Here is a 144,179-nt window from a genome sequence, read left to right as displayed (position 1 = left end):
CCCCATGACCAATGGAGATAGACAGCTAGGGAGGCAGTTCCAGCACTGACCCCCTCAGTACAGGAGAACCTGTTACCTATCAGGTACCATGCCAATGACTGGTTGTTGTTTCTCCTTGTAGTTCCTCATGAACTTCTACCGTAGTGATCTTACACATACCACATACTGTGGTTAAGGCACCCCTTTCATGCACCCCTTGAATAACTTCAGACCAGGTTCTGAGCAGTTGAATTAACATTTACTGTAACTTGGCAAACATGTATAACGTGCAATAACATTCCATTCCTAACTGAACCTAACTGTGGCTGCCCCAGGTTACTTCAGGTGAAGTCTCTAAGAGAAAAATTCAAGCTTGGCAGTGTTCTAACAGCGAAGTTCATGTTCCAGGGTTCTTCCGGTGAATTGGCGTTTTAACTTGGACTATAAGTCCCAGCACGTCTTTAGTGTAGGTTCCCCATGCATTTCCCAAAGTGTTACCCGGAGCCTCCTTAGTATCCCGACCTCTTCCCTTTTATAGAACATGGGAGGGAAGCTGGACCCCAGCAAAAGCCCGCCCACACACTGGGGAAAGGTGGCAAAAACATTAACCCCTTCCCCCTGACCTGGGCAGCCGGGTGCTAACTACACACACACACAGTAAGCTACCTGCCTAGACATGTTCTAGGAGCTGCTGATATGAAGGATACCGGTATATAGTACAGGTACATCCACTTGCATTGGCAAAGCTCTGTTAATGTAAATGGTCCAGGTGGGAGCTGGTTAAAGGCCAACTCCAGCTAAAAAATGTTTTAGGTGTCGGATAGAGTTACTACTTATGTGTATTATTTAATGCTCTCGGTGACCCTACTGAGAAGTTTGCAGCTCACTTCTTGTTCTTGTCCCTGTTAAAACAGGACAAACAATGAGAGGAACAGTAATTACTGGGACAGAAAGGCACAAACTTTAATATTAACCTGACAGAGGTTCTAACCCAGGGGTCAGCAATCGGTAGATCTCAGTCTGGGCTTGCTGACCCGCCATCCCAGAGCATTAAACAGAGTGCAAAGCACTTGTTTTATTGGGGGAAACAACTTGGATAGGGTATAGGGTATATGGGATGCCCAACCTGACTTGAGGAACAATAGATAAGGACAAACTTCCGTCTCTATATACACAGAAAATTAAGATCCTGAACTGTACTCCCTCCGGAATAAACGCAGGATCAGTAGCAAAGTTCTTTATGCACCAGGAGCTCTCAGTCCCCTTTAGTGAATAGCACAAAGTTCCAAACTGTATGCAGGAGTATAGTGTCTCCTCAGTAGAACCTCACACATTTCTGACACTTGTAGATACTACCAGCCCACCTGGCTGCTTAACTAACAGCCCAGCTTCTCCGAAAAATGCTGCAAGACAAGGGATTGGGACTTAGCTTTACGTTGTCCCTGGAAAGTATGCTGCGTTTGGCAGTCTCTTCCCTTGTATGCCCCTGGGTGTGCTGAGGTACTCACACTGTCCTTTGCTCCCCGCTGCACTGGGCAAGACTTCTGTTCAGGCCTCCTGCTTTTCAGATCTTTCCCATGCCAGACCAAATGTTTTCTGCACAAGACCCAAGGGTAATGGAGATTCCTTTCTCAGGCTTCCTCTCCTTCCTTTCCTCAGCTCCCAGGCTGAAGGCAGAGCCCCCCAGCCCCAGGGTCCCCTCGCAGGCCACACAATAGCAACCTCAGCACTCCATCTTCCAGCCGACTCCCCTGATGCTCAGGCTCTACCATATTTAAGGGCTGACCCAGCCACCCTGCCAGTGGCCAGATTCCCTCAAGTATGCAAATCAGGACCCCCTGGCCTCCACCCACTAACTTCTAGAAGCTTATCCAAGCTTCTAGAACCAGATACCAGACATCTGCCCTGTAGAGCCACCCAACCTGACCTAATTACAAACTCACACAACTACCATGAGTCAACCAAATAAATGTACCTACACTTGTTGCACACTAGAGGGTGCTATACATATGTTACTGGAAAAAAACAGTTTTGCTGCATGTCTCTTCTGCAATAAACAGCCTGCCTGTTTGCAAATTTTACCTATTTAAGTCTCTAATTTATAAATGTTTTATATATGTAGTGCTACCCCCAAAGGGACTGCTGTAGTATTGCAGTCTCTTTCCCAAAAACAGTGCAGAGGCAACCAGGTACACAGCGACAGTCCCCTCACTCGGGCTCTTTGGACAGTCTAGGGGATTGTATTTTAAAGTTTTTTTGCTTGTAAAAAGTTGTAACAGAAGGGAATTTGGGGTGATGTGAGATACTCCAAAACATTTAAGTACTATTAGCAGAGGACACTTCTCTCTCAATACCAGTAGCAAAAGTACAGGTAGACTGGAGCAAGCTATGGGTTCATGGCTGAGGACCATGAAGTAGGTTTGAGAATAGGAAAAAGCAGACTGGAACAATCCACAGGTTCATGGCTATGGACTATGAAATAGGTTTGAGAACAGGTAAAGTCAGACATGAACAGTCCACTAGTTCACTGCTGGGGACCATGTATTAAGTTTGAGAACATGTTAAGGCATACTGGAACAGACCACTGGTTCATGGTTGGGCACTTTGAAGTAGGTTTGAGAACAGGTAAAGTGGGCTCTATTTACAGAATAAAACAACAGGATCAGTCCATAGGTGCAGCCTCTTGTAAAGTAGTACAGCATACAGTCCAAAGGGCTCCAGCGGTAAGTAGCCTCCCCAGGAAAAAAGACAATTTCCTCAGGGCACCAGGCTATTTGACAGCATCCCAACTACCATCTAGGCACACCTCTCCAGGGATTGGCTAGGCCCTGCTCAATATTCAAGCTCCTCATTTGAATTTCCCCTCTTTAAGCACTCGAAACTTCTGCTAGAGGCAGGGGGAAGTAATCAAACTCCCAGACTGTGGAACCCTGAACAGACCAGGCCAAACAAATACTGCTCCCCTAGTTACAAAACAAACCAAAAACTAAATTTACCTAGCAGCCTAACTATGAGGGTGATATATATATATATATATATATATATATATATATATATATATATATATTATCCATTTATATGTATCATCTATTTAAAATCATAAGCAAATAGATAAAATAGACTTAATGCCTAGACCTAAAGCGTTTCTTGAGTCACACCTATATTAGTCACTGGTAAAGCTGGATCAATGCAGGTAATGATTAATAAATACTGTAACACAAAGAACAAGTCATAAGGCCGGCATTGATCAGGCACCCTTACTCATAGCCCTTGCCTTTTTTTACTGGCATGCCGTAAGACAATTATCTGATTGCCATTACACAGAAACATTTAATGATACAAAATAAATATTTATTGCTTTACTCCTAGAACAGGTAAAAACATGCTTAAGTATGTCAAAAGAGGAACTACAGATGTAGCAGCCTGATGTTTAGGCATGGTTGGTATTTAATAAAATTGCCAAGTGATAGTTGCCTTGGCCAATTGTTAGGAGGTCAATTGATTTCACCCTAATTCTGGAATTGCCGCACTTCTCTCTTGTGTCGCTAGAAGGCCAGGTATCTGGTGACATTAGATAAGACAAGGGCATTGCAAGGACAGATTAGAAATGAATGGGGTGTCTCAGCCAATGGGCAGGAATTTTCTTTAGTCCCTTGGCCTGCTGGGAGAACCTGTTTATTTGGGTGGAGTCAGGTGAGCGAGGTTCTGTGCCACCCGGAATGGCTGAGTGGACGTGAGTCGTATTGCCCCGGGCTGCTAGGCCAGAAACCAAAGGCCTATCCCGGGGACATCTGGTTGCTAGGCTATCTGAGAGCCTATCCTGAAGTAGTGCAGGTTTGGGACTGCGGCTTGTAGTCCAACCAGAAGTAACAGTTCCGCAGGCCGGGGAACCAGTCGTGGTCGGAGGTAGAGGGGAAGCTGTCACCACAAAGGGACCATCCACCTTGCTACCGGAGGCCATTGTGAGTAAGCTGAGGCCAGTACCAGAGCAGACTTCTCTGCCAACCGGGACGGTGAAGAAGTGGGAAAGCTTCAGCAAGTGCCAAGTCAGGGACCCAGCGGGACAGCAGAAGTGATGCTTGTGGAGTGCCAGGCCAGGGACCTACTGTGTCAGCAGGGGTGAAGCTTGAAGAGTATCTGTGAGTGCCAAGGCAGGGACCCAGCAGAGAATCTGTGGTGATGCTTGAGGAAGATACTAAGTGCTACAGTGAAAGAGCTCAGGGGATCCAGTGGCTAGTGGATCTGAAGTCTAGTGAGAGAAACTGGGAGCTCGTTGAGTGACGACCCACAGTGAGTAAGTGTGGGGTAAAGAGAACTGTTTGTGTTGCAGATAGTTGAATACCTTCATCGTTAGTAACAGCTACAAGATTGTTGCCATAGGAGACAGTATCTCCTACAGTTCTGTTTGTGAGACAATAAATCTCTTTGCATCCAAAAAGTTTCTGGCGCCCACCTGTTCATCTTGCATTACACCCACCATGCCTTGTAACCCACTCTACACTGAAGGATGTCGGCTGTGCCTAACTCTGGAGGTAACCATTGAGCCAAAAGAGGCTCGGGACTTTGCTTCACAAGCAAGATGCAAAATTCCTTAATACAGTAAATACAGTGTGTAAACTAATGAAGCGTAATGAACCATCGTTATCTTTGTGTTTTGGATGCAATAACTGAAAAAAATATATTGTGTTGCCTACAACATGAGGCAATTCTTGTGTATTTACAGCCCCATCTAGCCAATAGACCAAGGGTCTTCAAACTTTTGTGGTCTAAAAACAGATTTATAAATGAATGAATACATTTTCCTTGAATCTTCTTCGAAATCAGCATGATATGATTCAGATTCAGAACAGTTAAAGAACTTTAATAAAACATCAGGGCCCCCAATCAAACTTCCCTGTTACATCCGAGTCCCTATCAGACTTCCCACTTACATCAAGAAGGCCCACATCAGACTCCCACCTTACATCAAGGCCCGCATCAGACTCCCCCTTTACATAAAGGCCCCCATCAGACTCCCCCTTACATCAAGGCCCCCGTCATACCCTCCCCTTACATCAGGGCCAAAATCAGATTCCCCCATTACATCAGTGTCTCCATCAGAGTACCCTTATATCAGGGTCCCCATCAGAGTCCCCTCTTACATTAATGCCCCCATTAGACTTGCACTGTAAATCTCTGTGGTAGTGAACCAACTGACCAGAATCCTCAGTCTGTACACATGATCTGCCACTGACCCTAGCTGTGGACCAGATGTGGCCCAAGGGTCTAATTTTGAAGACTTTCTTCACTAGACAATGTGTTTTATTTCAATTAACTCCTCATCTATCCTCCCATTCATTGACTCTTTTGTTGTCTAAGCCATTTTTATTTTTATTTTTTTGCACACATGTTCTTCCCTTATGCCTGAATGCAGTTTTGCAACTTTGACATGTGTTAGTAAAACTGTACATATCATTGCAACTACTAAGCTTATCCAGGTGAATTATACCTTGTTTTTGTCATGATAAATTGGGCCAGAACATCCAGCATCAATTCTAATTCACAGGGCTAGGTTTGTTTGCTTTCTTTTTGTTTCAAAGAAGATCCTTCCTCCTCATCTGCTGTGCCAAATGACTGTCACCCCTCAGCACCTGGCACTCTTACTCCTCCTGATTGTTGGACTGCTTTCGTAATTCAACAGAAAAATTACTTTGGGACTGTCTTGGTGCCACTTTCAAATAGCAATACTGAATACCATTTTTTTGGCAAGTTTATTATACAAAGGGGGTTATTTACGAAAGACAAATCCACTTTGCACTGAAAGTGCACTTGGAAGTGCAGTCACTCTAAATCTAAAGGGTAGATCTGAAATGAGTGGAAGCTCTGCTGATTTTATCATCCAATCATGTGCAAGCTAAAATGCTGTTTTTTTTTTTCTTTGCATGTCCCCTCGGATCTACAGCGACTTTACTTCCAAGTGCACTTGCAGTGCAAAGTGGATTTTCCTTCAGTAAATAACTCCCAAAGTGTAATTAAAAACGCATAAAAGATGTTACATAATACCATGTCCATCCACATGTATAAAAAAATATGTCTTAAGAGAACCTCTGATAAGCCAAACCCGCCCAGCTTAGGACTTATCCACATTAAACTATTGCCTATAAATCCACAATTCTACCCATAAATACAGATTATTCATCACATACAGTATGTAGTTAGGCTGCTAGGCACATTTGGTTTTTGGCTCCTGCTGTAGCCAGAGGCGCAATGATTGTTTTGGTCTGTTTGGGGCAGCACTGGCTGGGAGTTTGATTGCTTTCCCATGCAAAGAAGAAGTTTTTTAGGCATTTAGGGAAGGAACGCTTAAATGACCAGCCTGAATATTGAGCAGGGCACAGCCAAACCCTGGTGAGGTATGCTCAGATGGTGGCTGGGAGAGCTGATAAATAATTTGGAGCCCTCAGAAGTTTTCCTCTTCTCCCCCTGTTTGGATGGATCAATGAGTAAAGGAGGACAGGGGCTGCCTACCACCGGAGCCCCAGGACTGGATGCTGAGCTACTTACAAGAGGCTGCATCCATGGACTGATCCTGTTCCAGAGTTTCGTAAGTAGAGCCGCCTATCTGTTGTACAAGCTGCTTCATGGTTTCCAGCCATGAACCCATGGCCTGTTCCAGTCTAGCCTATCTGTTCTACAAGCTGCTTCATAGTTCTGATTCTTACTGCATTGGTTTCCCAAATATCTCACAGTCCTCAGCTGCGAGTGAAAAGAAACTGTGCTGCTGTTGTTTAAAGAACTGTCCTCTGACACTTTTGACCCAGCATTTTCGAGTATCACACACCATCCTTGATCCCCTCCCCAGTTCCTTTAAGCAATAAAATGCAGGGAAAAAAATCCTAGACCAGTGATTCTCAACCCCAGCAATGGCATCCCTAGGGGGGGCAGAGGGCCCTGACCCCCCCAACATTATGCTGTGCCCCACCATGTGCCCCCCCCCCCCCCCCCAATAAAAATAAAAAATAATTTTTTTTTTTATTTTTATTTTTTTACAAAAAATCAATGTCTAAGAGGGAGAGAGTCCCCAGTCAGCTTCTGCGGGTGATTCCTCCCCCCTTCCTCTGCTCGCTGACACTGCATAATGCGAGCGCTCACACAACCACAGCCGCCCGATCTGCTCCTTCCCCTGCATCCTCATTGGCAGGGAGAAGAGCGAGTTGCAGGAAGTACTCCACCAGGACTCTCAGTTACTGAACAAACAGACTGATTTCTCCCATCCTTAGGACAGGAGAACCAGCCTGTAAATTCCAAGAGATGCCAGACCAGCGCTGTCAATAGCAGGGGCAGGACAGCAAGAGGAGGCTGGGGAACCCCACAGTGGCAGAACACCAGGGCCCAGTGGCAAGACAACCTTTGCAACCCTGATAGTTCTCCCACTGCTTTGGATCCTTATATTTTCTTGGTATGCTGGTGACATATATCTCTTATTTTCTGCCACCCTGGGGGGGCCCAATACAGTAGGAAGGGAGCTCACTGCAAAACATGTGAAAGGGCCGTTGTGGGGTCATAGTAAAGGGCCCCAGGATATATATGTATATATATATATATATATATATATATATATATATATATATATATATATATATTGCATTTTATAGTTGCCCCCCTACTTTTGTCCCTGTCCCCCCATGTGCCCCCCCTAAATATGAAAGCTGGAGACGCCACTGAACCTCAGTCCTCAAGACCCCCAACAGGCCATGTTTTCAGGTTTTCCTTTATCTTGCAAAGGTGCTTTAAATTAGAGTCAATGGTTTGGTATTTTGAACAGCTATTTTATCTAAGAGAAATTCTCAAAACATGGCCTGTTGGGGGTACTTGAGGACCGAGGTTAAGAACCATTGCCATAGACTAATCAATGAGCCGGAGTATATGGATTGTCTCTGTGTGCCCGGCTGCCTCTGCACTATAGAGGTACAGAACCTGGTAACCTCTGTGGCCCTTTCGGGGGCCCACTACACTTATGGATGTTTTTTTATTCCATTACAGAGTTAGGCTGGGTTCACACTATTGCATCCAATTCGCCATAGCAGGAGATTGTGACCGGCTCTTTATGGAGCCGATTCACATATCTCTGATGCAGCTCCGGCGTGAATTTGCACAGGAGCCCTGTGCATCTTTTGGTCCATTTCAGGTCTGAATTCAGCCCAAAGTTCGGGCTGAAATCGGACCTTGAAATGGTGACCCAGGATGCTTAGGACCCCGGCTGTGACCCGCATCAGAATGCAGTGTGAACCGAGCCTAAAGTGGCTTTGACCAACACATTTCTTGGAAGGTTTCATCAGAACTCAGAGGTGTGGAATACAAATTCTCATGCATATGTTGTGAAATCAAGCTAAAAGATCTCCCCAGCATGGGGCTAATGTTAGTGATGTGCTCTGTTTGTGACCACATGCAGATGGAAAGGTTTGAACTGCTCCACTGATATATTGAGGAGACAGCGATCAGGGACATAAGTGATCTATTTAGTGATCACATTGGGACCCCTGGCCTTGCAAAGGCACAAATCAGTGACCTGCACTTGAATAGACTGGATGATATGATAGTGATCCTCTTCCTCTCGGGTTCATAGAGTGAGTACCTACAAATGCTACACGGGCAATATCCCTGGCAGAAGTCAATCTCCTATGCAACCTCTACAACTGTAAATTATTTCAGTGAAGATTGTAGTCTTTTCGTACGTTTCCCCTGCTATCCCATCTTTTAGCTTGATGTGATAATCTGTATTTATGGGAAGAATAATGGATTTATAGGCAATAGATATGTGTGGATAAGTCCTAAGTGGAAGAGGGTCGCATACGTCGTATATTGTTATACATCATGTGACATTGTTTATGGCTTTTAATGACAGGTTGTGTATACTTGTTAAACTGTTTTTATCAAAATATGGGTGTTCAGTGTTGCCAGTTGAAAATGTCCAAAAGTCATTTTTCTGTTGATTTTTAAAGGTATTTGTGGGGACATGGTGTTGTCGACAGATCATCAATATAATTGCATACACTATATTACCAAAAGTATTGGGACGTCTGCCTTTACACGCACATGAACTTTAACTTCACGGTTCACCCCAGTTTTGGTCCGTAGGGTTCATTATTGAGTTGGCCCACCCTTTGCAGCTATAACAGCTTCAACTCTTCTTGGAAGCCTGTCCACAAAGTTTAGGAGTGTGTCTATGGGAATGTTTGACCATTCTTTTAGAAACGCATTTGTGAGGTCAGGCACTGATGTGGATGAGAAGGCCTGGCTCACAGTCCACTCTAATTCATCCCAAAGGTGTTCTTTTGGGTTGTTGGCCAGGACTCTGTGCAGACCAGTCAAGTTCCTCCACCCCAAACTCGCTCATCCATGTCTTTGTGGACCTTGCTTTGTGCACTGGTCCAAATCATTTGGTGGAGGGGGGACTATGCTGTGGGGTTGTTTTACAGGGGTTGGACTTGGCCCCTTAGTTCCAGTGAAGTGAACTCTTAAGGCGTCAGCATACTAAGACATTTTGGACAATTTCATGCTCCCAACTTTGTGGGAACAGTTTGGGGATGGCCCCTTCCTGTTCCAACATGACTGCGCACCAGTGCACAAAGAAAGGTCCATAAAGACATGGATGAGTGAGTTTGGGGTAGAGGAACTTGACTGGCCTGCACAGTCCTGACCTCAACCTGATAGAACACCTTTGGGATGAAATAGAGCGGAGACTGCGAGCCAGGTCTTCTCGTCCACATCAGTGACTGACCTCACTAATGCGCTTCTGGAAGAATAATCAAACATTCCCATAGACACACTCCTAAACCTTGTGGACAGCCAGTTATAGCAGTTATAGCTGTTATAGCTGCAAAGGATTTGCCAATTCAATATTGAGCCCTACAGACTAAGACTGGAATGCCATTAAAGTTCATGTGCATGTGAAGGCAGATGTGCCAATACTTTTGGTAATATTGGGGGTTATTTACGAAAGGCAAATCCACTTTGAGCTACAAGTGCAAACTACAAGTGCAAAGTGCACTTGAAATTGCACTGAAAGTGCACTTGGAAGTACAGTTGCTGTAAATCTGAGGGGTAGATCTGAAATGAGGGAAAACTCTGCTGATTTTATTATCCAATCATGTGCAAGCTAAAATGCTGTTTTTTATTTTCCTTGCATGTCCCCCTCGGATCTACAGCGACTGCAGTTCCAAGTGCACTTTGCACTTGTAGTTTACACTTGTAGTGCAAAGTGTATTTGCCTTTCGTAAATAACCCCATAGTGTATATGCTTACTGTTGGACTGCTTTCACTAATAAAAAAAAAGAACCCCTGTTGCCATACAATGGTGGCAAAGTAGGTGGAGTAGCAAGCAGAGAGAGCACGCACTTAAAGTTTTCCAAAATCGATGGAAAAAGCTGTTTCTGCAGCTGTAGTACAAACAATTGAGTACTGTCTGTGATAATTTTTTTATTTGCACTAACATCCAAATTGTGGTACTGCTTGGGCTTGAAGAAGCAGGTACACCCCGAAAATATATTTAATTGGAATCCCGCGCTTAGGTGTGTGTTGAGCTGCTGCCTCCCCAAAGAAAACTCCACAAATGAAGTGATTAAGTTGAATAAAAAGAGGAAAATGGCGCTGCCTTCCAGCTAACATAAAATGCCCCTGTCAAACTATCAGTATAGTGACAAGTAGGGATGAGCTTCATGTTCGAGTCGAACCCATGTTCGACTCGAACATCGTCTGTTCGCCCGTTCGCCGAATTGCGAACGATATGGGCCAAGGAGGCTTTGGCCAATTATGGCTCAGGGGATTTAGTACACGCCCCTGCAAGGCGGCCCTGTGTAGTGTGTGTTCCGGCGTTGAGAGAGATAGAGAGAGAGATAGACAGAGAGACAGTGTCATTTGATTTAAGTTAGATAGATTAGGCAGGACAGTCAGTGAGTTAGCTGCACTTACAGTGTATTGTGTATATATATGCATCCCAGGTGTTGTGTATATATATATATATATATATATATATATATATACACTGTATTCAGTTTAGCTAGATCTGTTCCTGTTATCTTCCTACTGACAGGCAGGCTTGTGTTGTTACAATATTTACAGCTACCTGAAGAAAATTGCTGGTGTTCTTTTGATCCTATTAGTACCACAGTCAGGCAGCTAGACTATTTACAGTTAGTGTAGTGCGTCCTCCGCACAGTGTTCAGTTGAAGCTACAAGTTAGTTTAGTGAGACCTCTGCACAGTGTTCAGCTAAAGCTACAAGTTAGTGTAGTGCGTCCTCTGAACAGTGTTCAGCTAAAGCTACAAGTTAGTGTAGTGCACAGTGTTCAGCTAAAGCTACAAGTTAGGGTAGTGCATCCTCCTCACAGTGTTCAGCTAAAGCTACAAGTTAGTGTAGTGCGTCCTCCTCACAGTGTTCAGCTAAAACTACAAGTTAATGTAGTGCGACCTCTGCACAGTGTTCAGCTAAAGCTACCTGTAGAAGGTTGGTGGTGTTCTCATACTACAGGCAGGCAGTTGATTTTGCTAGCTGCAATACCTATATATATATATATATATCCCAGCTTAGTGCAGCTACAGGCCATTAGTATGTCTGGAAGGCCAACAAGGAGAAACAGACAGTCACAAGCCAATAAATGAGGGCAAGCAGGCTCTGTGTCTATAGGCAACAGTGCTGGTCGTAGAGACGGTGCATCCTCATCAGCACGTGGCCGTGGGACACGCTTGGCCTTTTTTTTCGGCAGCTGGCCGTGTTGAGCCGCAACATGTGGAAGACTTGGTTGAGTGGATGACCAAGCCGTCCTCATCCTCCTCATCCTCTCTCGCTAATGCTCAGGGTACTTTGTCTGGCAAAGCAGCTGCCAACGCGGCATCTTCCCTCGACTCAATGGCATCAGTGACTCCTTCCCTAGCCCCAACATGTCCTACTGAGGAGTCCCTCGAACTGTTTGACCACAGTGTTGGGTACATGCTCCAGGAGGATGCCCAGCATTTAGAAGGCTCTGATGATGATACTGAGCTAGATGAAGGCAGTAGCCTGAGCACACAGAGGGGGTGCCCAAGAAGGACAGCAATCTGGCAGTCATGCTCCCCCTGCTGCAGCATACTGCCAGGTTTGCTCCAGTGATGAGGAGGGAGGGGATGATGAGGTCACTAACTCAATGTGGGTGCCTGATAGGAGAGAGGAGGAGGAGGAGGAGGCACATCACCAACGAGGCAGGATGCCCTCCAGGGGCCAGCCTAAGGGCAGCACACTGACTGCATCACACTGCAAAGCTCTGCATGTGCAGGGTGCTGCTGTCTCTGCGCGTTATTCTAAAAGTTCTTTGGTGTGGGCCTTTTTTGAGACGAGTGCATCAGATCGCACCGCTGCTATTTGCAACATATGTCTCAAGCGTATCTCGCGTGGCCAAAACATCTCCCGCTTGGGCACCACATGCTTGACCAGACATATGTTGACCTGCCATGCAGTTCGTTGACAAGCGTATCTAAAAGACCCACACCAAAGAACAAAGAGGACCTCTCCTTGCTCCTCATCAGATGAGATCTCCAACCCCACTATACCTTCAGTCCTCTCTGAGACCTGCACTGAGAGGAATGAAGGTGTAGAATTAGGTGTGTCACAGCCAAGTACTTGTGGGCAATCTGCTTTCGGTACACCAACGTCAGATTGTACGAGGCAAATTTCCCTGCCCCAGCTGCTGCACCGCCGAAAGAAGTTCGCTCCCAGCCATCCACATGCCCAGCAGTTGAATGCTAGCTTGGCAAAATTGCTAGCACTTCAACTGCTACCTTTTCAGTTGGTAGACTCTGCCCCCTTCCGTGAGTTTGTGGAATGTGCGGTTCCTCAGTGGCAGGTACCCAAACGCCACTTTTTCTCACGGAAGGCGATTCCGGCTCTCTACCGGCATGTGGAAGGCAATGTCTTGGCCTCGCTGGACAGGGCGGTCAGCGGTAAGGTGCATATTACCGCTGACTCATGGTCCAGCAGGCATGGACAGGGACGTTACCTAAGTTTCACGGCGCATTGGGTCACTCTGCTGGCAGCTGGGAAGGATACAGGACAAGGTGCAGTAGTGTTGGAGGTTGTTCCGCCACCACGCCTCCAAAATGCCACTACTAATGATTGTGACACACCTCTCTCCTCCACCCCCTCCTCTTCTTCTTTCTCCATGGCCTCTTCCTGTGCTTTGTCCTCGGAACCAGCGGTGCTCCGTATGCATTCAAAGGGCTACGCAAGTACGCAGGCCAAAAGATGCCATGCGGTGCTTGAGCTGGTGTGCTTGGGAGACAGGAGCCACACTGGGGCAAAGGTTCTGTCAGCTCTGTAGGGGCAGGTTCAGAGGTGGTTGACGCCACGCCAACTTAAGGCAGGAATGGTGGTTTGCGACAATGGCACCAAACTCCTCTCCGCCCTCCGACAGGGACAACTGACCCATGTGCCCTGTTTGGCTCACTTCCTTAACTTGGTGGTGCAGCGGTTCTTGGGCAGGTACCCGGGCTTACAGGATGTCCTGAGGCAGGCCAGGAAAGTCTGTGTGCATTTCCGCCAGTCATATAATGCCAGTGCTCGGCTGGCAGACCTCCAAAAGGAGTTTAACCTGCCCAAGAACCGCCTAATCTGTGACATGCCCACCAGGTGGAACTCAACGTTGGCCATGCTGCAGTGGCTGCACACGCAGCAGAGGGCCATCAATGAGTACCTATGCGACTATGGCACCAGGACAGGGTAAGGGGAGCTTGTTTTTTTTTCCCCACACCAGTGGGCCATGATCAGGGATGCATGCACTGTCCTGTCACCATTTGAGGAGGCCACAAGGATGGTGAGCAGTGACACTGCATGCATCAGTGACACTGCCCCCTTGTCCACCTGTTGGAGCACAAGCTGCATGGAATAATGGACAGGGCACTTGAGGCGGAACAGAGGCAGGAAGAGGAGGACTTCCTTAGCTCTCAAGGCCCCCTTTATCCAGACAGTGTTCCTGCGTGCCCGCCGATCACACAGGAAGAGGACGAGGAGGAGGATTGTGTCAGTATGGAGGTGGAGCCTGGCACTCAGCATCAGCAGCAGTCTTTAAGGGATCAGTCCCAAGACACACATGGACTTGTACGTGGCTGGGAAGAAGTGGCTGCGGACCATGTCATCCTTAGTGACCCAGAGGACTCCGGACCGAATGCCTAAGCAAACCTACGCTGCATGGCCTCCCTGACCCTGCAAAGCCTGCGTAAGGATCCTCGTATTCGTGGTATCAAAGAGAAGGACCAATACTGGCTGGCAACCCTCCTTGATCCACGTTACAAGGGTAAGGTTGCGGACCTTATCTTGCCGTCGCAGAGGGAGCAGAGGATGAAACATCTTCGGGAGGCCTTGCAGAAAGGTCTGTGCAACGCGTTCCCAGAGACTGGGAGGTTACAAACTCCTGTTTCTGGACAACGTGTTGCTGAGGCTTCGGTCAGTCAAAGAAGGAGCGGTGAAGAAGGTGGCCGTCTGATCAATGTGTTCAGACAATTTTTTAGTCCGCAGCCCCAAGGTATAATCGGTTCCAGCAACCATCGCCAGCGTCTGTTTTACATGGTGCAGGAATACCTAGGGGCAAGATCTGACTTGGACACCTTTCCCACCGAAAATCCTCTGGGTTACTGGGTCTTGAGGATGGATCACTGGCCAGAGCTTGCACAGTATGCAATTGAGCTACTGGCCTGTCCTGCATCCAGCGTTCTTTCGGAACGCACATTCAGTGCTGCTGGAGGCTTTGTAACCGATCACAGGGTGCGTCTGTCCACCGACTCGGTCGATCGACTGACCTTCATAAAAATGAATCAGTCTTGGATCACCACCAGCTACCAAGCACCTGATGTTGATGTAACCGAATAATTTTTTTTGAAATGTCAGATCTCTTCAAAGACTGCCTATGCTGATGCTGAGTGACTATCCTGTTATGCTGAGTAATTATCCTCTTCCTCCTCAATGATCACGCTGATAGCTTGTAAGAACATTTTTGGTTCTGGGCGCCGCCACCAGTGCCTAAGGCCCAATTTTTAAGCCCCTGTTTAACAGGGGCATGTAATTACAATTTTTGATGCAATTCTTTGCAGCAGGGCTAGTTCCTGCGCTCCAACTAGAGTATCTGTGAGGGGTTGCAGTGTTGTGGCACCAGCACCAGTGACTAAGGCCCAATTTTCAGCCCCTGTTTAACAGGGACATGTAATTAGAATCCTTGATCTAATATTTCACAGCAGGGCCCGTTTATGCGCCCACCACGATTAACTGTGAGCACTTACAGTGTTGTGGCACCAACACCACCACCAAAGGCCCAATTTTTCTGGCTCTGTTCAACAGGGGCATTGTAATTACAATTCTTGATTGAATATTTCACAGCAGGGCCCGTTTCTGCGCCCACCAAGATTAACTGTGAGGACTTACAGTGTTGTGGCACCAGCACCACCACCACCACCAAAGGCCCAATATTTCAGCCCCTGTTCAACAGGGGCATGTAATTACAATTCTTTATCTAATATTTCACAGCAGGGCCCGTTCCAGCGCCCACCAAGAGTAACTGTGAGGACTTACAGTGTTGTTGCACCAGCACCACCATCACCAAAGGCCCAATTTTTCTGCCCCTGTTCAACAGGGGCATGTAGTTACAATTCTTGTTCTAATATTTCACAGCAGGGCCCTTTGAGGGCTTACAGTGTTGAGGCCACAACAACACCTAAGGCCCAAATTTCTGCTGAGTATATAGGGCAGGCCCCTACTTTCAAACATCCAACTTACAAACGACTCCTACTTGCAAACAGAAGGAGACAACAGGAAGTGAGATGAAATCTACCCCATAGGAAGGGAAATTCTCTCATGTAAGAGTTAATATGGGAAAAACTTTTCTCCTTTCCACTGATGCTTTATCACCAATCCATGTTTCACTAAAAACCCCAAATTTTCAAAAAACATTTGTCATTGGGACAAAAAGTGAGGTGAAATCTTCTGAAGAGGAGCACAGACAGCAAAACAAATGTCACAGGGGTGATAACCCTTCCCTATGTTTTCCAAAAAGCTTAAAAACAGATTTTGTGGCTGGAGCTACACTTTAAAAACGTACCAGTTCAAAATTACAAACAGATTCTACTTAACAACAAACCTACAGTCCCTGTCTTGTTTGCACTGCCTGTATACTGCTGTTCAGAGTATATAGGGCCTGGGGGCCCCACGCCTTTCCTTTTTTTAATTTGGGTGCAGGGTCCCCCTTAATATCCATACAGGACCCAAAGGGCCTGGTAATGGACTGGAGGGTACCCATGCCGTTTGTCTCACTGATTTTCATCCATATTGCCAGGACCCGACATTACATTAGAGCCGCAAGCAGTTTTAAATGACTTTTTTTCCTTTAAAAATGTCATTTTGTGCAGGGACTGTTCTAAGCACGGAAAACACGTGCCACTTTACAGGCATACTATAGACACCCCCAGGTATGATATTTAAAGGAATATTTCACTTTTTTTTTACTTTAAGCATCATTAAAATCACTGCTCCCGAAAAAACGGCAATTTTTAAAAGTTTTTTTTTGCATTGATACATGTCCCCTAGGGCAGGACCCGGGTCCCCAAACCCTTTTTAGGACAATACCATGAAAATTAGCCTTTAAAATTAGCACTTTTGATTTTGAACGTTCGAGTCCCATAGACGTCAATGGGGTTCTAACGTTCGTGCAAATTTTCGGTCTGTTCGCAGGTTCTGGTGCGAACCGAACCGGGGGGTGTTCAGCTCATCCCTAGTGACAAGTGCAGGTGGCAATGGCATAAGTATGTATCCCAAAACTCCTATGCCAAGCCTACAAGTGATAGTAGATTTGAGAGTAATGTGAAAATAAAAATAAAAAATATATAGAGGCTATATGAAAACCTCCTATGGATGAATAAATACTGCCTCTAGTGTATAGTGTCCATAAACAAAAATATAAAAGTGAATAAATAGGTACGTATATATAAACTCATCACATGTGAACAAGCAAAAATCAGTGCAAAATTGTGAAACAATAATGAATTAATCAACATATATAAAAGATAACAAATCTGTAACAAGCTCTTAAAGAGCTATTCACAAATAATGTCCATAATGAAAATCCCCAAAGTGACTTGTGCAGGATACCAAAGTGACACTTTATCGCAGCTTCTGTGCCAGATAGTGAAGTGACTTTTTCGTGCTCCCCTTTTGATTATGCACTCATCAGATCTCTGCACCCCTGCAGGGGTGAAATGCATGTAATCAGGTCTGCCTCTGGTCCTGATGTCCCAGTGGTCAATCTGACTGCCTCCTCTCTGGCGTTGGTTAAGCAATGGGGTATCTACATGCAATTCAGGACCGTTTTTAAGGCAGAAGTAGTTTTTTAGGCATTTAGGGAAGGAACGCTTAAATGACCAGCCTGAATATTGAGCAGGGCTCAGCCAAACCCTGGTGAGGTATGCTCAGATGGTGGCTGGGAGAGCTGATAAATAATTTGGAGCCCTCAGAAGTTTTCCTCTTCTCCCCCTGTTTGGATGGATCAATGAGCAAAGGAGGACAGGGGCTGCCTACCACCGGAGCCCCAGGACTGGATGCTGAGCTACTTACAAGAGGCTGCATCCATGGACTGATCCTGTTCCAGAGTTTCGTAAGTAGAGCCGCCTATCTGTTGTACAAGCTGCTTCATGGTTTCCAGCCATGAACCCATGGCCTGTTCCAGTCTAGCCTATCTGTTCTACAAGCTGCTTCATAGTTCTGATTCTTACTGCATTGGTTTCCCAAATATCTCACAGTCCTCAGCTGCGAGTGAAAAGAAACTGTGCTGCTGTTGTTTAAAGAACTGTCCTCTGACACTTTTGACCCAGCATTTTCGAGTATCACACACCATCCTTGATCCCCTCCCCAGTTCCTTTAAGCAATAAAATGCAGGGAAAAAAATCCTAGACCAGTGATTCTCAACCCCAGCAATGGCATCCCTAGGGGGAGGGCAGAGGGCCCTGACCCCCCCAACATTATGCTGTGCCCCACCATGTGCCCCCCCCCCCCAATAAAAATAAAAAATAATTTTTTTTTTTATTTTTTTTTTTTTACAAAAAATCAATGTCTAAGAGGGAGAGAGTCCCCAGTCAGCTTCTGCGGGTGATTCCTCCCCCCTTCCTCTGCTCGCTGACACTGCATAATGCGAGCGCTCACACAACCACAGCCGCCCGATCTGCTCCTTCCCCTGCATCCTCATTGGCAGGGAGAAGAGCGAGTTGCAGGAAGTACTCCACCAGGACTCTCAGTTACTGAACAAACAGACTGATTTCTCCCATCCTTAGGACAGGAGAACCAGCCTGTAAATTCCAAGAGATGCCAGACCAGCGCTGTCAATAGCAGGGGCAGGACAGCAAGAGGAGGCTGGGGAACCCCACAGTGGCAGAACACCGGGGCCCAGTGGCAAGACAACCTTTGCAACCCTGATAGTTCTCCCACTGCTTTGGATCCTTATATTTTCTTGGTATGCTGGTGACATATATCTCTTATTTTCTGCCACCCTGGGGGGGCCCAATACAGTAGGAAGGGAGCTCACTGCAAAACATGTGAAAGGGCCGTTGTGGGGTCATAGTAAAGGGCCCCAGGATATATATGTATATATATATATATATATATATATATATATATATATATATTGCATTTTATAGTTGCCCCCCTACTTTTGTCCCTGTCCCCCCATGTGCCCCCCCTAAATATGAAAGCTGGAGACGCCACTGAACCTCAGTCCTCAAGACCCCCAACAGGCCATGTTTTCAGGTTTTCCTTTATCTTGCAAAGGTGCTTTAAATTAGAGTCAATGGTTTGGTATTTTGAACAGCTATTTTATCTAAGAGAAATTCTCAAAACATGGCCTGTTGGGGGTACTTGAGGACCGAGGTTAAGAACCATTGCCATAGACTAATCAATGAGCCGGAGTATATGGATTGTCTCTGTGTGCCCGGCTGCCTCTGCACTATAGAGGTACAGAACCTGGTAACCTCTGTGGCCCTTTCGGGGGCCCACTACACTTATGGATGTTTTTTTATTCCATTACAGAGTTAGGCTGGGTTCACACTATTGCATCCAATTCGCCATAGCAGGAGATTGTGACCGGCTCTTTATGGAGCCGATTCACATATCTCTGATGCAGCTCCGGTGTGAATTTGCACAGGAGCCCTGTGCATCTTTTGGTCCATTTCAGGTCTGAATTCAGCCCAAAGTTCGGGCTGAAATCGGACCTTGAAATGGTGACCCAGGATGCACAGGACCCCGGCTGTGACCCGCATCAGAATGCAGTGTGAACCGAGCCTAAAGTGGCTTTGACCAACACATTTCTTGGAAGGTTTCAACAGAACTCAGAGGTGTGGAATACAAATTCTCATGCATATGTTGTGAAATCAAGCTAAAAGATCTCCCCAGCATGGGGCTAATGTTAGTGATGTGCTCTGTTTGTGACCACATGCAGATGGAAAGGTTTGAACTGCTCCACTGATATATTGAGGAGACAGCGATCAGGGACATAAGTGATCTATTTAGTGATCACATTGGGACCCCTGGCCTTGCAAAGGCACAAATCAGTGACCTGCACTTGAATAGACTGGATGATATGATAGTGATCCTCTTCCTCTCGGGTCCATAGAGTGAGTACCTACAAATGCTACACGGGCAATATCCCTGGCAGAAGTCAATCTCCTATGCAACCTCTACAACTGTAAATTATTTCAGTGAAGATTGTAGTCTCTTCGTTCGTTTCCCCTGCTATCCCATACTGGTAAGACCTTTTAGCTTGATGTGATAATCTGTATTTATGGGAAGAATAATGGATTTATAGGCAATAGATATGTGTGGATAAGTCCTAAGTGGAAGAGGGTCGCATACGTCGTATATTGTTATACATCATGTGACATTGTTTATGGCTTTTAATGACAGGTTGTGTATACTTGTTAAACTGTTTTTATCAAAATATGGGTGTTCAGTGTTGCCAGTTGAAAATGTCCAAAAGTCATTTTTCTGTTGATTTTTAAAGGTATTTGTGGGGACATGGTGTTGTCGACAGATCATCAATATAATTGCATACACTATATTACCAAAAGTATTGGGACGTCTGCCTTTACACGCACATGAACTTTAACTTCACGGTTCACCCCAGTTTTGGTCCGTAGGGTTCATTATTGAGTTGGCCCACCCTTTGCAGCTATAACAGCTTCAACTCTTCTTGGAAGCCTGTCCACAAAGTTTAGGAGTGTGTCTATGGGAATGTTTGACCATTCTTTTAGAAACGCATTTGTGAGGTCAGGCACTGATGTGGATGAGAAGGCCTGGCTCACAGTCCACTCTAATTCATCCCAAAGGTGTTCTTTTGGGTTGTTGGCCAGGACTCTGTGCAGACCAGTCAAGTTCCTCCACCCCAAACTCGCTCATCCATGTCTTTGTGGACCTTGCTTTGTGCACTGGTCCAAATCATTTGGTGGAGGGGGGACTATGCTGTGGGGTTGTTTTACAGGGGTTGGACTTGGCCCCTTAGTTCCAGTGAAGTGAACTCTTAAGGCGTCAGCATACTAAGACATTTTGGACAATTTCATGCTCCCAACTTTGTGGGAACAGTTTGGGGATGGCCCCTTCCTGTTCCAACATGACTGCGCACCAGTGCACAAAGAAAGGTCCATAAAGACATGGATGAGTGAGTTTGGGGTGGAGGAACTTGACTGGCCTGCACAGTCCTGACCTCAACCTGATAGAACACCTTTGGGATGAAATAGAGCGGAGACTGCGAGCCAGGTCTTCTCGTCCACATCAGTGACTGACCTCACTAATGCGCTTCTGGAAGAATAATCAAACATTCCCATAGACACACTCCTAAACCTTGTGGACAGCCAGTTATAGCAGTTATAGCTGTTATAGCTGCAAAGGATTTGCCAATTCAATATTGAGCCCTACAGACTAAGACTGGAATGCCATTAAAGTTCATGTGCATGTGAAGGCAGATGTGCCAATACTTTTGGTAATATTGGGGGTTATTTACGAAAGGCAAATCCACTTTGAGCTACAAGTGCAAACTACAAGTGCAAAGTGCACTTGAAATTGCACTGAAAGTGCACTTGGAAGTACAGTTGCTGTATATCTGAGGGGTAGATCTGAAATGAGGGAAAACTCTGCTGATTTTATTATCCAATCATGTGCAAGCTAAAATGCTGTTTTTTATTTTCCTTGCATGTCCCCTTCGGATCTACAGCGACTGCAGTTCCAAGTGCACTTTGCACTTGTAGTTTACACTTGTAGTGCAAAGTGTATTTGCCTTTCGTAAATAACCCCATAGTGTATATGCTTACTGTTGGACTGCTTTCACTAATAAAAAAAAAGAACCCCTGTTGCCATACAATGGTGGCAAAGTAGGTGGAGTAGCAAGCAGAGAGAGCACGCACTTAAAGTTTTCCAAAATCGATGGAAAAAGCTGTTTCTGCAGCTGTAGTACAAACAATTGAGTACTGTCTGTGATAATTTTTTTATTTGCACTAACATCCAAATTGTGGTACTGCTTGGGCTTGAAGAAGCAGGTACACCCCGAAAATATATTTAATTGGAATCCCGCGCTTAGGTGTGTGTTGAGCTGCTGCCTCCCCAAAGAAAACTCCACAAATGAAGTGATTAAGTTGAATAAAAAGAGGAAAATGGCGCTGCCTTCCAGCTAACATAAAATGCCCCTGTCAAACTATCAGTATAGTGACAAGTAGGGATGAGCTTCATGTTCGAGTCGAACCCATGTTCGACTCGAACATCGTCTGTTCGCCCGTTCGCCGAATTGCGAACGATATGGGCCGTTCGCGCCAAATTCGTGTGGCACGTCACGGCCCATAATTCACTGCGGCATCGCAGTGCATTGCTGACAGATGATTGGCCAAGCATGCACTATGACCCGCATGCTTGGCCAATCGCAGCGCCGTCTGAACAGGGAGCCGTAATTGGCCAAAGCCAAGGAGGCTTTGGCCAATTATGGCTCAGGGGATTTAGTACATGCCCCTGCAAGGCGGCCCTGTGTAGTGTGTGTTCCGGCGTTGAGAGAGATAGAGAGAGAGATAGACAGAGAGACAGTGTCATTTGATTTAAGTTAGATAGATTAGGCAGGACAGTCAGTGAGTTAGCTGCACTTACAGTGTATTGTGTATATATATGCATCCCAGGTGTTGTGTATATATATATATATATATATATATATATATATATATATATATACACTGTATTCAGTTTAGCTAGATCTGTTCCTGTTATCTTCCTACTGACAGGCAGGCTTGTGTTGTTACAATATTTACAGCTACCTGAAGAAAATTGCTGGTGTTCTTTTGATCCTATTAGTACCACAGTCAGGCAGCTAGACTATTTACAGTTAGTGTAGTGCGTCCTCCGCACAGTGTTCAGTTGAAGCTACAAGTTAGTTTAGTGAGACCTCTGCACAGTGTTCAGCTAAAGCTACAAGTTAGTGTAGTGCGTCCTCTGAACAGTGTTCAGCTAAAGCTACAAGTTAGTGTAGTGCACAGTGTTCAGCTAAAGCTACAAGTTAGGGTAGTGCATCCTCCTCACAGTGTTCAGCTAAAGCTACAAGTTAGTGTAGTGCGTCCTCCTCACAGTGTTCAGCTAAAACTACAAGTTAATGTAGTGCGACCTCTGCACAGTGTTCAGCTAAAGCTACCTGTAGAAGGTTGGTGGTGTTCTCATACTACAGGCAGGCAGTTGATTTTGCTAGCTGCAATACCTATATATATATATATATATATCCCAGCTTAGTGCAGCTACAGGCCATTAGTATGTCTGGAAGGCCAACAAGGAGAAACAGACAGTCACAAGCCAATAAATGAGGGCAAGCAGGCTCTGTGTCTATAGGCAACAGTGCTGGTCGTAGAGACGGTGCATCCTCATCAGCACGTGGCCGTGGGACACGCTTGGCCTTTTTTTTCGGCAGCTGGCCGTGTTGAGCCGCAACATGTGGAAGACTTGGTTGAGTGGATGACCAAGCCGTCCTCATCCTCCTCATCCTCTCTCGCTAATGCTCAGGGTACTTTGTCTGGCAAAGCAGCTGCCAACGCGGCATCTTCCCTCGACTCAATGGCATCAGTGACTCCTTCCCTAGCCCCAACATGTCCTACTGAGGAGTCCCTCGAACTGTTTGACCACAGTGTTGGGTACATGCTCCAGGAGGATGCCCAGCATTTAGAAGGCTCTGATGATGATACTGAGCTAGATGAAGGCAGTAGCCTGAGCACACAGAGGGGGTGCCCAAGAAGGACAGCAATCTGGCAGTCATGCTCCCCCTGCTGCAGCATACTGCCAGGTTTGCTCCAGTGATGAGGAGGGAGGGGATGATGAGGTCACTAACTCAATGTGGGTGCCTGATAGGAGAGAGGAGGAGGAGGAGGAGGCACATCACCAACGAGGCAGGATGCCCTCCAGGGGCCAGCCTAAGGGCAGCACACTGACTGCATCACACCGCAAAGCTCTGCATGTGCAGGGTGCTGCTGTCTCTGCGCGTTATTCTAAAAGTTCTTTGGTGTGGGCCTTTTTTGAGACGAGTGCATCAGATCGCACCGCTGCTATTTGCAACATATGTCTCAAGCGTATCTCGCGTGGCCAAAACATCTCCCGCTTGGGCACCACATGCTTGACCAGACATATGTTGACCTGCCATGCATTTCGTTGGCAAGCGTATCTAAAAGACCCACACCAAAGAACAAAGAGGACCTCTCCTTGCTCCTCATCAGATGAGATCTCCAACCCCACTATACCTTCAGTCCTCTCTGAGACCTGCACTGAGAGGAATGAAGGTGTAGAATTAGGTGTGTCACAGCCAAGTACTTGTGGGCAATCTGCTTTCGGTACACCAACGTCAGATTGTACGAGGCAAATTTCCCTGCCCCAGCTGCTGCACCGCCGAAAGAAGTTCGCTCCCAGCCATCCACATGCCCAGCAGTTGAATGCTAGCTTGGCAAAATTGCTAGCACTTCAACTGCTACCTTTTCAGTTGGTAGACTCTGCCCCCTTCCGTGAGTTTGTGGAATGTGCGGTTCCTCAGTGGCAGGTACCCAAACGCCACTTTTTCTCACGGAAGGCGATTCCGGCTCTCTACCGGCATGTGGAAGGCAATGTCTTGGCCTCGCTGGACAGGGCAGTCAGCGGTAAGGTGCATATTACCGCTGACTCATGGTCCAGCAGGCATGGACAGGGACGTTACCTAAGTTTCACGGCGCATTGGGTCACTCTGCTGGCAGCTGGGAAGGATACAGGACAAGGTGCAGTAGTGTTGGAGGTTGTTCCGCCACCACGCCTCCAAAATGCCACTACTAATGATTGTGACACACCTCTCTCCTCCACCCCCTCCTCTTCTTCTTTCTCCATGGCCTCTTCCTGTGCTTTGTCCTCGGAACCAGCGGTGCTCCGTATGCATTCAAAGGGCTACGCAAGTACGCAGGCCAAAAGATGCCATGCGGTGCTTGAGCTGGTGTGCTTGGGAGACAGGAGCCACACTGGGGCAAAGGTTCTGTCAGCTCTGTAGGGGCAGGTTCAGAGGTGGTTGACGCCACGCCAACTTAAGGCAGGAATGGTGGTTTGCGACAATGGCACCAAACTCCTCTCCGCCCTCCGACAGGGACAACTGACCCATGTGCCCTGTTTGGCTCACTTCCTTAACTTGGTGGTGCAGCGGTTCTTGGGCAGGTACCCGGGCTTACAGGATGTCCTGAGGCAGGCCAGGAAAGTCTGTGTGCATTTCCGCCAGTCATATAATGCCAGTGCTCGGCTGGCAGACCTCCAAAAGGAGTTTAACCTGCCCAAGAACCGCCTAATCTGTGACATGCCCACCAGGTGGAACTCAACGTTGGCCATGCTGCAGTGGCTGCACACGCAGCAGAGGGCCATCAATGAGTACCTATGCGACTATGGCACCAGGACAGGGTAAGGGGAGCTTGTTTTTTTTTCCCCACACCAGTGGGCCATGATCAGGGATGCATGCACTGTCCTGTCACCATTTGAGGAGGCCACAAGGATGGTGAGCAGTGACACTGCATGCATCAGTGACACTGTCCCCCTTGTCCACCTGTTGGAGCACAAGCTGCATGGAATAATGGACAGGGCACTTGAGGCGGAACAGAGGCAGGAAGAGGAGGACTTCCTTAGCTCTCAAGGCCCCCTTTATCCAGACAGTGTTCCTGCGTGCCCGCCGATCACACAGGAAGAGGACGAGGAGGAGGATTGTGTCAGTATGGAGGTGGAGCCTGGCACTCAGCATCAGCAGCAGTCTTTAAGGGATCAGTCCCAAGACACACATGGACTTGTACGTGGCTGGGAAGAAGTGGCTGCGGACCATGTCATCCTTAGTGACCAAGAGGACTCCGGACCGAATGCCTAAGCAAACCTACGCTGCATGGCCTCCCTGACCCTGCAAAGCCTGCGTAAGGATCCTCGTATTCATGGTATCAAGGAGAAGGACCAATACTGGCTGGCAACCCTCCTTGATCCACGTTACAAGGGTAAGGTTGCGGACCTTATCTTGCCGTCGCAGAGGGAGCAGAGGATGAAACATCTTCGGGAGGCCTTGCAGAAAGGTCTGTGCAACGCGTTCCCAGAGACTGGGAGGTTACAAACTCCTGTTTCTGGACAACGTGTTGCTGAGGCTTCGGTCAGTCAAAGAAGGAGCGGTGAAGAAGGTGGCCGTCTGATCAATGTGTTCAGACAATTTTTTAGTCCGCAGCCCCAAGGTATAATCGGTTCCAGCAACCATCGCCAGCGTCTGTTTTACATGGTGCAGGAATACCTAGGGGCAAGATCTGACTTGGACACCTTTCCCACCGAAAATCCTCTGGGTTACTGGGTCTTGAGGATGGATCACTGGCCAGAGCTTGCACAGTATGCAATTGAGCTACTGGCCTGTCCTGCATCCAGCGTTCTTTCGGAACGCACATTCAGTGCTGCTGGAGGCTTTGTAACCGATCACAGGGTGCGTCTTTCCACCGACTCGGTCGATCGACTGACCTTCATAAAAATGAATCAGTCTTGGATCACCACCAGCTACCAAGCACCTGATGTTGATGTAACCGAATAATTTTTTTTGAAATGTCAGATCTCTTCAAAGACTGCCTATGCTGATGCTGAGTGACTATCCTGTTATGCTGAGTAATTATCCTCTTCCTCCTCAATGATCACGCTGATAGCTTGTAAGAACATTTTTGGTTCTGGGCGCCGCCACCAGTGCCTAAGGCCCAATTTTTAAGCCCCTGTTTAACAGGGGCATGTAATTACAATTTTTGATGCAATTCTTTGCAGCAGGGCTAGTTCCTGCGCTCCAACTAGAGTATCTGTGAGGGGTTGCAGTGTTGTGGCACCAGCACCAGTGACTAAGGCCCAATTTTCAGCCCCTGTTTAACAGGGACATGTAATTAGAATCCTTGATCTAATATTTCACAGCAGGGCCCGTTTATGCGCCCACCACGATTAACTGTGAGCACTTACAGTGTTGTGGCACCAACACCACCACCAAAGGCCCAATTTTTCTGGCTCTGTTCAACAGGGGCATTGTAATTACAATTCTTGATTGAATATTTCACAGCAGGGCCCGTTTCTGCGCCCACCAAGATTAACTGTGAGGACTTACAGTGTTATGGCACCAGCACCACCACCACCACCAAAGGCCCAATATTTCAGCCCCTGTTCAACAGGGGCATGTAATTACAATTCTTTATCTAATATTTCACAGCAGGGCCCGTTCCAGCGCCCACCAAGAGTAACTGTGAGGACTTACAGTGTTGTTGCACCAGCACCACCATCACCAAAGGCCCAATTTTTCTGCCCCTGTTCAACAGGGGCATGTAGTTACAATTCTTGTTCTAATATTTCACAGCAGGGCCCTTTGAGGGCTTACAGTTTTGAGGCCACAACAACACCTAAGGCCCAAATTTCTGCTGAGTATATAGGGCAGGCCCCTACTTTCAAACATCCAACTTACAAACGACTCCTACTTGCAAACAGAAGGAGACAACAGGAAGTGAGATGAAATCTACCCCATAGGAAGGGAAATTCTCTCATGTAAGAGTTAATATGGGAAAAACTTTTCTCCTTTCCACTGATGCTTTATCACCAATCCATGTTTCACTAAAAACCCCAAATTTTCAAAAAACATTTGTCATTGGGACAAAAAGTGAGGTGAAATCTTCTGAAGAGGAGCACAGACAGCAAAACAAATGTCACAGGGGTGATAATCCTTCCCTATGTTTTCCAAAAAGCTTAAAAACAGATTTTTTGGCTGGAGCTACACTTTAAAAACGTACCAGTTCAAAATTACAAACAGATTCTACTTAACAACAAACCTACAGTCCCTGTCTTGTTTGCACTGCCTGTATACTGCTGTTCAGAGTATATAGGGCCTGGGGGCCCCACGCCTTTCCTTTTTTTAATTTGGGTGCAGGGTCCCCCTTAATATCCATACAGGACCCAAAGGGCCTGGTAATGGACTGGAGGGTACCCATGCCGTTTGTCTCACTGATTTTCATCCATATTGCCAGGACCCGACATTACATTAAAGCCGCAAGCAGTTTTAAATGACTTTTTTTCCTTTAAAAATGTCATTTTGTGCAGGGACTGTTCTAAGCACGGAAAACACGTGCCACTTTACAGGCATACTATAGACACCCCCAGGTATGATATTTAAAGGAATATTTCACTTTTTTTTTACTTTAAGCATCATTAAAATCACTGCTCCCGAAAAAACGGCAATTTTTAAAAGTTTTTTTTTGCATTGATACATGTCCCCTAGGGCAGGACCCGGGTCCCCAAACCCTTTTTAGGACAATACCATGAAAATTAGCCTTTGAAATTAGCACTTTTGGTTTTGAACGTTCGAGTCCCATAGACGTCAATGGGGTTCTAACGTTCGTGCAAATTTTCGGTCTGTTCGCAGGTTCTGGTGCGAACCGAACCGGGGGGTGTTCAGCTCATCCCTAGTGACAAGTGCAGGTGGCAATGGCATAAGTATGTATCCCAAAACTCCTATGCCAAGCCTACAAGTGATAGTAGATTTGAGAGTAATGTGAAAATAAAAATAAAAAATATATAGAGGCTATATGAAAACCTCCTATGGATGAATAAATACTGCCTCTAGTGTATAGTGTCCATAAACAAAAATATAAAAGTGAATAAATAGGTACGTATATATAAACTCATCACATGTGAACAAGCAAAAATCAGTGCAAAATTGTGAAACAATAATGAATTAATCAACATATATAAAAGATACCAAATCTGTAACAAGCTCTTAAAGAGCTATTCACAAATAATGTCCATAATGAAAATCCCCAAAGTGACTTGTGCAGGATACCAAAGTGACATTTTATCGCAGCTTCTGTGCCAGATAGTGAAGTGACTTTTTCGTGCTCCCCTTTTGATTATGCACTCATCAGATCTCTGCACCCCTGCAGGGGTGAAATGCATGTAATCAGGTCTGCCTCTGGTCCTGATGTCCCAGTGGTCAATCTGACTGCCTCCTCTCTGGCGTTGGTTAAGCAATGGGGTATCTACATGCAATTCAGGACCGTTTTTAAGGCAGGGCAAAAGGGACAACTGCCCTGGGCCCCATCATTGTTGTGGGGCCCAAAGCAGCTGCCTCATACTTGCCAATTATCCCAGTTTAAATTCCCTTATCTCTTGAAGTTTTAGTATCGTACTGTGTCCCAATATCTCAGTGTAAAGTTCTGTTGCTGTTGCCCAGCTCTGCCCTTTTGCCATGTACAGATGATTCACCTGCAGACCCTGTGTTTACATGCATTGATATGTAAATAGTGGCTGCAACAATATGTAAATAGTCGCAGACCATGGGATTGATGTGTAAATAGAGGCGGCATTCATATGTATATCATGTCCCCCTGAGGTCATATCTACCATCTCTTCTGCCGAATGCTGCCCACTGGGGAGGTAAAGGAGTCTACAACTGCCTACAACTATAGTCATTAAGCCTAACATCAGTCTGTTCAGCAAAGGTAAGCAGGTGTAACCCTTGTTCAAAATAACATGGTTCCACAGCACACTGAATTTTGGTGCATGTAAATACACACATCTCAGCTGATGCATGAGGATATCATTAACAATTAATGGCACTGCTGTGTATCTGCTAAAGGGTAGCACGTTTCTATGGTGTAAGGAAAGCAATTTTGCATGTGTTCCCGACACACATAGGCTAAATGTCTCAGCTACACTGGTGGTCAGTGTAAATCTTCTCATTACATTGAGGCTTGCTGTAAAATCCTTTCATTATCACTAGTGACCAGAGTATATTGGTAATTGTTAAAAAAAATCCAAACTTGCATTTTTGGTCAGTTTTGAATCCTCCCTTACATTGGTGGTCCATGTAGAAGCCCCCTTTAAATTGGTGATTTAGTGTAAATCCCCCATACATCGGAGGCCAGTGTATAAATCCCCCATTACATTGGTTGTCAGTGTAAATTCTTCATTACATTGGTGATCGGTGTACATTTCCCTTTACATTGGTGGTAAAAGCAGAATTGTCCTTATACTGGTTTTCAGTGTAAATCCCCCCTAACATTGGTGGTCAGTGTAAATCCCCCTAACATTGGTTGTCGGTGTAGAAGTGTCACCTTACATTGGTGGTCAGTACAAATCTCCTTGACAATGGTTGTCAGTGCAAATTCCCCCTTACATGGAGGTCATTGTATATTCCCCTCACATTGATGGTCAGTGTAAATCCTCCACTATATAGTTGCCAAAGATCTCCAGCTTTGCTCTACAAGATTCTGAATTTGTCACAGTATATCACCTCCTAACTAATCCCATCCCCCCACCACTGTTACTGATCCCATCAACCCCCCAGCATTGCCACTAATCACACCCCCCCTCCCCCTCCCCCAGCATTGCCACTGATCACAGGAGTTCTAGGAACCCTAGGAGTTTTTTGTCTATTGATGGGTCCCCTCACCTTCCCAGTCCATGGTGTGCAGGCATTGAGGAGATGATGTGCTGTAACCTTTGACAAAAAATCAGTGAGCAGTAATGCTGTGCACTAACCTCTTGCAACCAATCATTGAGCGGTAAGAATCTGAAGTAACCTCTAGGAACCATTTAGTGAGTGGTATAGATGTCCAGAAACCTCTAGCAATCAATCAGTGAACAGTATTGATGTACAGTAATCTCTAGCAACCAATCAACAAGCAGAAGTCATGTGCTGTAACCTCTAGAAAATACACAGTGAGCCATACTGTGTGCTGTAACCTCTAGCAGCCAGTCAGTGAGCGGTAATGATACACTGTAACCTCTGGCAACCAATCGCAATCGCTGCCTGATCTGATTCAGTAAACTGATTTTGAGTCTAGCTGCTATTTATTGTATGTTTCAAAGCATGTGGAGAGTGAAATTGCATGGAAGAGGGGGCCCAAGAAAAGGTTTGTCCGGGGTCCGGTCAATATTAGACGGCCCTGATGCAATTGAGTGTAAAAAATGGGCACTCATAGTGTAAATTCGATTAGTCAAATTTATTTAAAAAAAAAGTATAATGTTTAAAATAGGCACTCCAATTGCCCAATCAAGCATAAAGATAGAAAGAAATCCTTAGGTGTGGACAGCGTGCATTCCACAGACCATAATACAGAAACCAGAAATTCCGGAAGTGACGTGAATACGTACCAAGCTCCGCCTTATGCGTTTTGTCATAGGACGTCTTCTTTCACATTACTCTCAAATTCACTATCACTTGTAGGCTTGGCATAGGAGTTCCAAGTACACCCCAAAAGCTTGTCCTGAAAATTTGCATGTTATTGCAAATTAAAAAGGTATCAGGGTCCAGGGACAGTACTGAATGGTTTTTGTTACACTAATACAGCTACAATAAACTACAGCTATAGTGGTTTACAGATAAAGGCCCTTTCACTTTCTGAAATCCATTTTAGGTGGGGCCAAAAGACGTTGCACTTAAGCCTAGTACACACTACTAGTTCTTTTTTCATTCAACCCAGGGGGCTAAACGAAAAAAAACCTGACAGCTCGGGAGGAGCCGCTGTATTAACTATCCGATATTAGTACAGCGATCTCCCCTGCTGTGCTATGTGTTCTGACAGGGGGGACGGCCCCTCGCCAGAACACAATGGTCAGCACTCTCAGCCATTGGCTGATCAGATGTCGATCGGCAGAGCTTTTTCGGTCATGCCCCTTTGACTGTCAGACCGGCTGACGAACACACAGGGCCACATGCCGCCCGATATTCGGCCCGTGTGTACTAGGTTTTACAGTTCAATTCTGGGTACTGTCAGCAGATCCCTGGACTAACCTTTCACTGGTGTGAGCTCCAATCCCTAAAGGAATAATGACTATAACATGAGAACACCACCTCAACCAGTGGTGGAACTACCAGGGTCGCAGCAGTCGCACCTGTGACTGGGCCCTGACGTTCTGCCACTGTGTGGGGGTCCCAAGACCCGGCATCTCCTCCTGCACCTCAGGCTGTCAGTTTAGTATGCGGCGGGGGAGGTGGGAGGGGGCGATCGGCAGCCCTGTGGTGTCCGCGAGCGGCGGGATCTCCCTGGGGCTAGTAATTCTCTTCCCGATTGTATACAGTGGAGAAGGGAGGGGCCTCTGACCCGAGCATGTATCAGTTTCACTCTTCAGTGCACAAGTGAGTCACTCTGCTTGTACACTCTTGCTGATACATGCCCAGGTTAGAGGCCCCTCCCCTCTCCACTGTATACATTCTGGAAGAGGAGTACTAGCCCCAGGGAGATCCCGCCACCCATGGACACCACAGAGCTGTCAATTGCCCTCTCCCACCTCCCCCCCAGGTGGGGGGTTCAAAGATATGCTGGGGGTTTGAGGTGCACAGCGGAGACCAGCCAGGTACACAGGGAACCTCTGGGGGGGCGGCTGTCTGGGGACCCTGATGTAAGGGGAGGCTCTCTGGGGACCCTGATGTAAGGGGGGCTCTGGGGACCCTGATGTAAGGGGGGCTCTGGGGACCCTGATGTAAGGGGGGGCTCTCTGGGGACCCTGATGTAAGGGGGGCTCCGGGGACCCTTATGTAAGGGTGGGCTCTTCGGGACCCTGATGTTAGGGGGGCTCTTTGGGAACCCTGATGTAAGGAGGGGCTCTCTGGGGACCTTGATGTAAGTAGGGAGGCTCTCTGGGGACCCTGATGTAAGGAGGTGGGCTCTCTGGGGACCTTGATGTGTGGGGGGGCTCTTTGGAGACCCTGATGTAAGGAGGGGCTCTCTGGGGACCCTGATGTAATGAGGAGGCTCTGGGGACCCTGATGTAAGTAGGGAGGCTCTCTGGGGACCCTGATGTAAGGGGGAGGCTCTTTGGGGACCCTGATGTAAGGGGGAAGGCCCTTTGGGGACCCTGATATAAGGAAGGGGCTCTCTGTGGACCCTGATGTAATGAGGGGGGCTCTGGGGACCTTGATGTAAGGGGAGGCTCTCTGGGGACCCTGATGTTAGGAAGGGGCTCTCTGGGGACACTGATGTAAGGGGATGCTCTCTGGGGACTCTGATGTAAGGGGAGGCTCTCTGGGGACCCTGATGTAATGAGGGGGGGCTCTGGTGACCCTGGTGTAAGTAGGGAGGCTCTCTGGGGACCCTGATGTAAGGGGAGGCTCTCTGGGGACCCTGATGTAATGAGGGGGGGCTCTGGTGACCCTGGTGTAAGTAGGGAGGCTCTCTGGGGGCCCTGATGTAAGGGGAGGCTCTCTGGGGACCCTAATATAAGTAGGGAGGCTCTCTGGGGACCCTGATGTAAGTGGGGGGTTTCTGGGGACTCTGATGTAAGGGTCCCCAGAACAATATTATATATATATATATATATATATATATATATATATATATATATATATAAACACACACACATGTATATTATATACATGTGTATGGCTGCCCATGCATATGGCTTTCTTTACATAGCTGCTATGGGCTCTAGCCCCAGATATTTTGCAGACCTAGCAATTCCCAGGTGGGGGCCCTTCATGGTTTCTTGCGCCAGGGCCCTGAATATTTTAGTTACGCCTCTGACCTCAACCCTCTTCCCCTGGCTAGCTTCTTTACTAGATTTACTTTCTGCAATGACAGTACATACATTTCTTTTTTTCCAGAGGTGGCTGTCAGCATTTCCCATAAGCGAGTTGTCTTCCTTCCTTTTCTCTACACATAGCCCAGTTAAGGGGAACAGAAGAGCCATGGCATCCCCCAGTCAGAGAAGGCCAATTTCACAGTCACTTACATGTCCCATGGGTGCCAGATTAAAATACACCGTCCCAAATACAAGCCTGAACCACTCTCTAACTCACACTGCACTCACTTATAAGCTGGGGAAAGAACAGGGAACTACCCCTCAGCCCATAACCCAGGAGCAAAATTAAACCATACCTTCTCTGTCTCCTACTTACACCATGGTCTTTAGTTTTCTCTCTTCTGCACTGCAGAGTGAGAGTCTAGTCCACGTCGCTGCCTGGGTGATGTTGACACTTCCCACTGGTTGACCAGCAGTAGAGTTCTCTCAGGCTCCAGAAGATTGTAGCATTGTGATGATGTTATGACGAGGGGCAGCAACAGAACTGGTTGGCAGTCGGCATGAACTTCAGAGCTAGAATCCCAATCTCCACTCCCAGAAAAGGCACCAGCTAGAGACATGTGATGGTGGACTCAGGGGAGTAGAAGAAATTTCAGGGGATTTTTAAAAGAAATTAGATAAAAAGAGATACGGGAGATCTGGCATTGTCTGGACTGGTTTTGGATGCAGGGTAATGGGGCCATTCAGGAATTCTTCCAATTGCATTTACTCCAATGCTCATTCATGAGGTTGAGCGTTTTATACTTATTAATTAAATCCTTACGTGCTTTTATCTGATGAAGCCGCTTCGGCTAAACATGTTGAAACATTTGGATGTGAGATCATTTTGTATGTGACTACAGTATTTTCATTGTCAGGGATAGGAGATGTGTGTATACCTATGACTATGATTGAAACTGTACTCCTTACTCTCTTTTAATGTTTTCTTAAATAAACAATTTATATATATTTTTATATTAAAACTTGAGTGGTTTTGTGATGTACCTTTAAAGTCCCATATCTTCAATCTATTTGTTTCATGAATTTTAGGGATGTTGGTACTATATTATGTTTAATTTGTTTGGAGCTGACCTCTGCCCACATCTTTGACCATACTGGCCTAAACTAGTTAAACAAGTTAACCGACAAAACAACCCCATAGCTTGCTGCTAAAAATAACAGGATAAGTGTAATGCTCAGCAATGTACATAGAAAAGTGATATACGACAGGTATCATCAAAGAAAGGGTCTACAACAAGTGGGTGGCTACAGGCGCGTGGCAAGTCAGAATGCACCCCTGGGGGGCCAATCAGAGGAACCATCATCTCATATGTAAATCAAATCAGACCGCTAGTCCTACAGGGTCTTCTTGTTCTACAGTTGTTGCTTCAGACTGTAGCCATATATTCCAGACCTTTTGAAACTTTAGGGGACATCCTCTACTAGAGTATGCTTCTTCATATAGGGGTACTGCAAGGTTGACTAATGATTTCATGCATTTAGGGTAAGGGCAGACGTGGGAGCTCTCCACTTGAGTATGATAAGTATCCTGGCATAGAAGAGAAGCAATCCTAGTAGTGTACGAACTGCCCTCGAGGGGGCAAGAGCATCCACCAGGCAAATCTCTATCTTGAGGGGTATAGGAATTGTGGTCAGTTCAGTGATGAAGGTAGTAATTAATGACTAGTAATGCTGTACATCGGGGCATGACCAGATCATGTGTAAGAAACCCGCGGCTCGACAGCGCCAACACTGCGATGTGCAGTCCGGGTATATTTTGTGAAGCCTGTATGGAGTGTAATAAAACTTTTTTTAAATTTTAAACTGGATCAACCGATCTCTAGAAGAGACCAGGTGTCCAAAGGGGAGTCCCAGATATCTTCCCAGTCCTCCCCATCCAACTTCAGCAGCTCCGACACCCAGGCGTGGCAGAGCTGCAGGAACTGGAAGAAGTACACATTGGGTAAGTCGAATCTAGCTTTAAGTTGGTCAGATGTCAGCAGTGCACCATTCTCACAGATATGATGTAAATATTGAATACCGTGACACCCATATTACCAGGTCTGGGATGGAATAGAATTCAGGTAAAGAGGGATTAATCTATAGCGGAGTATTTGTGGAACGCACCTGGGGATCGGCCACTCGAGGGCCGGCTGCCCCAGACCATGCTCTAAGCACCATTTTCATTGAGATAGTTAGGGGATGTGGAGCCCTAGTACCCCAAAATAAAATATTTTGCAGTGCTTCGAATGACCCCACAATGGCAGCCTCCAAGGCAACTGCAGCATTGATGGCATCCGACATGAGCCAGTTGTGAGCATGGGTAAGCATCGCTGAAATAAAAAAAAAGGAAGAAATCAGGGCAGGCTAGGCCCCCCTGGGTCCAGGGTCTTTCATCTTTGTTGTTTAAAGTAAGGGCAACTAATTTTTTTCAGTTAATAGAACATAGTGTTTTAAATTAGGAATACATACCTTAACTTGCCTGGAACTATAGTTTTAAGTAAAGCCAACTAAATTTTTCCAGTTTATAGACCATAGGTTTGAGAAAAGACAACTCAGTTTTTCCAGTTTATAGACCATAGGTTTAAGTAAAGCCAACTCATTTTTTCCAGTTTATAGACCATAGGTTAAAGTAAAGCCAACTCAATTTTTTCAGTTTCTAGAAAAGTTTAGGTTAGGAACACATACATTAACTTATTTATTCCAAGTACTTATAAAGCACCGTCTATTGATGGAGAGCTTTACATATACATTGTACATTCATATCAGTCCCTGCCCTCAAGGAGCTTTCAATCTAAGATCCCAAACTCACATTCAGGATCACATTATGGTCGGGATTCAAACCGGTGACCCATTTCTACTAGGCAAAAGTGCTAACCACTACACCACTGTGCTGCCCTATTACTTAGGTCCTTAGTTACTTAGTTCTAAGTGATATTAACTTGTAACTTACTCAATTTTTTTAAGTTGGTAAAACAAATTAACATTTATTATGTATAAAGTGTTACAAATGTAATATTATTAAAGCAGCATCAAATGTAATTGTAAACATTTAAAAAAAAAATTAAAAATGCCTCTTTCTCAGCTAACAAATCAAACTGAAACACACACATGTATATACAGTATATCTGTAAAGATCATAGAATACAGAATATATTTACTTTTTTTTAAGCCTTTTTTAAGCCTATTATTAAAGCAGCATCAAATGTAATTGTAAACATTTAAAAAAAAATAAAAAATGCCTCTTTCTCAGCTAACAAATCAAACTGAAACACACACATGTATATAAAGTATATCTGTAAAGATCATAGAATACAGAATATATTTACTTTTTTTAAGCCTTTTAGGAAAGTAATTTGCACTTTGAATGAATGAATGAATGATTTGTATAGCGCTGCAAATGCGAACTAAATCGCCTCAAGGCGCTAGATCTGTCCTGTGTTGTCCAGCTTCTTAAAAGAGGTAGGTCTTGAGTTTCTTCCTGAAGGCCTGATGGTTTTCTTCCATGCGAATGTGAGTAGGTAGAGCGTTCCATAGCCGTGGTCCTTGGACTGTGAATCTTCGTTCTCCCTTTGTTTTGTAGCGGGTTTTTGGAATAAGGAGGAGGTTTTGGTTAGAAGATCGAAGACTGCGATTGGGTTTGTAGTGCTTTATTTTCTCGCATAGGTATTGAGGAGCGTTTCCTTGTATACATTTGTGGGTGAGGCAGAGGGTTTTGAAAGTGATTTGTTTCTTTACGGTCAGCCAATGTAGGCTCCTCAGGGAAGAGGAGATGGATTCCCAGGTTTTTTTTCCTGTTAACAGTCTTGCCGTCGTGTTTTGGATGAGTTGCAAGCGTGCAAGCTGATATTGGGGTAGTCCTATGTAGAGGGAGTTTGCATAGTCGAGTCTGGAATTGATGATTGTTCCTACTACTGCTGCTTTGTCCTCTTCTGGGACGAAGGGGATGAGTCTACGTAGCAGGCGGAGTAGATGGTGAGATCCGCTGACTACTGATCTTATTTGTGCATCCATTGACATTTCTGAGTCAAAAATGACCCCGAGACTCTTGGCTTTGGTGCTTGGAGAGGTGGTCTGTCCAAAGATGGTGGGCAGTGTCCATGGGGTCTTAGTTTTGGAATTTTGGTTTGCGTGTAGGAGAAGAAGCTCTGTTTTTGATCCGTTGAGTTTAAGAGAGCTAGTGGTCATCCAGTCGTCTATCAAAGTGAGGCATTTTTCTAGTTGCTGATGATGGTCTTTTTCTCTGGTGATGCGAAGGTAGAGTTGGGTATCATCAGCGTATGAGTGGAAGCAGAGGTCTGATTTTCTGATGATTTTGAGGGGTGGGCGGATGTAGATGTTAAAGAGCACTGGTGACAAGGGTGAACCTTGAGGGACTCCACAAGAGATTGCGTGGGTTTCAGAGGTGAAAGCTCTTAGTTTCACTGTCTGAAACCAGCCCGGAAGGATTTGCCCCTTAATTACCAGGCCATTTTTTTGCGATACGGCACTGCATTGCTTTAACTGACAATTGCACTGTTGTGTGACACTGTACCCAAACAAAATTGACGTCCTTTTTTTTCCCACAAGTAGAGCTTTCCTTTGGGGTTATTTGATCACCTCTGCAGTTTTTATTTTTTGTGCTATACAATGCCGACAATTTTGAAAAAAAAAAAAAATTTTACTTTCTGCTATAATACATATCCAAAAAAATATATAAAAAAACAAATTTATTCATCAGTTTAGGCCGATATATATTCTTCTACATATTCTTGTTAAAAAAAATCGCAATAGGCGTATATTGATTGGTTTGCGCAAAAGTTATCGCATCTACAAACTATGAGATTTAGGGACTTTTATTTTTTATTGTTTTTACATAGGCAGATCCCCGTTTTGCCTCTGTATACCACAATCGTGGGTCACCGGCAGACATCAAGTCCGCCGGACCCGCAGGCTGGTGGCTGGTCAGCAAGCAGTTAAAGTGGGAAGATTCCCCACATCTAGCTCTAAAAAGATCTTCTGAAAAACTTCAAAGGTATATTTTAGGTTTTCAGGGTAGCTCAGGCTAAAAGCATAAATGAGTCCCATAATCATTCTTTCTGATACAAAATGACAGTGCTATATGAAAAAAGTACACTATACCAATATGATTGTTGCGAATGCAGCATAAATATGGTATATTTGTTTTTGAAATGTAATAACATAGTGTAAAGTGGGTGGGGCTTTAGGTTACATAAATTAACGTTGAATGTCCAATATCTTGAAAACTGAACAAACAGAAAGTTTGTTTTTGTGGTACAAATCAGCACAACAAATTGTATAATTGTTTTTAAAATGTAATAACATGTGGTGCAAAGTGGAAGAGGTTTCATCAACTATAATGTGCAATATCTCTAAAACCAAACCAGCACATATGTTCGCTTTTGCAGCACAAATCGGCACAGATGCAAATGAATGCTATCTTTGTTTTTAAATTTTAATAACATTGGGTGCAAAGTGGGCAGGGCTTGATGTTACATAATCTGAATTTGAATTCCAATATCTCAAAAACCAAACCGGCTGAAACACTCATTTTTTTTTTTTTTTCAAATATAAGTTTTATTATTTCCAAAGAATAAAACAAAACAACAAAAAGTATACAAAAATATATAAAGACAAAGAATAAAGACCGGAAAGATAAAGCAAAATTCAAATAAATAAGAGGTTGGAAGCAACAGATACTGCTGTACAGTGCCACTCTTAACAACTGGTGTTCACAGCTGGTAAGATGCGACATTGGTAATCCTAACATCTGTACCAGTTATAATCAAGAATAGGACTGACGTCTTCCATATTTTCCATCTACAAGATAGAACGATGTACAGTAGGTCTCACCACGGCCTTGCGGTTGCACATCTGTCTCTACTGCCCATTCCCTGAGTGACCAGGGGACATATAATCATAGGTGAGAATTATGTTAAGAGAGAGGCAAGGCAAGTTAAAGTATGGTGGTTAAAGTGGAGAAGGAGAAGAAGAGAGTGTAGAGATTCCAGTGAGGTAGTATCGAAAAAAGGGAAGGGGGGAAAGGGGAATCAGAGAGGAGGTAAGGGGAAGGGTTAGGTAGGGAGGGTGAGGAGGGAGTTTTGGACCCGGGCGACATGGCCCACCAACTTCAGATCTATAGGGTTTTATTATTCATGTGGTAAGTAGCGCCATCCCTTCATCAGAGAATATAAACATCATCCATAGCCTCCATGTCTTTGAATGTTGTTCTTGTTTGTTATGTGCCGTCATGACTAAGTCCTCCAACCTCCTGATCTCCTCCACTCTGCGTAGCCATAACCCAATGGTCGGCGGCGTGCATTTCTTCCACAGCAGTGGGATGCAATATTTAGCTGCATCCAGTAGGTGTCTGATTATGGACTTTTTGTATCTCCGTGCGGGTATTGAGGTGGCATGGAGCAGAATGAAAGCTGGGTCATCGCTTATCACATGGTCAGTAAATTTTTGGGTGATCGTCCGGACTGTTGTCCAGAAATGTTGAAGCAGAGGGCAAGACCAGAAGATGTGGAGGAGCGTCCCAATGTCAGTCTGACATCTCCAGCATCTGTCTGTAGTGTTAGGGAAGTACGTGTGCAGCCTTTGAGGTGTGTAGTACCATCTGGTCAGGATTTTATAATTGAGTTCTTGTATTTTTGTACAGACAGATGTTTTTAGGGAGAATCTAATAATCGTTTGAATTTGTGTGTTAGTAAACTTGCATTGTAAATCTGTTTCCCATTGTTGTATAAATGCCAAGTCAGGTTGTTCAGTAGGGGAATTGAGCAATTCATATGTTTTAGATAGTACCCGTGGCAGTGTTCCCTCGTCTGTGCAGTACTCTTCATATGTTGTTAAATCTCGGTTAAATTGTGCTGGGTTAGGGATCGAGTGTAAGAAGTGGTGTATTCTAATTGCTTTCCAGAACGGTAGTTGGAATTGTCCCTCCACATCAGTTAGGTTTGAGATAGAGGGCCATTTGTTTTCAACCAGAAAACGTGACGCTCGGTCCCTACCGGACATGGCGAGTGTCCTGTATCCTGATTGTTCTAGACCAGGAGGGAAAGACGGATTTCCCAATATCGGGTAGAGAGGGGAGTCTCTAGAGGAGATGGAGGTAGTAGAAATAATATATGTGCCTATTTTGAGGGTTGTGCCTATTACCGGGTGTGTCTTCAAGTCTGATGGGAGCTGGTCAAAGCACCATATCGCACCTTTCAAGGGGACTGTGGACTGAGCCTGTTCTAATTGCGTCCAGAGTTTGTTTTGGCCATGTCTGTTCCAGTCTATTGTTCTACCTAGGTGAACTGCCCGATAATAGTTCCGCAAGTCTGGAAGAGCTAGTCCACCGAATTGTTTGGGTAATGTCAGGTAACTCCTGCGTAGCCTAGGTTTTGAGTTCGCCCAGACAAATTTAATAAAAAGGGAGTGTATTTGCTTAAAGTATTGGGGTGGGATCCTGACCGGTAGTGCCTGTAATAAGTATAAAAATTTCGGCAGTATAGACATTTTTAGCAAGTTACACCTGCCAAACCAGGAGTGTAGGCCCTTGCTCCATTCTTCCAGAAGCACGCGAGTCTTTGTTAGTAATGGTGGGAAGTTGAGTCCGAAGGTGTGTTTGAGATCGTTAGGGATCTGGGTTCCTAAATATTTGAGGGAGGTATCGGACCATTTAAATCTAAACTGTGATTTTAGAGAGCTCAATCTAGACGATGTGATATTAATCCCCATGGCCTCTGACTTATCAAAATTGATTTTTAGGTTGGCTAAGCTTCCATATCTATCAAATTCCCTGAGTAGGTTTGGCAGGGAAACTACTGGGTTGGTTAGGGAAAACAGCAGATCATCAGCGTATGCTGAGATCTTATATTGGGAATCCCCCACTGTCACGCCCGATATATCCGGATTAGCTCGAATAGTGCACAAAAAGGGTTCTAGAGCCAGGGCAAACAGGAGAGGGGAGAGCGGGCAGCCTTGTCTGGTACCATTTGATATAGGGAGAGGGTCTGAGAGTATTCCATTGGCTTTGACCTGGGCGGTGGGGTTAGAATATAGGGTGTGGATCCATTGTAGCATCTTACGCCCCAGGCCGATCTTTTTGAGGACTGAAGACATAAAAGCCCAACTAACCCGGTCAAACGCCTTCTCCGCGTCTGTACTAAGGAAGACGCATGGGGTTTTAGTAGTCGAGACTATATGGATGAGATTGAGTACTTTAGTAGTGTTGTCCCTCGCCTCTCGGCCAGGGACAAACCCCACTTGATCTGCGTGAATTAATTCCGGTATGTGTTGGGTCAATCTATTGGCCAGAATCTTTGTGAAGAGTTTAAGATCTACGTTCAACAGGGATATAGGTCTATAGCTTCCACATGCTGACGCATCTTTACCTTCTTTCGGTATAAGGGAGATGTGTGCCCTCAGAGTGTCTCTGGGTAGGGGGGTTCCCTCTCCCAGACAGTTAAACATCCGAACCATATGAGGAGCCAGGAGCGGCAGGAGGGTTTGGTAATATTGTAGAGTGAACCCATCAGGGCCCGGGGCTTTGCCGGGTTTCATCCCGCCCACCGCTCGCTGTAATTCCTCCACGGTAATGGGATCTTCTAAGTCTGTACTTACTGTCGTCGATATGTGGGGCATTTGAGCTGTCGATATGTAATCATCTATCGTCGTGTTGTTCGGGGGTCGAACTGGAAGATTGTATAGGGAAGAGTAGTAGTCCCTGAATTCCTTCGCTATCTGAGTTGGAGTGGTCTTTTTCTGTCCCGATGGGGCTGTGATATGGGGGATATATGTGGTTAATTTATGACTTCTAACTGCTTTGGCCAGCAATTTCCCGCACTTGTTCCCGGATTCGTAGGAGAATTTTTGACATTTTTGTAATGCCGCTTTAGCTCTATAGTGTAGTAGATCTACTGTCTGTCTTCTGAGGGAGAGTAATTCTGCTTCTAATGAAGGAACTGGAGTCTGTTTGTGTTGTAATTCAAGTACATGAATTTTACGAAGGAGTAGAAGTAGTTGTTGTTCCCTTTCTCTTTTAATGCGGGGCCGTGTTTAATTAATACTCCCCTCATCACAGTTTTATGGGCCTCCCATAGAATACTAGGATTGCAGTCTTCGGTGTCGTTAGTTTGAAAGTAACATTTCAATTCATTTGTGACGTCTGTCATTACCTCTGGTGTCTGGAGCAAGCTTTCATTTAGTCTCCAAAATTTGGATCTAATGTTCAGAGTAGATGTCAGGTTATAGCGCAGAGTGATAGGCGCGTGATCCGACCATGTTATATTGCCTATTTCTACATTGTGGACAGCTTCTAGTTGGCTGTGGGGGATAAAGAAGTAATCTATTCTCGAGTACACTTTGTGTGGAGACGAGTAGAAAGTGTAGTCTCTGTCACCTGAGTGGTGTAATCTCCAGATGTCCAATAGTTGGGCATCGTGTAGATCTCGGATTATGCGTTTGTGTGTGCTCTTGCGTACGGATGAGGCGCCTGAGGAAGTGTCTACCGTGGGGACTAGGGGTATGTTAAGGTCACCCCCCAAGATTAGTTGACCCTCTCTAAATTCTGCCAATAACTCAAGTATACGGTGTAGGAAGGTATCCTGTTTGTCGTTAGGGGCGTATATATTGGCCAACGTGACCTTTTTGTCACCTATCCAGCCCTTAATGAACATGTAGCGGCCGTCAGCGTCCGCTAAAGTGCCACCACATGTCCATGGCATCACTCCCGATAGTAATATGGATACTCCTTTAGATTTGGCTGCTACATTGGTGGCATGATAGCAATGTGGGAAGTACCTGTTTTTCAGGCAGGGTGGGTTACCAGTCTTAAAGTGCGTTTCCTGGAGAAACGCTATGTCTGCGTGTGCTCTTTTAAGATCATGTAATAGCATGCGTCTCTTTTCTGGTACATTTAAGCCCTTTGTGTTCAGTGAGAGGATTGTAATGGTGTCCATTGTCGCCCGGGCCCAAGGGCGTTAGTGAAGAGAGTGGGCTGAAGGGAGGGGGTGGGGGAGAATTAAGGGGGAAAGAGATAAGTAGATATCAGTATTAGTTGGGTAAAGTAGGGGGTAGATGAGGGAGAGAAGAGAAAGGAAAAAAAAAAAAAAAAAAAAAAAAAAAAAAAAGGGGGGGGAAAGGAGGAGAAAGAAAGAGAGAAGAAATAGAAGAGTTGAGTACTTAACTGTCTAGAAAGACAGATAACTGACAGTTGAATTTGACTGTCGTATACCTAAATGCAAATAAACTTATTTGCTTAGAAGCAAGTCCCTGTTTACACCAGGGAGGTGCTCCGTCCTAGTTGGGAAGTGGTAAGAGTTGACCGAGAGGGAGTCTCCCGATCCCCTCCACGCCACCCAGCTTGATAACGTAAATTAATAGTTAACTCCATAACAACTTAAATGTTTCTTCATGAAAAAAGAAGAAAAAACTAACCTCTCCCCCTCAAAGGGGGGAAACATGAGATATATTAAGTGATCTATTTAGACCCAGTTAGTTATCCATCCCCCCGTCCACCTGTGTTAAAATGAACCTGAGGATCAGCAGTAAGGAACACCGCCGTGCTCCCCCCTCTTCCGGACGGTCCCCACTCCGCCACCCCCCCCCCGCAGGTCCCCCAAGGACCCCTAGGCACCCCAGTGGTATTGTGAATACGGCTCATTCTGGTGGGTACTGCTCAAATCCTAGTTTTCTACAGTGGACAATCTCTAGGCTATACAACTACAGTAGCTTCAGTATATCACATTACATTCCCACATCATGGTTCACCCCATATAAATTCAGCTCTCAGTGTTAGGTAAGTACATATGGCAACCAACCATGAAGTTCCTCTATTTTAGTCTACTGGATCAAGCATATATTCCTTATGTCTTCAACATGGTAGGGTAAGCTGGGACACCTGAAGTCTTCCAGATTATGTACCAGGGTCTCCTGAGTGACCACCAGAGTGTCCCCTCGGCCCATCTGCATAAGGAAAGTGTGTTCACGTCCTGTGACAGCAGGCTCCGGTTGGGGCTAGTCCGGGCGGGGTGGGGGGATGGGCAATCTCTCCAGGGAGACGTGCATGTTCTCCCCCAGTGTGTATAGCGAGCAAGAGGAAATGGTCTCCCCCCTCCAGAATCCCCCACTGATCAGTTCAGCAGCATGTGTACCCATACAGATGGAGATGTGGGAAGCGCTCAAACACCCCTCCGCCCATGTAAGAGTCCCATACATCAAGCCCCCCCTCCCCCCGCCAGCCGCCAATGCTTCTCCACGACTAGTGATAACGTACACCATAACCAGGGGGGGGGGGGGCAGCCAAACCACTAAGGAAGTTCCCAGGCGGTAGTAATGATTTATCACCCCAGTAAAGAGGGACCATCAGGGGACGTAAAGGGCTCACTAGATCCAGCCCAGTATAAACGGGGGAAGTGTAACATCAGGGAGGACGCAGGTCTTTAGTATCTCACCGCAATACAGGTACTGTTCAGTCCTCCCTTGGCGCTTCAGCAGGGTTGAGACGAGATCTGCGTTGGCTCCGGCTCCTCTGTGGTCTGGGTGATCTGGCTCTTCTTATGCCCGACATTCCGGGACGGAGGTTAGGGCGCTGTATCAGCTGTAGCCAATCAGGCACTGCGATGGGCTCCATGTCCATAAAGGAGAACAGAGCAGGGAGGTCTGCAGGGGTCCGGAGAGTGAAAGAGTGCTGGGCTTTCTTGAACGTAACCGAAATAGGGAAGCCCCATCGGTATGTAAGACCGTTGTGCCTGGCAGCCTCCAGGACTGGTTTCAATAGGGCCCTCCGCTGCAGTGTCGCTCTAGATAAGTCCGGCATAATACGCACAGCAGCGCCGTCGAACTCCAGGTCTCCTCTCTCCCACGCCGAACGGAGTATTAGCTCTTTGTGTGAGTACTGGTGGATTCGACAGATGACATCCCTCGGTCTGTCTGGGTCAGCGGAGCGCGGGCCGAGGGCTCTGTGGATTCGATCGAAGGACAAGTTAGGAGGAAGTGCGGTTCCTGTTAAGTCTCTGAAGATGGCGAGGGCAGACGCCGCCAAGTCCTCTGATCCAGTGGCCTCTGGCAGGCCCCTCAGGCGCAGATTGTTGCGCCTGCTGCGGTCCTCGATTTCCTCCACATGGAGTTGTTGGTTGAGGATGATGTCAGCCTGGGATGCCTGTGCTGCCTCCACCGCCGACATCCTCCGCTCCATTGCTGTCATTGAGGCTTCTCCAGTCTCCACTCGTTCCGATAGTGAGTGCACTTCTTGTCTCACTTCAGCTATCTCCTTGCGATGAGTTGCTTCCATTCTGTTGATTATGGCTTCTATGTCCGAACGGGTCGGGAGAGCCTGCAGTAGAGCTCTCAACTCAGCGTCAGCCTGTAGGATCAGTGGCATGGGGGATTGCTGTGACTGTGCTGTGGTGCCCGATCGGAATACCTCCGGTATGTTACATTCCACCTCCAGGCTATCTGGTCCCGATAGGGAGGTAGGGGAGGCCCGCAGCTGTGCAGTAGCAGATGGACCAGGCCTCGTGGCGTCCGCCATCTTGGTGATCGGGGAGGCCTCTTGGTTGTTTAGAAGGTACCGCTGTATGTCGGTATTTCTGTGCGGTTTGGGGGATTCTTTTTTCCTCTGCCTTCCTCTCCGCTTCCCAGCGGAGTACATTCCAGGTGTACCGAGGAGATATATGTTGAATAAAAGCTGGATAAGGACGGGTCGGACCGGGAGCTCCTCAAGCACACGTCTTCACTCGGCCATGTCCAGACCACGCCCCCTTGAAACACTCATTTTTATGGCACAAAATACTTTTTAACCACTTGCCGCCCGCCATATAGCAAAATGACGGCGGCAAAGTGGTTTTAATATCCTGACGTCATATGACGTGATCAGGATATTAAGCCGCTGCGCGCTCCCAGGGGCGCGCATCGCGGCGATCGTTGTTGCGGTGTGTCAGTCTGACACACCGCAACTCCGATCTAGGTAAAGAGTCTCTGACGGAGACTCTTTACCACGTGATCAGCCATGTCCAATCACAGCTGATCACGATGTAAATAGGAAGAGCCGGTGATCGGCTTTTCCTCACTCGCATCTGACAGACGCGAGTAGAGGAGAGCCGATCAGCTGCTCTCCTGACAGAGGGGGTCTGTGCTGATTGTTTATCAGCACAACCCCCCCTCGGATCCCGCCCAGGACCACCAGGGAAGCCGCCCAGGACCACCAGGATGGCCACCACACTGGACCACCAGGTATGCCCCCTAGATCCCCAGGGAAATACCAATCTGTGCCCAGGCAGCTGCCAATCAGTGCCCACTCCAATGCCTAACACTGCCAGTGCCACCAGGGATGCCTATCAGTGCCTCATATCAGTGCTGCGTATCAGTGCCTATCAGTGCCACGTATCAGTGCCCATCAGTGCCCAGCAGTGCCGCCTAGCAGTGCCCAGCAGTGCCGCCTATCAGTGCCACCCTATCAGTGCCCATCAGTGTCCAGCAGTGCCCCCTTTCAGTGTCCATCAGTGCCACCCAGTGCCACCCATGAGTGCCCTTCAGTGCTGCCTATCAATGCCCATCAGTGCTGCATATCAGTGCCACCCTTCAGTGCCGCCTACCAGTGCCGCATATCAGTGCCCATCTTCAGTGCCCGTCAGTGCCCGCTCATTGGTGCCACCTCATCGGTGCCAATAATTTGTTCAATACTCACTCCTACCTTTCAATGGCATTGGATGGCTTTGTAGTGACTTGGAAAAATTCTTGTCACTGGTGGAGCTCTTTTGTCCTGATGGGATTCAAACGTCTGGGAACTGCCTTGTGCAGGCTTTCAAAGTTCCAAAAGACGTCAAACTCTTTAAAATGTACAGCATCAAAACTCGTGAGGTTGCACATTTGGCAAACATATGTGTCCCGCAATTTCAGTCAAATGAAAAGGTAATTTTTTTAAGTAAATGTAACTCAATTAGAATATGGAACTGCACATACCTTAAACGTTTTGTCTAGATTACTCAATATTATACATTATTTTTGTAAATGTAAAAGGTGTGTTTTAAGAACTAATGAAAATTAAGTAAGGTACTTAAAATATCAAAGTAAATTAATTAACATTTATTTTTATGTTAAAAATTATAACATTTTTATGTTAAAATTACAAGCCAACAGAATCATCTTTATCAGTGAGCTAACTGAAATTGTCTGCTATGTCACATGAAATATACACAGTTAACAAATATGACTTTCAATATTTATTCAAGCATTTTTAGGCAAGAAACTATCTCCAAAGTCTAGCATCTGTTTCAGCTTTATTGCTTGTTATTAAATATACAGATTTTTGTGTTTTGGTATTTGTGAGCTCCACATTGTTTTGTCAACTAAAACTCAACAATCCGCTTCCTTCTTGGAAATGGTAAGGTGAAAAAGTTAATACACCTAATAAAAACCACATATGCTGAAATGTGATAAGTGTATTAAAAATAGAAACGGCAATACAAAAGCGTCTTTACAGATTACTTTATTTAATTGGCATGATTTATACAAGGTTGGTGTTATGAACCAATATGATTGTTGTTGCAAGCTTTAAATACACATACAATATCATACGTTATATACTAGTATTTAAAGTAGACCTAGATACAGATATATCTTTTCATGTTAAAGTGGATCTTCACTGCATCTGAGCACTACAAACCAAAAACACTATTTAATTGAATGCACAGCAGACATTTTCTTCTTCAGCACATGTACTGACACAACCCCTGATGTGCCGATCCCTGCTTCCTGGGTTACTGCTTTCCTGAACACAACTTAAAAGCGCACGTAACTGATTACTGTGAAGCAGACATTACTTTCTTCCACAGTGCAACACATCCTTTCTTCACTGACACTCCAGCACTTTACATAAGACATGACGTTTCTTGGGTATTTATCCGGCCGTTGCCCTATAGCAACCACTGCCGTAACTCAGAGAGACATTGAGGACGAGCCCCCAAATGTAGCACTGTCCCCATAGGGCTTGCTGTGTGTTGACTTCTTAGGTCTCCCTCTGATTACCTGCAGGTGGTTGCTAGGGGTTTTCATTTATCCCTCTTTACTACCGATTGCTCATTACTCAATAAACAGTCCAGAGTACTTGTTTTTTTTTATATTTATTGTGGATTTTGGATGGGAGAAGGGAATAGTGGGATACTCCAACTGAACTATTTACAATTGATAATGACAACTCTCACTTGGCCTCACACTGCTTTTACCATACTGCCACATGTATGGAAAAATTAAGTCTTCTTGCTTTCTCTAGCAGCAGACTTGATGCAACTATTTTATCTTCAGGACACTATCTAGCATCCCCTTGACTGACACCTGTCCACTGACTCTTCTAGCTGAAGGGGTGGCCCTCACAGGACAGGCCCCCATCACACAGATCTGTACTCACAGTAGGCAGAATCAGATCCTTGCTGGTGTCTCCCTTCCAGTCAGCTCTGCAGGAACTTCAGCTTTACTCTGACTTCAGGCCTTTAGATCGACTACCCAAGGCCGCATTACAACTTCTACAGAGGAGGGGCAGCTGCCCCCTTCCCTCCAGGACCCCACTCTCCAGCTGAAAGACCCTGAGCACATGTGTCCTTAGCATTTATACAGTTACCCAGCATGCAATGAGGTACTTTCCTCTGCCAATAGCTAGGGCTGTAAAAATGCCTTTGCCCTCACTTGTAGGGTTCCCTCCCACTGTCCAATATGCCTCCCTATTGGACTAGTGTGGAACATTCAGACAAGCTCTGGATTTCACAGAGTGTGTTATAGACAATCATTAGGAAACAGTCTCCCATTCATGTAACAAATCTTGTAAATTGCTACAAATTAATGTAACTGTTGGTAAGGTGTATATGAATCTGTTTTAGAACTGCCTCAAAATACTTACAGTACACGTATGACACAATTTACTCTAACATGGAAGAGGTCTTATTTACCTCCATTTTTCTTACAACCGTTATGGCATTAATTCTTAAAGGAGAAGTAGTGCCAAAGCTCTTTTGGCCCTGCTTCTCCTGTGGGTCACAGGAGTGCACTTAGTTCTGCACCCTTGTGACCCATATTCAGTCAACAGTGGGCTAAAGTCTGCTGTCAGCTGATGTCACTCAGCTGGTCCAGGCTCTGGAGAGATCCCAACTTTATTGTCGGGATCAACCCAGATGCCTGACTGGCAGCTGGCTCAGCCTCTCAGGCACTGCTGAGAGCTCAAATCAGCCACTCCAGCCCCCTCCACAGCCTGGCGCTCCAGTGAGCACTGGAGGGGCAGAGCAGGGAGCAGGTGATTGTCAGTCACTGGCACACTACTCACTAAAGATCAAGAACTGAACGATCAGCAGTCTTTGATGCTGAATCCACCTAGTTTAGTATGCATGTTTATTTTGTTTGTTTAATTCCTATATTTCTCCCTTAAATCCCATGACTAAACTCTGGGAGGCAGAGAGAAACATGTTGGGGACATGGCCTGGCAGGAGCCCGGGCTAAGGTTGTCTCTCTTATTACCACCATAGGACTCCATGGATGTGCAGCACCAAGGATTTTTCCTCTCTTCCTTCCAATGGAGAGCATTAGGTTACCTCAAATCAACAGACCAGATTCCTGGGTTCTTCCTATTTTGTAGTGTGTTGGTTGCCATCTTACAACATTGAGAGTGTTCCCTTTCAGTTTTAGTTGTTACCAGTGTCACTAGTGAACATAATTCATCCTTACGCTGTCTTTACCAGGTCACTTAGACTTTGTTACCTTGAAAGAGGATTCCAATAGGGATAAGCAAATGTGTCTGGGTTTGGATCGCAGACATTAGTCAAACCAGTAAAGTCCAGAAACTGCAAACTTAATGATGAAGGGCTAAATTCAATGCCTAAACATTTTTTACCTTAATGCATTGAATGCTAAGGCTTTCGAACCAGTTTAATGACACTTTAAAGCAGACCATCACACAAAAAACTTTGCTTCACTGCAACCCTCCACACTCCCTATCGCAATCTTTTTTGTTTATTTACCTTTATTTTCACTCCATTCTGAATGTCACATATTCCAGGATGCATCTGCTTTCACATTGCAATGAAGGAGGGACATGGCAGTATATCGCCAGGGGGCCAGCTGCGTGAACCAGAAGAGCCAGCTTGCTCTGGATGACGTTAGGAAGGAAGATGGTGGCCCAGACTGACCTGGTATGCAGCAGGGGAGTGGTGGATTACAATTGGACAAAACTAAATTTGCTGAGCATGTGGGCATGTATTTTAGATAACTCCTGTGACAAAGATAAGAGGCTTATAGAGTGCCAACAAAGTGCTTCAGTGCTTATGATTGAATTTAAGGTACAATATCCACACCAGTGCCTGTGTCCTGTGCTTCCCCTTTGAACACCTCACTTACCATCAATCCTTGACCCTGTATATACTAAGCAGGTCAGAAAAATGCTCAGGGTTCTCTCTTCCAGGTCTTATTTTACTTCCTATAGGTAATCTCTTTCCAGAGACCAACCCTAATCAAATCCCTGTGCCTGCGTGGGTTTCCTCTGGGTACTCCGGTTTCCTCCCACACTCAAAAGACATGCTGGTAGGTTAATTGGATCCTGTCCAAATTGGCCCTAATATGCGTATGTATGAATGTGAGTTAAGGACCTTAGATTGTAAGCTCCTTGAGGGCAGGGACTGATGTGAATGAACAATGTACAGTAGATGTAAAGCGGTGCTTAAATTGACAGCACTATATAAGTACCTGTAATGAATATAACATGGAAAAGACCAAAGGGATACTTGGATAGTGTATTAACGTTTATTTGCAAAAATATAAAACAAGTAGGATCACTTGCACAGTAGATGTAAAAACCAATGTTATACAATATGTCTGCGATGCTCCTGCATTTCACGAACTGGAAAGGTACAACTGGAAGTGAGGTAGATGGTGTAAGAAAGCTCCACTCAACGTGTTTCATCAATGTGATGTCATGTTGCTGGATTTATTTATTTTTTGTAAAATAAGTGGTGATTCTCAAGGTGAGTCTTAAGAATAAGTTCTGACTAATTTCAAGGCCAATATGCAAGGGATTGTCAAAAAAGGACACAGGAAGCTTGTCACTGCCATGTCAGGCATGTACCAATTAAAAGCATGATAAAAATAAATACTGTAAAGTATGTCCACATTTTCATATGACTTTGAGGGTGACTTGGAAATACACTAATCCTTTCAATTACATGCTTTGGAGATAAATTTAAACTTTATGTAAAGGTATGGAACAATGTGATTCTTACAGGCAGTGTCGTATTGTAGCCAAACATGCAAACAAGTTGATGCTGCTCCAGGTTGGTCTGCCACATGATCTCCCATCCTTTCCTCATTCCATCGAAAGCAGTGCCCAGCTCGTAAGCTGAAATCTGAGGTATATAATATATATATAGTAACTTTGGATATCTGCTCTCCACAGAAATTTCAATTTATAGAAAAGTCGTGTAAAAACACCCTATTGTAGCATAACATATTTTGCATGTGAAATTGATTTTTTTTTTTACTGTTACATTATTGTTTTTCTTAAATATAGCAGCAGCACCCCAATCTGATTAATCACAATTTTTTTTTTCAGATAGTATTGGCCATGACACCTGATTTATTTTCATCCAGTGGCAATAGGCTTGAAATAATTGGAGAAGGCAGTGTCAATAACAGATCTAAAGCTATAGGAGAGTTTAAACCCTTAACTTCATACAAATTGGCCATTGGCACAACAGTTTAATCACTTGCTGACTGTATAACTTACATATATGATGGCAAAGTGGCACTGCTGCACAGGATCACATACCTGATCCTGCACATCTGGGTCTGTGGCGCGCACATGTATAGAATGTGTATAATCACGAGGGGCGCATGTGCGGAGTCTAGCGAGGCGGACATGCATTGCTAGAGCTCCGCACCGCTGAGGTGAGGAGAGAAGGACAAAGCAGAGACAGTAGGCTTAAAAGGTACCCAGCCTAACCTCCTTGCCCCCGGGAACAAACTGTGGCAGTTTGGGCTGAAATAATAGTACTGGGGGGGAGCCGTGGCAAATCTAAAAATTCCCTCATAAGGGAAACACAGGCACGCACCTCAGCTAAAATGGCACCGGCTCCCTCATCATTCACAGCCTCAGTGCGCTCTCATAGACAGAAACTGTCACAACAGGACTCTCCAATTGAGTCAGAAACTGAACAAATCCTCTCACAGAGCTCCACACAAGCCTCGTCAGCATCCCCAGCATTACTATTACAATTTGAACGAATGCTCCATAAAGCATTAAAACAGACCTCAGAACAAATAACAAGCAGCCTAACTAAACAAATCAGAGAGCTTGGTAACCGCATCGCAGCTTTAGAAATTAAAATGGATGAAATTGAAAACGCAACTCAAGGCAATATGACTGAAATGGAAAACCTAAAAGAAGAGAATTTAATACTCCAAGCTAAATTAGAAGACTACGAAAATAGAGCCAGACGTTCCAATCTGCGCATAAGGGGAATTCCTGAATCGGTGACAGACTTGCAATCTACAATCACAGCCCTATTCCAAGAATTGCAACCAGCTATTCCAATCGAATGTTTGGAATTAGACAGAGTACACAGAGCCCTCACAGCTAAAAAGACGGATGGACCCCCACGTGATATAATCACAAAGTTCCATTATTACAGGACAAGGGAGCAAATACTATCAGCAGCAAGAGACAAAAGAGAACTGAATTTCAAGGCCACAAATATCAACTTTTTGCTGACTTATCCCAACTCACTATTGCTAAAAGAAGCTCCATGAAACCCCAGCTAATGGAACTGCAACGCCACAACATTATGTACCAATGGGGATTCCCCTTTTCTGTCAGATTCACCTACCAAGGTACAAAATACAGGAGTAAATCTGCAGATGCACTACAACAGACCCTTCTAAAGCTGAACCTGACGGAACCCACATGCAATAATTCCTCTTTACGCAGAAAAATGGCCTCATCTTCACCTCCAAACAGCACTCCAAAATTTCGGGGCAAAATGGAAGTCACCATTCCCACAAGAGAAGCCGTTATGCCCCTTCATCCTTAGACCAAGAAGACTCCATGGACTAACAACTTAAAGTGGTATTCCACCCAAAAAATAAAAAATACATGAAAATTCCTAAAAAAATTTAAAAAATAACATTTGAAAATTTTTTTTTTAACTCACCTCTAAATGCCTGTTGCTAGGGGGTCCCTCATAGTCTGCCTCTTTCAGTGCCTGGGCTGGTGACATCACTTCCCCCTCGGCACAGGAAGGACTCGGCTCTGCTCCCTCCCTCTTGTCAATCACCTGGGACCCATTACAGGTCCCAGGTGACTGAGCAGCCAATTACGGCGCGCGGTGCTGCTCACACATGCGCAGTGGGTGCCCGGCTGTGAAGCCACAGCCCGGCGCCCACAGTTGCAATGCCGGCGCTGCCGAATGGAGGGGGAGGCGAGCGAGGCTTCGATCCCCCGCATCGCTGGACCCTGGGACAGGTGAGTGTCCAATTAAAAGTCAGCAGCTGCAGTATTTGTAGCTGCTGACTTTTAATTTTTTTTTTTTTTTTTAATGGGCCCTCCTCTTTAAACTCTAGTATCTCTTAGAGCCTGTTCTCTAAAAAAAAATTTTGAACATATAACTAAATGTGACCTTGTCCTAGTATTCGCATACTATATAAGGTCATGTTATGTACAAGTTATATGCCTTATTATTACTGGCTCTTAATGCTTTAGACCCTAAAAACACAATAGGGAATTTCTTATTCAGTCATTTAATTCTATAGGGGCGACTTGTCAGGCGACCTAGCCGCCTGACAAGTCGCCTCCCGTTCTGTACAATGGAACCGTTCTAATAGGAGCGACGCAAGTCGCTCCGACTTAGAAAAAGGTTCCTGTACTACTTTGGGGGCGACTTGAGGCGACTTGCATAGACTTCTATACAGAAGTCGTTTTGCAAGTCGCCATGGAGGTCGTGTGCAGGTTGCCTCGGTGAGGCGACCTGCAAGTCGTGCCGCCCCTGTGTGAACCGGGGCTAATAATAGATGAATTATTACCAGCTGCATAAGTGCAGAAAAGGATCCAAAAGTAACAGGGGATTTCTACAAACTAAATATATTATTACCTGATTACCCCTTTTTCTTTTGAATTCGTACTGATCCAATTAGTTTCAACATACTCTCAAATTTCTGAATTATTGTACTTATGCAAGAACATATGTTTGAAATATGTGACAGTTTATTTTTGATTGTTCTAGGTTGTTAAACTTAAATATAAAAGAAACAGTAATTACTTTAAATATGTACATAAAAAGTACATAAGCAACTTTATAGTTTCTTAATCTCCAATTTATTAGAGAATCTGTTCCAGTTCAGAATTCCAATAGGTTACATTTCAAAATATTCTAAACAATAATCATTATCCCTACCAAAGTTCTAAATGGTACATCATTGACCGAATTAGTCAACCTAAGGTGATGAAAACACTGCACATTCACCACGGAACAATTAATACTACAAATATTAGGTAGCCTGCACTCCAACCAATGAGGCATCCTTTTGATGCTTTTTATTATAGCACTTCTCTCCGGAAGATCCGTGTGCCTCCGTTAGCCTTCCTCGTTTTACCACCCTTAATATGTGGGAGTCTAACGAAGGCATTTTTTCCCCTGATAGAGATCTATATTCTCTATCAGGGACTACTTGCGATTACTTATATATATCAATTCAAAAAATTTATCATCTAACATTATATGTTTTTTGTTTCTTCTTCACTCCAGATTCCACTGGATTCTTCTCTACCTTTTCATTTTCTAAGTCCAAGCAGGTCGATCTGCACAGTCAGTATTGTATAATAATCGGTGAGTCAAACCTATTTGATCTGTTACCATGGCACCATTGAATATCCTATCCCTGAATGTTCAGGGTATAAATGTTCCTCAGAAAAGGACCAAAGCATTCCATACTTTCCATAACAGAAGGGCCCACATTGTGTGCCTACAAGAAACACACTTCACTAATACCTCCACACCTAAATATGTGTCCCCCTTTTATCCCCGAATTTTTACAGCTTCTGCCAGTACCAAACAAAGAGGAACTCTAATTGCATTCCACTGGTCTGCACCATTCACTCTATCATCAGAAACAAAAGACCCAGAAGGTCGTTACCTAATGCTCATGGGTTACATAATGGATACAGCAGTCACAGTAATTTCTTACTACGCTCCTAATAAACAACCTTCATCTTTCCTCTCGCACTTACTGCAGGTGGTTAATACGCACAAAATGGGAACTGTGATTATGTGCGGTGATTCTAACCAGGTCCTCCTCCCATTTCTCAATAAATCACCCTTTATCACATCCAGAACGGTTTCTAAATGACCTTTCTCCCAACTTCTTTCCAAATACAATCTGGTAGACTCATGGAGAGAAATTAATCCGATAAAAAAGAGATTCGCTTATTTTTCACATCCACACCAATCCTTTACCAGAATTGACCATATTTTTCTAACAATAGGAATGATACCAGAAATCATTGCGTCAAATATAATTCCAATTCCTTGGTCAGATCATAACGTGGTCTAACTTGGTATCTCCCAGACATAATGCTCAAACACCCATCTCACCACATGATAGTTGTACAAGCTTTAAAGGAATACTTGTCAAATAATTCTAGTCCAGACATTTCCCCCCTATTATTATGGGAAGCTCACAAACCTGTTTTGCGTGGTGTTCTACAGAGACAAATGGCATTACTTAAACGGGAACGCAAACTTCTTGCACGGAAACTAGAATCAAATTTTAATGCAGCCTCCATATCATTCCAAGATAATCCATCTCAGAGAACAAAATCTCATTTGGAAAAATCCAGATTAGAATACAATCTATTTCTCACAGAATCCGTAGACAAATCCCTCAAACGCTCTAGACACAATTTCTATATGAATACAAACAAACCAGGCACATATTTGGCACGAGCATTGAACTCAACTAATAAGTCTTTCAAACCTATATGTTTGAAAAAAACAAAAGACATCTATACTAGCAACCCAGTCAAAATTGTTCACAAATTTCACTCACATCTCGCTTCCTTATATAAGTCAAACAAAGAATTTAACCCTACAGAAGCTGAATCTTTCTTCTCCCAGATTACCTTACCTGAGTTATCTCAGACTCAAAAAACACATTGGAAGAATCTATAACTATAGAAGAAGTTGCTAACGCTATTAAAGACCTAAATATTGACAAAAGACCTGGCCCGGACGGATATTCGGCATTATATTATAAAACATTTTCAGAGAATCTTTCCCCTATTCTAGTTGAATCTTTCAACATACATTTAGAAGGACATTCTTTTAGACAGGAAACACTAATGGCAATAGTATGTATGATCCCAAACACCTCTCTCTAATGATACTTCCTGCATAAATTATCACCCCATTTCTCTTTTAAACCTTGATATCAAACTTTTAGCAAAAATTTTAGCAAAACACCTTAATAGTATCATAGGTAATCTAATACATAGAGATCAAGTAGGCTTTATGCCAAATAGACAAGCGAGCGATAATGTACGCAGGGCAGTACTTCTAGCACATATTGCTAAAAAGCGAAGAATCCCTTCCTTCATTTTATCTCTTGATATTAAGAGGGCATTCAATACAGTATCCTGGCAATATATGCACTACTCTTTACAAAAATGGGGCTTCGGCCCCCATTTTATAAAATGGATTGCAGCACTCTATAATAAACCTAAAGCATATATAAAATATGCTGGATACAAATCGGATTCTTTTAGTATCGAAAGAGGCACTCAACAGGGTTGTCCATTATCTCCCCTCTTATTTGTCCTTTTACTTGAACCCTTAGCCCAACATATTAGAACAAACCGTACAATAACTGGCATTGAAGTAGGAGGTCTTCCACATAAACTCTGTATGTTTGCAGATGATATTTTGCTTTTCCTATCATCACCACAAGTTTCAGGCCCCAATCTATTGCCCATTCTTGATGGGTTTGCAGCCTTCTCTGACCTTATGATTAACCCTAAGAAATGCCTAGCGCTCAATATTTCACTTTCCAACACAGAACTAATTCTGGCGAAGGTTGCACTCCCATTTACCTGGGCAGAAAAATCAATCCCATACCTTGAAATTCAACTGACAGCTTCTCATTCGGACTTATTTTCAGCCAATTATCCTCCTTTATTGAGACAGATCACAAATTTAATAAAACAATGGTCACAACTTCCATTATCCTGGATAGGAAAGATCAATGCAACTAAAATGACTATTCTGCCAAAATTACTATACTTGTTCAGAGTTCTTCCTATTCAAACTCCTTCCTATTTTTTTCAGACTAGTGCAAAAATGGACAACGTCATTTATATAGGGTTCTTCCAAGCCACGTATACCTATACACACGTTACATCTCCTCAAAACTAAAGGAGGTCTGGGGTATCCTAACTTTACTAATTATTATAAAGTGGCTCACTTGGCCAGTCTCTCCAAGTATCACGCAAAACATGAAATCCCATTATGGGTACTCATAGAAGCTTCAGAATGTGACCCATTATCAATATCAAACTTGTTATGGCTTGAACCCAAAGACCGTTCCAAACTCTACAATCCCATAACTAAGCACTTTTTATCACTCTGGGATAAATTAAAAATCAAATATCAATTATATGACCACACAATCCCCTCTTATCTTTTATTAGAAATCCGGCCTTCTATCCAGAATGGATCTACCCGAAATCATTTAAAGCTTGGATAACTTCAGGTATTCAGACACTACACGATTTTGTTGCATCTAAATCATTTCTTCCTTTCCCAAGGCTTAGAGAAAACTATGATTTACCACACTCTGAGGTATTTAGATATCTCCAAATTAAAAATGTATGAATCAATTTGTAAAAAAGACCCACTTGCTAAAGGAATAATATCATCACTTTACAATCAGCTATTAGTAATCATAAACTTTGACAAACCAACTTACGTTCGGAAATGGGAGGAGGACCTGCGCGAACTTTAGAGGACACGGAATGGTCAAGTATATGGCTCACAACCAAATCATCTTCGCCCAATATTATAGCATTGGAAACAAATTACAAAGTCCTCACCCGATGGTACCTTGTATCTGCCAGAGTGGCTAAATATTCCTCACCCCTTTGTTTTCAAGGCTGTCCAGACATAGGCACACATTTACACATATGGTGGACGTGCTCAATAGTCTAAATTTTTTGGAAGGAAATTTTTGTAATTGCATCCAAAATATTCAAAAAATTGATACAACCAGACCCATTCATAACTTTGCTTAACTTGAAACCGGAATGGTTAACATTTTCTCAATACAAACTTATGGTTCAATTACTAATGGCTGCAAAGCAAACAGTGGCCAAGGCATGGAGGTCCCATATATTGGTACTGGCCAAAACAATTCATAGAATGAACAACACCAAGATGGCGGCTATTGATTGTAACCAACTCCCAAAATTTGAAAAATTATGGCATCCCTGGATAAAGCATCAATTTCCATCAAATTTCAATGACACGGTCCTTTTGCCATGGTAGTGGGTTAATTGACTCACAGAATCATCCATTTATTCGTTTCATGGAAAAGTAAATGGACGATAAACTGATACATGGATCGAACTTGTAGACTTTTTCTTTGTCTTTCTATCCCTTTTCTTCTCTTTCTTTCTCTTTCCACCACTTTACTATCATAGCTCTTTATCAGAGTACATCTGATCTGTACACATATAACTAACATTTAATAATTATAGGTGGGACAGATATATTAAATACCTTTAAAAGAAGTTAATATATTACTTTCCACCTTTATTTTAGGTCATGTGTACCTGATTATTACTGTTTTAAATTTCATGTTAAACATTTATATAAATATTACTGTATAACAAAGAGCTTACCCTATATATCCTTGTACATGTAATTAATACAGTTTTAATTTGTTGTATGATCAATAAAAACTTTTGACAAGGAATGTGTATAATCACAGCAGGAGCTGATCAGTGGGTAACTTGGACTCGATGTCCACCGGCACCCACTAATCCTTCGGCACTGAGGGAGAAAGGCGATCTGCCTAAGTAAACAAACCAGTATAAAAAATAATTCCGCACTGCCCTTAGGAGTAGCAGCTAACACAGCAATTACATAATAGCAAAAACAGTGAAGAAACAAATAGTGTAGCGCTCTGTGAAAAATTAAAGTTAATAATCTTAACGTGATGCAAGTAAATATGGGTAGTGAGCCCAAATATCAAATACTCTTAATACTAAAATAATAGTAAAACCATAAACAAATGTGATGGTCCGTACATACAGGCAATTAAATGTCCATAGAGTGCCAAAAACAGAGTGACACTGTTTCAAAAGAAAAGAAAACTAAAAGTTAAAAGATTTCTTGCTGACATCCAAACGGTGAACATAAATGTATGGCTGGAGTGAGGGGAACCACCACCGATAAATAGAAGGCTTACCGAAGCGTTTGAACCCAAAAGAACATACGTTCTATGAGTCAAACTGGCTTATGTTGTATGGACGACAGGTGTGGATGGACACTTGGAATCTCCAAATAACTGGACCAGGATCACCTGACTATCTACAGGATGGGGATATCCTTGCAAGATTGTTTCGTGGGGGACGGTGGTCAGATATCCATAGATGTGGTGAGGATAATTTAATTTAATTTTAATTAAAGAGAACAGGAAGGGCCACATAGCTTAATTCCGTTTGTAATAAAAAAATTATGATGTAGCTGGAACACTTACATTTGGTAGATCAAACAAGCGCTATAAGAAAACATGTGGCGGGAGTGGAGTCCTTTCCGACACGTTTCGTCTCATAGGACATCGTCTGGGGTAAACAAGGCAAATCGCTGTTCTGTCAGTACAGAAGGCATGGGTCCTGTGTCTTTGCAAAGCAGGGACACCAATCCATGCCTTCCCCTAGAAAAAGCACCTCCCCACAGTAGGAAATACCAGCTAGGCACACAGTTAACCCTTTAATTGCCCCTGATGTTAACCCCTTCCCAGCCAGTGTCATTAGTACAGTGACAGTGCATATTTTTGATCACTGTATTAGTGTCACTGGTCCCCAAAGAGTGTCAAAAGTGTAAATTAGTGTCCAATTTGTCTGCCACAATATCGCAATCCTGCTATAAGTCACTGATCGCTGCCATTACTAGTAAAAATAAATAAATAAAAATATATCCCATAGTTTGTAGACGCTATAACTTTTACGCAAACCAATCAATATACGCTTATTGTGGGGTTTCTTTAACATGAATATGTAGCAGAATACATATTGGCCTAAATTGATGAAGAAATTTGATCTTTTACATCTTTTTAATGCATGTGTTTTATAACAAAGTAAAAAATATTGTTTTTTTTTCCCCAAATTGTCAGTCTAGTTTAGTTTATAGTGCAAAAAAATAAAAACTGCAGAGGCGATCAAATACCACCAAAATAAAGTTGTATTTGTGGGAAAAAAGGACATAAATTTCCTTTCAGTACATCGTCGCATGACCACGCAATTGTCAGTTAAAGTAAAGCAGTGCCGTATCGCAAAAAATGGCTTGGTCATGAAGGGGGTAAAACTTCCGGAGGGCAAGTGGTTAATAGTATAGTTTGTGGCTTCCTTTTTCTTTTCTTTTTTTTGCCTTACTGCAATGTTTTAAAAGTGTATTTACGTAAATGTCAAAACAAAGTGCATAAAACCACTTCAAACACACATCCACCTCCCACCCCCATATTGCCAATTACTGACAAAATTTTCCAAATATAGATTTCATGTATGTATTGTTAGAAATTGTCTAGTGTCAGGACAGTTTGTAGGCACCTGAATATGCAGCAAATATTTGCATACTCTGCAGTATGGGCCTTGTAAAACGTATCTACTGCCGACAGCACAATTGTGGTCTGTAGTCTCTGCCTACAGTGTGTCAGTCGTGGTAAAAGTATCAGTCTACTGAGTATCACATGCATGAGGAAACACATGACTATGCACCACAGAACTCAGTAAGAACAACATATCAATGAGACAAGTCAGCAAAAAAAAAAAAAAAGGCACGCACTCTTCCTCAAGGATTCATGGCAGACAATTTCTTTTAGAATGCTGCTAGTGCACTATTTTCCTCCTCCTCCTGAAGGCTGCATAGCAGCTACAGATTAGGCCCTATTTAAAAGGGAGTTAAAGGCCAATGCCTTCTAAAACAAGACAGAAAGGACAGAAACCTGAGCTAAGAGCCAAATCCTGGTCCAGACCCAGCCATGTTTCCACCCTCCCCTTCTATGTAACTGAACTGAAACGCTTACAAGCAATCATGTCCCCTGAACTAAAAACAGGACAACCTTTTTCTGATGCCACAGATACCCATGGAATGATCTTGCTACTACTCTGCGACAGTAACAAATATCTTCAAATCAAATGGAACTTCAGATCTAAAGAGGATTAATGTGGATGCCAAATAAAAGAGTCCTCTGCCCAGAGTACTCTGTGAGTACTTTACTCGGCTAGCACATAGAGACAAAGAAGATCAAAGCTAATTAATATTTTCTGATTGCCAGAGCAGAAATTACTTCCGTTCCCAACAAAGATGAAGTGCTTGAGGATAATGTACCAGCTGACTTTGCTTGAACAATCCAATGCTTGTAGCAGAACCACCTTTTTGTTGTGGAAGAGTAAAGAAATAACTGAATTTCTGTTTTGTGAATGGTTAGGGAATAGTTATATAATGTTACGGCTTGTCCTGTGAAAGTTGAATTCCAGGAAATCAGCTAGTTTGTAAAAACTGCAGGCATACCATGAGTTAAGTCTAACCAGCTTCCTGCCACCTAGAAGACTAATCTCTATTATTCACATCTGACGGGTGTATTGTGCTCCAGGAAGATAACTTTCGGAGCTCTGACCCTGCTCACTGTGGTCTTAGCTCCATCAAGAGCAGAGTTGCTGGAACTGCTATGCCCATCCCTTCCCCTCCTGCCCATTCACAGAATCCTAAGAACTAATTCACAAAATACAAAGGCTTCTGTGAATTGGCAGCAAAAGGGGGGTTTTAGGTATAGCTACTCTGTGTGCTTCTCTCCTTTGACCACAGCCAGGGTGTGTCCTCCAGTAGTGAAATAAACCTGTCAAACCTGTCACATATAAGTAATGAAGATAAGTCCCACAGGTGACATGCACCAATTTGGACTTAACTTAAAAGTTCCTGGAATTCAGCTTCACGTCATACTGACTAATATTATTTACTTATTAGTAATGGAATAAATGCCTGAAGATACCATAGAAGATACCACAATGTAAAATTGGCTAGGGACAGTTTTAATCAGGGATAATAGACCTAACCAGTGCATGCCTAACTATTTTTTTAATCTCTGGGGGTTATGCAGGTGTAAATAGGATTTAGTGCCACCCTGGGTGCTAATCTATGCAGACTGAGGTGATCCAGGGTGTTTTGTTTAAGTAGAGAAAACTGACTTTGCAGCTTTCTCCATGTTTTGGTAAGGCCTGGTAAGGATCCTTGAGCTCGGAAGCTTTGCAGAGTATTAAGCAGGCTGAAGCTTCCAACCCTGTGTCTCTGTTTAGGTGGTGACCAGTACCGCATAATTTTGCATGGGTGCTGACTCCCCAGGAGTCTGTGTGGCTGTAAGTTTGCAGTCAAAGGTGTGCATAGTGCTTGTGAAGTCTGTTAGGAAACAGACAGAAGCCCTAACACTGAGGGCTAGAGCAGCAATGTTTCAAGAGTAAAGGCTGAATTAAGCTTTTGTGTTGCTTTGTAGCATTGGAAAAGGAAATTCTAATTACCCCAAGCTTAAAGTTATAATAAAACAAAAATTAAAAGGGAAAATACCCCATTTAATATGAAAAAGTTGCTCAGGTATTAACAATTGAACAACTAGCTATCAATCACCTCTCACCTTCCTCTACCTGCATGGGAAGGTAAATGGGCTGACTATAAATGGACACCTCCATTAACCTTTATACTGAAGAATCTGTGGGTAGAATTGAAGGAATGTGAGAGGGTTCATTATTCACTTTCATTCCTTTTTATTCCACTCAGCACCCAGATGCATATGATTGCATTCCAACTTAAAGCGGAGTTCCACCCAAATTTTGAACAATATCTGTATGTATTCTCTTCCTTGCCTAGATGCTGACATGCCGTTTAAAAAAATTTAAATCGCCGTAATTACCTTTTATTTTTCTATTCTTCTTTGCACTTCCTGGTTCTCCTCCCGTGGGAGTAGGCCTGTTTCTAGCCTCTCCCAGACTCCTGGGAGCTAGTCTCAGGCTTCCCAGTATGCCACTGAGCATGTGCAGGAACGAGCGGTGAATGCTGGGAGCACAGCATTCACCACATCCAGGAAATAAATGCTTGTGGGCTTCAATGAAGATGGAAACCGCCTGCAGTGAATAATATAAGTTATTCTTTCCGACGAAATCTGACACAGACGGATATATTATACACAATATGTGAGTATGTAATGCTGAGAAGAAAAGTTTGTGAATGAACTAAAAAAAAAAAAAACCATAGATAGGTGGACCCCCGCTTTAAGCTTAAAAGAACCCCAAGAGCCCATGTGAAAATTATATCAAATGAACTTGGGAGTGTTTGTATTTCTCTCCACCCTTTCATATGAATGTTTAAACATAGTTTCTGAACCTGCACATTTTTGGGGCTTGCAGTAAATACAAGATTGGTGGGTTCCTCCCGATTGTCCCCCTAATAGTTCTGGTTCCCCACACTTAGAAACACTCATGCACTTATGATGATAAATAGACTTTTTATAATATCGATATTTTATCGATAACCTACCCAATTCTTCTGAAGAAGCTGAATGTACATCAAAGTAATGTGTAGAGTTGCTGCTCACGGTGTCTCTTACCACTGTCTTTAGATTTGGAATCAATGTTGAAGACATATGTACTTCCCATATAAATTACCACAGTGCTTTGGACCTGGGCTGGGGGTTGTACTATTTTACTGGTTATCTGTATAAGTGGGGATGGAAAGTATTCAGACCCCCTTAAATTTTTCACTCTTTGTTATATTGCAGCCATTTGCTAAAATCATTTAAGTTCATTTTTTTTCCCTCATTAATGTACACACAGCACCCCATATTGACAGAAAGATACAGAATTGTTGACATTTTTGCAGATTTATTAAAAAAGAAAAACTGAAATATCACATGGTCCTAAGTATTCAGACCCTTTGCTGTGACACTCATATATTTAACTCTGTCCATTTCTTCTGATCATCCTTGAGATGGTTCTACACCTTCATTTGAGTCCAGCTGTGTTTGATTATACTGATTGGACTTGATTAGGAAAGCCAGACACCTGTCTATATAAGACCTTACAGCTCACAGTGCATGTCAGAGCAAATGAGAATCATGAGGTCAAAGGAACTGCCTGAAGAGCTCAGAGACAGAATTGTGGCAAGGCACAGATCTGGCCAAGGTTAGAAAAAAAATTCTGCTGCACTTAGGGTTCCTAAGAGCACAGTGGCCTCCATAATCCTTAAATAGAAGACGTTTGGGATGACCAGAACCCTTGCTAGAGCTGGCTGTCTGGCCAAACTGAGCTATCGGGAGAGAAGAGCCTTGGTGAGAGAGGTAAAGAAGAACCCAAAGATCATTGTGGCTGGACTCCAGAGATGCAGTCGGGAGATGGGAGAAAGTTGTAGAGAGTCAACCATCACTGCAGCCCTCCACCAGTCGGGGCTTTATGGCAGAGTGGCCCGATGAAAGCCTCTCCTCAGTGCAAGACACATAAAAGCCCGCATGGAGTTTGCTAAAAAACACCTGAAGGACTCCAAGATGGTGAGAAATAAGATTCTCTGGTCTGATGAGACCAAGATAGAATTTTTGGCCTTAATTCTAAGCAGTATGTGTGGAGAAAACCAGGCACTGCTCATCACCTGTCCAATACAGTGAAGCATGGTGGTGGCAGCATCATGCTGTGGGGGTGTTTTTCAGCTGCAGGGACAGGACGACTGGTTGCAATCGAGGGAAAGATGAATGCGACCAAGTACAGGGATATCCTGGACGAAAACCTTCTCCAGAGTGCTCAGGACCTCAGACTGTGCCGAAGGTTTACCTTCGAACAAGATAATGACCCTAAGCACACAGCTAAAATAACGAAGGAGTGGCTTCACAACAACTCCATGACTATTCTTGAATGGCCCAGCCAGAGCCCTGACTTAAACCCAATTGAGCATCTCTGGAGAGACCTAAAAATGGCTGTTCACCAACGTTTACCATCCAACCTGACAGAACTGGAGAGGATCTGCAAGGAGGAATGGCAGAGGATCCCCAAATCCAGGTGTGAAAAACTTGTTGCATCTTTCCCAAAAAGACTCATGGATGTATTAGATCAAAAGGGTGCTTCTACTAAATACTCAAAGGGTCTGAATACTTAGGACCATGCGATATTTCAGTTTTCTTTTTGAATAAATCTGCAAAAATGTCAACAATTCTGTGTTTTTCTGTCGATATGGGGTGCTGTGTGTACATTAATGAGGAAAAAAATTAACCTTAATGATTTTAGCAAATGGCTGCAATATAACAAAGAGTGAAAAATTTAAGGGGGACTCATATAGTGAGAATACTTTCCATCCCCACTATATGAGTCAGGTTACAGTAACTCTATGGCATATGGTTTTTAACCACTTAAGGACCAGCCTCATTTTGGAATTTAGGTGTTTACATGCTTAAAACAGGTTTTTTTGCTAGAAAATTACTTAGAACCCCCAAACATTATATATTGTTTTTTTCTAACACCCTAGAGAATAAAATGGCGGCCATTGCAATACTTTTTTTCACACCGTATTTGGGCAGCGGTCTTACAAGCGCGCTTTTTTGGGAAAAAAATTTTGAATAAAAAAATAAGACAACAGTAAAGTTAGCCCATTTTTTTTTTATATTGTGAAAGATAATGTTACGCTGAGTAAATTGATACCCAACATGTCACGCTTCAAAATTGCGCCCACTCGTGGAATGGCGTCAAACTTTTACCCTCAAAAATCTCCATAGGCAACGTTTAAAAAATTCTACAGGTTGCATGTTTTGCATTACAGAGGAGGTCTAGAGCTAGAATTATTGCTCTCACTCTAACAATTGCGGCGATATCTCACATGTGTGGTTTGACCACCGTTTTCATATGCGGGGGCTACTCACGTATGCATTCACTTCTGTGCTTGAGCTCGTCAGGACGGGGGGGTTTTAAAAAATTTTTTTTTATTTTTCTTATTTATTTTACATGATTTTATTTATTTTTACACTGTTTACAAAAAAAAATTGTGTCACCTTTATTCCTATTACAAGGAATGTAAAGCATTACAGGACCTCTTAAATATGAGATTTGGGGTCAAAAAGAGCTCAGATCTCATATTTACACTAAAATGCAATAAAAAAAAAAAATAAAGTCATTTAAAAAAATGACATTGAAAAAATTGTGCCTTTAAGACATATGGGCGGAAGTGACGTTTTGACGTTGCTTCCGCCCTGCAGTGTCATGGAGACGAGTGGGCACCATCTTCCCCTCACTCGTCTCCAGGCACAACAAGGGGACAGACGCGATCGCCTCCGCCGCTACCAACATCTCCGGTAAGCGGCGGAGGGCACCGGATCACGGCGGGAGCCCCTCTCCCACCACCGATAAAAGTGATCTCGCGGTGAATCCGCCGCAGAGACCACTTTTATCTTGTAGCCGACCGCCGCACGAAAACGGGGATACCGGGGTTATGGCAGATAGTTGCTGCCATAACAACGATATCCCCCGCCAAACTTAGGACATACATCGGTGTGTGGCGGTCGGCAAGTGGTTAAGCAATTATTTAAAAAAAAAGTGTAGACAAACCTTTTTAATTAATACTATATATTGACACTTTTAAAGTACCTTTAAAATCCCACAATGTACATATTTATGCTTATTGAGGCCACATGATTTGTCTGCGCCAAAATTTGTTTTACTAGTGCTTATGTTGTGAATAAAGCTGTGCTCAGTGATGGCACTCATCTCCAGTGCGTGCCTGACAGTCAGCCTCCATTTGTTATTCATCTACTTGTAAACAGCTTGGTCAAACAGCTGGGTGTGGATGTTGAGGGTGGGGGAAGCTGTTGACTAGGCTACTTTAATAGCGACTGCATCAGAAGGTGGCCATGTGCACCATAAATTTGGTCCCCTGAGGGATTTATTAAGGTTTTTTCATATGTGGTGATACTTCTTCAATAAGCTGGCCACTGTATAGCCCCACTTCCAACCAATGTGCCTCACATTAGAGAGCAGTAGAAAAGGCCAACATCACAGAGAGGTAAGACCTATGTCAATCAATGGACTTCAAGAAGAAGATTTTATAGTAAGTTGAAAAGTCCTATTTTCTTTATTGTGTATCGAGGGACATGTTGGATGTCCAAAAACATCTTAATCTAATTAAGTGGGTGGGCAAAAGCCACTATCAGGTATTCTAATGTGAAGAACAACCAGTTGTTCCACCTTAAGGAAAAAAGGGGTGAAACAATGAAACAATACTTAAATTGCAAAAACAGTTAAACCAACAGTTAAATTGGTCAACTAAAAGAAATTTGTCAGGGTAAAAGTCTAAGCCTGGCATATCACACCCTTGACTTCGGGGAAAGAAAGGTAGGACAGAATAGATATGTTCATAAAAAATAAACTGGTTAACAGTCAGAGGCTTAGGTAGCATGCATTAAACCTTCGGGGAGAGGGAGGTCCATAACAAAAGGGATGTTCCAAGATAGGAACTAGGAAGTGCTCTCAAAAAAGCACAGTTATAGATATGAGAAAAATAAAATAAGAAGAAGTATAAAAAAGAATCTTCAAATTTCACACACAAAATTTTGTCAGGGATGTGATAACCACATTAAACCCTGCCTGACCAAGTATAAATATATGATTCTAGGAATCAGTAAAATGTGGCCTGTAAATAGAGGTTAATAGAGGCCCCAGAAATAGAGGCAGAGGCCAACATCATGGTAATTCCAGGAATTCTCATTATAATGAGAGATACAAAGGATAACCATGAGGGTGGCATAATAGCCGAGTTGATTACAATTGCGGTAATGATTACTTTCAGAGAACACCTATTCGCACACACAATCGGTTCCTACCCCTTCGTGATGAAGGTCCACGTGAGGTTTACCATGATGCATATTCTTATATGAATAGGGAGGAAGATCATTTTGCAAGATCTCCATATAATTATAATCAAAACCGTCCAGGTCCATCCCAGTATACAGGTTTTCCCAGGCTCACACAAAGCCACCAAAGAAGCCCAGAACGAAACGAGGCTCCCAAGGAGGGTGGTGTATCCAAGGGAAAAAGAAAAAGAACCTAGTAGGAACAAGTATCTTTAATTTGAGTAAAGTAACCCTTACAGACACAGAGAAATTGTTGCTAGACAAGGGACTTAAGTATTTTCCCCCAAAAAAGCTCAATAAATTTTCCACATTTATTGATGTGCAAAAATTCACTCGTAAACTTAGTATCCAGAGACATTTTCTTACACAACCCCCTAGATCATCTGTGGTGACAGCAGGAGATGACAATGTACATTCGGGTTTGTCAAATCCATCCCTGTTTAACCCTCCTGGGACTATGGCACCCTCCATTAGTGTATTTTGTAGCCTAGTTTTACAGGATTTAGATAAATTTCCGAATAACAGAGTTCATACTAATCCAGCAATCAAGGCTGGATTAAAACAACTATGTGAACTTCCGGTTCCAGCGCCACATGGAGTAGCTGCACCTCTTCTCAGCTCCCGCAGCACAACCTTCAAATCGGCATAAAAATACCTGCCTGACCCTCCACTGCTGCCTGTAGCCACCTCAGGTCACCCCCGCACACCCATGGACCACTTCATCGATAAAAACCGGCCCGCGATCACAGACAGCCCTGGCGGCCCAGCCGCAAATCGAGGCCCCGGTCTTAGCCTTGCTGGATCATGCAGCGGATGCGTCGAACATGGCGGTAAGTGGCTGCACAGCTTCTCCCTCCTCACACCATGCCATGCCACTCATTCCTCATACCAGGGAGACAACAGCACAGAGCGTGTAGCTCAGGCAGTACCAGCACTTCTGTCCCCCATGATAGCTGCCTCAGTGGAGAAGGCAGTGAATGCAGGAATGAAGCAGATTAATCAACAACTGGGGGAACACGCCACCAGGCTCAACGAGATTGAACAATGTGGAGGAATAATTATACCAGGCACAGGCCACTGAGCATGCTCAGGACAAAACAAACCAGTATGTACTCCAAAAACTGGACGATTTGGAAAATAGATCCAGAAGGAGCAATTTGCTATTTGTGGGCATCCCAGAATCCCTACAAACATCAACCATCACTAAATTCTGCACCAGACGCATCCCAGATGCTTTAGGCCTTCCAGGCCCCTGCAAGGTAGAATGTGCCCACCGCATGGGAGCCTTCGCCTCTGACCGCAAACCCCTCGCCCGATCAAATACTTAAACTACTCGGACAAGGCCATCATCCTGCAAAAGTTTAGGCAGTCCAGATCCCTTCAAATAGACTAAATCAAAGTTCTGATTTTTGCAGACTACTCCATTGAAGTCTCCAAGAAAAGGAAAGCCTTTCAACACATATGCACGGAACTCCACCAGCGACAGATGAAATTCACTTTAGCTTTCCCTGCAGTTTTCCGCCTTAAGGTCCCCAACGGTGACCAACTTTCCTTTCAAGATCCCTCTGAAGCGGAAGCCTTCCTGCATACACTTCTAGCTGACTCGTACTCCACTTCCTCTTCCAGGGTCACCCCAAATAATCGCCCTCTGGACCAAAGAAGCCAGAGGAAAGACTCTCCAAAAGGCTTCAGACCCTTTGGACCAAACCATCGCTCTACCCCTTGCTGATCTGGTAGAAGCAAAACCCGCTTTGATCACCAACGGGCGCATGTAATGCTCCCTAATAGGCTATCCCAGGTTGGTCTACACCTACACTAATGTTCTCCTTTGTTATGGCATCCTACTAACTGACAGGCCTTGATACTATGTATTGTTTTGTTGTTGTTAACCTTACTCTATCTTCTTTGCTCTAAAATATCCACTATGGCCTTACTGCTTATGGCCACCTCCCTCCTTCATACACAACCTGACCTTGCTGCGAATGGTATTATAGCATTATGGGCATACCTCCACTGAAACGCTTGGGTCAGTACTGGGAGCTGGCCTATACAGTGACTCCATGCAGGAAAAAGTGACGTTCTGTCAATATTTAGTAGTATGTTTTTTTAATGCTTCCACTCCCCCAAATCCCTCCCCACCTCAAACACCTCTACCCTATGCCACCCGTCAAACACCAGACACTCAGGCACCACCTACTTACCATAAGAATACCTCGCTTCACACTAAAGTGACAGCTCCTCTATTCAGGTCTTAACCTGATAAAATCATAATACCAGCCCAAATCACCCAAAGACTTTACCCTCATGAAAATCACCTCTTGGAACGTGAAAGGGCTTAGGTCCCCCACCAAGAGACTTAAAATTCTTCACCATCTTAAGAGACTTAAAACCGACATTGCCCTTCTCCAGGAGACCCCCCTATCATCCCCAGATTTTCACTGCATGAAAAAACTCTGGGTAGGCACTGTCCTAGGCTCAAATGCAATCGGTTGCAAAGCAGGGGTCCTCATTTTGATTTACAAAAACCTCCCCTGTGAAGTCATGTCCGTAGACACCGATAGTCAGGGTCGCTTCCTCTCAGCACATATTCACCTAGGGAACAGCGATCTAGTGATTTCCAATATATATGCCCCCAATAGCCCTGGTAAACAATTCTTTAGCAAGATCTCCACCTGGCTTCTACGCAACCCACACATCCTACATATAGCTGGGGGGAACTTTAACACCACCCTTCACCCAACAGATGACAGATCCACACCCAAATGTCCTTGACAAAACACCCAAAACCTCAGATTTTACACACTTCGCATCCACCATGGACTCTCTTCACTTCCACGACATTTGGCGGCTCTTACACCCAGCAGACAGGGAATTCACCTTTTACTCTAATCCACACAATGTCTTCACCAGAATCAACTACCTCTTCTGTACTGACAGCCTCGTCCCAATGACTTCCGGTGCAGATATCCATGACATAGCCATATCAGAACACGCCCCCAGTTCGGCAACGATAGATAACCCTGACCTACACCCCAACCCCAAAATATGGCGTTTTCCATCCTATCTCCAAAATAACTCCAACAATACATGGAGAAAGCATGGACAGAATTTTCAACAGCCAACTCATCACACACTGACAACCCAAACCTTTTTTGGGAAGCTGGCAAGACCTTCCTTAGAGGTCAGATCATTTCCTATGCTGCTTCTTTAAAAAAAAACACCTTAGCAAACTATAAGACGGCTAGTACCAGACTCCGACTGGCACAACGCTCTCTATATACCACGCACTCCCATGAAAACAGAAATGAATGGCAGGCAGAAAAAAATGCTTTTGACACCTGGGCAGACACACTCGAACTGACAAAAAGGGCCCATATAGGCGCCACTCTCCACAAATTTGGCAACAAAGCAGGCAAATTGCTAGCAAGGCTTTGCAAAGGTCCTTTCCGCCCAACACATATCACCTTCTTACGAGACACCTCAGGCACCATTAAATCCTCACAACAGGAAATCAACAAAGTCATGCTACAATACTATTCATCATTATATGCTTCGAACCCCATAGACAAAACAATTGCACAATCCTTCCGCGATAGAATATCTATACCCACGGTCACCCCCTCCCAACTTGAGGCCCTAAACGCACCCATCTCTCTATCTGAAATATCTAAAACTATTTGTAATCTAGCTCCCTCTAAAGCCCCGGGCCCGATGGGTTTACAGGGGAATTCTATAAAACCCTACAAAAAATAGCAGAGCCCACCCTTCTCAAGGTTTACAGTGGTATATGGTCAGATGGCCCCTACCTACCTACGGGGAATCAGGCCATCATCAAATTGCTTTCAAAGAAGGGCAAAGACCCCCAAGAACTGGGTTCCTACTGACCCATATCACTCCTAAACCTGGATGTTAAAATAATCTCTAAAATTGTAGTCACCAGACTAGCCACCATCATTCCCTCTCTGATATACCCCGCTCAATCAGGCTTTGTGAAAGGGAGAACAGCCACTTTAAACATGTGAATGGTAATGATGGTCCTAGAACATGCTAAATGCAACCCGGGGGGGACTATGCCATCATCACTCGGGACGCGAAGAAAGCTTTCAACAATGTTAGTTTCGAATGGCTCTCAATGGCCATATCTAAAATGGGGTTCATTAGCCCCTTCAAACATCTTGTGAACGCTATGTACGCTTCCCCCGCAGCCAGACTGGTGGCAGCTGGCCTCCTCTCAGATGAATTCTGCCTCTACAAGGGCACGGGACAAGGATACCCCCTATCCCCGCTCCTTTTTAATATTGTGCTAGAACCCCCTATCTCGGTACTTAACTCAAAAGGCCTCACTACATGTAATCAGTATTGGCAAACATGAATTACGCACATCCCCTTTCGCTGACGATATTCTCATATTCTCAGCTAATCCTTCCTCTGACATGTCCACTATTAAAACAGTATTCAATTAATTTAAACTTTATTCGGGTCTCCGTATAAACTATATCAAAATCGAAATCCTTCCCATAGGCACCCTCTCTAACCCTCCCTGGGCCCACCATTCACCTTTCACAGTAGCCAAATCACACATAACCTACCTAGACATCAAAATAGGGAAGTTACCCTCCTCTATTTATCACCTCAACTAACCCCCTCTGGTCAAAAAAAATCTCAAGAATTGGGAAACTGGTTGGATCTGCCCCTCTTGCTCCTGGGAAGATGTCAATTAGTGCAAATGGTCAGTTTTGCTTGCTTCCTATACCCACTTCAAATGATTCCATTACTTCTGCAACACAAGGATATAAAAAACTTAAACAAAGCCATCTCTAAATTTATCTGGCAAAAGTACCGACCAGGCGTTGCCTTTACGAAACTAAATCTTCCCAGACGAGAAGGGGGTATTAGTCTTCCAAATGTCAGAGCTTAAACTAGCTTGTCTACTCCGAATAGGTATAGATTGGATATCACAATCCTCCCAATACTCAAACTACTCCATGGAATCTCTAATGGTCCACCCTTACTCCTTGGTGGCCCTTCTTCACTGCAAATGGAAATCTATTCCCTCACCCTTACAACATAATCTTCTCCTACGGGACACAGCCATAGCCTGGAGAGAAGTAAGAAAAAGCCTAAAACTCCCTTCATGTCCAGGCACCCCCCGATCCAGGGTAACCCAAGCTTCCCACCGGGAATGGAGCATAAACTTTTTTCCATCTGGCAACAAAAAGGCCTCCCAAAATTCTCCTCTCTATGTGATGTGGAAACAGGGCGCCCCCATAACTTTTTAATCATCGCTGAAACATTCTCGCTCCCCCAATCTCATGCTTTCCACTTTGGGCAATGTGTCAACTTTATACAGAACTCATGCAGAGAGGAACGCAAGAGATTTAAAGTGATCATTACAGACCTATTGCTCCAAGATGACTCCTATAAAATCTCCGACATCTACAAACCTCTCCTGCAAAAGACCACTCCTACGATTGCAGTCTCTTCAGCATCAAACTGGGGTAGAGACTTTCCAGACACAGAAATAGTAGATAAACTTCTACTAGGATACAACAAAATCCAACAACTGATCCCCAACACCGTGCCTATATACCCTTCCTCTCGGACAAGAATGACCAGGGCACCGCCAACTGCCCCCTGTGCCACCAAGCAAGACCATCCCTAACTCACCGTTTCTGGGCATGCTCCTTCATCTCCAGCTTTTGGGATCAAGTCATCTCCTACATATTTGATATAACCCTGCTGAAACTACCTAAAGACTCACTGCTCCTCATCTTCAGTTACTGGGAAAATCAACTATTACCATGGTCCCCCAACACCCACCCACCATACAAGGACAGGGCCCTGATCTGTCTCTTAATCGCAAGAAGATCAATTAAAAAAAATTGGACTTCCCCCCGCTATCCAAAGATCTTGCAAATCAAATGGGAACATTTACACTTATTGCACAAAGACAAACTCAACACCGACCTCAAACATGAAGCATCCATTGCAAGCTTCTACTCCAGATGGCAGGCCTTCATGCAATCGGCATTATCTCAAGAGGAACTCGAAAATGTTGAAAAAAATTCATTCTCATAGTATGGGGCTCTCCCTACACCCTCAGGAACAGAGGTCACTTCCGACAACCAACCCACTACCAGTGGGACTTAAAGCTCTAGAAGTCATCCAACATGACCACCCTCTTTCCTCACTGATACCTCAATAACCAAACACTCCTACCGAGAGCACCCAGCTCACGACTTCAGTCATGCCCTAGTGTCTCTCTCTCTCTCTCTTTTACAGTATAATTGGTGTACACCCCCCCACCACCCTACCCTTCCCCTCTTTTGTTCCACCTCATAGTTTTTAGGGACCGTCCACAGCCGATCCATTAAGCTATCTGTGCATGGTAGTTACTTTGATGTCTTGTGTATCTTACTTCTGTTTTAAATTCCACCCATGTACACAACGCCTAGACTATATGGTTTATTCCAATTGTTATATGAAAATATATTACCATTATTGTTATATCCTGTATTGAAATTTCCTTCAATAAAATTTACTGAAAAAAAACCCAAAAAACAACTATGTGAACGAAAAAATCTGAACATCCGCCCCGCAGATAAAGGTGGGGGGATTGTCATACTAGACAAAAATGAATATGTCAAGGAGATGAATAGGATTCTAGGTGACCACAGTACGTATAGCTTAATCCCTAAGGATCCAACTTCCGGTTAAAAAAGGCCCTTGTTGAGTTTATCAATACAGGCTCATCTTTGGGCATTTTGGATAACAAAGAGAAAAACTTTTTGGTACCTTTGGTTCCTCACATTTGTGTAATGTATTACCTTCCAAAGGTACATAAAGATCCTGTCAACCACCCTGGCCATCCCATAGTCAGTGGGATTGACATTGGCCTAATATTGGCAACAGCAGATGTTGCCGCATTACACCTGCATCCCCCATGATTTGGGCTTTTCAGCAGTTGAATATTATTTATCAAAAAACACAGCTCTCCCTTCAATTCAACAGAATTTCATCATGGAACTTCTGTAATTTGCAACCCAGCACAATTATTTCTGGTTTAAAGACCAATTTTATTTGCAAAAAGGGGTGTAGCTATGGGGGCCAAGTTTGCACCCAGTCTGGCAAACTTGTTTATGGCCCAGTGGGAGGAGGATGTCGTCTATGCCCTTAAGAGACCCGAGTTGGTCCTTTGGGCCAGGTACATAGACGACATCCTCCTCCTTTGGAAGGGTGACCTTGAATCCTTGGATGCCTTCATGACCAGGCTCATTGATAATAATAGGGGCATCACCTTGAGTTATAAGGCCAGTCTTACCACCATACATTTCTTTAACCTTGAAATCTCAGTGATTGATCACCACTTGGAATTCAAAACATATTTCAAACCTACAGACTGGAATGGCTACATTCTGGTTGACAGCTGTCACCACAGTCAATGGTTAAAGTCAGTTCCACGCAATCAATTTTTACGACTAATATAGCAGATTTCCATTACCAGTCACAAATCTTGAAAAATATATTTATTGACAAGGGCTAAAGATCTGCTCATTTAAATGTAGACATCAATAGAGCCTCTACTATGGATAGGAATACCTTATGGACTGACATTCTAAACCCATTCAAGATAATAAATATAAGTGGCCTTTTTTCACCACTTTTTCTATTCAGCATAGGCAAATCAAGGAGATCTTCAATAAACATTGAAGGTTCTTCAGAGTGAAAGATATCTGGGCCCAGTCATCCCTGAGCGTGTGGGTGTCATATACAGAGGGGCGCAGTCTGTACAGGGACAGATTGCGCCAAATGTTATTGACCCCCCTAGCAATCAAGTGCAATCCTCACCTGATTGCTGCCACACATGCTTGATACCATCTGAACTAAATAAGTTTATCTTGGTCTCATCAGACCACAGGACATGGTTCCAATAATCCATGTCCTTAGTCTGCTTGTCGTCAGCAAACTGTTTGCGGGCTTTCTTGTGCATCATCTTTAGAAGAGGCTTCCTTCTGGGATGACAGCCATGAAGACCAATTTGATGCAGTGTGTGGCGTATGGCCTGGGCACTGACAGGCTGATCCCCCACCCCTTCAACCTCTGCAGCAATGCTGGCAGCACTTATACATCTATTTCCCCAAGACAACCTCTGGATATGACGCTGAGCACGTGCACTCAACTGCTTTGGTCGACCATGATGAGGTCTGTTCTAAGTGGAACCTGTCCTGTTAAACCGCTGTATGGTCTTGGCCACCGTGCTGCAGCTCAGTTTCAGGGTCTTGACAATCTTCTTATAGCCTAGGCCAACTTTATGTAGAGCAATAATTCTTTTTTTCAGATCCCCAGAAAGTTCTTAGCCATGAGGTGCCATGTTGAACATCCAGTGACCAGTATAAGAGAATAAGAGCGATAACACCAAATTTAACACACCTGCTCCCCATTCACACCTGAGACCTTGTAACACTAACGAGTCACATGACACCGGGGAGGGAAAATTGCTAATTGGGCCCACTTTTGACATTTTCACTTAGGGGTGTACTCACTTTTGTTGCCAGCAGTTTAGACATTAATGGCTGTGTGTTGAGTTATTTTGAGGGGACAGCAAATTTACCCTGTTATACAAGCTGTACGTTCCCTACTTTACATTGTAGCAAAGTGTCATTTCTTCAGTGTTGTCACATAAAAAGATAATAAAATATTTACAAAAATGTAAGGGGTGTACTCACTTTTGTGAGCTACTGTATATTGTATACTTATCAGTCCATATTGGGTCACCAATGAGGAGGTGGGCTGTAAAAAATGAACAAAGCCTGAGCAGTTTCACTGGATATCAACCGGCTGCTTCAGAGGACTCTCTAAGGAGTAGGGATGAGCTTCGTGTTCGAGTCGAACCCATGTTCGACTCGAACATCGTCTGTTCGCCCGTTCGCCGAATTGCGAACGATATGGGCCGTTCGCGCCAAATTCGTGTGGCGCGTCACGGCCCATAATTCACTGCGGCATCGCAGTGCATTGCTGGCTGATGATTGGCCAAGCATGCACTATGACCCGCATGCTTGGCCAATCACAGCACTGCCTGAACAGAGAGCCGTAATTGGCCAAAGCCAAGGAGGCTTTGGCCAATTATGGCTCAGGGGATTTAGTACACGCCCCTGCAGGCCGCCTGCACGGCGGCCCTGTGTAGTGTGTGTTCTGGCGTTCATTGAGAGAGAGAGAGAGAGACAGACAGTGACATTTGATTTGAGTTAGATAGATTAGGCAGAACAGTCAGTCAGTTAGCTGCACTTACAGTGTATTGTGTATATGTATGCATCCCAGGTGTTGCATATATATATATATACACTGTATTCAGTTTAGCTAGATCCGTTCTTGTTATCTTCCTACTGACAGGCAGGCTTGTCTTGTTACAGTATTTACAGCTACCTGAAGAAAATTACTGGTGTTCTTTTGATCCTATTAGTACCACAGTCAGGCAGCTAGACTATTTACAGTTAGTGCAGTGCGTCCTGCTCACAGTGTTCAGCTAGATCCGTTCCTGTTATCTTCTTACTGACAGGCAGGCTTGTCTTGTTACAGTATATACAGCTACCTGAAGAAAATTGCTGGTGTTCTTTTGATCCTATTAGTACCACAGTCAGGCAGCTAGACTATTTACAGTTAGTGCAGTGCGTCCTGCTCACAGTGTTCAGCTAAAACTAAAAGTTATTGGGGTGCGTCCTGCTCACAGTGTTCAGCTAAACCTACAAGTTAGTGGGGTGCGTCCTGCTCACAGTGTTCAGCTAAACCTACAAGTTAGTGCGGTGCGTCCTGCTCACAGTGTTCAGCTAAACCTACAAGTTAGTGTGGTGCGTCCACCTCACATTGTTCAGCTAAACCTACAAGTTAGTGGGGTGAGTCCTGCTCACAGTGTTCAGCTAAACCTACAAGTTAGTGGGGTGTGTCCTGTTCACAGTGTTCAGCTAAACCTACAAGTTAGTGGGGTGCGTCCTGTTCACAGTGTTCAGCTAAACCTACAAGTTAGTGGGGTGCGTGCACCTCACAGTGTTCAGCTAAAGCTACCTGTAGAAGGTTGGTGGTGTTCTCATACTACAGGCAGGCAGTTGATTTTGCTAGCTGCAGTATCAGTACATATATATATATATATATATATATATATATATATATATATCCCAGCTTAGTGCAGCTACAGGCCATTAGTATGTCTGGAAGGCCAAGAAGGAGAGGCAGACAGTCACAAGCCAATAAGAGAGGGCAAGCAGGCTCTGTGTCTAGTGCTGGTCGTGGAGACGGTGCATCCTCATCAGCACGTGGCCGTGGGACACGCTTGGCCTTTTTTTCGGCAGCTGGCCGTGTTGAGCCGCAACATGCGGAAGACTTGGTCGAGTGGATGACCAAGCCATCCTCATCCTCCTCATCCTCTCTCACCCATGCCCAGGGTACTTTGTCTGGCAAAGCAGCGGCCTCTTCCCTTGGCTCAATGTCATCAGTGACTCCTTCCCTAGCCCCACCATGTCCTCCTGAGGAGTCCCTCGAACTGTTTGACCACAGTGTTGGGTACATGCTCCAGGAGGATGCCCAGCGTTTGGAAGGCTCTGATGATGATACTGAGCTCGATGAAGGCAGTAACATGAGCACGGACAGAGGGGGTGCCCAAGAAGGACAGCAATCTGGCAGTCATGCTCCCTCTGCTGCAGCATACTGCCAGGTTTGCTCCAGTGATGAGGAGGGAGGGGATGATGAGGTCACTGACTCAACGTGGGTGCCTGATAGGAGAGAGGAGGAGGAGGAGGAGGTGGCACATCATAAGGGCAGCACATTGACTGCATCACACCCCAAAGCTCCACATGTGCAGGGCGCTGCAGTCTCTGCGCGTTATTCAAAAAGTTCTTTGGTGTGGGCCTTTTTTGAGACGAGTGCATCAGATCGCACCGCTGCTATTTGCAACATATGTTTCAAGCGTATCTCGCGTGGCCCACTTGGGTACCACATGCTTGACCAGACATATGTTGACCTGCCATGCAGTTCGTTGGCAAGCGTATCTAAAAGACCCACACCAAAGAACAAAGAGGACCTCTCCTTGCTCCTCATCAGCTGAGATTTCCAACCCCACTATACCTTCAGTTCTCTCTGAGACCTGCACTGAGAGGAATGAAGGTGTAGAATTAGGTGTGTCACAGCCAAGTACTTGTGGGCAATCTGCTTTTGGTACACCGACGTCAGATTGTACCAGGCAAATTTCCCTGCCCCAGCTGCTGCACCGCCGAAAGAAGTTTGCTCCCAGCCATCCACATGCCCAGCGGTTGAATGCTAGCTTGGCAAAATTGCTAGCACTTCAACTGCTGCCTTTTCAGTTGGTAGACTCTGCCCCCTTCCGTGAGTTTGTGGATTGTGCGGTTCCTCAGTGGCAGGTACCCAAACGCCACTTTTTCTCATGGAAGGCGATTCCGGCTCTCTACCGGCATGTGGAAGGCAATGTCCATGCCTCGCTGGACAGGGCGGTCAGCGGTAAGGTGCATATTACCACTGACTCATGGTCCAGCAGGCATGGACAGGGACGTTACCTAAGTTTCACGGCGCATTGGGTGACTCTGCTGGCAGCTGGGAAGGATGCAGGACAAGGTGCAGTAGTGTTGGAGGTTGTTCCGCCACCACCCCTCCAAAATGCTAATGATTGTGACACACCTCTCTCCTCCACCCCCTCCTCTTCTTCTTCCTCCATGGCCTCTTCCTGTGCTTTGTCCTCTGAACCAGCGGTGCTCCATAGCCGTTCAAGGGGCTACGCAAGTACGCAGGCCAAAAGATGCCATGCGGTGCTTGAGCTGGTGTGCTTGGGGGACAGGAGCCACACTGGGGCAGAGGTTCTGTCAGCTCTGCAGGGGCAGGTTCAGAGGTGGTTGACGCCACGCCAACTTAAGGCAGGAATGGTGGTTTGCGACAATGGCACCAACCTCCTCTCTGCCCTCCGACAGGGACAAATGACCCATGTGCCCTGTTTGGCTCACGTCCTTAACTTGGTGGTGCAGCGGTTCTTGGGCAGGTACCCGGGCTTACAGGATGTCCTGAGGCAGGCCAGGAAAGTCTGTGTGCATTTCCGCCGGTCATATAATGCCAGTGCTCGGCTGACGGACCTCCAAAAGGAGTTTAACCTGCCCAAGAACCGCCTAATCTGTGACATGCCCACCAGGTGGAACTCAACGTTGGCCATGCTGCAGCGGCTGCACACGCAGCAGAGGGCCATCAATGAGTACCTGTGCGACTATGGCACCAGGACAGGGTCCGGGGAGCTTGGTTTTTTTCCCCACGCCAGTGGGCCATGATCAGGGATGCATGCACTGTCCTGTCACCATTTGAGGAGGCCACGAGGATGGTGAGCAGTGACAGTGCATGCATCAGTGACACTGTCCCCCTTGTCCACCTGTTGGAGCACACGCTGCGTGGAATAATGGACAGGGCACTTGAGGCAGAACAGAGGCAGGAAGAGGAGGACTTCCTTAGCTCTCAAGGCCCCCTTTATCCAGACAGTGTTCCTGCGTGCCCGCCGATCACACAGGAAGAGGACGAGGAGGAGGAAGATTGTGTCAGTATGGAGGTGGAGCCTGGCACTCAGCATTAGCAGCAGTCTTTAAGGGATCAGTCCCAAGAAACACATGGACTTGTATGTGGCTGGGAGGAGGTGGCTGCGGACCATGTCGTCCTTAGTGACCCAGAGGACTCCGGACCGAATGCCTCAGCAAACCTATGCTGCATGGCCTCCCTGATCCTGCAAAGCCTGCGTAAGGATCCTCGTATTCAAGGTATCAAGGAGAAGGACCAATACTGGCTGACAACCCTACTTGATCCACGTTACAAGGGTAAGGTTGCGGACCTTATCTTGCCATCGCAGAGGGAGCAGAGGATGAAACATCTTCGGGAGGCCTTGCAGAAAGGTCTGTGCAACGCGTTCCCAGAGACTGGGAGGTTACAAACTCCTGTTTCTGGACAACGTGTTGCTGAGGCTTCAGTCAGTCAAAGAAGGAGTGGTGGAGAAGGTGGCCGTCTGACCGATGCATTCAGACAATTTTTTGGTCCGCAGCCCCAAGATATGATCGGTTCCAGCAACCATCGCCAGCGTCTGTTTTACATGGTGCAGGAATACCTAGGGGCAGGGGCGTTGCTAGGTCTAGAAAAGATCTGGGGCTAGAGCCCATAGCAGCGTAGTAAAGAAAGTCATACGCTTGGGCGGGCATACACATGTATATACAGTAATATATGTGTGGGTGTATATATATCCCCAGAGAGCCCCCCACTTACATCAGGATCCCCAGAGAGCCTTCTCCTTACATCAGAGTCCTCAGAGAGCCCCCTCCTTACATCAGAGTCCTCAGAGAGCCTCCCCCTTCCATCAGGGTACCCAGAGGACCCCCCATGTACATCAGGGTTCCCAGAGAGCCCCCTTACATTAGGATCCCCAGAGAGCCTCCCCCTTAAATCTGGGTCCCTAGAGAGCCTAGGCCTTAAAATCAGGGTCCCCAGAGAGCCCCCCCACTTACATAAGGGTCCCCAGAGAGCCTCCCCTCCCCTTGGGGACCCCTGCAGAGACTCGGGGCTATTGGCTTCAGATTCGGGGCTATAGCCCCAAAAGCCACCCCCTAGCAACGCCCCTGCCTAGGGGCAAGATCAGACTTGGACACCTTTCCCACCGAAAATCCTCTGAGTTACTGGGTCTTGAGGATGGATCACTGGCCAGAGCTTGCACAGTATGCAATTGAGCTACTGGCCTGTCCTGCATCCAGCGTTCTTTCGGAACGCACATTCAGTGCTGCTGGAGGCGTGGTAACCGATCACAGGGTGCGTCTGTCCACTGACTCGGTCGATCGACTGACCTTCATAAAAATGAATCAGTCTTGGATCACCACCAGCTACCAAGCACCTGATGCTGATGTAACCGAATAATTTTTTTTGAAATCTCAGATCCCTTCAAAGACTGCCTATGCTGATGCTGAGTGACTATCCCTGAGTAATTATCCTCTTCCTCCTCAATCATCACGCTGATAGCTTGTAAGAACATTTTTGGTTCTGGGCGCCACCACCAGTGCCTAAGGCACAATTTTTCAGCCCCTGTTTAACAGGGGTGTGTAATTACAATTCTTGATCTAATATTTCACAGCAGGGCCCATTTCTGCACCCACCAAGAGCGAGTGAGGACTTACAGTGTTGTGGCACCAGCACCACCACCACCACCACCAATGGCCCAATTTTTCTGCCCCTGTTCAACAGGGGCATGTAATTACAATTCTTGATCTAATATTTCACAGCAGGGCCCATTTCTGCACCCACCAAGAGCGAGTGAGGACTTACAGTGTTGTGGCACCAGCACCACCACCACCACCAAAGGCCCAGTTTTTCTGCCCCTGTTCAACAGGGGCATGTAATTACAATTCTTGGTCTAATATTTCACAGCAGGGCCCTGTGAGGGCTTACGTTGTTGTGGCCACAACAACACCTAAGGCCCAAATTTCTGCTGAGTATATAGGGCAGGTCCCTAATTTCAAACATCTAACTTACAAACGACTCCTACTTGCAAACGGAAGGAGACAACAGGAAGTGAGATGAAATCTACTCCTAGGAAGGGAAATTCTCTCCTGTAAGAGTTAATATGGGAAAAACATTTCTCCTTTCCACTGATGCTTTCCAATCCTTGTTCCACAAAAAACCCCAAATTCTCAAAAAACATTTGTCATTGTGACAAAAAGTGTGGTGAAATCTTCTAAAGAGGAGGAAAGACAGCAAAACAAATGTCACAGGGGTGATAACCCTTCCCTATGTTTTCCAAAAAGCTTAAAAAAGATATTTTGGCTGGAGCTAAACACGTTAAAAATGTACCCGTTCAAAATGACAAACAGATTCTACTTAACAACAAACCTACAGTCCCTGTCTTGTTTGCACCGCCTGTATACTGCTGTTCAGAGTATATAGGGCCTGGTGGCCCCACACCTTTCCTTATTTTAATTTGGGTGCGGGGTTCCCCTTAATATCCATACAAGACCCAAAGGGCCTGGTAATGGACTGGGGGGTACCGTTTGTCTCACTGATTTTCATCCATATTGCCAGGACCCGACATTACATTAAACCCGCAAGCAGTTTTAAATGAGATTTTTTCCTTTAAAAATGACATTTGGTGCAGGGACTGTTCTAAACACGGGAAACATGCGCCACTTTACAGGCATACTATAGACACCCCCCAGGTACGATATTTAAAGGAATATTTCACTTTTTTTTTTTTTTTTACTTTAAGCATCATTAAAATCACTGCTCCCGAAAAAACGGCAGTTTTTAAAAGTTTTTTTTGCATTGATACATGTCCCCTGGGGCAGGACCCGGGTCCCCAAACCCTTTTTAGGACAATACCATGCAAATTAGCCTTTAAAATGAGCACTTTTGATTTCGAACGTTCGAGTCCCATAGACGTCAATGTGGTTCTAATGTTCGTGCGAACTTTCGGTCCGTTCGCAGGTTCTGGTGCAAACCGAACCGGTCGGTGTTCGGCTCATCCCTACTAAGGAGTAACAGGGACATTAGGAATTAATGTTTCCTTGCAAGGAGGAAGGAATAACCCTTGGTTAAATGGCTCTTACAGTTCAAGTGAGGAAAATCTGATTTAGTGATCTAAAAAATTGTCTGCATTGTAGAAAAATACTGTGAAGGAAAAGAAAGATCCACTGTGAGCAGAAATTAGAGTGAAGGCTAAGGGAAAACACCAGACAGGTGTATAACCCAATTTGAATTCTGCAACTGGGAAAGAGAATAGCAATGTATAGAGAGAAATCACAAGAAGATTTTTCAAATTATCCCAGAGATGCTCTCAGTAGGGTAATGGGATAGAGCCCTCTTTTGCAGGAGCTGTAAGGGTGAAGGACACTGACAATTTTCAGTGAAAATATCCAAGACACTCCACTAGGGAGAGCAAAGAAATAGCAGGCACCATGGAGGACACAATAGACTATGCCATGAATAGGAAGTAAAGACTACAAGGGTCACAAAGGTAAGGAAATAATGACTATTGGTTCCTGTTGATGTAGGAAGCCACAAAATCCCTACAGAGCGAGGTAGGGCTAGAAGAGAGTCATCATAAGGTGTACAATCCAAATAAAGGAGATTAACTTCCCTGTATAAGGGAGTGTAGGAGAATGTGTGATAACACACTCAAGAGAGGATTTCTATTAGGTTAGGAATCCGAGATGGCAGGGTACAGATAACCCAATTAATTCTGAAAAAAGGCACATGCAAAAATGCTAGAAGACGAATTCAAGTAAAGGTACTTGATCTGAATTTTAGAATGGAGCTACTGAGGAAATCCTGACCATGAACAATACTACAATATGAACTAATAAATGATTTAGCAGCACAACAGACAGCTTCCTACATAAAGACATGTGGTGGTGTACTATTATGCAGAGGACTGAACAGATGAGATTGAGGATTCGTGGCATTGAGATCTGCTGCTTGAATGAAGGAAACACTGTGAACGTCTACAAGGAACAGAGGATCAATGGGATGGTTCCACGTAATCTGCAGACCTTCTGCGCTGAGGAAGTTGTATACTCTGAACCCTAGAGGTATCAGTAATACTATTGTCAATGACAGAACCAAAGAGGACCCTACCCTTTAATGGTAAGTAAAATAAATGCTGCAAAAGGGTATTCTTAACATTCCCCATTTCAGGCACAAAGCCATAGTTTCCTACACATGTGAATAGATGCAAGAGACAAGCTTAGTTGCTTGTCAGAGACCCGCACGGCTGAAACACAATGGTTCAGGTTATGAGGGTCTGACCTTGAGATGGAGAGTGTTAATCCATTCCTACATGAATGCATAAATCTGAATCACTGCCAATAAGGGTCATTGGGACAGTTATACCTTGCACAAAATAGCTCAAACTGGTAGATGAGGGATAGCACTGGACTGATTTAATAATAATAATAACATGTCCCTGCCCTCAAGGAGCTTACAATCTAAGGTCCCTAACTCACATTTATACATGCACATACTAGAGGCAATTTACCTACCACCATGGAGTGTGGGAAGAAACCTGAGTATCTGGAGGAAACCCACGCAGGCACAGGGAGAATGTGCAAACTATACAGATAGTGCAGTGGTTGGGATTTGAACCAATGATCCTAGGTGTTGCTAATCGGAAGGGCTAACCACTTAGCCACTGTGCTGTCCGGGTCCATCTAGGCTATTACTTCTCTGTTTCTCTGTCCATCTGTTGAATAATCAAATTATTCAACAGATGGACAACTTTTGGGTTTGCGGAGAGGAGTGCTTAGTCTAAAAATCAATCTTGTTTGAAATTCTTCAAAAACATTTTTTAGTAAAGACTAGAGCATTGGGAACAGCCAACACATTTTAGAGGAAAGGATTCCCCATTTTCAGAGCTTGACAAATGGATGGTAAGGGAATCAAGGGTGGGACACACTAGAAAGCCTGAAATTAGGCTGGATTAGGGCTAACGTGTGATGACCGCAAAATAAACCACCAGTTTGTGTAAATGTTTTAAAATGAGATTAGCATTTAAACTAAGCGATCCTCACCACACTCACATCCAAAAGATACCGCAAGCTGACACCTTAGAACAGAATCCATGTAAAAGTCTGCAAAATCCTTAAAAGTAAGAACATTATTAACTTGTTTGTTGACATGTTTAATAAGGTGGACGATTGGAGCATCTACAGTTATCAGTGAAATCCCTTGCAAAGCGAAAAACTCGTGGCTAAATTCAGAAAATACCTTGTTTCCCCGAAAATGAGACCTAGCGTGATTGTCGGTGATGGCTGCAATATAAGCCCTGCCCCCCAAATAAGCCCTAGTTAAAGTCCTTGTAGGTCTTATTTTCAGGGTAGGGCTTATTTTCGGGGAAACAGGGTAGGGCTTATTTGGGGGGTAGGGCTTATATTGCAGCCATCACTGACAATCACGCTAGGTCTTATTTTCTGGGAAACAGGGCAAGTTAAAGGACAAAGTGTGTGCAAGGGATGTTGAGAGGAGCCAGAGGACTCAGTATAGTTTAGGAAACGTGAAACCTTGTCTCGTTTTTTGTATTTGTTGGTCTGTACATTTAAAGTGGTTGTAAAGGTAAAAGTTTTTTTTTTTACCTTAATGCATTCTCTGCATTAAGTTTAAAACCCTTTAAATGGTAACATAGCCCCCAGCCCCCCTAAAATCTCACCTGAACCCGAACTGGATGCAGAGCAGTGCACGTCTGCAGCAGCTCTTCTTCCCTTACCCAGCTCTCACAAGCTTGGCTGAGAGCAGCTGTCAGTCAATAGACGCAAACAGCCTATCTCTGGAGTGAGCCTGCACGAGTACCCCCATAGCAAATGGCTTGCTATGGGGCACTCATCGGGGGGGAGAAGCCAGGTACACCAGTGGGGGACCCCTGAAGAGGAGGATCTGGGCTGCTCTGTGCAAAACCATTGCTCAGAGCAAGTAAGTATAACATGCTTGTTATTTTTGAAAAGTAAAAAACAAAGCTTTACAATCAATTTATGAAGCAGATAAAAAGCAAACAGCCAGTATATTCTAGCAGTAATTTATACCAAAGTAATCACAGAGCTATGTGGCAGAGCCTATACAAAAGATTGGAGCTTGTACAAAAGGGCATAAATATTCATATGTGCCTAGAGCAATATAATGTCTAAATAAAGTCATGGACATGATATATAGATCTATATATCAGGGGTCTCCAAACTTTTACAACAAAGGGCCAGTTTACTGTCCTTCAGACTTTAGGGAGGGTCGGATTGTGGCCAGTGGGGGTAGAAAATGTCCTGGGCCCAGCATTAGTGAAAATAAACATGGCCACAGGCTTGGTGATCAGTTATATAGCACTTGTGGTCAGTAGGAGGGTGAATAGTTCCCCATCATTGGTATCAATGGAAAGATTAGTGCCCTATCATTTATATTAGTGGGAGGAATAGTGCTCTATCATTATTGTCAGTGGCAGGAATTATGCCCCACTCTCGGTGTCAATGGGAGGAATACTGGCCCAAGGGCTGGATAAAGGCAAGCAATGGGCTGCATCCAGCTCTCAGGTCGCAGTTTGGAGACCACTGATCTGTATGATTCTTATTTAGTATTTATTAGGGATGAACAGAATGATTTTGGTAAAATAGATATTCCTGCAAAATGTCCAACTTTGTATTGGCAAAAATGAACTAAAAGCTGTAAGTTTCAATTTTTGTTTCTTAGTAAAATGTATCAGCTCTTGTTCTATTTATTTAAAGAGTATACAATTTGCTTATATTTAGGGTAGTTTCATTTACTTCAGTTATTGTTCATTGTATTTGAGATTTTTTTTCCTTTTTTTGTGTATTTGATTATTTGTGTACTGTCACACTAAATATATATTTTTTATATACATTATGCATTTTTTTTGTGTTAAAAACTGTTAAAAAAGAGGCTATGTTTTGATCAAAAGTACACAAAATAGTTGAAAGGAGAAACTGTGAAAAGCCACTTAAAATCTCACTTGACCCTTATAAACCACCTCTGTTTTGGCTTCTCCATTTAATTCAATCCATTTTAGCAAAATAGTAAAATTTTTGCCAAAAATGCGGGAAATAAAAACTCTCAGTTTTGCTTATCCCTAGATTTATTTGGCAAGTACAGTGGATATAAAAAGTCTACACATCCCTGTTAAAAAATCCCGTTTCTGTGATGTAAAAAAATGAGACAAAGATACATTTTCAGAACTTTTTCACCTTAAGGCTAGGTTCACACTGCTGCAGTGCGAATTTAGCGCGATTTTGATCCGATTGCGTTGCAAATTTGCATTGCGAATTCTTTGTGTGTTCTTGCGATTCTACTGCAAATTTTGCAATCTATGAAGCTGAATTCGCATTGCACACGGATCAAACTCGGACAGGACCCTTTTTTTACGCAGGTTAAATTCGCAACGCATTGATGTGAACAGCACTCATGGAAAACAATGTTATTAAAATGACTTGCGAATTTGAGCGATCGCAGCGGCTCAAATTCGCAATAAAATTCGCAGCAGTGTGAACCTAGCCTTAATGTGACCTATATACTGTACAACTCAGGTAAACAAGAAACTGAAATCTTTTAGGTGGAGGGAAGTACAACTAAAAAACTAAAATAATGTGGTTGCATAAGTGTGCACACCCTCTTATAACTGGGGATGTGGCTGTGTTCAGAAATAGGCAATCACAATCAAACTCATGTTAAATAGGAGTCAGTACATACCTGCCATCATTTAACGTGCCTCTGATTAACCCCAAATAAAGTTCAGCTGTTCTAGTAGGTCTTTCCTGACATTTTCTTAGTCACATCCTACAGCAAAAGCCATGGTCCGCAGAGAGCTTCCAAAGCATCAGAGGGATTTCATTGTTAAAATGTATCAGTCAGGAGAAGGGTACAAAAGAATTTCCAAGGCATTAGATATATCATGGAACACAGTGAAGACAGTCATCAACACGTGGAAAAAATACAGCACAACAGTGACATTACCAAGAACTGGATGTCCCTCCAAAATGTATGAAAAGACGAGAAGAAAGCTGGTCAGGGAGGCTGCCAAGAAGCCTACATCAACATTAAACTGCAGGACTATCTGTGTGGTAACAACAATCTCCTCTATTCTTCATATGTCTGGGCTATGGGGTAGGGTGGCAAGACAGAAGCCTTTTCTTACCAAGAAAAACATCCAATCCTGGCTAAATGTTGCAAAAACACATCCGAAGTCTCCCAAAAGCATGTGGGAAAATGTGTTCTGGTTTGATGAAACCAAGGTTCAACTTTTTGGCCATAATTCCAAAAGATATGTCTGGCACAAAAACAACACTGCACATCACCAAAAGAACATCATACCCACAGTGAAGCATGGTAGTGGCAGCATCATGCTTTGGGGCTGTTTTTCTTCAGCTGGAACAGGGGCCTTAGTCAAGGTAGAGGGAATTATTAACAGATCCAAATACCATAATGGCACAAAACCTTCAAGCTTCTACTAGAAAGCTGAACAAGAAGAGGAACTTCATCTTTCAGCATGACAATAAACCAAAGTTTACATCCAAATCAACAAAGGAATGGCTTCACCAGAAGAAGATTAAAGTTTTGGAATGACCCAGCCAGAGCCCAGACCTGAATCCCATTGAAAATCTGTGGGGTGATCTGAAGAGGGCTGTGCACAGGAGATGCCCTCGCAATCTGACAGTTTTGGAGTGTTTTTGCAAGGAAGAGTGGGCAAATATTGCCAAGTAGGGATGAGCCGAACACCCCACGGTTCGGTTCGCACCAGAACATGCGAACAGACGAACACTGTTAATGACTATGGGACACGAATGTGAAAAATCAAAAGCGCTAATTTTAAAGGCTTATATGCAAGTTATTGCCATAAAAAGTGTATGGGGACCTGGGTCCTGCCCCAGGGGACATGTATCAATGCAGAAAAAAGTTTTAAAACAGACGTTTTTTCAGGAGCAGTGATTTTAATAATGCTTAAAGTGAAGCAATAAAAATGAAATATTTCTCTAAATATCCTGCGTGGGGGATCCCCTTAGTCTGCCTGTAAAGTAGTGCATTTTTCCCATGTTCATAACAGTACTGCAGCAAAATGACATTTCTAAAGGAAAAAATGTAATTTCAAAATTGCTTGTAGCTGTAATGTATTGCTGGATCCGGACAATATACATAAAAAATCATTAAAAAAAAACAGTGTGGGTCCCCCCCCCCCCCAATCCAATAACAGGCCCTTCGGGTCTGGCATGGATATTAAGGGGAACTCTGCGCCAAAATAAAAAAAAAAAAATGGCTGTGGGGTCCCCCCAAAATCTATACCAGGCCCTTCAGGTCTGGTATGGATATTATGGGGAGCCCCGTGCCAAAATTAAAAACAATGTCCGTGGGGTCCCCCCAAAATCCATACCAGGCCCTTCAGGTCTGGTATGGATTTTAAGGGGAAACCCGTGTCAAAATTAAAAAAATGGTGTGGGGGTTCACCCAAAATCCATACCAGATCCTTATCCGAACACGCAAACCTGGTAGGCTGCAGGAAAAGGGGGGGTGAGAGAGCCCCCCCTCCTGAACCGTACCAAGCCACATGCCCTCAACATGGGGAGGATGCTTTGGTGTGCCCCCAAAGCACCTTGTTCCCATGTTGATGGGGACAAGGGCCGCATCAAAACAAGCCTTGCTGATGGTTGTGGGGGTCTGCGGGCATATAGGAATCTGGAAGCCCCTTTTAACAAGGGGGCTTCCAGATCCCGGCCCCCCCTATGTGCACGGGTAGGGGTACCCATACACATTGACCAAAAAAGTGTCAAAAAAAGTTAAAATGACAGGAGACAGTTTGGACAATTCCTTTATTGAAAGAAAAAAAAAGAAAGTGTCCCACAATGTCCATCCATCTTCAATCACGGTGTCTGACGGTCCGGAATTTTTTTTAAAAATGGAAAAACTCCACCTCTTTGGGAGGCGTCTTGCCGACTGCCATCTTTTTGCTTTGACGGCACTTATATAGCTCTTATATAGCCAAGGATGGGGCCCCCGCGCTGACGTAACCGGGTGACCCCGCCCCCTTCTGATGTCATGTGACGTCATGTGATGTGGGGTCACACGTTTACGTCACTGGGTGGCCCCGCCCTTCACTATATAAGAGCTGTCAAAGCAAAAAGACGGCAGAATGCCTCCCATGGAGGCGGAATTTTTCCGTTTTTTTTTCCAGGACCATCAGCGCCGTGATTAAAGATGGACCCATTCACATGGGGGGGGTGGGATCTGGGGGCCTCTTTGTTAAAGGGGGCTTCCAGATTCCAATAAGCCGCAGACCCCACAACCACTGGGCAAGGGTTGTGGGGATGAGGCCCTTGTCCTCATCAACATGGGGACAAGGTGTTTTGGGGAACCCACAAGCACCCTCCCCATGTTGAGGGCATGTGGCATGGTATGGTTTAGGAGGGGAGGCGGCGCTCTTTCATCCCCCTTTTCCTGCGGCCTGCCCAGGTTGCGTGCTCGGATAAGGGTCTGGTATGGATTTTGGGGGTACCCCACGTCATTTTTTTTAAATTTTGGCACAGGGTTCCCTTTAAAATCCATACCAGACTTGAACTGTATATATATATCAAATACACTACCTGCACGCCACTAACTAAGCTGCCTAATCTCTCCTCATTCATTACACTATACGGCTGCCGTGTAAGCAGCAGCCATATATTGTGTGGGGCATGGACTTTGGCCAATTATGGCTCTCTCAGCGCTGTGATTGACCAAAGCATGCAGGTCAGGTGCATGCTTTGGCCAATCATCATACATCAAAGCACTGCAATCTCGCAGTGCATTATGGGGCGTTCTGCAGCGATCGAATTTCCCGCGAACGCCCCATATGTTCGATTAGTTTTAGAACAAACAAACTCCTGATGTTCGAGGCGAACTTGCGTTTGACTCGAACCATGGGTTCATCCCTAATGCCAAGTCAAGAAGTGCCATGCTGATAGACTCATACCCAAAAAGACTGAGTGCTGCAATAAAATCAAAAGGTGCTTCAACAAAGTATTAGTTTAAGTGTGTGCACACTTATGCAACCATATTATTTAATTTTTTTATTTTTACTTCCCTCCACCTAAAAGATTTCAGTTTGGCGTTCAATTGAGTTGTACAGTTTATAGCTCACATTAAAGGTGGAAAAAGTTCTGAAATGATTTATCTTTGTCTCATTTTTTTTACATCACAGAAACCTGACATTTTAACAGGGGGGGTGTAGACTTTTTATATCCATTGTATTTGGCTTTTGCATGAATGATCCCAACACATATGTGTCTGGGCTGGTGCCAGTTTTAAACTAGATAAAACGTGTTTCTAAACAGACATTAATAAATGAGCAAGCTTGTAGAAAATAAAATGGTAGTCATTGATTTGCAATTTAGAAGAACTACAGATTCAATTTCCACATAAAGCAGTCAGATAAAGGTGTATAAATATAAATGTCTTCATTGCCAGCAAGACACCTTCAGATGTAATGCTTTTTTCATCATAGCACTACATTCTAAAACATTCACTTGGTAAAGTTTTTGGCTTCTGGCTAGTGTAATGAAACATCATCATCAATCATCAAATTACCCGAGGAACGCGCCACTTAATTTATCCCATGTCCATTTGTTATACTGTCATTACTTTTCTAGGATTTCGCTAAAATGTGATATTAGTTGTTTGCCTGTTTTAATCTATCAGTGGAAATTATTTCCCAGGCACAGAGAATCCAAAGTAATTTACTTAATCTATTTTATGTATCTGCTCCTAAATTGTATATGTCTAATGTCAAAGCTTCATGCATTGAAATGGGATGGTTATTAAGCTGAATAGAATGCCATAGCTCAGATAAGCAAGATCTTCTACCATGCACAGATAGGTAAGTGGAAGTGTTATGCCCTGTACACACAGTCGGACATTGATCGGACATTCTGACAACAAAATCCATGGATTTTTTCCGACGGATGTTGGCTCAAACTTGTTTTGCATACACACGGTCGCACAAAGTTGTCGGAAAATCCGATCGCTCTGAACGCGGTGACGTAAAACACCTACGTCGGGACTATGAACGGGGCAGTAGCCAATAGCTTTCGTCTCTTAATTTATTCTGAGCATGCGTGGCACATAGTGCGTCGGAATTGTCCACACGTGGTCGGAATTTACGCGAACGGATTTTGTTGTCGGAAAATTTTATAGCCTACTCTCAAACTTTGCGTGTTGGAAATTCCAATGGAAAAGGTCCGATGGAGACCACACACAGTTGGAATTTCCCACATCAAGCACCGATCGCACATATTCCGTCGGAAAGTCCGACCGTGTGTACAGGGCATAAGTCCACCCAGAAGATACACTATATTGTCAAAAGTATTGGGACACCTGCCTTTAGACGCACATGAACTTAATAATGGCATCCCGGTCTTTGTCCGTAGGGTTCAATATTGAGTTGGCCCACCCTTTGCAGCTATAACAGCTTCAATTCGTCTTGGAAGGCTGTCCACAAGGTATAGGAGTGTGTCTATGGGAATGTTTGACCATTCTTCCAGAAGCACATTTGTGAGGTCAGCACTGTTGTTGTAGAAGGCCTGGCTCGCAGTCTCTGCTCTAATTTATCCCAAAGATGTACTATCGGATTAAGCTCAGGACTCTGTGCAGGCCAGTCAAGTGTCCCCCCCCCCCCAAACTCGCTCATCCATGTCTTTATGGACCTTGCTTTGTGCACTGGTCCAAATCATTTGGTAGAGGAGGGGGGGATTATGGTGTGGGGTTGTTTTTCAGTGGTTGGGCTTGGCCCCTTAGTTCCAGTGAAGGGAACTCTTAAGGGGTCAGCATACCAAGACATTTTGGACAATTTCATGCTCCCAACTTTGAGGGAACAGTTTGGGGATAGCCCCTTCCTGTTCCAACATGACTGCGCACCAGTGCCTAAAGCAAGGTCCATAAAGACAAGGATGAGCGAGTATAAGGTGGAAAAATTTGACTGGCCTGAGTCCTGACCTCAACCTGATAGAACACCTGTGGGATGAATTAGAGCGGAGACTGTGACTGACCTCACAAATGCGCTTCTGGAGGAATGGTCAAACCTTCCCATAGACACACTCCTAAACCTTGTGGACAGCCTCCCCAGAAGAGTTGAAGCTGTTATAGCTGCAAAGGGTGGGCCAACTCAATATTGAACTCTATGGACTAAGACTGGGATGCCATTAAAGTTCACGTGTAAAGGCAGGTGTTCCAATACTGTTGACAATATTGTGTATTTCTGCTTTGGGAAGGTACCAACAGAATTAATCACCCATGGGTCTTTTAGGGACTAGGGAGTTTAGTATCAAAATGTGAGCACCTCAGGAGTTCACAGCTCCTTCTACCTGCCATGAATAGGTGTCACTCTCAGTTTTGGGCAGATGTGGAGATCCTCCACAGGTTTTGACAGCTGTCAGTTGCTACCCGCAGACCTCAGTAATCTCTATGATGAATGATGTTTCCTGCAAGACACAGGGGACATGGCTGAGGTTTGCATATTGTAGATGTATGCTGATGTTCAGATCTGTGCTGACATTTGATGTGTCCTGTGGGAACGTCCATTAATTTTAAAAATGCAGATCTTGTATCCAAAAACATCATATTGAAGGTGTAATTGTTTTGTAGTTGAACTTCTCAATCATTTGTTTATGCTCATTATGAAGAATCTAGTGTAGGAAAGGTGGGAATTTTATTTGTCTTTGCAATAGCTGAGCCATTTGATGGCTCTGGCAGTTCTGTTCAAGATAACTTGCTAATGGAGTCTGTAATATTAGTAAAGCCAGTATGAGAATAAACTTGCCAATTTGCCAACAACCACACAAGTCTGAACTCTAATTGAGTTGAACTTTAAAAAAGAAATAATTGCATATCCACAGTAAAAACACTTTGGGTTATCACATCATTTTTTAGTTGCTCATTGCACACAACCTTTTGACACCTAAAGCAACACCCATCTGCTAGCGTGACCTGTTACACATACATTTTTTGTTCTATTGATATTAACCTGGCTTAAAATGTTTTGACAATGTTCTTATTAATTTGCAAAAAAAAAAACATATGATTGCAAACTACGATGGAAAAGCCACATATTTGTCTACGGTAAATGCTTTAAGCTGAACTCCAGGCAAACAACTAAATTCACATTTGAAATACAAATATGGGAGTTGCGTAACCTGTTTTTCCATGCTGCAGTTTAATAACATTTAAAGGTCTCCTCCTTGCCCCTAACCTGTGACTGGACAGTAAAAGGAGAAGTGGCACACTGATGAGGTCATCTTTCTTTCACTCTGCTCTCTCCACCCCTAAAGATAATTAAAGTGTTTTCAAACCCAAATGTTGAAAACCATGATTCTGCATTCCACATAGTATTATATATCCCCTTCAACTCTGGGCTTTCCTAGCTGCCACAAAGAATAAATATTGCCTTTTAGTTATTCCTTCAGTCTGCTCTTGTTGCCTTTAGGGATGTGCTTAAGGTTCTGAACCTTGGCTGTTCAGGTAAACACCAGTTTCCACCATTATACATGACAACTTTCCACTGTCAAAACACCAGTGGGTGCATGCATTGTCAAATCTTTAACAGCCATTGAAGTCACTAGTCCCATTGAATTACATAGCGGGAAACCCTAGCCATGTAAGCAATTGAGCCGAGATATTTTTAAAAAGATAGCGTGAGGGTTCCTGAAAGGTCTGGTATAGAATGTTTGGTGGGGGGGGCTAACAACACCTTTTTTTGTATAAGAGGAATCCCCATTAACATCTGTTCCCAACCCTCATCTAGGATAAGGGTCTGGTATAGATGAATGGCCACTTTGTTTACAAACAGAAACATTTTGCATTTTTATTGTTTCACTTTAAGCATTGCTAAAATTGCTGCTCCCCACCAAATGGCTACTACTGCATTACTACATTTGGCTCCCTTGGACTTCAGTGGGGTTTGGATTTGGCATCCAAATTTTAGTTATTGCTTGCCGAGCCCTGCTTGAACCAAACCCCGGTACCTTCAACTTATCACTAGTTGTCATGCTGGCTCCAGTAGTGCCCAGTGTACAGCCCAGTGTACAGGACACCAAACTAGCATATGGCATGTTATATACTTATGCAGTCACCCCGTGTAACACAAGCAACCATGCCTCCTGGTCAGCCAGTTGGTTTTGATTAACAGTGGCTCTTGTATTGAGTACCACTTACAATAAAGTACAGTTAGTCCCCTACATACGAACGTTCGAGTTGAGAACTTTCAAAGATACAAACATAGGTTTGCATGTCCAATTGTGTGAGTTAGTTCACATTTCTGGTGATTTGTGGTTCTATGTACTTTGCTGTATAAAGCACTGTATCTATATTTAATTTTTTTTTCTCCATGTATTATTTGTGTGAAATATGCTATAAACCTATTACAGTAATTTATTGGGCCAATTGTGTAAGTCGGGTACCTAGGCTGAAGCCTCGTACACACGGTACGATTGTTGGCCAACCGAGCATCTGATTTTTGTCAAAAGGGCGTGTGCCTGGTTCTTGTCTTGCATACTAACGTTACACACTTGTCGTGCCACAAACACGAACGTAGTGACGTACTATAAGGAATTTCAGCTCTTGAGCGCCACCCTTTGGGCCCCTTCTGCTAATTTTGTGTTTGGTGAGCATTGATTCCGAGCATGTGTGTTTGTACTTTCGACTTTTGTGTGACTGATTTGTGTTCTGACCATATGAAAATCAGACGTCAAGTCACTGAAAATTTACTAGCCTGTCCTATCCTGAAAATTGGACAACAATTGTCAAAAGGAGTGTACCAACGGTAAGATTTTAGGACAACAGTCTGTCAACAGACAATCCCCTGCCAACAATTGAACCGTGTGTACAAGGTTTTACTGTGTTGGACACAAACAAATTGGACTTATGGGGCGTGGCCGAATGTGAGCGAGGCAGCTAGCTTTTCTTCAGAGCTCCGTCCATCCTGATCACAATCCGCAACATTGGAGCAATCTGATCCGTTCTTAAACGGAACCGGCACCTGGGGGAAGGTGAGAGGATCACAGCGATGCCTTCCGCGGCCTCTAAAATGCAGCAGAAGGGCCATACTGAGCAGCGCAACACTCGCTCCACCAAGGGGACGGACAGAGGCTCTGCCCCCGCCATCTTGTCTTCCCGGAAGCCTGCACGGCGCGCCCAGCACACAACTCCCATGATGGCGCAGGCAGAGGACACGGAGGAGCTGCTGGCAGATACAGAAGGGGTAGAGGAGCAGGCTGTGGCGGTGGATGCGGAGGCGATCACAAGACCGATCCTGGAAGCCATCAGCGCTAGTAAGTCAGAACTAATGGGGAGAATTGACCACTTATCATCTGAATGCACTTTGATCAGACATGATCTTGACAAAATTAGAGGTCGGCTGACCACAGTGGAGGACAGGGTTTCCGGGGTAGAAGACACATCCCACACCCAGAGCAACCAGCTTGCTGAACTCCGCGGCCTGGTAAACTCCCTGCAACGCAGAGCAGATGACGCTGAGGACCGCCAAAGAAGAAACAATGTAAGGGTGGTTGGCCTGCCAGAGGGAGCAGAAGGGGACAGGCCAGCGTTATTTGCTGAAGAGTTCTTCGCAAAGCTCCTTTCACTGGAAGATTTACCCCCCACTTATATAGTGGAAAGAGCGCATAGAGTCCCCACTGGAAAAAGACCACCAGAAGCCTTCCCAAGACCCTTTTTGGTGAGATTTCTAAACTACAGAGATAGAGACATGATCCTGACACAATCCAGAAAGGCCAAAGAACTCAAATTTGAAAATGCCAAGATAATGCTATTCCCAGACTTTTCTGCAGCCACGCAACAGCAGCGTCGCTCCTATAATGATGTACGAAAACTCTTAAGGGAGAAGGAGGTGCAATACAGTATGCTATATCCCAGCAGGCTCAGGATACAGTATAAAGGCAATGTGAGATTCTTTGATAATCCCGCTGAAGCATGCGAATGGATGGATAAAGAACTCTTCTAAAGCCAGTGTTTAGAAAAATGCTACCTGGATGGACAGATGCAGTTTAACCTCTTTAAAGGCACCACTGTTTGAAAACAAGGTCGTTAGTTGTTAAAATCATTCCCACTGTTGGAGATTGAAAGGTGTCATCTTGTCAAGTGTCAGATCCAGCACCAGGTAGACAAGTCATACAGCTAGAAAATGGAGAACTTATGACCGCCCCTGAAGTTAACATTCACCACTGGAAGGAGACAACATTTGACTACAGGGCCTGGGAGTTCGGAAATATCCTGATTCCAATCTCCAGAATTTTGGAATAGTAAAGACAACCTTCCTGAAGATCTCCGATTCAACTGGGGTTACCACAACGAAGTTGTGCTTCATTTTTATTCTTATTTTTTCTGACTTATTTCATTATTTTTCCTTTGTTCCGGTTTATCAGTCACGCCTGTCCCAAAACTTAATAGTGGGCGGGGAGACCTTTCCAGGGTCTTTCGTTTAAGTCCCCTAACCCTTTAAAATCTATAAGCTCCAAAGAATATCTTGCCCGGAGCATTTTGAAGAAAGATGAATACTACAGTAGAAGAGCTGTCAGACTTTCGCCGGATACGGCAGATGTCCACGTTATTTTTTGTTTTTTTGTTTTTTGGGATAAAGCTACATGCAAGACTTTTCTATGTTCGGTTGGGGTTGTTCACTGGTATAATAGCAGGGGGGGGAGGGTATAGCAAACTTGTCACGGCTCAGATTGATATAAGTGGAATAGATTTCATAACTAGTTGGTATTCAATACATAGGAGGGAGAAGTTTCCCTTAAAAGGTGGTAACAAATTTTATTATCATTCCAATGACAGGGACGGATAATTTGCGCATAGTGTCTTGGAACGTTAGAGGCCTAAACAATAAGTTTAAGAGAGCCTCGGTGTTCCAATACCTAAAGCAATCAAAACCGCACATTGTGTTTTTACAAGAGACTCACTTGGACGGTGGCAAGGTGATGTTTCTCCGTAAACCTTGGATACAAAAAGCTTTCCACTCCACCTACTCCACTTTTGCTAGGGGAGTATCGGTACTGGTCAGCAAGACAATTCCGTGTAACGTACACCAAATTATAACAGACCCTAATGGCCGCTATGTGGCAATGGTAATGGATGTGTATTATAGTAGGATGCTACTGATAAATGTCTATATTCCTCCTCATTTCCAGGTCCAGATGCTATATGATATGTTGACCCGATTGGCCCAGTTTCTGCATCTCCCTCTGCTCCTGATGGGAGACTTCAATGCGATACTTGATTCAGCATTGGACTCGTCCAATCCGGGCAGGGTGAGCTCGACAGACCTGTGTGGATGGGCCACTGCGGCGGGCCTAATAGAACTATGGAGATGGAAACATCCAACGGATAGAGGGTATTCTCACCTGTCATCGACCCATAGGTCGGCAGCGAGAATAGATCTTGCTTTTGGTAACAATAAAATCTTACAATATGTGGATAATGTTGAATATCTGGCCGAGGGCCTTTCGGATCATAATCCTCTCTCTCTTGCTTTGTCCCTCCCGACTGGGGCAAGGGGGGGAGGATGGTGCCTCTCGGCTGTCTGGTTGCAAAACGAGCAGGTTGCGTCCCAAATTGAAGAAGCCACTAAATCGTACTGGGCGGTTAATTCGGAGTCTGCTGAACCAACCACGGTGTGGGATGCTTTCAAAGCAGTAACTAGGGGGGAATGCATATCAGCTATAAAAACTGCAAGAGTAAATGAAAATGAGGAAATGGAAATATTAAAACAGGATGAGAGAGAATGTGCGGAAGTTCACGCTAGGACTAATAATGGGTCCTCCTATGAAGCCCTGCTAGAGGCGAGACGGAGGTTATCTCTACATGTAAAGGGTTTGACTAGCTCTGACTTGACAAGGGCAGCACATAGGGTGTTTGCAGAGGGGGACAAGAATGGTAAGCTCCTGGCTATGTTAGTGGCTGATCAATCCCCCATTGCTCATATACCAGTTATTAAAAACAAGCAGGGAGTATTGGTTAAGGAACCAACCGCCATAATGCAAGAGTTTGTTGACTTCTTCTCCTCCCTGTACTCACCAATCCCTAATTATGACACTGAAGAAATGCACGAACTACTAGAGGGGCTACATATCCCGAGACTATCAGATAGTGACTGTCAATTATTAGAGGCAAACATAACAATCAAAGAAATACAGGCAGCAATATTTGCTTTTCCGTCTAACAAGGCTCCAAGGCTGGATGGGTTCCCCATAGATTTTTACAAAGATAATGTAGAACAGTTGGCGTCCAGACTTCATTGGCTTATGGAACATTGTCACAAAAATTCCTCCCTTCCTAACTCTATGCTAGAGGCATATATGATCCTGTTATTGAAGCCAGGGAAAGACCCTACGGAATGTGCGTCCTACAGGCCAATAGCACTGTTAAACACAGACTTAAAGATTTTAACAAAAATCCTTGCGACAAGACTAGCGACGGTGATCTCGGCTATAGTAAATATCGACCAAACGGGATTTATGCCAGGTAAATCGACGGACACAAACTTGAGGAGACTATTTACACACTTACAGCTACCGCCCTCAGACTCGGAAACAAGGATTGTAGTATCCATAGACATAGAAAAGGCATTTGACTCGGTCGATTGGAATTTCATGTTTAGTGTGCTAGAGGTTATGGGATTCGGTCCGAATTTCAGAAAATGGATTTATATGCTTTACAAGAATCCAAAGGTAGCTATCAGACTGGGATCTGCGGTTTCTTCATTCTTTGAGGTGGGTAGGGGTACTAGACAAGGGTGTCCACTATCCCCTGTTTGCCCTGGTAATGGAACCCGTGGCTATTGGACTGAGATCCTCGAGTAGTGTGGAGGCGGTTAGAGTGGGTACAATTCATGAAACATTGGCCTTATATGCTGACGACATGCTTCTGTTTTTAAATGACCCTGTCAACTCCTTAAAAGCGGTCTTAGAAAACCTAAATAAATTCGCCCTTTTTTCAGGGCTCAGGGTAAACTGGAGCAAATCGTCCATATTGCCTATAGACATCAAAGCAAAAGACAAAGCGGACCCCAATCTTCAACTGCAATGGGTAGATACACTCAAATACCTCGGGGTAAAAATAACAGCGAAAGTGCAGGATTACTTTAAGTTAAATTTGCTACCACTACTAACTCTCATTAAACAAAAATTTCAGGCCTGGGCCAGACTACCCCTTTCCCTGATAGGCAGAATTTGCCTTATTAAAATTAAAATTTTACCGGTAATCCTGTACTTTCTCAGACACGCCCCGGTTTGGATACCAAAGGCTTACTTCAAGCGTATAGATAGTTTGATAGTCTCATTTTTGTGGACACCTAAGCTTCCCCGGGTGGGTCTCAAGGTTCTCCAGGAGCCTTGTGCACAGGGAGGACTAGCGTTACCGGACTGGCATAAGTACTATCTGGCGGGACAAATGGTGTTTGCCCGCAGATGGCTACTGTCAGACGATGGGGACGCGGCTACGGTATTAGAGGCGGCTCATCTCGGGTCATACGAAAGCCTACGACTGGCCCTATTTAGGGGCACAAAAACAGACTTACCTCTGACAGAGACAACGATAGCCACAATTAGAGCCTGGGGATTGGCGGTAAAATTAGCATCTCCTAGCTACCTGGGTTTCTCCCCGTCATCACCATTATGGATGAATCCTTTATTACCGCAATTTTATAGTCTGCCGGACCCAATGATACGGGCAGTAAAGGGTATTAAAACACTCAAGGACATCACATCTTTTGGTGAACTTCTGACATTTCCACAGCTCAAGACCAGACATGATTTGCCGAATTCTTACCTCTTCCGTTTCCTTCAAATCAGGCACGCATTCCAAAAACAATTCAGGGAGCTGAGGGTGGAGTCCCTGCCTTCTGCTCTTGAATCTATGTTGACAGATGAGGAATTACCTAAAGTTCTCTCAGTAACATACAAGGAATTTTTTAAAACTACTCCTAAGGAAGTTCTTAAATGTAGAACCAATTGGGAGACGGAGGTGCCGGAGTTACAAGGGGAGGACTGGGATGACCTTTGGACACAACCTTTTAACTACTTAGTTACAGCAAGAGATAGACTGATACAATTTAAGTTTTTACATAGAAGTTAATATACCCCAGCTAGGCTTGCAAAAATGTATGGTGGAGACACAGCAAAGTGCTGGAGATGTTCTTTCTCTCCAGCAAATGCGGAACACATATTTTGGTCATGCCCACTTATTCAAATTTATTGGAAGGAAATCACGCAGTGCATCTCAGACCTGATCTCAGTTCCCATTCCAGTGACAATTAAGGTTTGCTTATTGGGGCTGGTAGAGGACCTGGTTCCAACCAGGGCCTTGAGAACGCTAATAACCATTCTCTTATTCTATGGGAAAAAAGCGATCCTCCTTAAATGGAAAAATAAGAATGCTCCAGAGGGTAGGTTTTGGAAACAGTTAGTCAACAATATGATTCCGTTTTACAAGGCAACATATAGAGCGAGGGGTTGCGAGAAAAAATTCGACAAAATATGGAAGGTATGGTGGGAATCTAGCACTACGGTGGGATAAGAGACATACTTCATGGTTTATAAATTTGTTAGGTGTAAAACTCAAATTAAAAAATTTAAAGACATAGAGTACTATACGTGCATGAGGGGATAAAAGACTGAAACTAAAGGAAATAGATTTGAAGGTGGAAGTTACTGTGATACCACAAATATACAAATGTGAAGTATTAGACTAAGTAAGTATCTTGCTAAGAAATGTCCCTGAGCTGTGACAAGTTTCTGGGAGGGGGGAGGGGGGGGTGGAAGTGGATGGGGAATGGGGTAGGCCTAGACTGTATCTGGTAGATTTAGATATGTAAGGCCCTGCGAGGCCAATTTTCACTGGGAGGGTGTCACGTTGACGCACCCAGTTGTACACTACTCTATTGAAAAAACTCAATAAAAAGAAATTAAAAAAAAAAAAAAACAAATTGGACTTATGAACGTCCTCTTGGAAGTTGGAACGGAATCCATTTGTATGTAGGGGACTTACTGTAGTGCTTCCCAGGCTGACTAGCAATGTTTTTAGTCTTTATCCCAAGCTCTTGGAGTTGGGGGGAGAAGAGGGGACCGTGGAACATTAAAAAATGTACTTAGTGCCTACTTCTATATCATACAAAGAACAAATGTTTCGAGATAGTATAAACTGTGCATATGTGTCTTTACAATCTGTGACTTTACAGATACTTTAACAAATTAACTATACTATGCAAAGAACTTTTATATGTTACAATTATATACACACTGATATATACAAGCTATGCAGTCTCCAAGAATTAATACAGCTTACACTTCCTCCCGTCTGTGTCTTGTACCTGTATTCGTCTGTCCTTTCCTTAAGCTGTTACTAATGCCTATTTGCAAAAGACTGAATGTAAATCTGTTGCATAATGATGTTTATTATTGCACTTTGTCTCTTCTTAGTTTGTACAACTGACTGTCTTGTTAGGCCTCATGCACACGAGACGCCAGTGCAAACTCTGCTAACCACATGTTTTAAAAGCTGAAACTGGCGTTTAGAAACGCCCGTTTTGCCGCGTTTGCATGTCGCGTTTAGCCATGTTTACCCGCGTTAAGCTGCGTTTGCATCTAGAAGCGTCTGCAGAGCAGAAAATAACATTTTGCGACCCAAATTTTGGGCCCCATATCTCGGGGCCACTTGGTGCTAGAAACCCCAAATTTGGTGTGCTAACACAGTAGACCCAGCACTACAACATATCCAAATTTATAAACTTTCTAAATTTGGGATTCCTAGCACTAAGTGGCCCCGAGATACGGGGCCCCAAAGTCGGGTTGCAAAATGTCAAGCACTTCTGCAGCAGAGAATGACATTTTGTGACCCGAATTTGGGGACCCATATCTCAGGGCCACTTAGTGCCAGGAACCCCAAATTTAGAAGATTTATAGTGTTAGTCCAACTGTGTTAGCACACCAAATTTGGGGTTCCTAGCTCTAAGTGGCCCCAAGATATGGGGCCCCAATTCGGGTCGCAAAATGTCAAGCACTTTTCTGCAGCAGAGAATGACATTTTGTGACCCGACTTTGGGGCCCCATATCCCGGGGCCACTTGGTGCTAGGAACCCCAAATTTGGATTTGTATATGTTATAGTGCTAGTCCAACTGTGTTAGCACACCAAATTTGGGGTTCCTAGCTCCAAGCGGCCCCGAGATATGTGTGCCCCAAAGTCAGGTTGTAAAAAACACGTATAAACGCAAACGCGGCTAAACGCGGTACCGGCATTTAGCCGCGTTTGACGTCTGAAACATGATAAACTTTTGCGTCTGGACCCATTTTTTTGCTTCTGGAAAAACGAGGTTAAACGCAACTGCCTAAAAACGCCAAAAAACGAGACTGTGTACATGGACACATAGGATAACATTGAATGGGTTCAGGGGCAGTTGAAAAAAGTGTCCGACTGCCTCTGAATGCGCGTTTAACAGCGTCTCGTGTGCATGAGGCCTTACTTGTTTAACTATTGGCATGTTTCTTTTTTATTCCTAAATACCCAATAAAATGTTAAAACACACCCGGTAGATCAGGGATTATTTGCTGATGTCCACTAGCTGACAAATTACCTGATCCAAAGGAAAGTTTAAATCCCGCAGATTAACTTTCTTAAAGCAAAATTAAACCCACCGAGTTAACAGTTTACCAAAGAAAGCTCAAATTTGAAATATTCAATAGATATTAAAGCCTTAATCAAAAATGCCAGTGTTGTTTTCTGCTGTGTTTTCATTTACATTCTGCCTACTAGGGTGTGCAAAGTGTATGCTACATTCAACGCATTCCTTTGGTTCTGCTTTAAGGCTACTTGTAAAATAATTTAAAAAAAAGTTTCAGTTAAAATTTAAAGGAAACTAGTTATGTATTCCATAATGTCCCTTTACCTTTTAGACATTTGCTCTTGCAATTGGAGGAGTTGTGTTTGGTGACACGCAACTTTTCCTGATTAACTGTGGGATATGGCAGGAAGACCCAAGGGAGGAACAGAGGGCATGCAATATGTAAGGTAACATGAAGCTGGCCTTTAAATTTCACAGGTACATCAATATTTAATTAAAATGGCCTTAAACTCCGGTTTTAAAAAAAAAGAAAATTCTATTCGAGTATGTATTCTTAACTCAAAAAGTACCATCTTTTACTCCTCCAAATTTTCAAATTCTTTTTTTTGTTGCTGCTGTGACCTGACTTCCTGTTAGAGCATGACTATATTTATTCTCCATCAGTGGTGTATTTTGGTTTTGTGCTGCCCTAGGCAAGACTAAAATCGGGCGCTCCCCCCAATCTACATTTGTCCCACCCCAGCCGCAGTTTACTGTTCTTGTCTCAGGGTCTGATGAGGAGGCTGCAGCCATTCACAGTGAACAGCTGTGGCTTCCTCATCGGACCCTGAGACATGATTCGTCCAAGTGCCACATATGTGGTCAATAGAGCACAGGATAGGGTCAGTGGGACATAGGACGGGGTCAGCAGGGCAGAGGATGAGGCAGCACTGGTGGGCACTGATGAGAGGCACTGATGGGCACTGATAGGCAGCATTGATGGGCACTAATAGGCGACACTAATAGGCACTGATAGGCAGCACTGATGGGCACTGATAGGTGGCACTGATGGGCACTGATAGGCAGAACTATTAGGCACTGTTAGGCAGCACCGATGGGCACTAATGGGTAGCACTGATGGACACTAATAGACGGCACTGAAGGGCACTGATAGGCAGCACAGATGAGGAGGCACCGATTGGCAGCACTGATTGGCACTGATAGGCACTGTTAGGCAGCACTGATTGGCACTGAGAGGCAGCACTGATAGGCAGCACTGATAGGCACTGTTAGGCAGCACTGATTGGCACTGAGCGGCAGCACTGATAGGCAGCACTGATAGGCAGCACTGATTGGCACTGATAAGCAGCACTGATGGTCAGAACTGATAAGCAATGATTGGCACTGTTGGGGCTGCACTGATAATCAGGACACTTTACCCCGATCTGTGATTAGCTGTGACACAGAGATCACAGATCGCACCAGGTGCGTGCTACAGCGGGCGCGTCTGTGGTGCGGTTCTGGGAATAGACTGAAAATTTTGAAAAAAAAAAAACAAGTTTTTCTTCAATTCTGTTATAAAAAATTTTACGAATAAATAACCTTTCTTGATTAATTTGGGTCAAAATCGATTCTGCTACATTTCTGTGGTGAAAATATCCCAAATCAGTGTTTATCCTTTAGTCTGTAGGAAAGTTATAGAGTCCACAAACTATGGTATATATATAAAAATCGATCAATCCTGATGTACTGACATCTCACTTCTTGAGGCCTGAAAATGCCAGGACAGTACAAATATTGCCCAAATGACCCCTTTTTGGAACATACAGTCCAAGATATTTAGTAAGAGGCATGGCAAGTTTTTTAAAATTGTAATTTTTTTGTCACAATTTTTGGGAAAATGAAGAAATTAAAAAAATATGTTTTCACAATTGTTTTTTTCTTTTACATACAGTCATTGGTGCAGGACAGTGTAATAATTGAACTGGTGTGGTGGTGATCAGGGACACTGACTGGTGACAGTATGTGTAATAAAAAAAATGTTAATACATTTTTTTTCAATTTCCTTTCTTTTTATTAAATTTTTTCCTTTTTTAAAGATTTTTTTTAAACATACTGTGACCAGAGCAAAACAGTGCTACCATAGTAACACTGTACTACTCTGGGGAAGTGATCAAGATTTTTTTTTTTCAAACATTACGATTGCTTATACCAATGAATTTAATTGGTTTAAGCAACCATTTTTACTGAATAAAACTGAATCATTCAGCATCTTTTGTTGTGATTAGCTGTGATTGGCCAAAGCTAATCACATGGTACAGATGGGCTGTGATTGGCCCTGTCTGTACCATGTGATCACTGTGACCAATCACAGCTAGCAACACAATTGTATACAATGGATGGCATGAAAGGAAGCCATCCATTGTTTACAATTGTCATGTGATTTGCTGTGATTTTTCACAGTGATCACATAATAGTGGCAGCAGGCCAGTATAGTGATCAGTCATTGGCTGTGCTGGGCCCAAGCGAGTGGCGCCTTCTGAGAGGATGTCATATGATGTTCACTCAGAAGTACGAAAGGCCTGCCCGGCCTATAACAGATTGACAAGCTGGTAATACAAGTGGAATTAAAGGGTCCTGCTCGTTAGAGTTTACAATCCTAAACACTCATAGTTTATGCATTCACTTATTTTTGTAGATAAAAAATAATGTGTTACGCTAAAACTAAAATAAGTAATAAACTGTGCAAAGTGCTCAATCCAAAGAAGGTGATGTAAAGAAGTATAAAGTAGAAAATATTGTAATCAAGGATCAGAGATGAGGCAAATCAAACTTCCTCCACCGCAGGGGTCCACCACCACCAAACAGTTAAGATATGCTAATCCTAAATAGCCAAGACCTCCTAATAGGAAGGCCAAACACGCTATGAGGTATTCCCCTATTGTGCATGCTCCAGTAAGGAGAGAAGGCAGAGATATTGTCTCCCAATACCATCCACAACAGCAGCCACGGATACCCGATGGATAATGTGGATAAACAAAACACTATATAGTGCAAAACCTTAAAAACCATTGTTTTGTTAAAAAACAAATTGTTGAATGAAATATGAAATGGTGTCCACCTCCACTTCTATGAAACGTGATGACATAGACAAGTAACTCTTCCCTTTGCGCTTCGTCACAATAGGACTTCCCCCGTGGTGGATCCCTGCTGTGGAGGGAATTTGATTTGCCTCATCTCTGATCCTTGATTACAATACTTTGTCACCATTTATGGGACTATATTTTTGGATTATCTTTGAATTGAGCACTTTTCACAGTTTATCACTTATTTTAGATTTAGCTCAACACATTCTTTTTTTAATTTTGTGATACAAACAGTAATATTTTGTTTTTCATTTTATTTTTGTAAATTAATCATGCTTCTGTCATGGGGTGGGGGGGACAGGGCTTTTTGGCGGTGGGGGGTCCTCTTGGCAACATGGTACATCCTAAATATCATTGTCTTGTGTAACATGGTTTAAAAAGGTGGAGTTGGCCTTTACTGAGCTCACTAAGAACTCTCATGATTTTGGTGGTGGGTTTATGCCCCGTATCTCGGTGTACTGGTTTAGTTCTCTGGCTTTTATATTTTAGTTTTTAATATTGTTTTCACCACTTTTTTTTTTTTTCACTGCTTGACAAACCTACATTCATAATATCTGTTATAACCAACAGACTGCTGCTTTTGAACATGCCTGTTTTTATTTTTTAAAATGTGAGTACCCTGGATATATTTTTTAAAATAAATGTGATCCTGGTTTTAAAGTATAACACCATGAGGAGTTCCTTCTTTTGTATCTTATGTATGCACCTCTGAATATTTATCTGCTGATACTACAAGACCCAGCCATCTATGACCCTCATGAAATGGTTTTGTGGCTCTGTGAATTTATCATGCTTGTTTGACCACCTGTAATTTAGTGGTCCATTCTATTTGGTAAGAGGCCTGGTGTGTTGATGTTCGGTGGAGGAGAAATCCGTGCTCACCTAATTTGTGTCTCTGTCTACACCGTGGGTGGTTCCAGTTTTTTCCCTGAACAAGGACTTTTACTTTTAATGTTATGTTCTTAGCGCTGCGTACACCTATATTTTCCCCTCTTCTCTTCTCGCCCAAATATAAAACATTTGTTTAAATAAAAAAAGGCAAAACGGAAAAAAAAATTATAATTAAAATATATATTAATAAATTTAAATATTTAAGGTGTTTTTTCCACACTAGGTATTTCCTCACTGTTTACCAATTAATGAATAGCGCTGAGCCCAGGGGTACATGAATGCCAACCCTCAAATTGAATCTATAAAAATTATTAAAAATGATATACATAGATATACCAATTATTAGGAACAATTGCAGATGAAAATAAAAATATGAATATAAAAATGTACACAAATACTTGGATGAAAAAAAGGAACAGTACATGATGAAATAGTGAGCTCCTGGAGGGACACCCACATAAAAACAGGAGGGGGGAGAGGTCCGGGGGGTCACATAAGGGTCTGAACATCCAACCCCACATTTAGGCTCCTAGGCAACAAGGCTCCTAAACGATGTATCCAAAAGGTTTCTCTCCTACAGAGTCTCCTAAAATGCCTGCCAGTGTCGGCATCCTCACCCATAACTTCCAAGCCAAGTAACCTAAGACCAGATAGATTGTGATCATGTTTATGCAAAAAATGTAATGGTAGTGAATGTTTATCGAAACCTTTGAGTATATTCCTTTTATGCTCCCTAAACCGTATACGTAGAGCCCGGATGGTACGGCCCATGTAAAGAAGGCCACAGGGGCATATCAGGCAATATACTACAAATTGTGATCCACAATTGATGAATTGCTGAATGGCATGGGATTGACCATCACTGCCTGTAACCTCCTTCTTCCTATGCCACATGTATTGACATGCTCCACAGTTGGGGACGCCACACCTGAAGCTACCCTTTTGGTCAAAAAAACTGCTCCGACATTGATTGGCCGCAGTTTTGGGTTTGCGGACTCTGCTGGGAAGATGACATTCGGGCGTTCTGGGATAACATTGGTCAATCATCGGCTATACTCATGAACAGAGACAACGCTAGGGGGTGCCTTCTGGGGCTACAGCCCCAAATCTGGGGCTCATAGCCCCTAGTCTCTTACTGGTGCGGATCCAGGGGAGGGTACATCAGGGCAATTGTCCCCCGATAAAGTAGCAGGACCGGCAGGTGAGCAGGGCCAGCAGGTGAGCGGATAGGCAGGACGGTGAGCGGGGCCGGCGGGTCAGTGGATAGGCAGGATGGTGAGCGGGGCCAGCGGGTAAACGGAAGGGCAGACAGTCCAGGTCCCTGAGAGAGTAGCGGGCAGGCAGGATGGTGAGTGGGCCCGGAGGGGGAGCAGATAGGCAAGCCGGTGAGCGGGACCGGCAGGCGAACAAACCAGCGAGCAGAGCAGTCAGGCAAGCAGAGAGATGGCATAATCTCTCACTGCCTGCCTGCATCACTGAAGTTTTGCCCTCACTGTGCAGCCAGGGGCAGCAGAGAGATGACATCATCTCTCGCTGCCTGCCCTCACTCTGGGACACCAGGGACACAATCACTGGCAAGTGACAATCTGCACCTTGTGTCAAGTAACATGGCAAGTGACAATCTGCATCGTGTGGCAAGTGACAATCCGCAGCTTGTGGCAAGTGATGTGGCAAGTGACAATCTGCATCTTGTGGCAAATGACAATCCTCATCTTGTGGTAAGTGACAACTTCATCTTCTGCCAAGTGACATGGCAAGTGACAATCTGCATCTTGTGGCAAGTGACAATCTGCATCTTGTGGCATGTGACGTGGGAAGGGACAATCCGCATCTTGTGGCAAATGACAATCCTCATCTTGTGGTAAGTGACAATCTTCATCTTCTGTCAAGTGACGTGGCAAGTGACAATCCGCATCTTGTGGGAAGTGCCATGGCAAGTGACAATCTGCATCTTGTGGCAAGTGAAGTGACAAGTGACCAGACAAGTGAAAAGCTGCACTTGCTGCACAGAGCGTTCAGGAGCAGGTTTTCTTTAAGGATGTCTCTGTACATTGCTGCATTCATCTTCCCCTCGATCCTGACTAGTCTCCCAGTTCCTGCCGCTGAAAAACATCCCCACAGCATGATGCTGCCACCACCATGCTTTACTGTAGGGATGGTATTGGCCAGGTGATGAGCGGTGCCTAGTTTCCCCCATGACGCTTCCCATTCAGGCCAAAGAGTTCAACCTTTGTTTCTTCAGACCAGAGAATTTTGTTTCTCATGGTCTGAAAGTCCTTCAGGTGCCTTTTGGCAAACTCCAGGTGGGCTGTCATGTGCCTTTTACTTAGGAGTGGCTTCCGTCTGGCCACTTTACCGTACAGGGCTGATTGGTGGAGTGCTGCAGAGTTGGTTGTTCTTCTAGAAGGTTTTCCCTCTCCACAAAGAAATGCTGGAGCTCCGTCAAAGTGAACATCGGGTTCTTGGTCACCTCCCTGACTAAGGCCCTTTTCCCCCGATCGCTCAGTTTGGCCTGCTCTAGGAAGAGTCCTGGTGGTTCCAAACTTCTTCCATTTACAGAAAGCGTGTGGCCTCACCAAACACATGGACAAGGTATAGATCAGTAGAATGTACCATCATCCAAATTAGTTGAGGAAGATCATTAGGGAGTATGGGCCCCACCCCAAACTCACCGAAAAAAGGGGGCAAGTGGACTATTGCGGTACAGTATACATATATAGTACAAATCACTGGTATAAAAAATCTCAAAGTTTATTTATACAAATGTAACAAAAAAACACATATAAGTTAAAAGAGTTCAGATGACAATACATCTGTCTAACATAGATGTATTGTCCTGATGAAGTGGTAAACCCACGAAACATGTTGAAATATCATGTCATCTGACCTCTTTTAACTTATATGTGTTTTTTTGTTACATTTGTATAAATAATCTTTGTGATTTTTTTTTACCAGTGATTTGTACTATATATGTATACTGTACCGCAACAGTCCACTTGCCCCCTTTTTTCTGTGAGTTTGGGGTGGGGCCCATACTCCCTAATGATCTTCCCCTTCCTTCATTTACAGATGATGGAGACCACTGTGCTTATTGGGACCTTCAATGCTGCAGACATTTTTCTGTACCCTTCCCCAGTTCTGTGCCTCGATACATTCCCGTTTCAGTGGTCTACAGACAATTCCTTGGACTTCATGGCTTGGTTTGTCCTCTGACATGTACTGTTAACTGTGGGAACTTATATAGACAGGTGTGTGCCTTTCCAAATGATGTCCAATCAACTGAATTTACCACAGGTGGACTCCAATCAAGTTGTAGAAACATCTCAAGGATGGTCAGTGGAAACAGGATGCATCTGAACTAAATTTTGAGTGTCATGGCAAAGGCTGTAAAAGAACAAACAACAAAAGATTCCTCCTAACCCAGCGCTGGGGGGTGATGTTTGTTCTTTTGTACAACACCATCCCCAGAGTTTTGGTTCCCCTCTAGCTGCAGAGGGCTAACATTTATTACAAAGACTGCCATATGTTGGTTCTCTATACAGCACCTGAACTTTTTAGGAGTACACATGTAGACAACATTCAGATATAAGTACATTAGGGGTTATTTACGAAAAGGCAAATCCACTTTGCACTACAAGTGCAAACTACAAGTGCAAAGTGCATTTGAAATTGCATTGAAAGTGCACTTGGAAGTGCAATCGCTGTAAATCTGAGGGGTAGATCTGAAATGAGGGGAGGCTCCGCTGATTTTATTATCCAATCATGTACAAGCTAAAATGCTGTTTTTTATTTTCCTTGCATGTCCCCCTCAGATCTACAGCGACTGCACTTCCAAGTGCACTTTCAGTGTAATTTCAAGTGCACTTTGCACTTGTAGTTTGCACTTGTAGTGCAAAGTGGATTTGCCTTTAGTAAATAACCCCCATTGTGTATCTGAGAGCAGGAGGGGTCTGATAAAAGGAAAAGCCCAGGAAGGAACGGGGTAGTTGGGGAGTGTGCCAACCAGAGAGAGGATAGGAAAAGGAGTGCTTTGCTGTGCCAAGATGTGCTGCGCTGAGTTTCACTGGACACTGATGTATCCTAAACTAGGTGGCTAAATTGAGCTGAGTTCGCTGTGCCAACGGCTGCTATGGTGACTACCTTGAGACGCCATTTTGTGACCCAGGCCTCTAATGCCCAGGCCCACTGGGGAACTGCAGCTGTTCACAACTTGACACCTAACTGGTGCAATTGGGTTTGTCTTTGTCTAAAGTACTCATCTGCATCTAAAGACTCCCCTCCCTTCTAAAAATCAACTTTTCACGTACAATACTGCAACACTCAATCTACAGACACCCACTTATTTCCCTGCATGACAATGTCTTCACATAGCCCCAACATAACTGACAGAAGATTCACTTCAAATATTATATTTAACCTATTTTATTCTGAGGGCAGATCTGTGTCTAACGTTAAATCTCTCTCTTTATCTCTCAGGCCTAAACATAGCCCCTTTGTTTAAGACCTCTCAAGTGGCTTTGTTGATTCACGTTACTTTTTTTGGCTACTTGGGGCAATTTATCTCATATGAAGAGCTGCCACTGATGCTCTTGAGTCACAATATATTCTGGACACTGAAGCCCCTGTAACAAATTTGCGAATTTACAAATGTACGAATGTATGAATTTAAGAATTTTCAAATTTACGAATGTGCGAATGTACGAATTTACGAATGTACGAATTTTTGAATATTCAAATTTATGAATATTCTGAAAAATTTGTTAAACGGGTGTTCGTTAATTCAGATATTTCCGAATTAAGGAATTTGTCGAAATTAGTTAGAAAACGAATTCGGAACGAAACAAATTACACATGTCTAATTAAACCACAGCATGCTGAAGAGTTGGTGGAGTGGATAATGAAGCCATCCTCCTCATCCTCTGTCACACAGGCCACATCCTTGTCCACAGTCACTCCTTCCATAGCCCCACCATCATGCATGGAGGAGTCCCCAGAATTATTCGACCACAGTGTTGGTTATATGCTGCTGGAGGATGCGCAGCGATTTGAAGGCTCCAATGTGGGTTCACAGGTTGAGGAAGGGAGTAACGTGAGCCTAGAGAGAGGGGGTGCCACAGGAGGACAAGAAACTGGCAGTCATGTTCCCCCAGCTGCAGCATACTGCCAAGTTTGTTCCAGTGATGGGGAGGGAGGGAATGATGAGGTCGCTGACTGTACTTGGGTGCCTGAAAGAAGAGAGAAGGAAAGTGAGGAGGAGGCACAACTCCAACAAGGCAGGAGTCCTCTAGGGGGCAGCTTAAGGGCAGCCACCCTATTGCATCACAGCAGAGCTCCACAGGTGTAGGGCGCTGCTGACTCCCTGCTGACTTTTAAAAGTTCCTTGGTGTGGGCCTTTTTCAACATGTGTGCAGCAGATTGCACCATTGCTGTTTGCAACCTATGTCTGAAGCGGATTAAGCGTGGCCAGAACAGCAGCACTTGGGCACCACATGCTTCACCAAACATATGGTGACCTGCCATGCAGTCCGTTGGCAACAGCACTTGAAAGACCCACATCAAAGAAAAAGGCAGACTTCTCCTTGCTCCTCATCTGGGATCTCCAACCCTACTATACCTCCAGTCCTCTCAAAAACCTGCACTGAGAGGAATGAAAGTGTAGCAATAGGTGTCCCAAGTACTTGCAGCCAGTCTGCTAGCAGTACACAACCAATTGATTTTAACAGGCAAATTTCCCTACCCCAGTTGCTGAACCAACAAAAGAAATTCGGTCCCAGCCATCCACATGCACAGCATCTAAATGCTAGCTTGGCCAAATTGCTAGCACTGCAAATTCTGCCTTTTCAGCTTGTAGACTCTGCCCCCTTTCATGAATTTGTGGAATGTGCTGTGGCAGGTTCCAAAACGCCATTTCTTTTCAGAGAAGGCCATTCCGGCTCTCTACCGGCATGTGGAGGTCAATGTTTTGGCCTCGTTGAACAGGGCGGTCAGCAGTAAGGTTCATATTACCGCTGACTCATGGTGCAGCAGGCATGGGCAGACACGGTACCTTTCCTTCATGGCGTACTGGGTAACTCTGCTGGCAGCTGGGAAGGATGCAGAACAGGGTTCAGGGTTGTTGGAGCTTGTTCCACCACCACTCCTCCAAAATGCTAGTGGTGATTCTGCCACAGCTCTCTCCTCCACCCCCTCCTCTTCTTTTTCCTCTATGGCCTCTTCTGCAGATTTGTCCTCTGAATCAGCGGTGCTCCATAAGCGTTCAAGGAGCTATGCAAGCAGTCAGGCTAAAAGATGCCATGCAGCGCTTGGGTTGGTCTGCCTAGGGGACAGGAGCCACACTGGGGCAGAGATTCCTTTAGCTCTGCAGGGGCAGGCTCAGAGGTGGTTGATGCCATGCCAGCTTCAGCCAGGAATGGTTGTATGCAACAATGGCACCAACCTTCTCTCCGCCCTCTGACAGGGACTCTTGACCCATGTTCCATGTTTGACACACATCCTGAATTTGGTGAAATCTCCTAAGGCAGGCCAGAAAAGGTTGAGGTCATTTCCGCCGGTCATACAATGCCAGTGCTCGGCTGGCTGACATTCAAGGTGAATGCAACCTGCCCACCAACCACCTCATTTGTGACATGCCCACCAGGTGGAACTCAATGTTGGAAATGCTGCAGCGGCTGCACACACAGCGGAGGGCCATCAATGAGTACCTGTGCGAGTATGGCACCAGGACAGGGTCAGGGGAGCTTGGCTTCTTTTCACCACGCCAGTGGCACCTGATCAAGGATGCATGCGCTGTCCTGTCACCATTTGAGGAGGCCACAAGGATGGTGAGCAGCGACAATGCATGTATCAGCGACACTGTCCCTCTAGTCTTCCTGCTGGAGCACACGCTTTGTGGAATCATGGACAGGGTTGAAGAACAGCGGCAGAACAGCGGGAGGAAGAGGAGGCCCCCTTTATCCAGATAGCATTGCTGTGGGCCCGCCAAACACACAGGAAGAAGAGGAGGAGGAGGATTGTGTCAGTATGGATGTAGAGGATAACACTCAGCAGCAGTCTTCAAGGGACTGGTTTTCAGTCTCCAGAAACCCAAGGAGTTGTACATGGCTGGGAGGAGGTAGATACGGATAATGTGATCCTTAGTGACCCAGAGGACTCAGAATTGAATGCCTCTGCAAATTTACGCTGCATGGCCTCCCTGATTCTACAAAGCCTGCAAAATGACCCTAGGATTCGTGGTATCAAGGAGAGGGATCATTACTGGCTGGCAACCCTTCTTGATCCACGTTACAAGGGTAAGTTTGCAGAACTCATCCTGCCTTCGCAGAGGGAGCAGAGGATGAAACATCTTCAGGAGGCCTTGAAGAAATGTTTATGCAAGGCGTGGAGAAGGTGGCCGGCTGACCGATGCCTTTAAAAAAATTTTCAGTCCTCAGCACCAAGGTCTGATTAGTTCAAGCAACCATCGCCAGCATCCTCATTATATGATGCAGGAATATCTAGGGGCAAGAGCAGACTTGGAGACCTTTCCAACAGAGCATCCACTGGGTTACTGGGTCTTGAGGATGGATCACTGGCCAGAACTTGCTCAATATGCAATTGAGCTACTGGCCTGTCCTGCATCCAGCGTGCTTTCTGAACGCACATTCAGTGCTGCTGGAAGGTTTGTAACAGATCAAAGAGTCTGTTGATAGGCTCACATCCTTAAAAATGAATCAGTCTTAGATCAGCAGACATCAAGCAATTTGCTATGGATCTGGGATCCCTTGAAGACTGCCTATGCTGACTATCCTATTCCTCCTCAATCTTGATGATGCTAGCTTCCAACAATATTTTTGGTTTAGGGCACCACCACCACCACCCAAGGCCCAATTTTTCTGCCCCTGTTTAACAGGGGCATGTAATTAAAGTTTTTGATCTAATATATCAATGCAGGGCCCGTTCCTGCGCCCAACAAGAGTAATGCCCTGTACACACGGTCGGACATTGATCGGACATTCCGACAATAAAATCCATGGATTTTTTCCGACGGATGTTGGCTCAAACTTGTCTTGCATACACACGGTCACACAAAGTTGTCGGAAAATCCAATCGTTCTGAATGCGGTGACGTAAAACACGTATGTCTGGACTCTAAACGGGGCAGCAGCCAATAGCTTTCATCTCTATTTATTCTGAGCATGCATGGCACTTTGTGCGTCGGATTTGTGTACACACGATCGGAAATTCCAACAACGGATTTTGTTGTCGGAAAATTTTATACCCTGCTCTCAAACTTTGTGTGAAAATCCGATGGAAAATGTGTGATGGAGCCTACCCACGGTCGGAATTTCCGAAAACAAGGTCCTATCACACATTTTCTGTCGGAAAATCCGACCGTGTTTACGGGGCATAACTGTGAGGGCTTACAGTGTTCTGGTGCCACCAAAACCAAAAGCCCAATTTTTCTGCTCCTGTTTAACAGGGGCATGAAATTACAATTTTTGATCTAATATTTCACAGCAGGGCCTGTTCCTGTACCCAACAAGAGTATCTGTGAGGGGTTACAGTGTTGGGGCACCACCACCACCACCCAAGGCCCAATTTTTCTGCCCCTGTTTAACAGGTGCATGTAATTAAAATTTTTGATATAATATTTCAATGCAGGGCCCGTTCCTGCGCCCAACAAGAGTAACTGTGAGGGCATACAGTGTTCTGGCATCACCAAAACCAAAGGCCCAAAGTCATGGTTATGCAGTAATCTTTGTCTGTCAGCTTACCTCCTCCATGTGTTCACCTTTAGAGGCCAGCCACTCTCATCTGACTGCTTATATAATCTTCCCTCAGCATAGCTCCACCTCAGCCTCTAATTAGGAACACTATATTAACCTGTGCATTGCAAGCCAACCTTGCTGATCAACCATTGTGTGTTTAGCTTTCATGTACTACTTGCTGTGTCTCCTACGTCTGATTCCAGTTACCAATCTTGGCCTGTTCTCGACTATCCCTGTTTGCTTATGACCCTGACCTTTGGGGTGTTCTATGTTTATCCTTGTCTGCTAATCGCCCCGACCTTTGGAGTGTTCTATGTTTATCCTTGTCTGCTTGTTGCCACGACCTTGGCTTATCCCTTACTACTCTTGTTGTTCCAGCCTGTCGCTTCCTTCCACTTTCTTCTGTAGTCTACCGTGAGCATGAGCTGTGAGACCCTGGGGGCCGCGACCTGGAGCCAGACTGCAGCGCGTCCATCCTCACCACTAGAGGCTCTGGTGAACACCTGCTGGCTCTTAGACTCTGCACCCTGGGGAATCTATGCTCTAGCTCCCAGTGGGATCTGTGTTGATGCTTTAGTGGACCTGCTCCCTGAACCTCCCAGAGTTCAATCCGCAGCAGTCAGTCCTAGGGTCCGCTACCTTAGCGGTGCACTCCTGACTCCTACGGAGTTCATCTGTCACCTGGACTCAGACACCCAATTTTTCTGCCCCTGTTTAACAGGGCCATGTAATTACAATTTTTGATATAATATTTCACAGCAGTGCCCGTTCCTGCGCCCAACAGGAGTAACTGGGAGGGGTACAGGGTTCTGGTACCACCAACACCTAAGGCCCAGTTTTTCTGCAGAGTATATAGGGCAGGCCGTATAGTTTATATACTGCTGTTCAGAGTATATAGTGCCTGGGGGTCCCCCCACGCTTTCATAAAAGCATTATGAAACCAATCCACAATCCTAGTTATAAATATTGATCTGAGATATACCGATATGTCTGGGAGAGCCAGACCTCCATCCTTTTTTAGCCTATTTAATACTTCTCTGCTAATTCTGGCAGGCTTACCCGCCCAAATGAAACTCCCTATAGCCTTACGTAATTGATTCAAGATGTTTGTTGAAGGAAATATAGGTATCGTCTGAAAAGAAGTTGACAATGTAATATTCAAAGCATCGGATTTGTTATAATTTACTTTAAGGTTACTCAGTTCACCGAATCGTTTGAATTCCTGTATTAAGTTTGGTAATGTCACCAACGGATTTGTGATGTATAATAGCAAATCATCTGCATACACCGACATTTTATACTCTACCTCCTCCACTTTTATTCCTTGTATATCGCTGTTATTGCAAATCGCTATCATTAGGTGTTCCATAACTAATATATATAGCAGCGGGGATAACGGACATGCCTGTCGGGTTCGTTATTTATAGGAACTATATCAGATATATCACCATTTGCACGTATTCTAGCATTTGGTTTATGATATAAAGCCATTATTTTATCCAGAAGTAGTGGACCCAGACCCCATTGCTTTAATGTCTCTTTGAGAAAGCTCCATCCCACCCTGTCAAACGCCTCTTTGGCATCAATTGCCAACAGGCAGGAAGGGATGGAGCGCCTCTGAGCGTGTTCCACCAAGGTCAGCATTTTTAGGGTATTATCTCTCACCTCTCGTCCCTTTATAAAACCCACTTGATCTAAGTGTATATGTGCTGGTATTATCGGGGTAAGTCTGTTGGCGAATATAATAACATTTTAAAGATTACAGTATCTCACAAAAGTGAGTACACCCCTCACATTTTTGTAAATATTTTATTATATCTTTTCATGTGACAACGGTGAAGAAATGACACTTTGCTACAATGTAAAGTAGTGAGTGTGCAGCTTGTATAACAGTGTAAAATTGCTGTCCCCTTAAAATAACTCAACACACAGCCATTAATGTCTAAACCGCTGGCCACAAAAGTGACACCCCTAAGTGAAAATGTCCAAATTGGGCCCAATTAGCCATTTTCCTTCCCTGGTGTCATGTTACTCAATAGAGTTAAAAGGTCTCAGGTGTGAATGGGGAGCAGGTGTGGTAAATTTGGTGTTATCGCTCTCACTCTCTTATACCAGTTACTGAAAGTTCAACATGGCACCTCATGCCAAAGAACTCTCTGAGGATCTGAAGAAAACAGTTGTTGCTCTACATAAAGATGGCCTAGGATATAAGAAGACTGTCAAGACCCTGAAACTGAGCTGCAGCATGTTGGCCAAGACCATAAAGAGGTTTAACAGGACAGGTTCCACTCAGAACAGGCCTCACCATGGTCGACCAAAGGCGTTGAGTGCACGTGCTCAGCATCTTATTCAGAGGTTGTCTTTGGGAAATAGACGTATGAGTGCTGCCAGCATTGCTGCAGAGGTTGAAGGGGTGGAGGGTCAGCCTGTCAGTGCTCAGACCATACGCCACACACTGCATCAAATTGGTCTGCATGGCTGTCGTCCCAGAAGTAAGCCTCTTCTAATGATGATGCACAAGAAAGCCTGCAAAAAAGTTTGCTGAAGACAAGCAGACTAAGGACATGTATTACTGGAACCATGTCCTGCGGTCTGATGAGACCAAGTTAAACTTATTTGGTTCAGATGGTGTCAAGCGGTGTGTGGCGGCAACCAGGTGAGGAGTACAAAGACAAGTGTGTCTTGCCTACAGTCAAGCATGGTGGTGGGAGTGTCATGGTCTGGGGCTGCATGAGTACTGCCGGCACTGGGGACCTACAGTTCATTGAGGGAACCATGAATGCCAACATGTACTGTGATATACTGAAGCAGAGCATGATCCCCTCCCTTCGAAGACCGGGCTGCAGGGCAGTATTCCAACATAATAATGACCCCAAACACACCTCCAAGATGACCACTGCCTTACTAAAGAAGCTGAGGGTAAAGGTGATGGACTGGCCAAGCATGTCTCCAGACCTAAACCCTATTGAGCATCTTTGGGGCATCCTCAAACGGAAGGTGGAGGAGTGCAAGGTCCCTAACATCCACCAGCTTCATGATGTCATCATGGAGGAGTGGAAGAGGACTCCAGTGGCAACCTGTGAAGCTCTGGTGAACTCCATGCCCAAGAGGGTTACGGCAGTGCTGGAAAATAATGGTGGCCACACAAAATATTGACACTTTGGGCCCAATTTGGACATTTTCACTTAGGGGTGTACTCACTTTTGTTGCCAGCAGTTTAGACATTAATGGCTGTGTGTTGAGGTATTTTGAGAGGACAGCAAATTTATACTGTTATACAAGCTGTACACTCACTACTTTTCATTGTAGCAAAGTGTAGTTTCTTCAATGTTGTCACATGAAAAGATAGAATAAAATATTTACAAAAATGTGAGGGGTGTACTTACTTTTGTGAAATACTGTATATGACCTTTTAATTATTGAATTAGATCTTTTTTAATTGTAAAGTAGCATAAAATGGTCTGACTAGTGGAGTGAAGCATTACTTTGCTTATTATGTACCTTCTTGGATTTACATTTGATTATGTAATCCTAGTATACATCTTAGGAAATAGCAACAACCCTTTATCATCCTAAAGTCTTCATGTATACAATGCCTGACAATAGGAAAGTGTGGAAAATGTAGGGGTTGTCACGTAGCTATTAAATTTATAACAATAATAACTGAGTGATAATTGCAGATAAAGGATGTAGGAATTTGATTCCTGTCACATTAAAGACATTTGCATTCATTAAACTCCAGCCAAAATATTTTTTAAGTGTCTGTGTTTTCCTGTCGAAATGACAACTGCTCCCATTACTTCTTGTCCTGACAGCGGCGTATCTTACACAAAAAAACAATTTTGTTTAACTCCTTCCTGTCCCATCCAGGGTCTAGAAGTCGGGTCTATTATGTGGCTACTGTGATTGGCTCTCACAGTAATCACATGATCTGGAGCCCATCCTGCCAGGTCCCAGAATTGCAAAGGCAGAAGTTTTTTTTTATATTAATGCATTCTATGCATTAAGATAAAACACCTTCTGTGTGTAGCAGCCCCCCTAATTACTTACCTGAGCCCCATCTCTCTCCAGCGATGTCCCAGAGTGTCTTAGCTGTCTGGGACTCTCCTCCTGATTGACTGAGACACAGCAGCGGCACCATTGGCCCCCACTGTTGTCAATCAAATTCAGTTAGCCAATAAGAGGAGAGAGGGGGTGGGGCCGGCCGGGGCTCCATGACTGAATGGACACAGGGAGCTGGGACCCGGCTCGGGTGCCCCCATAGCAAGCTGATTGCTGTGAGGGCACGGAACAGGAGGGAGGGTCCACCAGGAGCACAGAAGAGGCCCCCGAGAAGAGGAGGATCCAGGCTGCTCTGCGCAAAATAGAGCTTTCTTTTGGTGGTATTTGATCACCCCTGGATTTTTTATTTATTATAGAAATGAAACAAGACTAACAATTTTGAAAAAATATATATATATATATTTTACTTTCTGCCATAAAACATATTAAAAAAAAAATTCTTCATAAATTTAGGCCAAAATGTATTCTGCTACATGTCTTTCATAAAAAAAAATCCCAATATGTCTATATTAACTGCTTGACCTCCAGAAGATTTACCCCTCTTCTTGACCAAGCCATTTTTTGTGATACGGCGCTGCGTTATTTTAACTATTGCGCGGTCGTACAGCTCTGTACCCAAATACAATTTATGTCCTTTTTTTCCATGAATAGAACTTTCTTTTGGTGGTATTTGATCGCCTCTGCTGTTTTTTTGGTTTTTTTGCGCTGTAAACAAAAAAAGGCCGACAATTTAAAAAAAAAGAAAACAATATTTTTTACTTTCTGCTATAAAACATATCCAATAAAAAAAAGTAAAAAATCTAATTTCTTCATCAATGTAGGCCAATATGTATTCTGCTATATATTTTTGGTAAAAAAAATCCCAATAAGCGTATATTGATTGGTTTGCGCAAAAAAGTTATAATGTCTACAAACTATGGGATATTTTTATTTTATTTTTTTATTTTATTTTTTTTACTAATAATGGCTGCGATCAATGACTTAAAGGGACTGCAATATTGCGGCAAACAGTTGGGACACTGACACTTTTGACACTTTTTGGGGACCAGTGACACTAATACAGTGATCAGTGCTAAAAGTATGCACTGTCACTGTACTAATGACACTAGCTGGAAAAGGGTTAACATCAGGGGCAATCAAACGGTTAAATGAGGTGGCGGAACTACTAGAGTCGCAACAGTCGGACTTGCGGACGGGCCCTGGCATTCCGCCACTGTCAGGGGGCCCCAGCGAGGGGTTGCTAGTCGCAGGGCTCTGAGCTGAGAGCCTCTCTCTCTTATACAGCTCAGAGCCAGTGTTCTATCGAATACTGCCTCCTGTCCTCCATCCCCCTTCCGTCCTCTCTTGCATAGGATGGATGAGGAGACAGCCGGTCTGCTCATTCTCCCCCCTCCGCTCTCCTCCTGTGTGTGTTCTGCGGGAAGTGTGAGCTTGCTTGCTTCACACTTGACTTCCTGCATAGCACACACAGGAGGAGAGCTAAGGGGGTAGGAAGGACAGAAGGCAGTATTCGATAGAACACCGGCTCTGAACTGTATGAGAGAGATGCTCTCAGCTCAGAGCCCTGAGCCCAGAGAAGACAGGCAGCATTCATGAGCACTGATAGGGCACTGATAGATGAGATTGATGAGCGCTGATAGGAGGCACTGATGGGCACTGATAGGTGGGATTGATGAGCACTGATAGGAGGCACTAATGGGCACTGATAAGTAGGATCGATGAGCACTGATAGGAAGCACTAATGGGCACTGATAGGTGGGATTGATGAGCACTGATAGGCAGCACTGATGGGCACTGATAGGCAGCACTGATAGGCTGCATTGATGGGCACTGATAGGCAACACTGATGGGCACTGATAGGCAGCCCTGATGAGCACTGATAGGCTGCACTGATGGGCACTGATAGTCAGCACTGATGGACACTGATAGGCTGCATTGATCAGCACTGATAGACAGCACTGATGGGCACTGATAGGCAGCACTGATGGGCTGCATTTATGGGCACTGATAGGCAGCACTGATGGGCACCGATAGGCAGCACTGATGGGCACTGATAGGCAGCACTGATGGGCACTGATATGCAGCACTGATGGGCACTTATAGGCTGCACTGATGGGCACTGATAGGCAACACTGATGAGCACTGATAGGCGGTACTGATGGGCATTGAGCACTGATAGGCAGCATTGATGTCCACTGATAGGCTGCACTGATGAGGAGGCACTGATAGGTGGGATTGATGAGCACTGGTAGGCACTGATAGGTGGGATTGAGGAGAACTGGTGAGCACTGATAGGTGGAATTGATGAGCACTGATAGGTGGCACTGATGGGCACTGATAGGCAACACTGATGGGCACTGATAGGCGACATTGATGAACACTGATAGGTGGCTCTGATAGACAGCACTGATAAGCTGCACTGGTTGGTGGCAATGATAGGTGGCACTGATGGGCATTGAGCACTGATAGACAGCATTGATGGCCACTGATGAAGAGGCACTTATAGGCGGCATTGATGAGCAGAGATAGACAGCACTGATAAGCTGCACTGGTAGGCGGCATTGATTAGCAATAACAGGTGGCACTGATATGCAGCATTGATGAGCACTGATAGGCAGCACTCATAGGCTGCACAGATGGGCACTGATAGGCAGAATTGATGAGCACTGATAGGTGACACTGGTGGGCGGTATTGATGAGCACTGATAGGCAGCATTGATGAGCACTGATAGAAGATACTGATAGGCGGCATTGATGAACACTGATAGGCGACACTAATGGGCACTGAGCACTGACAGTCAGCACTGATAGACATAATTGGGGTAGCACAGATGGGCACTGATAGGCGACATTGATGAGCACTGATAGGCAGCATTGATGAGCGATGATAGGTGGCACTAATAGGCGTAATTGATGAGCACTGATGGGTGGCATTGATGAGCACTGATAGGCAACACTTATAGGCAGCATTGATGGGCACTAATAGGTGGCATTCATGAGCACTGATAGGCTGCACTGACTATCAGGGCACTAATTATCAGTGTAAACAATTTACTGACCTTGTTGCATCTCCTTTCCTCACACAGACACAGCGTGGGGGGAAAGGGCTGCCGATAACCAGCAAGTCTGTTTACATGTGATCAGCTGATCACATGGTAAAGAGTCGCTGTGAGTGCGCTGGATGCACGTCCCAGGGGACACGTGGGAGGCAGGGTTCTGGGAGAATGTCTACGTATGCCCTCCGAAAATTGGAAGCCCGTGGCTCAGATGTAAGTGGGGGTTCAGGGGGGCTCATCATGGTTTCTTGCCCCGGGGCCCTGAGGGTTCTAGTTACGCCTCTGGTTAAATGAATGCCTAGCCTGTATCTTACTAAACTGTGGGAGGTGATTTTACCAGGAGAAGGCATAGATCAATGCCTTCCCTACTGACAGAACGGCAATAAGCCTTGTTTACATATGCAGACTGGCATTCTGCCTCTGTACCGAAGGATCAGCGGATGCTGGCAGACATCGAGCCCGCGGTACCCACTGATCGGCCTGCGTGTCCCAACCAGTGATCCAGCGCAGAAGAGCTATCTTGCCGTCCTATAGCTAAGTGATACGGTCAGAAATTGGTTAATTGGTTCGCATCTATAAACTATGAGATACTGGAATTTTTTTTATTTTTATATACTAGTAATGGTGGTGATCAGCAACTTAGAGTGGGACTGTGATAGTGTGGCAGGCAATCTAACACACTGTCACTGAACTAGGAAGGTGTTAACATCTAGGGGCAATTAAGGAGTTAATGGTGCGCCTAACAGTGTGTGATGTGTGCATACCTCCCAAATTTCTGAGATGGGAATGAGGGACACCTATCAGCAAAAGTATGCAGGCATAAGACACACCCCTGGCCATGCCCCCTTAAAGGAGAATTGTACAAAAAAACAAGATTGGTTAAAACCACAAGTGCTTTTTTTTTTTACCACTACTATTCCTTCATATTGGCTTTTGGAATTTACAAATGCAGCAATTTAGAAATTCAGATGAAAGGTTTAGTGCTGGAAAACACTTTTTGATAGATAAAAAGTGCTTTTTATATACTACTATATAGCTCAGACCAAAATGAGGGACAAATGAGGAGGAATGAGGGACAGAGGGACATTGCTGCAAATCAGGGACAGTCCCTCGAAATCAGGGACAGCTGGGAGCTATGTGTGTGTATTATATGCTGATTTTTACTACAAATCAAAGTGATGATTCCCTCCGCTCAGAGCCCTGTGTTGGCTCTGGGCTGTGATTCAACACAGCCGATCAGCAGGTCTCAGCCATAAATCATTGGCCGGGATCTGCTGACAAACTCCCGCTGGGTCAAATCACAGGGGAGTAGGCGGCGGAGGCCCACGTGTGCACCCGCAACCTGGAAACAAGCAGCGACATACAGGTACTTTACGGTGCCTGTAGGACCCGTCCTTTCGCAATTTATGTACTGAAGTGGGTCGGCAAGCAGTTAAAGTGGAGTTCCACCCCAAAAAAAAAAAAAATTCGTAATGTGCTTAAAAAAAATAAAAAAAAAAATCATTTGGAGAAACGTTTTTTTTTTTTACTCACCTCTAAATGCTTGTTGCTAGGGGGTCCCTCGTAGTCTGCCTCCTTCGGTGTCTGGGCTCCTGATGTCACTTCCCTCGGCGCAGGAAGGGAGATCGCCTCTCCACCCTCCCACTCCCTCTTGGACGAGCGGGGCTTCGATCCCCCGCATCGCTGGACCCTGGGACAGGTAAGTGTCCGATTAAAAGTCAGTAGCTGTAGTAATTGTAGCTGCTGACTTTTAATTTTTTTTAAATAGGAACCCCGCTTTAATAAATGCTTTTTAAATAAACTTTCATTACAAAACAGTAAATGCTGTAAGGTAAGGTTCATCAGCTGCTGCCATCAAAGAGACTCGCTCTCCCAATACCAGCTCCACGGCTCACAGACCATCCATGGTCTCACATGTAAAATGTAAAAAGAATAAATGAGTCCATAGTGCTGCTGATCAATCTGAGGTTTATTCAGGCACAAACAGCCATCTATCAACAAGAAAGCAGAGCGTAGCACCGTGGACCTGTCTGTTCGTTTCACTTTTTGAGTGCTGTAAGGTGTCAGGACACGCCTTTTCATTTACCCAAAGCACTGCTAACGCACCTATGTGCATCTGATTTTTTTGTAAAAGTATCAAGAAAAAGTCATACAGACTTATTTGTATTTCCTTGGCAGCTGTAGCAGAGCAGAGCAGAGCTTCTCCGGATCAGTTTTATAGCTGGAGCAGTAGTTTCTGAAGCAACTCTGCTAGCAAGCATGGAGCACTGCCAAACCTGCTCGAAGCATTCTTTTTGCTGATCCTGTGAACATACAATTCTATTGAGACTAGGGCCTGGTAAATTCTTCCAATGCCTTCCGTGAACCAAGAGTAAAAAAAAAAAAATATATCATTTTATCATATTTACACAATAAAAGTATGGGAATATAAGATATGTAAGGCTCTGGATGGGGCTAGGGGTCACTGTGGGGGATGGGAGGGTGAAGGTTCTTGAGGGGGTTAGGGGAGTTTGCAGCAGGCTTGGTGGCCTTGTAGGGGATGAGGTTTTTGAAGGGAGCTGCTGGCAATTGTGTGGGATGGGGTCTCCAGAGGAGGATGGGGGTTTGGCAGGGGCAATGTGGTGGACCGGAGGGCACTGTGAGACATTGTTGGATGCTCTATGGGCATACCTCCCAACTTTTTGAGATGGGAATGAGGGACACCTATCAGCAAAAGTATGCAGGCATAGGACACACCCCTGGCCACGCCCCCTTAAAGGAGAATTGTACAATAAACAAGATTGGTTAAACCCACAAGTGCTTTTTGTTACCACTCTTATTCCTTTATATTGGCTTTTGGAATTTACAAATGCAGCAATTTAGAAATCAGATGAAAGGTTTAGTGCTGGAAAACACTTTTTGATAGATAAAAAGTGCATTTTATATACAACTATATAGATTAGACCAAAATGAGGGACAAATGAGGGGGAAAGAGGGACAGAGGGACATTGCTCCAAATCAGGGACAGTCCCTCCAAATCAAGGACACTAGGGAGCTATGCTATGGGGGGCTGGAGGATCTGCAGAAAGTTAGGGTGCACCGTGGGTGGTTAGCAGTCACTGTTGGGACTGAGGGATCTTTGTGGGGCCTGCGGCCAACTTGAGAGGTTAAGGGGCACTGTGGGAGTTGGGGTGCACTGTAGGAGGTTAGGAGATCTGCAGCTAGCTGGAGGCCTGGGGGGAAAAATAAAAAGTTTTTCATTTAGTTACACTTTATATGCAAAAGGTTCATGTTTAAATGGAGTGGGTACCTTTAACCACTTACCGACCAGCCACCGTCATTATACTGCGGCAGGTCGGCACGATCCTAGCGAACTGTCATAGCTGTACGTCGGTCCCTTTAAGCAGGAATGCAGGCGCGCACCCTCTGCACAGTGGGGGGGGCGATGCTCGTGACCGGCGGTCACAATGACCGCCGGCCAGTAGTGATCGCGGGCATGAGAGGCAGAACAGGGACATGTGTATGTAAATACACACATCCCAGTTCTGTGAGGAGAGGAGAGAGAGATTGTGAGTTCCTACGAGCTGGAAACCACGATCTCTTATCTCTTATAGTCAGTCCCCTCCCCCTAGAGTTAGAACACACATAGAGGGAACACAGTTAACCCCTTGATCGCCCCCTGGTGTTAACCCCTTCCCTGCCAGTGACATTTATACAGTAATCAGTGCATTTTTATAGCACTGATCGCTGTATAATTGTCAATCAACCCAAAAATATGTCAAAAGTGTCCGATGTGTGCGTCATAATGTCGCAGTCTTGATAAAAATAGCAGATCGCCGCCATTACTAGTAAAAAAATAATAATAATAAAATGCCATAAATCTATCCCCTATTTTGTAGACGCTATAACTTTTCTGCAAACCAATCAATATACGCTTTTTGCGATTTTTATTACCAAAAATATGTAGAAGAAAACATTTCGGCATAAACTGAGGAAAAAATTTGCTTTTTAAAAAAAAATTGGGGCTATTTATTACAGCAAAAAGTACAAAATATTGTGGGGTTTTTTTTCAAAATTGTCGCTCTTTTTTTGTTCATAGCGCAAAAAATAAAAAACGCAGTGATGATCAAATACCACCAAAAGAAAGTTCTATTTGTGGGAAAAAAGGACGTTAATTTTGTTTGGGTACAGCGTCTTTCAGTTAAAGTGACGCAGTGCCGTATCACAAAAAATGGCCTGGTCATTGAGCAGCCAATTCTTCCGGGGCTGAAGTGGTTAATGTTAGTGTACCAATCCCAATCTCTTGGTTTTATATGCAACATTGGTTTCTGACATTGATAAATGAGGTTCATTGTAGGGCAAGTGTTTAGGAAATGTGTACAAAGAGTTGTGTTATGAAGTCATTTTTATCTGCATTTAAGCAATTCTGTGCATTCGGTATTTCTGACACATATTTCACCATAAATGAAGAAATCTGGGTCACTCTGACCTATTTTTGTACACTCTTTAAAAAAGTTCAAAAGTTCTCAAATTGGGAACTTATGTTAAAAAGTATTAAAGAGCAAATCCACAATGAGCTTCAGAAGGTCTGCATACACATATACATACATACTGTATATTATAAGTCTTGTTGTATTGGAAACTGTTGAAAAGACATTGCTTGGCTTAAACCAAACTCAGTAAATGCACCTTTCGGGATTGTATGTATGACCTTGGAGCAATGCTTCATCCTTGTTTTTGGCTATTTTCTGGTTTTCTCTCAAAGAGGCCTATTTTTGCAAACTAGAAGCATTTAAATTCAATCAAGTGGATAAAATATACTTGGGCCGGTAGGAATGTTATTTTCATCTCAAATATTTATAAAAGAGAATAATAAAATGAAACTATGTTCCTCCTTCTCTGAAAAGGGCAAAGAGCATTGTACAAAGAACAGTAGCCAGCAGCGAATAAATCCAAAACTATCTTTTATTGTTCTGCCTATTCAAAACTGATACAAAAGAACACCCGTCATTTTTTCTAAGAGAGGGGTAATATTAAAGCAGTAGTAAACTCTCCATAGAAACGTGTACCTACGTGATGGCTTATAGTAAGGCTTACCTGTAGGTACAATGAATATCTCCTTAGGCCTGTTTCACACCTATGCATTTTTTAGTGTGTTTTCAGTTTTACAGAAACACAGTTCAGTCCATATAACATGGTTTCCTATGGATGTAGTTCACATCTGTGCATTTTATGGAAAGGGCCAGGGACTTTTTTTTTGGTTTTTGGTTCCATAGACTTCAATGGATCAAAAGCCTGTATTGAAAAATGCAAAATGGACATGGAATATGCAAACTGCAACCTGCATAGGTGTAAATCAGGCCTAAACATGCACCGTCTAGGAGATATTCACAATTTCAGCAGCCGATCAAGTCACCAGGGCATGCGCACTGCGCTCTGTGGGGGAAGCTCCAGACTGTACGCGAGTATTGCGCAGCTGCACTTTTAATTTGGTTGGGGGGGGGGCAAATTTATTTTTTTGTAGAAATTGAAGGTCTTCCTTAACCACTTGCTGACCGCATACTGTAAATATACGGCGACAAAGTGGCTCTCCTGTGCCGGATCACGTACCTAGCGTCATTGGATGTGATTGACAGCAGCGCAAGCCAATGACTGCGCTGCTATCAATCTCTCCTATCTATCCAATCAACGGCCAGACTCCGTGGCGAAGAGGATGCCGGGGGACGCGCACAGCAGGTGAATGGGCTCAGGTAAGTAAACGGGGGGGCTGAAGGGCCGTCATTGCCAGGTGTTTTTTTCACCTTAATGCATAGGATGCATTAAGGTGAAAAAACACGAACCTTTACAACCCCATTAAATTAATGAAGAAATTTGATTTTTTACATTTTTTTATTGGATATGATTTATAGCAGAAAGTAAAAAATATTGTTTTTTTTTCAAAACTGTCGGTCTTTTTTTGTTTCTAGCGCAAAAAAAAAAAAAAAAAAAAGCAGAGGTGATCAAGTACCGCCAAAGGAAAGCTCTATTTGTGGGAAAAAGGACATACATTTTGTTCAGGTACAGCGTTGCAGAATCGTGCAATTCTCAGTTAAAGTAACGCAGTGCCATATCGCAAAAAATTGGCTGGTCATGAAGGCGGGGTAAACCTTCTGGAGCTGAATTGGTTAAAGTGGTTCTAAAGTCTTAAACAGGAGTTCTGCACCCCCCCCCCCCCCCAAAAAAAAAAAAAAAAAAACACAAATCAACAGCTACAAATACTGTAGCTGCAGACTTTTACTATTTGGGCACTTACCTGTCAAGGCATCCAGTGTCCTCACCCCAGGCAATTCTTGAATCGGCTCTCGGGTGCTGGCGCCGCCATCTTGGCTAAGGGATACCAACAGTGAAGCCTTGCAGCTTCACAGCCGGTTTCCTACTGTGCTTGCGCAAATCGCGCTGCTCTTTGTGAGCGGGTAAGTATAACATTTGTTATTTTAATTAAATAAAAATGTAACCTTTACAATCATTTTAAGACCTGCCTTTTATAACAAAGCAAACCTGCATTTTACACATCCAGATTTGCAGAAGTGCAGGCTCCATCCACTTCATTCATCCTCCCTGTGTAAGCTCAAGGCTGGGCAGTCTGGGCATATACACATATGTAAGGATCCTTCCTCACCTCAGAATAACAGTATTCAAACCTAACAATTGGTTACTCAGGTCACTGAGAGCTGTAATTTGAGAGGCCTAAAAGTAATGTTAAAAATGGAGTTCAACCCTAAAAAAAATTTTACATTAAATGACTCCTTTTAACCTAGAAAAAATCATTTGGGTGAAATTTTTTTTTATACTTACCAGAAAGGGCCTGTTGCTTTGTAGTCCTCATAATCTGCCACTTCCTGGTCCGGTGAGCTCCTCGTGACTTCCTTCCTCGACTGTGCTCCTGGGAAAGGATGACACATCCTTTCCCAGGAGTCTGTGGGCAGTACTGTGCTTGGAGCTACGGCCGCTGCTGAAACTCGCATTCACCTCTCCCAAGGTATTCCAGGAAGCAATCTCGATTGGGCTTCACATTCCCGCCGACCGTACGCAGATATGCTGCAGGCATCATCCCGGTACCGTTGTTTACAGCAGGCGATTGGCTACCCGAGTATAACAACCGATGCGGCTAAAAGCCGCTCGGTTGTTATACCGGAGGAGCGGGATGGGACATCCCCCCCTCCCGCCGCCTCCCGCCGCCTCCCGCCGCTGTTACCGGGCCTCCCGTGCGATCGGGAGGCCCGGTGTCTGATCATGTGCCTTCGGCGGCTGGGGGCGGGCTGGAACGAAGCTGTGGGCGGCTTCGTTCCAGCCTTCTCATTGTAAATGCGGAAGCGACGTCATGACGTCACTTCCCGTTTACTCGGCTGCCAATGGCGCCGAATTTAAAAAAGTACACAGTATTCAGAATCGCCGTTTTCGGTGATCTGAATACTTTGAAGTGCAGAGGAGGGATCAGGCGTCTTTTAGACCCCCCGATCCCTCCATAAAGAGTACCTGTCACCACCTATTACTGTACTTGTGACAGCAATAAAAGTAAAAAAAAAAATTCTTTTTTTTTAAAACACAATTTATAAAGTAAAAAAATAAATAAAATAAAAAAAAAAATTTAAAGTGCCCCTGCCCCCGCGAGCTTGCGCAGCGAAGAAAACGCATACAGAAGTCACGCCCGCAATGTAAACGGTGTTCAAATCACACATGTGAGGTATCGCCGCAATCGTCAGAGCGAGAGCAATAATTCTAGCCATACCGTAATTCATCTTTGCCCGATAGGAAAGTCCCAAAAGGGGGATAAATTTTTCTGCAGTATTGCAGTTGGGAGGACAATCTCATAGAAGGGAGGTATATCTACGGGGAGATTGATCCACCAATTAGGGGAGATGATAGGAAATATGAGGTGTGTATGTGTGTGTGAGTCTGTTGGAGGAGGGTTGGGTTTGGGGGGGGGGTTGGGGGGGGGTTGTTGGGGGGGTGGGAATAAAAGTTTTTTTTTTTTTTCTCCTTCTTTTCCTCTCCGCCCGATCTGCCCCTCCTCGCTTTTCTCTGTTTTTTTCGCAGTATGTCTCATCCATCCCGGGCATCGTTCACCTTTTGTACCCTCTGGGCGAGGAAAATCCTCTTGGAACATCGGGGAAACAGGTACAGGGGGCTGTATATATTGAATGACAGAACTGAAGATAGTAACATATAATGTAAGAGGCCTAGGAGCTCCAAATAAGAGGGGGCGTCTCTGGTGTGAACTGCGCGGCCAAAGGGTAGATGTTATATTCTTTCAAGAGACGCACTTCACAGCAGGGTCGATCCCCAGATTACCAGGTCATCCATTTAATCAATGGTTTCACTCAACCTCTCCTATCCGTGGAGCTAGAGGTGTCACAATAGCAATTAACAGAACAACTCCTTTCTCACTTGAAGAAGTGGAGAAGGATTTGGAAGGGCGTTTCCTGTGTGTAAAAGGAAGAATAGAGAACCAATATTACACGTTTGCGTCAATTTATGCCCCTAATACTGGAACAGTAGATTTTATATCAAAAACAATGAAAAAATTGGAAAAGTTGAGGAAAGGCATATTAATACTGGGAGGGGATTTTAACCTCACTCTAGACCCTGAAATGGACACCTCATCTGGTAAGACAGTATTATCTTTTAGAGCACAGAGACATTTAAAAAAGAGTCTTAGAGAGTTACATTTGGTAGATAGCTGGAGGACCCTGCATGGCCGTGAAAGAGACTATAGTTACTATTCAAGAATACATAACACCTATTCACGGATTGATTTATTATTGGTTGATCAATTTGATTTACATCTTGTGAAAACTTCAGTAATTGGCTCAATTACGATATCAGATCATGCGCCAGTCGTGCTGGGCATACGAGTGGGTGACGTATGCAAAAAAGAAAGGAACTGGCGACTAAACGAATCTATTTTGGATGATAAAAGGGCCTTTGAAACCCTGAAGGGGGGTCTGATGTCGTACTTTGAGATCAATAAAACAGATGAGGTGTCCAACCAAGTAGTGTGGGAAGCACACAAAGTGGTTATTAGGGGGGAGATGATTTCGCAGGGGTCACGCCTTAAGAAAGAAAAACAAAAGGAAATCACGGATGTTCTAGAGGAGATACATAAAATCGAGATAAAACATAAAAAAAGTCGGGACCCGGAGGAAGATAATAAGCTGCTAGAGTTGAGGCTGAAGTTAACCAAATGTTTAGATCTGAAACTTAAAAATAAACAGAGATACTTTGCCCATCGCTTTTATGAACAAGGTAGCAAAGGGGGAAAAATGCTAGCGAGACAGTTAAAAAAACTACAGGAATCAAGGCACGTTCATAAATTAACAGCAGGTAATAAACAGGTTACTGACTCCCATAAAATAGCAGCAGAATTCCAAAGGTATTATAGATCCCTATACAACATAGAGGGGGATAAAAGAAGAGAGGAGGGGGGAGGAAGGAGGCAGGAGATCAGGGAATATTTAAGGACTTCAGAACTACCAGAAATCTCACCCGCAGCACTGCAGGAAATGGAACAACCAATTACAGGGGAGGAGCTGAGTAAAGTGGTGGGAGGACTCGCATTGGGGAAAAGTCCAGGCCCGGATGGTTTTACGAATTTATATTATAAAAAGTTTCTCCCGGAGTTGGCTCAGCCACTTTGTGACTACCTCAACTCTGTAAAAATTTCTAAGCCATTGTCTACAGAAGCATTGATGGCACATGTGACGGTCCTCCCGAAGGAAGGGAGGGATCCGCAAGTGTGCGCTAACTATAGGCCCATCTCCCTCTTGAACTCTGACACGAAGATCCTATCCAAAATCCTGGCTCTCAGGATGCAAGATCATATAGAAACAATAATACAACTAGACCAAACGGGATTTATAAAAGGACGGGAATCCAGAGATAATACAATTCGTGCCTTACAGATATTGCACTGGGCTCAAAATGGACCAGAGCGAATTCCAAGGGTCTTGATCTCTATGGATGCTGAAAAAGCATTTGATAGGGTTGGTTGGGTCTTCTTGTCGGAGGTTCTGAGGGGGGTGGGCCTGGGAGAACGTATGATGGGATGGGTTCTGGCATTGTATAATAAACCCAGAGCAAGGGTCAAGGTAAACGGAGTGTTATCAGAGAGTTTTGAGATTCGGAATGGGACCAGACAGGGGTGCCCATTGTCACCCCTGCTGTTTGCCTTGATCCTTGAACCCTTTCTATGTAGAATAAGGAGGAATGGAAGGATTAACGGGATTCGTATTGGGGCTGTTGAGCATAAGGTGTCGGCTTACGCGGACGACCTTCTATTTTACTTGTCCAAACCACGGGAATCCCTAGAGGAAGTGATGGGGGAAATAGAGAGGTTTGGAGCCTTATCTAACTTTAAGATAAACCCGGAAAAATCAATTCTGATGCCAAGCCATGTCCCCTCCAAGACTAGGACGGCCATACAAGCTAGCTTTCCTTTTATTTGGAATATGGACTCTTTGAGATATCTGGGGATAAATTTAACAGCGAACTTAAAGAAGCTATATGAGCTCAATTATGGGGCATTATTAGCAAATATACAGAGTGACCTGAAAAGCTGGAAAGGACTTTTGATGACCTGGTTTGGAAGAGTGAATGTAATAAAAATGAATGTCTTACCGAGAATTATTTATATACTATACACTATCCCTATAACACTCCCACAGATTTTTTTTAAGCAGATAAAAAGGGCTCTCACGAAATTTGTATGGGGGGATAAACATCCAAGAATATCATATGAAATACTCAGGAGGCAGAAAGAGGAGGGAGGGCTGGGATTACCAGACGTGAATTTATATTACAAAGCCATGGCGCTAGTCCGAATTTTAAACTGGCGTCATGACACTGCAAATAAGATATGGGTAAATCTGGAAAAGACAATAGCTGGCAGAGATTTGGAAGGAGCACCATGGATCCCAACTGCGAATAGGGGATTGTCGGAATGGACATCACCTATGACTAAAACAACGTTATCAGTATGGGACAAGGCGAACGCTCTAGGTAAAATTGCGCCTATGATTTCCCCGTTGGCTCCACTTGAGGGATTCCCTTGGTTTGAACCAGGGGAGGACAAGAAGAATTTGGAAGGGTGGGGAAGAGAAGGAGGAGTAACTTGTGCGAGGATAGCGCCATCGGGTAAACTGATCCCTCTAAAGGACCTGATAGAGGAATGGGGGGATATCCCGATGTCTTTGTGGAGATACTTCCAAATTACAGATTTTTATAATAAAAGGAAGTCCCTGATTAGACCTCTGAATACCCTCACTGTCTTTGAATCTTGGAATTTGAAAATCCCAGAAACTAAACATCTTTTGTCGAGGATGTATAAGTTATTACTCAACATCAATAGTACGACAACCCCCTATTTTATTAAGGAATGGGAGAGAGAATTAGGGGGGAGGTTCTCAACTTTACAGGTAAAGAGACTGTTTAAAACTACCCATACCTCCTCAATAAGCTCACACACCCAGGAGATGGCTTATAAATTTCTGGTCAGATGGTACCGTACCCCTGTCCGCATAGCACAAATGCTCCCAAAGGAAGAGGCACGGTGTTGGAGGGGATGTGAGGAGAGAGGCACATATCTCCACATATGGTGGACGTGCCCAAAAATTAAAAAATTTTGGGAGGCGGTGGCTCCCTGGATCAGGAAGATGACGGAAAAACATATAGAATTTTCAGCATTTCACTTCTTGTTCCATGGGATGCCAACACCGAACAAAGTATATAAAAAGAGTATCATCCCCCACCTGTTGAATGCAGCAAAGGCACTGGTGCCAAGGTATTGGAAGAATAGTAGATGCCCAACAATATTAGATTGGAAAAAAGAAGTAGATAAAATAATGGAAGCGGAAGAATGGGTACACAGAATTAAGGATAAACAGGAGGAGTTTGATGAAATATGGAAGGTATGGAAACAACAATCAAATGAGATAGTATAAACAGGAAGAAAGTAATTTGATGGATTAGGGCAGCTAGATTAAAATGGGGGTGAAAGGACCTAAATATTAGCAGAGGATGCCCGGGATAAGGATGAGAACAATGAACGAGGAATGAGTTAAGGCATGGCCTGCTCATGCACCCGAGAATGGAGAAGAGTAAGGGGAGGGGAGGGGTTTGAGTTGGGGGGGGGGGTTAGATGGAGTTTTTTTTTTTTTTTTTTTTTTTTTTTTTTGTAAGAAGTAACGGTAGTGGGGAAGAGGTAATTTTGGAACTTTTTTGAATTGTGTTTGACACTGGGAAATTTGATGTGTGGGGTTATGGGTTTTTCCCTCCCTTTGTTATTTTTTTTTTTTTTTTTTTTTTCTTCTCAGTCACAAGGGAGGAAAGAGATTATTGTTCTCGGATTAGGGGGGGGGTGAGGGAGGGGGGAGAATAACATATGGAGGTGAAATAGTGTGAACACAAAGAAAGGAATGAAAATAGAATCACAGGGGTAATTAGAGAAGGAACGTTTTTTTTTGTTTTTTTTTTTTTTTTCAAAGGCAAGAAGCAATGGTAATGGGGAAGGTAATTTTGGAATTATGTGTGATATTGGGAAATTTGATGTGTGGGGTTGTGCCCTTGGGGTTCCCCTTTTTTTTTTTTTTTTTTTTTTAAGGCAGGAAGTAATAAGTAATGGTAGTGGGGAAGAGGTAATTTGGAATTTTTTTGAATTGAGTTAAAAAAAAAAAAAAAAAAAAATGGAGTTCAACCCTAAAAAAAATTTTACATTAAATGACTCCTTTTAACCTAGAAAAAATCATTTGGGTGAAATTTTTTTTTATACTTACCAGAAAGGGCCTGTTGCTTTGTAGTCCTCATAATCTGCCACTTCCTGGTCCGGTGAGCTCCTCGTGACTTCCTTCCTCGACTGTGCTCCTGGGAAAGGATGACACATCCTTTCCCAGGAGTCTGTGGGCAGTACTGTGCTTGGAGCTACGGCCGCTGCTGAAACTCGCATTCACCTCTCCCAAGGTATTCCAGGAAGCAATCTCGATTGGGCTTCACATTCCCGCCGACCGTACGCAGATATGCTGCAGGCATCATCCCGGTACCGTTGTTTACAGCAGGCGATTGGCTACCCGAGTATAACAACCGATGCGGCTAAAAGCCGCTCGGTTGTTATACCGGAGGAGCGGGATGGGACATCCCCCCCTCCCGCCGCCTCCCGCCGCCTCCCGCCGCTGTTACCGGGCCTCCCGTGCGATCGGGAGGCCCGGTGTCTGATCATGTGCCTTCGGCGGCTGGGGGCGGGCTGGAACGAAGCTGTGGGCGGCTTCGTTCCAGCCTTCTCATTGTAAATGCGGAAGCGACGTCATGACGTCACTTCCCGTTTACTCGGCTGCCAATGGCGCCGAATTTAAAAAAGTACACAGTATTCAGAATCGCCGTTTTCGGTGATCTGAATACTTTGAAGTGCAGAGGAGGGATCAGGCGTCTTTTAGACCCCCCGATCCCTCCATAAAGAGTACCTGTCACCACCTATTACTGTACTTGTGACAGCAATAAAAGTAAAAAAAAAAATTCTTTTTTTTTAAAACACAATTTATAAAGTAAAAAAATAAATAAAATAAAAAAAAAAATTTAAAGTGCCCCTGCCCCCGCGAGCTTGCGCAGCGAAGAAAACGCATACAGAAGTCACGCCCGCAATGTAAACGGTGTTCAAATCACACATGTGAGGTATCGCCGCAATCGTCAGAGCGAGAGCAATAATTCTAGCCCTAGACCTCCTCTGTAACTCAAACCTGGTAACCGTAAAAAATTTTTAAAGCGTCGCCTATGGAAATTCATAGGTACCGTAGTTTGTCGCCATTCCACGAGTGCGTGCAATTATAAAGGGTGACATGTTTGGTATCTATTTACTCGTAGTAACATCATCTTTCACATTATACAAAAAAATTGGGGTAACTTTACTGTTTGGATTTTTTAAAATTCATGAAAGTGTCCCTTTTCCAAAAATTTGCGTTTAAAACACCGCTGCACAAATACCGTGTGATAAAAAATATTGCAACAATCGCCATTTTATTCTCTAGATTCTCTGCTAAAAAAATATATATAATGTTTGGGAACTCTAAGTAATTTTCTAGCAAAAAATACGGATTTTACCTTGTAAACACCAAATTTCAAAAATAGGCTTAGTCATGAAAGGGTTTAAGGATGGAAACAGCCACAAACGGAGGCATAAAAGAGAACAATAAGATAGGCTGGGTTCACACATGTTGCAGCCGCGGCTAACAGCAGGGGGTCTGGTGCGTCCCTGTACACCAATTTTGGTGCGAATCAGGTCTGAAACCTTGCCTGAAATCACACCTGAATCGGAACCAAAGATGCACAGGACCCTTTCCAAGTGCGGACCTCAGCCGCCCCTGGGGTTGCCACCTCATCCCTTTAAACCCGAACACATATTAATTACACAGGTTCTGAGGCTGATTAAGGTGGTAATTAAACTCACTTGTTGACTTATCTTCATTAAATTAGCCTTCAGAACCTGTGTAATTCATATGTGTTCGGGTTTAAAGGGATGAGGTGGCAACTCTAGCCGCCCCAGAGGTGTGTGAACCGGCTCCCTTGTGAGCCGGGCATACTCTCCTGTCATGCGAATTGGATGCGGGGAAATCCGCATCCAAATACGCATAAGTGTGAACCCAGCCTTGATATCCGACTGTCCGCTGCAATATTGCAGTCCCCGCTATAAATCGCTGATCGCCGGCATTACTAGTATAAAAAAATACAAATAAATACAAATTCCTGTAAATATACCATAGTTTGTAGACGGTATAACTTTTGTGCAAACCAATCAATATGTGTTTATTGGGATTTTTTTTTACCAAAAATATGTAGCAGAATACATTGGCCTACATTTATGAAGAAATTCAGTTTTTTTATTGGACATGTTTTATAGCAGAAAGCAGTGGCGGCTGGTGCTCCATTTTTTGAGGGGGCGCCCGCCCGCCCGCTCGCTCACCAGTCCCACTCTCCCGCTCGCAAGCCCGCCAGCCCCCGCACTTGCCCTATCCAGGTTGTGGGCTTCTCCCGGCCAATCCAGTCGCTTCTCCTCCCAGCCAATCAGGTCTCAGGATTCGCTTCCTCGCTGCCAGGAGGAGAAGCAGGAAGACATTAGCAAATAATAATGTCACAAGACTGGGTGGGCTCAGGGTGCAGTGCTCGTAAAACACGTAGAACTCTACAGTATATGTCCGGCGCCCCGCATGGAGATTAGGGGCCGGCGCATAGAGATTAGGGGGGCGGTGCCCCTGCGCTCCTTATGGATGGGCTGGCGCTGACAGAAAGTAAAAAATATTGGGTTTTTTTCAAAATTGGCTTTTTTTGTTTATAGCGCAAAAAATAAAAAACGCAGAGGTAATCAAATACCATCAAAGCTCTATTTATGGGAAAAAAATATATACATTTTATTTGGGTACAGTTTTACATGACCGCGCAATTGTCGGTTAAAGTAACGCAGTGTCGTATCGCAAAAAATTGCCTGGTTATGAAGGAGGTCAAGTGGTTAATAAAGTACACTTGTACTCTGAATCTGGTTTCTATGCATCCTTGTTTATTCTATGTATTCAAATTATACCTTCTGGTCCTTGGAAATTCACAAGCATTTATCTACCAGCTACTAAACCTTTTGCTTCATCTGCGGGAGCTCCAGAAAATTGTTGGCTAATGCAGAGTGAATTTATCGCAGAGCTCAATGCGGGGCCATCTTTGAATTTGGATCAACACCTCCAAACAGCATTCCTACATCTGTGACCTAAAATCCACTTTTCAAACCTGTATTGTTTCCAAAGGCATGCACATCTAATGAGCCAGTGGGACTTCAATCTGCTTCGTTTCTAAAAAATGAATGGATTTGAGATTATGAAGTCAGTTTTATATTTAGACACTTTTATATATGGGTGAAAGATCTTGTTTTTCCAAAATTATGACAGCATAAAGTAGGTTACAGTATATCAGCAAATGAAAAAACAAAAGCTCTCTTGGGAGATCGCTAAGAATTACCAAGACTAACAAGATAAACAAGTGTAACAAGCATTTTTCACTGTTTACATGGCTTTTATATCAATCAAACATCAAGCTCAGTTTGTGCTAGCTTTGCCGCCTGCGGTGATACAATGTAACCCAAACAAGGAGAGAATGGGAAACAAATATATTATTTTCCTGAAGCTCTATTTTTGTGTGCTGCCCTATTTCTTAGGCTAAATAAGAACTTTTCTTTAGCCCAGTTATTTCCCCTGCCCTCCACATTTTCCCAAAGAGAGCGAATCAAATGGCCCAGCCAGTAACTCAGATTCATGAAATGCCCAAACTTTCAAGAAGAGATTCAGAATTCTATAATTTTAAGACTGTAACGAGCCCCTTGCTCGCTCGGTTCCACTCTCCCGACACTCCTCTGCAGCTATTGAATCAGATTGCAACGTCTGATGGTTCGGTCATCCAATGCTCCGGGACTAGAACTACAGCTCTGTGCCGTTCTAGTCCAGTGGTGATAGCTCATAGACATGTGCAGGATGAAAAAATGTGTTTAGTTTAGTTTAGTTTCGATTCGTTATTTAACTAAATTCGTTTAGTTAAATTCGTTGCATTCGTTACATTCGTTTTCGGAATTCGTTTTGTTTCGTATTCGAATTCGTAAAAATTCTACCGCATTTGAAAAAATTCGACCGTATTCAAAAAAACTATCAAATTCGAAAAAATTCGACCACATTCGAAAAAACTGTCAAATTCGAAAAAATTCTACCACATTCGAAAAAAACTATCAAATTCCAAAAAAATTCTACCACATTCGAAAAAAACGATCAAATTCCAAAAAAAATTCTACCACATTCGAAAAAAACTGTCAAATTCGAAAAAATTCTACCACATTCGAAAAAAACTGTCGAATTTGAAAAAATTCTACCACATTCGAAAAAAACTATCAAATTCGAAAAAATTCTACCACATTCGAAAAAAACATTAACTGAATTTGAAAAAGTAAACTATATATAACCATTTTGCAAAATTTGAAATTCGTATAGAATGAAATCGAATTCCAATAGAAAAGATTAGGATAGAATAGAAAATATAAAAGAATAGCATAGAAAAACAATAGAACAGAATAGAAAAAAATATAATATATTCTATTCTAATCTTTTCTATTCGAATTAGAATTCATTCTGTACCAAATTCCAATTTCGGAAGATGGTTATATATATATTATATTTTTTTTCTATTCTGTTCCATTATTTTTCTATGCTATTCTTTTCTATTCTATTCTAAACTTTTCTATTCGAATTTGAATTAATTCTATGCGAAATTCGAATTTCGGAAGATGGCTTCTAAAATTAGATTTTCGTATAGAATGAATTCAAATTTGAATAGAAAATATTAGAATAGAAAATAATAGAAATAGAATAGACTAGAAAAACAATAGAACAGAAGAGAATAAAATATAATATATATTATATTTTTTTCTATTCTGTTTCATTGTTTTTCTAGGCTATTCTTTTTTATTCTATTCTAAACTTTTCTATTCGAATTCAGATTCATTTTATACGAAATTTGAATTTTGGAAGATGGTTATATATATATATATATATATATATATATATATATATATATATATATATATAATATTATATTTTTTTCTATTCTGTTCTATTGTTTTTCTATTATTTTCTATTATATTCTTGTACAAAAGGTTTTATTGAAAAAATATACATCAACAAATAAGTACAAAACGGTGATGGATACATCATGAGTTAACAGGTATACGACTGCCGGTATCCGGCGAGTAAAACTATTATTCAAAAATTTAAGCCTGGACTCAGGCGGTACAATGCCGAGGCCAGGCGACATACCAAGACATATTCTCATCCTGCATATTCTAGCGTAGTGGTATGGTATCAGCACATATTAATATGATTGCAAACATACAGGAATAACTAAGATTTCTAAACGAGATGTTGTTGCAATACATAATGTTTCATGAAGAAATAAATAAAAAAATAAAATAAAAAATAAAAATATAAAATAAAGAGAAAACAAAAAAAGAACCAGTACTAAAGTCAGATTAAACTGAATAACCTTAAAGAGGATAAAATACCTCTGAATGTACTAAATTTGTGTAATATATTAAATTTCCGGTCCTTATAGAATTAAGCCCGAGGGCCTGAATAAGGAGAAGGAGAGAGAAATTGAAAGTGGGAAAGAAGGGGGGAAGAAAGGAGAGAAAGGAGTTGAGGACCCTGGGGTGGGGGGAACGGAGGCTTGTTATAGAGAAAGGAGCGTTTGATCAAATCTTGATGGGCGATTGTAAGTCACCCAGGGTTGCCATATCCTGAGGAATTTATCATGAGTGTCCATCAATATGGCCGTAAGTTTCTCATTTACCATGATATCATTCACAGTATTTTTAACTGCTTCAAAACTAAGGTTCGGGGTTTTCCAGGCCCTTACTATGGTGAGTTTAGTTGCAGTGAAAATCTGTGCTGCTAACTGACGTTCAGGACGAAGAAGTTCTACAATTGGTTTCCATAAAAGGGCCTCAAAAGGGTCCCACTTTATGTTGGTGTTAAAAAGATTACGTAATAGTGCATATACTCTAACCCATAGTCTGCAGACCCTGGGACAGGTCCACCAAATATGCGCCATCGTGCCCTCCTGTGAGCACCCGCGAAAACAAAGGGGGGAGTAAGATGGAATAAAACTTGCTAATCTAGCCGGAGTATAATACCATCGATAGAAGACTTTATACGCGTTCTCTAAAAAAAGAACATTCTTGGAACATTTAGATAGCACTGTCGTCATGCTATGCCAGTCCTCCGGATCTAATTGTTTCCCAAACTCAGCCTCCCATTGGAGATGATAGGGTCTCAATGGTATTGTCTTGGAATTATTTATAGCGGTATATATTAGAGAAATCAAACCCGAGGATTAGGGGCGTGATCTACAAAGGCTCTCAAATGGTGTCATGACAAAGGGGGCAGAATGAGATATTGTAAGCTGTCGGAGAAAATGTCTAATTTGCAGGTAACTGTAATGCTCCCTAAGGGGGATATCATGTGAACAACGTAAGGCAGCGAAAGAGATAATCTTGGTTGGGGTGAAAAACGAATGGATATCTATGAAGCCATTATTGGACCACCACTTAAATTGCAGTGGGTTATCACAACCTGGTTGAAATAAAGGGCAGTAGAGGATACGAAGTAGTGGGAGATGAGGAGAAATTAGGCCTGCTGAATACTTGACCGCATCCCACAATTTGAGGGAATGAGCTAAACAGGGACCTATTGTAGGGGGGCGATGTGCTCTAGGAAGCCAAGGAAGAGAAGCTAGAGGTGTTGGGTGTGCGTCGACCAAGTCAATGGTGGCCCATAGGGGCATTTGTTGCTTTGCATGAAGATGAGATAGTGGGGCGATACCCGCTGCTATATAATATGCTTGCAAATTAGGAACTGAAAGGCCACCATTGACTCTGCGCGCGTAAAGCACTTGTCTCTTGATTCTAGGCCTCTTTTGGCCCCATATAAATTGCATAATTTTACGTTGGTGTATTCGAATGATATGGGGAGGCACTGGAACTGGCAAAACTCTAAAATAATAGAGCAATTTGGGGAGGTACGTCATTCGTACTGTCGCTATTCTGCCGAACCACGAAATCGGGATTGTGGACCAAGAGGCTAGCATAGCCTCGAGCTTTCGAAAAAGCAGAGGAAAATTAGCTTGATATAATCCTGAGTATTTTGGGGTAAGTTTAATACCCAGATAGGGTAAAGAGGTTGACCACTGAAACGAAAATGCCGACTGCAGGGCTTCTAATACCGGGGGCCGAAGATTAATAGACATCGCTTTAGATTTTGCCAGATTAACTGAAAGACCCGAAAACGAGGCGAAAGAGTCTAAGAGAGAGAATAAATTGGGGAGGGAGATTCTGGGTTTAGTAATGGTT

The sequence above is a fragment of the Aquarana catesbeiana genome, linkage group LG11 (assembly GCF_042186555.1).
Source record: "Aquarana catesbeiana isolate 2022-GZ linkage group LG11, ASM4218655v1, whole genome shotgun sequence".
NCBI classification, from domain to species: domain Eukaryota; kingdom Metazoa; phylum Chordata; class Amphibia; order Anura; family Ranidae; genus Aquarana; species Aquarana catesbeiana.
The sequence above is the reverse complement of the archived record's forward strand: the minus strand, read 5'-3'. Positions refer to the sequence as shown.